Source organism: Peromyscus eremicus, chromosome 18 (assembly GCF_949786415.1).
Source record: "Peromyscus eremicus chromosome 18, PerEre_H2_v1, whole genome shotgun sequence".
Classification (NCBI taxonomy): domain Eukaryota; kingdom Metazoa; phylum Chordata; class Mammalia; order Rodentia; family Cricetidae; genus Peromyscus; species Peromyscus eremicus.
In genome coordinates, this window is record NC_081434.1 from 14066009 (window position 1) to 14210187 (window position 144179).

At 42.5% G+C, this 144179-nt stretch overlaps 1 protein-coding gene and 1 long non-coding RNA gene across 3 annotated transcripts; one reads left to right on the plus strand and one right to left on the minus strand.

Moving 5' to 3' along the window:
• The first annotated feature begins 10590 nt into the window (after window positions 1-10590).
• On the plus strand, window positions 10591-111133 carry Tph2 (tryptophan hydroxylase 2). 2 transcript variants are annotated; one of them, XM_059245302.1, is made up of 11 exons: window positions 10591-10702; window positions 13240-13400; window positions 18035-18218; window positions 18340-18440; window positions 24187-24254; window positions 46087-46283; window positions 50504-50639; window positions 74980-75106; window positions 101079-101174; window positions 110020-110153; window positions 110278-111133. In XM_059245302.1, the coding sequence occupies exons 1-11, from the start codon at window positions 10591-10593 to the stop codon at window positions 110450-110452; spliced, it is 1491 nt and encodes a 496-aa protein (XP_059101285.1). In that variant the 3' UTR covers window positions 110453-111133. The 2 variants fall into 2 exon arrangements, with proteins under 2 accessions (XP_059101285.1, XP_059101286.1); XM_059245303.1 differs by having other exon boundaries at window positions 10591-10695; window positions 13251-13400.
• On the minus strand, window positions 99148-104940 carry LOC131894935 (uncharacterized). Its single transcript, XR_009375056.1, has 2 exons — window positions 104375-104940; window positions 99148-99350 (listed from the first exon to the last, which is right to left on the minus strand). It is a non-coding gene; the product is annotated as an uncharacterized LOC131894935 (long non-coding RNA).
• Window positions 111134-144179: the final 33046 nt, after the last annotated feature.

Genomic DNA, 144179 nt, shown 5'->3' on the forward strand with positions numbered 1-144179 from the left:
AACATTAAATAAATGAGATTACTGAACTCACCCATTTGCATTTTTAACATTATAGTATCGATTACATCTTAATGAATGCAAGCATTCATCTCCTTTGGTGATTGGGTTTTCTATCACAAAGACGGACTTTTGCCAAATATTTCTACTTTTTAATTCATAGTCAATAGTTCCTCACATTCAGGGTTAGAGAGTACATTGGTGACGTTCTGGATTTATTCTTTTGAGTTGCAAGATGGGAAAACCATACTCCCTGGAAGTCAGAGTGAGCCTGTTTCCACCACAGCACAGCAGTGAGTGTATTCAAGACAGCTCCAACATGCTGCAGATCAGTATTACAGGAAGATTGTTGTGGTCTGGCTAGCCCAACAATGGCGGTCTCCTGATGGAAAGTCCAAGAATCCAATAGAGTCCATAAGGCTGGATGTCTCAGCTGGTCATCTTGCATGTTGAAATCCTGGAGAAGTAGGCTGTAATATCAATGAAGAAATGCCTTAGCAGCAGGGTATATGAACTTGTCAGCAAGAGTGGAGGTTAAGCAGGCAAAGGCAAAGCTGCTCTCTTCCATGTCCAGAAGGTGTGGCCCAGATTTAGAGTGGGTATTCCATCTTCGAACGAGCCAATCCGGAAAAGTCCCTCACAGGTGTGCCCAGGTGCTTAGGTTTTAATTCCAGATGTAGTCAAGTTGACAACCAAAAACAGCCATCACATCCACTGTACTTAAGTTTCCAAATCCAGGTTCAGCGGTTTGCCCCATAATAGGCTCGCTAAGTTGAGAGGTAAGGACTGTGATTATCTGAAGAGAATGAACGAGAAGCCTGTTTTTGTTCCTAGGGTCAGCAAGGGCTTTTCAAAGGAGAGAATTAAGGAAGTAGAAGGAAAAGGCAGAATGTGTATTAAAAATGCAGGTGTCATGAGTATTGGCTGTACCCAGTTGCATTTCAAGCATTTTCATGTTGATATAGGGAGATAACCATTTAAAGCTATACATGCACAGAGCATCTGTTCTTACTGCTTATGTGCAAGAATGCAGGTCCTCAATTGCTGTGTGTGTGTCCACTGTTCTGTGACATTACTGGTGAGCTACTATGTTCTAACGAACCTCAGATAGATACATACTTCATTAACTATACACATGTTAGCTGGGAAATGTCTGGCAAACAAAATGATGCTGTATAGAAACTTGTGTGGGTTTTTTTTTTTTAAAGGAAATCATTGCAGGTTTACTTAATTTCCTATTGTTAATAAGCTCTTACAATACTAAATCATGCGAAATAGTCTAGAAAGTTGCTCTATTAAAGTAAGTGGTTAGAGAAGTTAGGAGTGGGTGGTAAGAATATTGAGCTGTTCCTGCTGAGGAGCCTGAAGTACGTGCCTCATGGGATCCAGGAGTCAGATGTCAGTGGAAACCATCCGGACACACTGATTATTGAGTTGGTGTGTGTAGCTAGTTTTCCTGCCTGGCCCACACTCAGGACAAATCTCTCTCACCTGCCAGTCCCACAGCCGCTCAGACCCGACCAATTAAACACAGAGACTTATATTGGTTACAAACTGTATGGCCGTGGCAGGCTTCTTGCTAACTGTTCTTACAGCTTAAATTAATCCATTTCTATAAATCTATACCTTGCCACATGGCTTGTGGCTTACCGGCATCTTCATATGCTGTTTCTCATCATGGTGGCTGGCAGTGTCTCTGACTCAGCCTTCCACTTCCCAGCTTTATTCTCCTCCTTGTCCCACCTACACTTCCTGCCTAGCCAATGGCCAATCAGTGTTTTATTTATTGACTAATTAGCAACACATTTGCCATACAGAACATCCCACAGCACTCCCCCCCCCCCTTTTTTTTTTTCCAAAAAGGAAGGTTTTAACCTTAACAAAGTAAAATTACATATAATTTGGGAATTTGGGCGTAGCTTCTCACTACTTCCTGCTGGAGGGGGGCGCTGTATCTTATGGGGACACAAAGAAAATTTTAGGATTATGGAGTAGTCCGTGAGGGTGTATTGCCTGAGCCAGTCGCCTTGAAACGGTTCTGGATGTTGGATCATCTGGGCCATGGTGTCATCGGAGACCTTTCAGGGGGTCTTGGCTGGTCAAACCTGATGTATCTTAATCTGGAACAAATCCATTGCCTCTGGCTTTCTGTGGGAACAAAAGCAGAGTCTCCTTTCCAAAGCAACATATCCTTATATCCAAATTTTGAAGTCAAAGTATCTTTAAAATATACATATTGGTTTAACTCAGCTTCCTTTACAATCAAATATCTCTCTGCAGTTAAGAATCCCAAAGACAACACAATCCAGATTCTCTGTGTAATATTCATCTTTACGTGGCTTATTTTTTATATTAATTTTACTGTCTCTTTAAAGACTTTATTTTTTAAAACTATATATTTGTTTATATAACTGTATATATCACCTTTTTTGTCTCAAGCGTACGTATATTTTACACACATTGTAAACTATTACATCTGAATCTGTCTTATTGTGAATCTATTGCCTTAAACTGCAGCAGCTGTGGCTGCTGGCTCCACCCACCTCAGCTTCCCATCATGGCTACATTTACCGCCAGCTCTGGGAGCTATCGTGGGTCTCTATGCTTTTATCCAAGCAGCGTGTAGCCCAGAAACCTCTTTTTTTTTTTTTTTTTTTGTACTAGCAAAGTCTAAATCCACCACACAGCTTAATGTGCCACTTGCAGAGGCCTCATTCCCGCCATACTGCAGGTCGAGCATGCACGTCAGGAACCCACCAGTAGCTCAAACCAGCAGCTGCCGGTTATTTGAGAGAGACAATTAGGAACTGTTTTTAGCTCCATTTTAGAATCTTTTTTCTCAGTTTTTAGGTGGAAACTCTTGCCACCACATTGGACGCCATTTGTAGCTAGAGTTTTCCTGCCTGACCCACAGTCAGGACAAATCTCTCTCACCTGCCAGTCCCACAGCCGCTCAGATCCGACCAATTAAACACAGAGACTTATATTGGTTACAAACTGTATGGCCATGGCAGGCTTCTTGCTAACTGTTCTTACAGCTTAAATTAATCCATTTCTATAAATCTATACCTTGCCACATGGCTTGTGGCTTACTGGCATCTTCATATGCTGTTTCTCATCATGGTGGCTAGCAGTGTCTCTCTGACTCAGCCTTCCACTTCCCAGCTTTATTCTCCTCCTTGTCCCACCTACACTTCCTGCCTAGCCAATGGCCAATCAGTGTTTTATTTATTGACTAATTAGCAACACATTTGCCATACAGAACATCCCACAGCAGGTGTGTATTAGAAAATTCAACCCTTTCTATCGCCTTGTTCAATGATAGAGACACAAATGTGAAATACTGGAATGATGTTTTAAAATCAAGATGACAAGTTATTCAAGAAAAAAATGATCAGATGTTTTGTGGCATCCCAGCCTCTGAACAGTCACTACTGCTTCCCTTTCAAATATATCCACGCTCAGACTGCATCCCACTCACACATTTCATGCCTGCTCTCTATTCTTACTGGGGAATTGCAAGGCAAATTTCTAATTAAGTCATTATCCTAGTGGCTCAGCTCAGGTCATTATGCATGCTAGGCCCCTTACCTTCTAGTGGCTTACACACCCAGCCTATCTTTCTCTTGGTGGCCCAATGTTTCCAGTCAGTTTCTTATTTAGCCAGGATAGTCAAGGTGAGTGGCATGCAAAGGAGGAATATGAAGTTCTTAGTCCTCATATTTTATCTACAAAACAGAAATTGGTAAGATGGGAAAACTCGTGTTGTGTACCATGGGCACTTCCACATCTCCTCGGTTCTCTCAGTTTATAAACGTTACCTTTAGTATTTACAACTACATTTTCCATGTCTTTATTCCCATAGCCTGCTGCTGCCAAGATCCATTTCTATTTTACAATGACTTAAGGACTGGTTGATAGTGTTTCTCCTGCTTTCATTGTTATCCTTAATGACAAAAGATACCTATGGTGAAAGGCACTCGATACTTAACCTCAAAGTTGTAGACCCTGCCATGTCTCAGCCAATCACTACCATGGTCATGGTCACATGGTTCTGTTCCACCTATCGGATCTTATATTGGAGATAATATCTAACAATGTTTCACTTTATGTTTCCCCCACTCATTTCTACTTCCTGGCCTCTTTAGTTATTTGTTCCAAACCCATCCTGACATCTCCCCTCATGACTAAAGGCTTCCTGCTCATTGACTATGAGGACAATCACCAATAAAATCGAATAACTTCTTTTTTTTTTTTTTTTTTTTTTTTTAAGTTCTAAACCTTTCCAGCCAGTGCTTAGAGTATCATTCTGGCTCCTGGTTCAATGAGGTAGACACAGGGATTTAACTAGCATTTTGAGCATCCAGTATCTGCCATGTTAAACAGTTCATACATACTCAATTTGATCAGCCTCCCAGTTCCACAAAGTTGTAATAAATAAAGCAGAGCTAAGACAAGTATCAGAGCTAAAGTTTGGACTCAGGTTTATTAAAGCCAACGTGTTATTTATGCAATACAATTTGGGCATCTATATTCTTGTCATAGAGGCCAACATACATGTGGCTTTCATGGAACCTGTATCTTCCTTTGCCCATCCTCTAGTTCCTCTCTCAGATGTCGAGTTTCCAACTGCCTGCTGATAATTTGATATTCACTTCCACATCTCTGTGTGCATTGCTACTTTGATTTTCAGTTTTTTCATTAACTATTGATGTCTCATCTTAAAAGATGAGTCTGTGCCTCTTTTTGTCCTCTGCAAAGTTCCCGCTATTCACACACACACACACACACACACACACACACACACACACACACACACACGTTTTCTTGTCTTTCTATGTTACCATACAATTGAGATGCTATTGGTCATTGGTGTGTGTATTATCATGACTTTGTAAATGCAATTTTCAATTGAGTTGTTCCTCTTTGGCTTTTTCTTACTAAGGTTTTCTGTGTTGTCAGGAATCCAACCTCACGCTCTTTATCCAGGATTCCAATGGGCTTCTCAGCAGCGAGAGTCACTGTGCGATTGCCTCACTGTGTTTAGAGCCCCCAGTCTTAGTATTTGTAGTCAGTGTTTCTCACGCCATTCTTAGCATAGTCAGATTCTCTGAAGGGGACTTGGCCCCTTATCTGGCTTGAAGTCAAATACGTGGCTTCCCACCTTCCGTGTCCAGGAGCCTCACAGTCTCACAGTCCCATGTGTGTACTTGATTAATTATTCTCTCCTATGTTTTCAACTGTGCCTGGTGTTAAATATCTGGTGTTTTACCATTTTTTTTCTCCGCAGAATATAAGTATCTACAAAGAAGATGAGGAATCTGCTTGGCTATCTACAATAGGGGAGGGAAATATGAGATTCTAACTGATGTTTTAATATAAAACTTTATTGAGATATAATTCCTCTACCATAAAATCACTTAAAAATTTCCCCACTGTTTTATTACAAAAGTCAACATTTATAATAACCACTTTTAAAGAATTCAAGTTAGTGGCTTTTAGCATGCTCACAGAGTTACGCAGCTGTGAAGGTTAGTGTTGTCAACCTGACAGAATCCAGAATTACCTGCCCTTGTATCCTCTGGCAATCATGAATCTGCCTTGCCTTTCTCTTTTTTTTTTATTGTTTTCACATCTAAGCATTCCATATCAACAAAATCAAGCAGACTCGTGATTCTTTTGTGTCTCGCTTTTTTTTTTTTAAGCATAGCACAATGTTTTCAAGATTCACCCATACTGTGGTCTTTCATGAATTTAGGGGATTGCATATTTCATTCCTTTGTACCACCAAGTGATTGTCAACTTATAATACATAATTTTTTGCATGTCTCCTCATCAGTTGGTGATATTTGAATTACTTTCTCTTTTATGAATAATGTTGCTGTGAACAATCTTGTACAGCCTTTTTGTGGTTATGTTTTCACTTTTGGGGGATGTAAACCCAAGAGTTGAGTTGTTGAGTTCTAGTTAACCCTAGTCTTGAGAAACTGCCAGATTGTCTTTTCAAAACAACTCTATTATTTTCCACATACCTGGGGTAAAAACTTCTAGGTCATATAATAACTCTATATATCATATATTGAGGGACCACCCACCAAACTATTACTTGGAGTGACTACATCACTTTACAGTACCACAAGTAATGTAGGAAAAGCCCAGGCTTTCTGTCTCTTCATTAATGTTAGGTATCATCTGTTATTTTGATTCTAACTACCCTGCTGAGTCTGTAGTATCTCATTTTTATTTGATTTGCATTTCTCCAATTATTAATGATGCATTGTATTTTTCCATATGCTTATTAACCATATCTTTGGAGATATTTCTATTCAATCTTAACTCTTTTAATGTTGCTGAATTGTAAGAGTTCCTTATTCAGGATGAGATACAGCAGATATTTTCTCCTATAGTATAGGTCGTTTTCTTTAAATTTTTATTTTTTTGATAGTTTCAGAGATGAGTACTATGTTTACATCATCTCTCCCCCCCCCCCCAGCTCCTCTCATGCCTCCTCCGCTCCCTGTCAAATACATGGCTGCTGCTTCTTTAATTACTGTTTTACAGACACACACACACACACACACACACACACACACACACAGACACACACACAGGCACACAAAACCTACTGAGTCCATTTATTGTTGCTTGTCTGTATATGTGATTAGAGCTGACCCATTGGAATTGAATAACATATTGGAGGGCTAATCCCAGCAGCCATTGGTTGCCTGTAGTTCTTCATCTTGGAGTGGGACCTTATGAATTTCCCCCTTATCCACACTGGCATGTTTTATTATGCAGATTTGTGTAGGCAGCCAATACTGCTGAAGTTTCATGGGGGCAGCTTCCCTTTCAAGGCTAGAAGATACTATTTAGCGGCAGGTGTCCTGGTCCTCTGGTTCTAACATTTTTCTGTTCTCTTCCAGGAATTTCCCTGAGCCTTAGATTTAGGGGTTGCATTGTAGACTTATCAACTGGGATTGGGCTCCCTATGATTAGTTGTTTAGATTCTTATTTCCCCATTGTATTGTCTTGGAGCCTTTCTTTGAAAATTATTGATCACAAATATAGTGGATTACTTACAGGCTATCAGTTTTAGGCCATTTATCTACATGCCTGTTCTTATGAAGTTCTGCACTCTATTGATGACTAAATTTCTTGTAGAGTTTGGAATTGTCTGACTACTGCTTGCAGATTTCAGACAACTTTTTTATAGACCTCTCTATTTACCCACAGCTAGGGGGATACAGAGCATTTAGGGGACCCTCAAGTGTAAACAAGTTGCTTCTCAAGTCTTTATTTGATAATGCAGTTTTCTCATGTTGCAGTCTTTGATCGCTCTTTTATATTCTATTAAGCTTTTAGTTTTGCTGTTGCTTGTGAACTTGTATTATTCTGTACTCGGTAAAAAGAAAAGGAAACCCTTTATGTTGCTTCCATATATTTTTTAAATGAACAAAAGTGGTTACAATTTTTAAAAGCCTCAATAGATACTTTAAATGAATTTCAATTCAATATTCTTTTTTTTTTTTTTTTTTTTTTTTTTTTTTTTTTTGAGACAGGGTTTCTCTGTAGCTTTGGAGCCTGTTCTGGAACTCATAGAGATCCACCTGTCTCTGCCTCCCAAGTGGGATTAAAGGCGTGTGCCACCACTGCCTGACATGAATTTCAATATTCTTTTTTTGGGCATTTTTATATATTCTTTTCCATATAATTTACTTTGTTTGTATTTTTCTTCCTCCCAGCTTATCCCAAATCCTCTCCATTTCTTTATCCACCCTACTTCATGTTCTCTCTCTCCCTCCCTCTCTTTCTCAAAACAAACCCCACCCCCATCCCCACAAAATCCCCAAGAAACAAAAACAAAGAACCAAACAAACAAGCACAAAAAAATAAAGTAAAAAAAATACCAAAACAAAAAGCATGAGCACACATGTACATACACACACACACACACACACACACACACACACACACACACACGGCCAACTGTGTCTGGGCATGAGGCCTGTCCTGGAGTATGATTGATGTACCCAATGACACTTGATTGGAGAAGACAGATTTTCCCTTTCCTAGCAATTATCAGTTGCAAATGGCTTCTTGGCTAGGGGTGGAACTTTGTGACCACTTCCCTTCACTGGGCTGGGACTTTTGTCTGGCTTGGATTTGTGCAGGTCTTGTGCATACTGTCATAATCTCTGTGGGTTCACATGGGCATCGGTCCTCTAGTGTCTGGATGACACTGTTTCCTTGGAGACACCCATCACCTCTGACTCTACACGCTTTCTGCTGCTTCTTCTGCATTGATACCCTGAAGGGAAGTGTTTGATAAAGACATTCCATTTAGGCTTGAGCATGCCTAGTTCCTCATTCTCTGCACATTGTCCAGTTTTGACTCTGGCTTAATTACCATCTACTGCAAGACAAAGCTTCTCTGGGGAGGACTGAGTGAGTCACTGATCTGTGGTTCCCAGTATTTTATTTTATTTTTTTTACTGGCTCCCATACCTATACAGGGACAGTATCCTCTGGACTTTTACATTTCTGGTTCTTTTCAAAACATTGTTTATCTACCAACTTAATCTAGGCTGTTGTTTTTCTGGCTGGATTATTTTAAGTTCCATTTTCTATCTTCAATCATGAAGTCCTCTTCCAAAGTACTACTGTTCTAAAATGCCACTGTTTCTATTACTACACTGCAGAAAGCCCTTCCAATTGACTTTTGCTTACAGGAAAAGCTAATAAACTGCCAAGCTACACGGTGTCACGGAAATCTCCTCATAATTTAGACCTTGCTCTTCTTTCTAGTTTTGTCTTATGGGATATCCTTGCCCTACACCCAGATCACATCATTCTGGAACAGTAACAGTAGTAACAATTCCCTACACATTTTGTTATGTTGTTTCTTCCACTTCAAACTGTCTCCTTGCGGTTTCCTATGATACGGCCAAATTGACTTTTAAAGATTCAGTTTAGACAACTCCCCCTAGAGTCTCCGGATTCCATATGTATAACTGACCACCCTGTGCTTTGTGCTTTTGATGTCTTCTGAAGGGAAGTCAATATCCCTCATTCCCCTTAGTTATCGTACACTTGATTCTCTCAGCTGGACTGTGATCTCCTTGTGGGTCAGTGTTGTGTCTTATGCTCCTTTGCACCCACAGGGTTCAGTTTCATTACTCAATACAAACCCAGAGCTCAACAAATTTGTGTTGAGTTATATGTCTGTTCTATGTATGGCTCTATAATCCGTGGTCTGTTGAGCTTGCTTTTGTTTACGTGCTTCTTTTTTGGAGTACTCAAGACTATACAATGTCATGGTGGAGAACAAGGATCCTGGAACCAAATCACCTGAATTTAGATCACACACACACACATACACACACACAGATGTCAGTAACTCTCTGCAAGTGTTATGATAACTGATCGTGTTTTGACCTATAAAAGTGCATAGAAAGTGTTCAGAATAGAAACTGACACTTAGCAATGTCAATTGTGATTTTTATGATTACTTCAGTTAATTTAGTAGTGCTTTGTTTCCCTATTAGCCTTTCAGCATTGGTCTTCAGTGGAAATACAAGCTGAATGATTATTTCCAGAGTTGGATCAAATAATAATTATAAACCCCCACGTCTCCAGAAACAATCAAAACCCAATCAATGTTAACACACACAGTTTTGTTTCAAAGAATCCTCATTTTGTTTTCTACATAAACAAGCTGTACAAGCCCATATTTTGTTTACTTCTTCAGTTAAACAAACATACTCGGTGAAGAATTTTCCATTCTCCAAAGGATTGGCAAGCTTTCCAAAGTTGGAAAAATTAGAATATAATTTTATCTATGCCTGTCAAATCACTGGATCTGATCAAGTCACAGATAGAGAGGAACATTCACGGAAAGTATCAAAGGAATGACAGGTCTATGGACATTTTGTGTCCATATATTCCTTCCTTAGTGCAGAGCATTCTAGAGGGTTAGTGTCTAAGCGAAGTCCAAGCCTCTCATTTCTTCAGTACAATAGCCTGAATATCCTTCTACATAAAGACACGATAGGTTTTGGAAAGAGACCTCTTATGAAAGCCATTGCACACCATAACATGTCAGGTTTCAGAAAAACCTTTTAGAAATTATCTTTATTACCATTTGAAAGCAAAAGTCCTTCAAGTCATAGTTACTTAAAGGCCGAGGGTAACTTTCCATGCTTGAGAGTTAACATTAGCGGACTGGTGTTTTGTTGCAAGAAAAAAAAAAATAACCCTGATGTATTGTTCTCCATCATCTCCTCCCAAAGAGCTACTCGACCCATGAAACAAACAAATCTCATCATGAGTGAAGATAACCCCAGGCTTCAGATCTGTAATCTGACAGTGGCCATCAGCAACCAGAAATGAGTTTTTTCTAATCAGCTTTCCATCAGTCCCCAGTCACTCATATAAAGGAACACAGGGAGGGAGGAAGCGCACTGCTCTTCAGCACCAGAGTTTCTGGACAGCGCCCCGAGCAGGCTGCTGTCTCTGGCCTCTTCCTTCTTCATCTCTGCCAAGGCTGCCCCGCTGGTCCCCCTGCTGCTGAGAAAGAAAATTACGTCGGGATCCATGCAGCCCGCAATGATGATGTTTTCCAGTAAATACTGGGCCAGGAGAGGGTTGTCCCTGGATTCAGCGGTGCCGGAAGAGCATCAGCTAATCGGCAGCTCAACAGTGAGTATCTGGCACTCTCCAGTGTTCTCTAGGGCAGCAATCGTTTTAACCTCACCATATGGACACCTGCTGTACAGTAAGCATGCAGTTCGACTCCCTTCTTCTCTGTAGTCTTGTCTCACGATCTCCCTTCTGTCTACCTTAGCTCTTCCCAAAGTAAAGCAAGTGGGCGAATTGCTAGGAGATAAACTTTCCTCAAATAGAAAGTGAAGTTCCCTATCGGGAAGAATGAAAGATTATGTGAGCCTATGTCCCAAATTCACTCCTAAAGTATCGAACATTGAAAGGCCAATGGGAAGATTTGGGAGAAAGAATTAAATGTATTTCTATGGTTTCTACAAGACAATACTGTCTCCTATATCCCCCCGCCCCCCGCAAGACTTGTCCATAAACATAGAATGTGTATTCTTGAGTTTAAGTGCAGGTTTTGGAATAAAAGAGAAACCATTGCCCTTCAGAGGTTTTCCTGCATGCCACATTACTGCCCCTTTATTGTTTAATTGATGAAATAATGAAAGGCTTGTTTCAATATTTACAAGATATTTTTTGTGTTTAAAATATTGACATTAGAGAACGGTATCTGTAAATATACAGTTTTTGCAAAGGTTTAGATCCTAACATGAGCAATAGTCATGAGATTTAATAAAAACAGTACTTTTGTTTTACTAACATACAATAAAAATATATCCAGGCTTCTGTCATTAAAATTTTTAGGGGATGGTTTACTGTTGTCTTTCTTGTTTGTTGACAGATTCCAAATTCAGCTTGTCAGAGAAAAAAAAATCAAGTTTAATACCACAGTTCCAAATATGTGCCTTCTACTTATTACCTCACAAATGTTGAAAAATAGTCATAGCAACTTTCTTAGCACTATTTAAATCAATTTGTGGAAATGAGGCCAAAATGTAAAATAGATTTTCTAACACTCAGGCATCATGAATATTTGGATGAGATGTTACATTGAGGAATTCTGCAGTCATAACAGACTGCTAAAAGGGAAATGCACACACACAAAACCCTCAGTTATGGGTAATGTATGACCCTTTCACATAAAAGTGCTCCTTAGACATATGAGATCTGGGGATTGTGCAGAGAGACTGAAGCAGATGTTGAGAATATGAAGACATTTGAGCTTTTAATGACAAAACATACTGTCAAATGCCAATGTCGGCATACACTCCGTCGCTCCCTCAAGTCATAAATAATAAAATGTCCATTCCTATTATATATAAATTCAGTGAGGGAGGCAATCTTAATGTGTGAAAATAAAGCCGGTAGAGAAATTGAAGGAAGACAAAGGCAAATCCCTTTTCATGGCGTTCCATATAAATGGGGGGGGGGGTGTCTCAGTTCCACGAGGACGTAGCAGATTGGTGTGATTATGTTATCCTGCCATTAGCCAGGGAGACAGTTCTCTGTTTGCCCAACTCTGCATTCATATGTAATGAGTACAAAACAGACCATCATAATTTTACATCGTCTGTCAAACGAAAAGTTTCTGGCTTTGTTTTTCAAACTCTGTGATGTGCTCTGAATTGCTAGAAGCTGTTCTTTTTATCTTTAGCCAGAAGAACTTAGTTATTACCCAGATTCTCTTGTTTGTTCCTAATGATTAGCTAGCTGGTTCTTTTTCTCTCTTCTGCCTTTCCAACGGCCTGTTTTATTTGTGACTGAAATGGACTAGTTTACTTGCAGAATCAATTTTCCACAGAGGGATTGGTTGGGCACACTGTTCCTGACATGGGCTTCCTTAGTGGGCAGGCAGGTTCAGATTGATGGTTTGTGATGGTAATGTGGATCTCAATGGAGAAATTATCCTTTTCTATACATGTACTGATGTGTTTCAGAATGCAATAAATACGTTTGTGTTAGAGACTTCATTGAAGCTACATTTGCTCTTGCCAAAACTATGTTTGGTGTTACGTTTGGTATATTTGCTAATCAATATGGTTTACATATGAGCCAACTAAGAAAAATAATCAGATTTTATGCTGCAAAACTAGACTGAAAAGAGAGGCAAGAATTATCCATATATTACTTTAGACCATCTCAGTGGTTCTCAACCTGTGGGTCATGACCCCCCTCTGGGGGTTGGGGTCCAATAATTCTTTCACAGGAGTTGCCTAAGACCCTCAGAACTATCAGATATTTGCATCACAATTCATAACAGTAGCGAAATTACAGTTATGAAGTAGCAATGGAAATCATTTTATGGTTGGGGGGTCACCACAACATGAAGAACTGTATTAAAGGGTCACAGCACTAGGAAGTTGGCGATCCACTGACCTTACTGATAATCAGGTTTTTGTCACCATCAAACTAAAGGAAACCTGCCCTTCCCTTAAGTTAATTCTCTACACACACGACCTTGAAACAGTGCAAAGAGGATCTCACCATAGTCAGACTAGTATTTAAGACAGTTGAGCGCCATAAGGACTCCACTTTGAGCTTCTATGATGGGTGGGGCTTCTGGCATTCAAGTGGAATCTCTAGAAGAATAGTATTATAGAAACCTCTGGAATCTAAATGACTTTTGTGCTTCTGCTTTCTTGAAGCTAAGTAAAGCTCTGGCCAGCAGAAACGAGGACAGGAAAGGGAGCAAAGAGAACAGCAGGAGTGACGGTACAGAGAGCGGCAAGACAGCAGTGGTGTTCTCCTTGAAGAACGAGGTCGGTGGGCTGGTGAAGGCTCTGAGGCTCTTCCAGGTAAACGCAGGACGCCCTTATGTGACTTTCAGGTGGCTGGGTGCCTGGTGACAGACCTGTCACCTGCTCTGAAGGCATTCCCGAATCCAGTTCTGGATAATACCAGAAAAAAAAAAAAAAAATCAGAGGAACAAATTGTCACCAGGCTTTACAAGGGGAAGTTTGCTCTGCCCAACCGTGAAACAAGCAGGTCCATGTGAACTGTGATTTATTAATTCCGAGTTAGCCTACTAGGAACCCTGTTCACTGTTGCCAGGTGAGAAAGCCTGTAATTCAAAAATGTGAGCTTTGCAGTTGAAAATGCAAACACAGACAGACAGACAGACATACACATGCCAAAGGTGCTTCAAAATATCAAGAGTCTTTACCCTGCTTTGGTTTACCAAATTTGAACTGCACTCATGTAATGAGAGCATATTTATTGCATAAAGTGGGATACGTGAACACAGGTACTTCCTTAATAATGTGTGTTATGTAAAGCAGAATTACTGTCCATCTATATATTGAAGGAGTGTCTTAGAGAAAGGTATGGCATAGTCTCCGGCGTAAGGCGTAAGTCCTTGTTTTAAGTCCTAAATAAAGAACTTGGGTGAAGAGGAATACCTTATTTCCTCCATCTTTATGGGGGACCTGCCCCCACTCCCCCCCCCCAGGGTACTCTTGAGCAGGGAGAAGTGAGAAACAATTAGATAGACCTATAGAGGAAAGAGACAGATAGGAACACAGGATAGCCTCTGAAGGGTCTGGGTCAAAACCCACCAGCCCCTTCTGTCGCTTCTAAAGGGCTATGTATAGGAATGCCAAGGGGTGGAGCAAAAGACCTCCCCCAGCACAGCTAAGTGCAGACCCTTCCAAACACCTGGTAACCACGCACGTGGTCAGTCCATTCTCTTATGCAGCCCTGCTGTGTAAAGCAAGCTCAGATCTCACCAGGAAACCTCTGTGGACCCCACCACACCTTAAGTAAAAACTCTTACAAATGTGTTGAGTGCGATGGCTGGTAGCCAGAGTTGTAAGATGAAGAGTTTGGCTCTTCCTGGTGCCTTGGGCAGTTGTATAGTAGACACACAGTTAGGGAATTTGGACCTGTGCTAGGCTTGGTGGTCGGACCGTTACCTCCTCCTCAGTTCAATTTCCTCGTTTGTAAAATGGCAATAATGATAATTCCTACCTAACTGGGTTGTTGGGGGTAAAATAATATGAGAGTGTTTGTTAAATGCAGACAGGAGGCATTATTTGTGACGCCTCTAGATGATCACAGATGGGGAATTAACCTGATTCGGAAAATGTTTTCTCATTCCCTTCTGGCCTTAAAGAAAGGATCAGGTACCATTAGCAGTGTTAATGGAAATCGGGAGTAGTATTTTACACATAATTATGCCATGTGGGGGCTCTGTCCACACAATGCCCAAAGGCAAGCCAATTCAATTAGACAGCTGGGTGCAGTGGAGAAATCCCCGGAGAAAGGGTTTGCTCTTTGAATTTGCATTCTGCCATAGCTACTCACCAGGCCTTAGATAAACTCTTAACCCATTGGGACCTCAGTGTCCAAACATTAAAAGCCCCAAATGGCACAATGAATGTGGAGTCTCTTGGGCCTTGAACTTAATATTAACCCCGCTTTTATTACATTAGCCAATTTATAAAATACGGCATTATTGCAAAGCTTAATAAAAAAAAAAAGAGAGCTAGAACATCTAGGCTTGTATCTGAAACTGTGCTGAGATCCAGAGGGTGGCCTCTGGAGTGATGGGGCAAGGCATGGAGAGGACCTTAGTTTACAGTCATCATGGGAGAAAGGCGTACCAATGGGAAACTTAGACCACTTAAAAAAATTACTTATTTAAAAAAATTTTTTTCTTTTTACTTTTTATCCCAATCTCAGTTCCCCCTCCCTCACCTTCTCCCACTCTCTCCACCCCCACCTCCCCCAAACCCCCTCTCATCCACTCCTCAGAGAGGGTAAGGCCCCCCTTGGGGAGTCAACAAAGTCTGGCATACTCATTTGAGGCAGGACCAATCATCTCCCCCCTGGGTCAAGGCAGAGCAAGGTATCCCACTCTAGGGAATGTGTTCCAAAAAGCCATTTCATGCACCTGGTATAAGTCCTGGTCCCACTGCCAAGGGCTCCCCAAACAGATTTAGCCACATAACTGTCACCCACATTCACAGGGCCTAGTTCAGCCCCATGCATGTTCCCCAGCTGACAGGCCAGAGTCCATGAGTTCTCAGCTTGGGTCAGCTGTCTCTGTGGTTTTCCCCATCATGATCTTGACCTCACTTGCTCCTGTGATCCCTCCTCCCTCTCTTCAACTGAAGTCTAGGAGCTCAGCTCAGTGCTTGGTTGTGGGTCACTGCATCTGCTTCCATCAGTTACTGGGTGTAGGTTCTATGATGACAATTAGGGTAGTCACTAATCTAATAATAGGGGAAAGTTAGTTCAGGCATCCTCTCCACTATTGCTGAGTCTTAGCTGGTATCATCCTTGTGGGATTCCTGGGGATTTCCCTAGCACCAGGTTTCTCCCTAACCCCCTAATGGTTCCTTCTACCAAGATATCTCTTTCATTGCTCTCCCTCTCCGTCCCTCCTTCCACTCGGCCATCTCAGTCCTTCTTGTTCCCATCCCCCATCCCTTCCCTTCTACCCCATCCCAGTTTACCCAGGAGAGCTTAACTATTTTCCCTTCCTGGGGTCCTCCATGTGTATCCCTCTTAGGGTCATCTTTTTTACCTAGCTTCTCTGGGGTTGTGGATTGTAGCCTGTTAAACTACATTTTTTTTTTCTTAAATCATATATATATATATATTTATTAAGACATTTTAAAATTCATTTTACATACCAATCACAGATCTCTCTCTTCCCTCCTCCTGCCCCTCCAGCCTCCCCCCTCAAACCCACCTCCCAACCCGTCCTACAAGAAGGTAAGGCCTCCCATGGGGAGTCAGCAGAGCCTGGTACATTCGATAGAGGCAGATCCAAGGCCCTTCCTCTGCCTCAAGGCTGTGCAACGTGTCCTACCATAGGTAGTGGGCTCCAAAAAGCCAGCTCATGCACCAGAGATGGATCCTGATCCTACTGCCAGGGGGTCCCTTAAGCAGATCAAGCTACACACCTGTGTGGCTTACACAGCGGGCCTAGGCCAGTCCCATGGAAGCTCCACAGGTGTTGGTCTAAAGTTGATGAGTTCCCACTAGTTTGGTTTGGTTATCACTGTAGGTTTCCCCATCATGATCTTGATCCCCCTTGCTCATAGAATCCCTCTTCCCTCTCTTTGACTGGACTCCTGGAGCTTGTTTGGTTGTGGATCTCTGCATCTGCTTCCATCACTTACTGGAGAAAGGCTCTATGATGACAGTTAGGGTATTCACTGATCTGACTACTGTGGTAAACCAGCTCAGGCACCCTCTCCACTATTGCTAGTAGTCTAAGCTAGAGTCATCCTTGTAGATTCCTGGGAACTTTCCTAGCACCCGGTTTCTCCCTGTCCCCATGATGTCTCCCTCTATCATGGTATCTCTTTAATTGCTCTCCCACTCTGTTCCTGTTCCAGCTCGACCATCTCGTTCCCTTATGTTCTCATCTACCCTCCATTGCCCGCCCTCCACCCCCAGTTTACTCTTGGAAATCTCATCTATTTCCCCTTCCCAGGGCGATCCATATGTCCCTCTTAGGATCCTCCTTGTTAGCTAGCTTCTCTGGAGCTGTGGGTCGTAGCCTGTAAACCACATCTTTAAGCATTAAAGTTACTGTTCTTCCCGGAATAGCTTGTTATAAGGAGACTCACAAAAGGACAGGTATGGAATATGTCTCCAGGTGAAGCTAGCCTGGCGGATGCCAAAGGGGGTTACAATGTGGTCCTATTTAGAGGCTATTATTACGGTGCCCTGCCCCTTCATTGACTGCTTCCCTGTTTCCCTAAAATTTGGGTTATGCTTTGCTCAATGTTTTCCAAGCCTTAGGCATTTTTGCACACCCTCCTGTTTTCTGCCTGTCATTTCTATTATTCACTTTTTTAAAAAAAGGGTTGCTTTATTTTTTGTTTTTAAATGATCGTTATATGTAAAAGGGTCTCACTATGTGGCCTAGAGAAATTTGCAATCCTCTCGCCTCTGCCATCCGAGTGTTGGGATTTTGGGTCTGAGTCATTATGTCTGCCTCTAGATGAGGCTTTATTCCTAAACTTTCAAAGTAAGCCTTTCATGACTGTAAGATGGCGATGTGGAGTTTTGTGTTGTTCAAGGGTAAGAAAATACAAATTTTAGGATATGACATTATGGTAATGTAATAGGCAGTCTAATGTCCTTGTCAATCATCACTCAGTAGCAGTGGGATGTGGACCCCTCTGAGAAATGAGGCTGACAATCAGGATGTATTTTATAGTGTCTTTTATAGGTTTTCAGTACCCTCCTCTCCTTATTATGGGACAGGACAATCCACTTGGAGACATGGCAACTAGTCTTCCTTATTAATAAAAATAGTAGCTGGCAACCTTCTCAACTGTTAATCAACCAAAGCATAGTCAATCCTCTTCTGTAGGTACTAGACACTTCACTCTTTCATAACTGCACAAGACTAGCATTTCATTCACTGTGACTTGAGGGCAATTCAGAGCTATTACTCATGTGTCCACAGGAAAAACATGTCAACATGGTTCATATTGAATCCAGGAAATCCCGGCGAAGAAGTTCTGAAGTTGAAATCTTCGTGGACTGCGAATGTGGCAAAACCGAGTTCAATGAGCTCATTCAGTTGCTGAAATTTCAGACCACCATTGTGACATTGAATCCGCCTGAGAACATTTGGACAGAGGAAGAAGGCAAGGGTGATTTTTTTTTTTTTTTTGGCTTGTTGTGTGATTTTGCAATCTGACAAATGTTGCCAAGGGGGAAAGCAGAGCCTGTGATCTGATATGACTGAATCTGCACTGTTTTCAACAGAACTGGAAGATGTGCTGTGGTTCCCTCGCAAGATCTCCGAGTTAGACAGGTGCTCTCGCAGAGTTCTCATGTATGGGTCCGAGCTTGATGCGGACCACCCAGTAAGTATCTACCCGAATCCCTTTCACCTGTTCTCTCCCAGCTCTGCCAAGTTCCAGATGCCGTGCCGTGCGTGGTCTGTGCTGCAACACTTTATTATAGAGCAGCTTTGTATTTATCCCCCCATGACTGAGAGCAGACCTTCAGATGATTAAGCTTCCCTGTACATGTGTTGGTTGGAAGGAGGCTAGAAAGATGGCATTTTCACATAGAGTTTGTTTATAAAATGGTTGGGTGGAAGAGGAGACTGTATGCCTTGGAGGATATTTCTGTGGGGAATTAGACAGCCTAAAATATACTTGCAGATGGTGACCCTTGGAAGAACGATGAACTGAAATTGATCACACCTTTGGGAAACTAGAGAAGACTAGATGTGATGGGGCTCAGTGAGAGAATAAAATTCTTGCCATCTTTCCTTGACTGGAGGTAGTTAAGAGCAGAGTTATGTGCTTGACTTCAGTCTCAATGGGAAGGCAGAAGGGCTTTAAAATAAGGCTCTGATGAACGAGGCATCCTTTCCCACATCTATTCTGAATCTATCTACCACCATTTCCTCCTCTACTCCAATAAAAGTGACCATCTTCAGAGAAATATGACACGTGGGTAAGCATTTCCCATTTTTCTCCCCCGCCCCATTTTATATCAGTTTTTATTTAACACAAGAGACCTGGAACTTCTTTATGGCCAGAGTGAAGTACAGTGAAGTAAGCAATATACACATTCATTATGAGCATTTTTCCCTCCCGCAGCGTCTAGAAGTGGGTGGACAGAACACCGAAATCTTAGCAGATCTGTCATGCTTAGTGGAAGCATGTTATGTTATGTGTTATGAGAGTAAACGGCTTACAGAAACTCACACGAGTTAAGGAGAGAAAATCTAAAGAGACTGCGATTGTATCACTGTACCCTGAGTAGTGGTACCTAAGTCTGAGCATAGGATCGGCAGCATCAACAGCACCTGGGACCTGCTTTAACCAATCCACACTTCTTCAATTCGGGATCCACGACAAGTTCGACGCGAACAAAATTTCTGAACGAAATGTCATTCAGAGTAGTTATTTGGCACAACATACCAATTCAAACCAATTCAAATATACCGTTCAAATAAGTGGTTCAGCACACCTAATAGTATTGCACTATTCGTAAAAAGCTGAAATAATGTAGACACAGTGTGTTATATTTGCAGCATAGCATAAAAATTCACAGTAATCATACGGCAACCACAGAAAACCTGTTAAGTAGCGACTTTAGTGATCTTTACTAAAGACTTAGCTATTTCTCCTCTCCCAATCTCAGCAGAGCTGAGATTAGTGCAAGCTGATTTAAATGATTCGGAGGATCTAGACTGCATGGACGCCAGCTGCTAACTTGCAGCATGACCTTGGTGAGGTCCATGGACCTCTGCACCTTAGGGTTCTTTAATGTAAAAAGTGGAAATGAAAATTCTTATTGCTCTCAAAGGTGTGCTTGAAAAGCCTAGTTAATAAAGCTACCGAAAGGCAATTTGGCAACAGGAAGTGCTTAAATTCAGTAAGGGGATGCTGTATTAAACCATGCAGATCAATACATAGACAGTGGAGGGGCTTTTGAGAACCTCCCATTTCTAAAAGCTCCCTTAGTGAAGTTTTCAAAACTACTTAACCTGGAGGAAGGAGTACAGCCACTTGAACGAAACCACTGCCGGAGCCACTGACCTTGCTGGGAACAAAATGTGTTCCCCGTCAAGAGGAAATTTTTTCTGTGCTTCATTTTATTCCATCACTCCCAATTACACCTGCTTTATGATACCACCACTTATTTTCTGTGCAGCCACTCGAAATAATTGCAAGTACTTAGCAATCCCCTACGTCTCTTGTCATTTATGTACCACATATATGTGCTTTTATAAGCACACCAAATGTTCATTATGCAAAATCGGATATTGGCAATTTGGTGCTTTTGTGAGTTTGTATTTGATGTAGATGGGCGGAGTTGTCTAAGCACTTTTTTACATCTAAGGATGATTACAGTTTTAAGATAGACACAGGGACTCTTGCCATGGGACAGTTCAGGGAGGGCTTGGATATAAATCATGCTGTGTTGTGGAATATTATTTTAACTAGGTAAAGATGTGTTACATTGGTTTAGGCTATAGACTATTACTTTACCTGTGTAAAGGTGTGTTCCTTTTGTTTACACTGCATTTGTTTAATGATGTAAGGATGTGTGTTTAATGATGTAAAGATGTGTTGCATCTGTTTCACCTTGCCTGCCTAAGGCACCTGATTGGTCTAATAGAGAGCTGAATGATCAGTAACTAGGCAGAGAAGGATAGGCGGGCCTGGCAGGCAGAGAGAATCAATAGGAGAAATCTAGAAGAAGAACAAGAGGAATGAGAGAGAAGAAGGAGAGAAGGAGGGACATGCCCAGGGCAAGAAGCCAGGCAGACACCAGCCAGCAGCCAGAGAAGTAGTGAAAGTAAGATATACAGAAGTCAGAAAGATAATAAGCCCCGAGGCAAGAAGCAGATAGAGAGAAACAGGTTAATCTGAGTTAAAAGAGCTAGCCAGAAATGTGCTTAAGCTAGGCTGAGCATTCGAAACTGATAATAAGACTCTGTGCTGTGATTTGGGAGCTGATTGGTGGCCCAAAAGAAAAAGCCTGGAACAATGCTGCTTTGAGAAAGTGATAAATATATGAGCCCATGGCTCTCAAATTTTAATAGACAGAGCAATTGCCTGGGAATTTTGAAATATAGACATGGCTTCCTAGGGCGTAAGAGTCTGTATTTCTTGAGAGTTCCCAGCTGAGGCTCACATTGGGGGATATGGGTCCACGTTTTTGACTTGCCAGGGCCTAGACAGGTAGGGTCTTCCAAGGTGTGGTTCAAGACATCTCCACTCTTGAGATAAGTGAAACCTCAAGTCACCCTGGCAGGAGCCTAGGGAAGGAGGCTTTCCACCAACGGATTGGAGCGTCTGTGTGGAAAATGGTCTGTAGAAGATTCCGATGTGATCAAAGGGTGAGAATTAATGTCCTAGCTCAGTGAGTCTCAGCCCTAGAGTCCCACTTCAATCACCTGTGGGAAATTAAAAAAAAAAAAGGGAGGACTATTATGTCCTCACTCTTCAGAGCTTAAATCAGAACCTCTGGGGAAAGGGCCAGGTTTGAAGTATTATTAAAATTCCCCAAATGGTTCTAATATCACACCGGGGTCGAGCTGTTGGAGATGCTTGAGTGGCAGCATAAATTAAAGTGGGTACATTAGGGTTTAGGCTGAGTCTTCAGTTCCCTTTGATTTAATTTGGGGGTGGGGTTGTATAGGAGGCTCTCTCTGGGTACCAGTGTCGCCAGATTTTTTTTTTAATATAAATAAATATATAAGGTTGCCCAGTAAAATTGGAAAAACTTGTCATTCATCTGAAATTGAAATTTAACTGGGCATCTTGTATTTTATCCGGTACCCTATCCCTGGCTTCAGTTCAGAATGGGTGGCCAAAAATGCTGTGTCTGGAAGGGCTGGTTCAGCTCGCTAGCATCTCTTTGCCAGTCCATGGATGAATCCAGGAGGCTCTGGATCCCTCACCACATTTCTGTAATCACTACCACTCTAGGCTAATGAGGCATGATGAGGAAATCTCTCTCGCGCGTCCCTGGAAAAGGTGCAGGTGTTTGCTGAGGAGAGCGTTGAGATTCTCCTGGAAGCCAGCAGATTATGATGCAGTTGCCATGGTGTCCAGCCTGGCAGGAACCAGGGGACAGATGCTATGCTTTTCATGGGACTTTTTCCTCTTTTCACGGCCTACTTTCATTTTGAATCATAAGTGTGCTCGGAATTCTTCAGTTTTCCCCACCCCAGGTAGCTTGTTTTACTAGTGAGTGAAGAACCCACTTTCCAGCAGGATTCTGTCTACCCTCTGCAGGAGGAGATCTTTTATTTAGGCCAAAGACCCATTTGTAAATGTGGTACTATAGGCACAAGTTTTGTCTATAGGCATTTTAGGGTTTTATAAGCCTGCCTGAGAGCCTTTGTTTAAACAGCCTGAATTCTAAGCCCAAGGAGGAGGATAATGCTGGTTACTGTGTGTGGGATACCTCTGTGTAGTTTTGGTGCCTGTTCTGGAACTCGCTCTGTAGACCAGGCTGGCCTCGAACTCACAGAGATCCACCTGGCTCTGGCTCCCGAATGCTGTGATGAAAGGCATGCGCCACCACCGCCCAGCGGGATACCTCATTTTTACAGGGTCTTAGAGTGATCTGAGGAGGCACTTCTCTCCCCCCCTCCACTACTAACTCTTACTGTTCCAAAAGTAAGGTAATTCTTCAGCCATGTCCAACACACAGCCCCAGGAAGATTCCTGGCCCTGAGGCCCATTCTCTTTCAGCTAGACAAGAGAACTGGGCTGTTTTAAATGAATTTGTGTTCCTTTTGAACATCCCACCTTGCAGAAGTGTCTACACTGCTACTTCGGCAGCCTAAGCCCTTGTGGGTACCTCTTTTACCGTTGAATCTTATGGTCCCTGCAGACTACACTCTTGCTTGTTGTCGGAGCCCACCGAGGTCTCCTAGTGGCTTTACCCAGCAGGGTTGCATAAGAGGTTGATTGGTCCACGGGCCTGAGTACCAGGTGTTTGGAAGAATCTACACTTGGCTGTATCTAGCAAGGGGGAGGTCTTTTGCCCCGCCCCTTGGCATTGTTATAAAAAGCCCTTTGGAATAAAGTTCTGGGCTGGTGGATTAAGGATCCAGGCTCACCCGAGGCTATCTTGTGTTTCTATCTGTTTCTCTCCTCTCTTTATTTCTATGTAAATCTCTTATCCCTCACTCCTCAAGAGTCCCTGGGGTAAATAAATGGGGCTGGTCTCCCACAGCTTGTCTTGGTGGTACAGGCTTAATACAAGTAAGAAATAGACACAGTTCCTCCAGGACTTTTTGACACTGTGAAGAAACAAGTCCAGAAAGAACTGGTTGTCTCCGTGTGAAGGAAAAAACGAGAAGTCCGCCCATGTGAGGGGAGATGGCTGAGCAGACCAGGAAGTGGAACAGGAAGTCTTCTTAAGAGTCCACTTGACTGAAAAATGACAGACTCAGTATTTAATTTCCCAAGTGAATGAGGTTAGATAAAAATATTTTTCAAGTTACTATTTTATAGTTTAGGTAAAAATCTTGCAATTAGCTAAGACACATTCATGACTGAGAGTCCCTCAGTGGAATGGATGGAGCTAACCTCCCTTGTGCATGAGGCTCTTCCTAGTGTTACATGGTGTGATCATAAAGTACAGCAAAACCTCTTTAATTTGTGCTAATTTGGGGATTTGATAAGTACTCAGAGTGACTCTAATAAATGTTACGTTTATTAGTTATTTACACACAGCAATTAAAATTTGGTTAAACCTGTTAAACCTATTTTAATGAGTAGGCTAAGATTAACTTGTTACTAAGATCAATTGATTGCAAATGATACTTGAAAACCTAAAGATACTGTATGTGCAAAATATTCATTTACTTAACTAAGCCATGCTCCTTGCCTAATGGAAAGGTAAACTCTGGCCTGAATTCCCACAGATCCCAAATTAGTAGATCCAAACGGAAAGAGGTTTTATTGTAAGCACAATTCTCGTTTGCCTGTGTCATCCAGCTGGTCATTTGAGGATAAGATTTACATTTGAATTGAACACTCAATAAACACCAAAGTGATTTTCTTTTAGGCCTTCTGTGGCTAATTTTTCAGCACTTTGTTAAATAACTTAATCTCTTTTCTGTTCAAGGGATTTAAGGACAATGTCTATCGACAGAGGAGAAAGTATTTTGTGGATGTGGCCATGGGTTATAAATAGTAAGTACCTGCATAACTCTTTCTTGTCAATGGCTAGTTAGGAACAACCCCTGCTGGGTTAAAATGGTGCTGTCTTCACTTGAACTCTTGCAGAAGACGGACACGACCCATCTTAAACCCTCTCCGACTTCCTCAGCTTTCAATACCAATGCCAATGTTTGACATCCAGGTATAATTGTTATAAGACACCTGTGGTCCACATGCCAAGCGCTACATTGACACTACTGTATTTGCAGTTTCGTCAAGGCAAGGAGCCACTGCCGTTCACTCCTCAAAGGCTCGAACAAAACGGTGCTCTAGGTTGACTTTGACTTTTCAATAACTCATTTTAGTGCCCAGCTTTCCCGATAAAAGGAGAGAATTAGGCAAAAATGGGCAAAAGACTCCCACAAACAGCCAGCATGGAACTAACACGTGTTTGCTTTCCGTGGAAAGGAAACTATCCTACAAATGGGACGGCTTATGGAAGAGTTTAATAATCCCACGACAGGGACAACGGGGTTGGGATGAAGTTGGAGTGAGGACTGTATTGCAAATGGTGGTCAGCAGTAGTGACGGGCTGAGTGTGTGATTGGCGTTGAGGTGCATGTTTACGGTTTGCTTTGCTTGGAACAAGAGAATGAGTGCTGGGCCCGTTTGTTCATGCCACCCTCACTAGTAGGACTCTGACACCACCACTTTCTTCTCTTTTTTTTTTTTTCCCTACGATCAGCATTATAAACTTTGCCTTTGGAACAAAATGTAAATTCATGCCTGGCAGGGGAAAGATTTTTTTTCTCTTACTTTAGTTGAGACTAGTTAAGGAGTTTAGCTGACTTCAGAGGGCAAATTTATCGTTGATGAGGATTTAGGATGTCATGCCTACTCTAGAGGACATCAGCATTGCCTGCTTTTTACCCCCCCCTTCCTATTTCTTCTCTTTACCCCCTCTTCTCTCCCTCCTTTCTCTCATTGGACAAACAGTTTATTCACTCCTAATTTCCCTTCATACGCTGAAACATGTTCCTCTCTACTCCTAAGGCCCAGGCAACCTTCATCATTTTCCCATCGTGCTTATTAAGAAATCATATTTATAAAAACTAGAACTGCACGGCCCATGTTGTTCTACAGTGTCTACTCTGCTCCAGGCAGTGTCTTCTCCCATGATGTGACCGACCTTCCACATCAACGCATGACTCGCCATGGCCAAAACCCAGTCTCATGACCCCTGTTACCCCGACATTGCTCTCTAATCCTGTGTCCCAGAGTATCCCAGTCAGATAGCCGGGGGAGAGGATCTGGTGGACTGAGGTCACTGTCCAGAGGAAGCCCCAAGGAGTGGTCGTCGGTCCTTAGATGGGTTTTCTCTGGCTTGTAGACTGTCTGTGGAATAGGATCACAGATCTTTTTTTTTTTTTTTTGAAATGTAAATGTTTTTAATGTACTTTGTTGGGTCCATTAGATGGAAATTTGTTATATTAATTCACAAATTTCTTCAAAATATTCCGGAGACTAAAAGTAAATTATTCTACAACAAATAAATTTATGAAGAAGATATATTTTCTTTTAGTGTGTGAATGAAATACATTTATGTATCATATGCACATATATGAGGTATATGCACACTTCTGTGTGAGTGTACATGCATACATGTATGTGAACATAGAGGCCTGAGGAGAACATTGGGAATCTTCCTCTAATGCTCTCTATCTTACATTTGAGTCAGGTCTCTCACTATACTTGGATTTCACCCTTTTGCACACTCTGACTGGCCACAGAGATTCATACTGCTGTGTCCATTTGCAAATGAAATGATTGTATATATTGAACATTTCTAAAAGTCCACAAAAAATGTTAGAAGTAATAAATTAATTATCTAGAGGATCACAGATCCTTGAGGAGGTCTAGGAGGGTACTCCTTTGGGGGCATGATCTGTCCGGGAGATGGTCACAGCTCAGTGCCAGGCAGTCTTTTCTCTTAGAGAAAATAGGTGACTAAAAACCATTCTGGCTTCCACAGGCATCACACACACATGATACACAGGCAAATTAACCATGCATATAAAACAAAACAAAAATTTTTTATAATAGATGCTATATGTAATATATTTGACATATTGCTATATGTGAGTTTGTGGGCATAATGACGAAAGGATTAGTTTAAATGTTACTACTTCTTTGAAGAGCCCTACATTGGGCAAAGATGAGCAGATTTGGTGGGGATATGTCCCAAGGAAGACTAATAACGGAGACATTGGCTTGAAGGAAGTGTATTTACATGGAGAAGAGAGGGTAAGGGTTGGTGGGGTGAGATGGTCAAAGTGAAACAACATTTAGCTTCTGTCACCTCCCACAGCTAAAGGGTGACACTGATCTGTGTCTCAAGCAGAACTGAGTCTGGAGCAGGTGGAAGTTTCATGCTGAATGGAGAAGGACTGGTAGAAGCTGGGTACCTCAGAACCTAGCATGAGGAGTCTGGGGTGCTGAGTGATGAGTCCAGGCCCAAAGGACTGAACTCTTACATTAACTGAGCGGGCAGGAGCCTGAGCTAGGCAGGAAGCTGCCAATGCGCCACTTTACAGAGACCAGACTCCCAGAACCCTCTCTGCCATCCCGGAGAATGAGAAGGGCTCTTCTCTCCCACAGCAGGGGAGAGCATGCTATAGCTGAGCACTGCTTGGTAAGGCAGAGAGCCAATCAAAGAGTGTTTACCCCAGAGAGTTCATAATCCAGGAAGATCAAAACCTGCTCCTCGGAGAGTGCTGAGGCTAGCCTGTGTAAGCAGAGTAACAGTATTTTGAAACTGGAGCCGGCCGGTCTGGGATGGAGAGCTGGCTCTGCTGTATCCTCAAGCTCTTTCATCTGCACAGGGTGTCTATCAGCAGGCCCCATCTGACAGGGTGTAGTAGGGATGTAAAAAAGAGGATGTATGTGCTGTGCTTGGCACCATGCCTGGACCCTGATCAGGGCTCAGTGTGTCAGTTGTTATTACTGTCTTGCTGCTCCGCTTTGCTTGCTCATTAAGATACTGTTGGGTAAACTGATTATTTTTGTGCTGACAACGGTCCTTTTCGTGGAGAGATTTCATAAAAAGAGATTATACTCCCATTTTTCATGTGTGAAAGAAGCTGTCAAGAGACTGGTAACAAATTGGCAGTTGTGGGGGCTGCTTGTGAATGGATAGAGTGAAGAAGTTACTTATGAGTTGTTAAGCCAGGAGAACACGACCCCGGGACTTGTGCAGAGTAGAGAGCAAAAGATTTCACTTTAATACTGCATTTCCCCATACTAGTATAGCCAAGGTTTGCCTGAGTCTGAGGATGGGTAAAGGATAGCCCGCTCATGTACATATGCGTGTGTGTGTGTGTGTGTGTGTGTGTGTGTGTGTGTACACGTGTGTGCACACACGCATGCTTTTGGGCTCCCACACCTACTATAGCCAGGTGGAGGAGAGGCACAGATACTAAGAAATTCCAAATGGGCCTAAGATTCCTTTTTTGTTTACAGAACATGAAGGTGCGATTTCTCATTGAGCTAGGTGGTTTTTGGTGCTGATGATTTTGTGAGTGTACATTGTTGAAATGCACTGGTACTCCAGTTACTTAAAATAATCTCCTTTTAGTGTGCTTTGATCAGATTTTGCAAGCCCAAACTGGGAGTCCTGGTCTGAGGACCAGATTATTTGAAATTAGGGTAGTATTGAAAACTCAGCACAGGAGGTACCTGCCAAAGTTTGATGACACAATCAGGACCTTTGGGGATGGAGTGGAGCGGGGGCAAATACTGGTCAATGGGGAGGATGTAGTTTCTGATTGAAGGAATAAAGGAAAAGTACCCAAACATGATTTAGAGCATTACCTTATACCTCATAAACACACACAATTATAATTTGTCAATGTTCAATTAAAAATAAAAATAGATACTGTCTGACATGGAGAGACCAATTTGCTGTTGGTGACCAGGTGGGGCATCCTGGACCCTGCAGAGCAGTGGTAGGTACTTGGTCAGAAACATAGAAAGAGATGGAGTACAGGTGTTTTGAGGTTGTTGAAGGGATTGCTGGTTGTAGTCTGAGGGGGTCGGAAGAGAAATGAGATACGGAATAATATATATTGAAACCACAGCCAAGAAGCCCTCTAGGGGATTTGTGTTGAATACTATATTTTTTTTTATGATAGTCTTGAAAGGATAAAACAGGGGGGGAGAATCAACACAAGCAGAGAAAAATGAAAAAATTCCACTCTATGATAGAAAAGCAGCAGGCTCAAAGTCCATATTACCATGAACTCCAAAGAGGTGAGGGAGCGGAAAAGCGGCCGCATGCTGAGAACCGTCAATAGATGCCACTCAGGCACAGTTCTGATTGACAGTGCAGCTGAGAAACTGGATTGATTACCCAGAGGCCCGCTGCCGCCTGCAGACAGGCCCCTCCGCTCAGTGTCTGCAAGGCTTAATTGCCTCACCAATAATAGCATAGGAAACAGTCATTAGTGTAAGCGTTTGTCCTCATGGCAGACCTGAGAATGAACACCCAGACCAGGAGGGCACCGTACTAACTAACCTCTGGCATGCAGATCACACCCTGTTCTCTCCAGCTCAAATAAAAACTCAACTAAGGGAGGGGGGGGGGGGGCGTGTCCCTCAATGATGTGATGGGAATGTAGACTTGTAGTTCCACAAAAATGGAAGTGGTGTGTGTGTGTGTGTGTGTGTGTGTGTGTGTGTGTGTGTAGGGCAGATTGCATGTAGAGGGAGAAAGGGTAGCTTTCTTTAGGAGTGTAGCTCCTAGGCGAGTCAGAACCTCTAGGTTTTCTGTCATCAGTACCTTCATATTTTAACCCGGCTGAATTTCTACACTGAATTGTTGGGGAGCGAGATTGGGGGAGAAATCAGTAATACAGTTTTTATTTATTTATTTTTAAATTAACCAGCAAATACATTTTCCCCCTTGGAGGCTGGTTTAATGATTACTCTTCAACAATGTGCATGCATATTTAATTAAATCATATTTTTGGTGGGGCTAATGGTAGCTATTTCAGTTTTATTCTCTTGGAAGGAGGCCTCAAGCTCTGACTTTAATTATATACCACTGTTGTTTGCTTAACTTTATCTCCAACAGTAGTATGATTCTGCCTTGATATAAATGTGATTTCTCCTGGTTGAAGTTAAGGTGACACACTGGCTCAGGCTGTCTCCTTTTTAACACTTCCCCCATGCACACCCCAGGAATCTGAGAAGTAAATTGGTCCCCAGGTGAGGTTAGCGGGGAGGGGGGTTCAGCATGTCATAGTTCCAGACCCAATTTAGGATTGGAACCCCCACCCCATTTCCCAATAAGACTCTTGGTAAAAAATTCAGGGACCCATGTGTGGCTTCTTTCTTTTCTCCCTCCCTCCCTCCCTCCCTCCCTCCCTCCCTCCCTCCCTCCCCCCCCCTTTTTGTTTTTTTTTAAGACAGGGTTTCTCTGTGTAGTCCTGACTGTCCTGGATCTTGCTCTGTAGACCAGGCTGAGGAAAGGCGTGTGTGTGTGTGTGTGTGTGTGTGTGTGTGTGTGTGTGTGTGTGTGTGTGTGTGAGATCTTCACTGCTCCTCTTCTGGGAGTATTTTGATGATTAAATGAAACAAACAGGGCATTGCTGTATAATGAGCCTCCATCCCAAGCCCGGGTGGGGCTGGAGGCTCTGCCTCCGGGGTGTTTGCCAGAGGGCAGTTGGAATGAGGCCTCAGTTTCTCGCAATGTGACCTGCCCACGGAGCTGCCTAGACATCTTCATGGTATCTCAGTCGACAGCCCCCAAATCAAGTTCTGCAAGCAGGAGAGCAAGCCAGAATGTGCAACGTCTTTTAAAAAATTACTATTGTTTTTCTTTAGACCAGCAGGGTCTCATGAAGCCCAGGTTAGCCTCGAGTTCACTATGTAGCTGAGGGTGACCTTTTTAATTAAAAAATTTTATATTTATTTTGTGTGTATCTGTGCTATCCATGTGTGATAATTATGTATGGCATAGGTGTGCTATAGCGTGTATGGAGAGGTCAAAGGACAACTTGTAGAAATCAGTTTTCTCCTTCTATCATGTGGGTCACATGGATCAAATTCAGGGTGTCTGGCTTGATAGCAAATGCCTTAACCTGGCCTTCAAATTTAGAACCTCCTGCTACTGCTTCCCTGGGATTATGGGTATATGCCAACGTGCTTTCTGGGGATAGAATTTAGGAGCGTGGGCTACTAGGTAAGCCTGCACCAGCTGAACCACATCCCGGTTCCAGGATGCCTTTTATAATCTAGTCTTGAGAATGACATAGTGTCATTCTGGCAAGATTCTTTTGGCCTCACAAATCAACCTTCAATGTGGGATGGCAAGGTGTCAGTCAGGTTCTTGTGGACCATTTTGGGGGTTGGTACCACATGCATTTAGCTTATAACCCATTTCTTCGGGACCCTCTGCAGTTCTCTGCCATGGTGAATGATACAGGATTATTAGAATGTTCTATGGGCAGAAAGAATCCCAGAGACAGCGGAGGTAGAGCAATGTCACTGAGAGTGCGTCAGATTGTGTAGACTTCAGAGTTCCTTGGAACTGGGTTTGAATTCCCACCCAACACAAGTACTGTGGACATGAGCAATGATCTCTCAGTTCCAGTGCTCTTACCTTAAAAATTGGGCGTGGTTGCTGTCTTGTATAGTTGAGAGAGCTATCAATTGTTAGCAGGCTTTCAAGGAATATTAATCTGTGATAGATATTGTTATTATCAACACATGTTAAATTGCTAATGGTTCCTTGGTTCTACATAATCAATTTTAAGGCTCATCTAAATGAAGAAACGACCTCTGAAGTGGTTGAGTTAAGAAATCTAGCCGGGTGGTGGTGGTACACACCTTTAATCCCAGCACTTGGGAGGCAGAGCCAGGTGGATCTCTGTGAGTTCGAGGCCAGCCTGGTCCACAGAGGGAGATCCAGGACAGGCACCAAAACGACACAGAGAAACCCTGTCTTGAAAAAACAAAAAACAAAAAACAAAAAAAAAAAAAAAAAAAAGAAAGAGAAGAAAGAAAGAAATCTATGCTCTAGCTTCCCTAGATTTTTGGAGGTTGTGAAAAAAATAATTGCATGCAGGAACAGTTTTTTAGCTTCTTTTAAATAAACACACAATTCTTCAGTCTGAAGAAGACCCTCTTCACTATCAGGCTGCGAGTCAAAGCTAGGCTAAGGCTGGAGGGTTTGGCTTGGGACCAGACCATATTGTACTCATTACTGATTGGCTAATGACGGGCAGATGTTTATTATAGGTTGGTTTCTCAGCTCACATAGTCAGGAATCTTCAGCGTCCTTTTGTTCAGTTCCCACCAAGAGCTGGGCGTTGTGCCAAGTAAGTCCACTGGCATTCTGTCATTTAACTTTTCAAGCCGGCTTTGAGGTAGACGTCATCATAATACTTCCTGAAGATGAGGGGGGACTCATGTTCTGAGACACCAAGAAACAAAAGACCTATCACCTGCTCAAGTACCAGTCGGTGATGTTTGAATTCCTCAGAAATAGAGCGCTAAATCGAACAGCAGAACTTAGAGCAAGTGTTAGCACCAGTGGGACGATTTCCTGGCTGTTTGGAACGACTTCAAAAAAGGGTCAACCCTCTTGGAGACTATTCTGTAGAATTTAAATGTCTATCTTTGCCCAGAAAGCCACATCTTTTATTTTTCTTTCATTTTGTTTTGAAGTGTCTGTGGTCACTTCCACTTGACTTAGCACGTGTTGAAAATAGCACCAACAGAACCAAGGGGTCTGGCATTTAAAAAAAAATTACTCTGTTCTCTACAAAAGTCTCAGCGTAGTTGAAATGCACAGTTCTTGTTAGAATTTAATTCACTTGGAGCTTTCTGTAGTCAGTGTTCCAATCAGCTCCGCGTGACTTCAAGGCTACCTACCTGGTCTTTCGTAGGTAGCTGGAGGACATCTATCTGGCTTTAGCCTACAAGTCAATCCTGTGTAGTGGCTTTCCTCAGCTGTTTTAGATTGTGAGATTGTCTCCTCCCACCCCAATGTCCAACCCCCCTGAATAGAGAATGAGTAGAAATAAACACAGCCGAAGCAATTGACAGGGATTGTCACATGTTTTCTTCACTAGTTTCTATCCTATTTATGATTTTTTTGATTTATAAAACAGCACCCTTTGTGATTGGCTCTGCGTCTAATTACCCAGTAAAACAGACCCTAAAACAAAAACAGCCCCAAATGGAGCTAGCATATTTGAAAAGTGTAGTTGCCAATCCAACAGGCACATTCAGTTTGGGCGAGCCTGTGCACATGGTATGCGGCTCACCCAGGGAGAATGAGAAAAGGGCTTCTTTTTTTAACATGAGGTGTGTTGATTTTAATTTTCTTTCTTTCTTTCTTTCTTTCTTTCTTTCTTTCTTTCTTTCTTTCTTTCTCTCTCTCTCTTTCTTTCTCTCTCTCTTTTCCTTCCTTCCTTCCTTCCTTCCTTCCTTCCTTCCTTCCTTCCTTTCTTTCTTTCTTTCTTTCTTTCTTTCTTTCTTTCTTTCTTTCTTTCTTTCTTTCTTTCTTTCTTTCTTTCTTTCTTTCTTTTGGCTTTTCAAGACAGGGTTTCTCTGTGTAGCTTTGCACCTTTCCTGGAACTCACTCTGTAGCCCAGGCTGGCCTCGAACTCACAGAGATCCTCCTGCCTCTGCCTCCCGAGTGCTGGGATTAGCAAAGCAGAGGGGAAATATTCACTACTCCCTCTTAAAGCAAGAAATCCACGGAGTCTACTTCAAGGGCAAAAGAATTTATTAGGGGAGAAAAACTCACTGTACAGAACAGAACTGTTGCACGTTCTGGAACGCTGTTTCCGCCGCCTGAGTCAGTCCTGCATCCAAGCCCATGAGGGAGAGAAGGGAGAGCCTAACTGCATCTCAGGTCTTAAGGGTAGCCCGAAGCCACGACCCAGGGGCAGGTACTTCAAGGTCATAGGTAGGTAGGGCAGTTACCTGCTACATCTCTGGGGGTGGTGCTTCAAGGTCATAGATAGAACAGCTATCCGCTACACCCTCTTCCTGACCCACGTCACCTGATACTAAGGGATGTCGAAAGGAAACTCTGTAATATACAGGCAGTGGTGAGTGTTTGAATGGGTACGTAAATCCCGAGGGGTGTGCTCCGGAATGAACATCCTGAACTTCCAAGCTAGCTTTTCCTTTCCTTTATCAGGTCTCTGAAATCTTCTCATTCACTGCACAATTCAGCAGGGGGCAGCCCGCAGTTTCTAAAGGAAAGATGAGCAGAGGCAGAGGAAGGCCGTCTATGGGCCAGGAGCAGCAGAGAGTCACCTCGGGGACTGAGGACTGTACATACTGGGGTTTCTCCTCCCCGGTAGCTCTGACAGTGGAGCTTTGTGTTTGCCCTGGAGAATTCCAAATGCCTTTCCTAAGAGGCACCTGTAATTACTGCAACTTGCAGAAACATAACTGGGGTGGCTTTCCCCCTCCACCTTTCCCAGAAATTTTAGTTGACCCTAGCATTTCTCAGTTCATGCGAGAAGAGACATGATTTATGGATCCTGCTTGGTTTCAGAACGTAGCTTAAAGAAACACATTATGAACTGGAGTCACGAGTGCCACTTTACCTATTTTTAGGTAGGCGAATCTTAATTGGAAACATAACAAATAGACGGTGGGAAGGATGGGAGGGAGCGTTAAGCTTTCTCAACAGGGACCGACTTGATTTGGGGGTTGCAAGTTTTTGTTTAAATAAATAATGATGTTTTCTTCGTCAGTTTTCCTGGCAGATGGTCACCTTGATGAACCGTGGGGCTGTCCTTCAATGTGAAAGTTTTAATGTTTGTTTGTTTTTTTCTTTTCTTTCTTTCTTTCTTTTTTTTTTTTTTTTTTTTTTTTTTTTTTTTTTTTGAGAAGAGTCACCTTAGGAACAAATATATGCTTCTTCCCTGCCTGGGCTAATTTTATCCTTTTCCATTATCCTTCATTGATTTGCCTTCCCAGGTTTTGAATGAAACTGAGATATATGTGACTGTTTGGCTCCTTTTGCCTCCTGCATAAACACTAGTTGTTGATGCTTTAATTTCTCTGAAATGGAGCGGTAAATTGAAAAGTAGAGCAAACCCAAATATTTGTAGTTCTGGGGTCATTTCCCTGATGACAAGGCTCGTTTTCTGAGGGAGGGTCACATTAGAGGCTCAAGAATTCCTCTCTCATAGAATCTCAGTGTCTTTGCCCACCAGGCCACCCCCCCTTTTTTCTCTTTTAAAACTGCATGGTGACTTCTATTTGACTTAGGTGGTACCTCACACAGGCTGAGAAGAGCAGTGCGAGGAAATGACCCAGGCTTTTAAACTCTCCAAGGCACAGAGCAAAACGTCTGCTCTTTACAGACGTCTCAGCCTATTTCAAACGCACAGTTCCTGCAAGTATTTAAATGATGATAGGCTTTATGGGAGAATTATTTTCATGCCAAATGTTTCCCACTACCCGAAGTTTAGCTAAATGACTAAAAGGAAGGGAGACTGAGAATTGCAAGAAAAGACAAAAGAGGAGATTGATTTGGGGAAAAAAAAGGTTTTGCTTTTCCATTTTTGGGGCTTCGTGGGTTTTTAGGTGTGTGTGAATACCGCGGTGGGATGTTGTCTGATTAGAGAATGGCTCCCTCAGCTGTGGAAAACATTAACTCAGTGTGGCCCTGTGTCACTCACTGACAGGGACAGGGGTGCACCAGATTCTAATGGGTTTCACGGAGAAAGAGGCAGGGATATTTTTACTTTAAAATAATTTCTGTGAACACGAAGGATTCAAATTGCTTCTACAAGTCCTGTCCGAGCGTTGAAAGGATTTATATGGAATGGAGCTGTTTTGTCATCTCCAGGCCTATTCCCAACCCTGCAGGGAAGTGATGAAATTTTATTCATTTTATATACCCGGAGGCAGCGAGTCAGCTAACACTGAGTATCTATTAGGTACTAGGCAGTGGTCCTGTGCTTTTCAAACAGCATCCTGTTCAGGCTTCGGCTTTGCAGCTGTGGACACAGAAAGCCAAACCCCAGTTTTGGATACGTACTGGATAGTCACCTTGCACTGAGTTGCGTTGATTAAGGGGGGGGGGTGTCTTCAGCTTTAGTGCCTAGCAGCAATACTGGGCAGCTCACAACCGCCTGCAACTCCAGTTCCAGGGGGATCTGATGCCCTCTTCTGTCCAGGTATCTGTACATATGTGGTGCATATACATATACTCAGGGACACACACATACATGAAATAATAAATCGTTAAAAGATTGAGTCCTGGGGCTGGTAATGTAGCTCAGTTTGTAGGGTGCTTGCCTACCATGTACGAAGCCCCGGGTTTGAGTCTCAGCACCACATACATTGCGCATAGTAGTAGTAGGAAGGAGGATCAGAAGTTGAAGTTTATCCTCAGCTGTAGAGGGGTCTGATATTGGCCTGGACTTCATGAGACCCAAGAGGAGGAGGGAGAGGTAGAGGCAGATGGGGGGGGACTGGGAGGAGAGATAATGAGGTCTATAGAGCTGGGTTTGCCAGTTCTGAGTCCTTGCTGTGCCAACTAAGAGCTGTTTGGCCTCAGTTTTCTCAACCATATAATGGGGATATCAATAGTTTCCTATAAAACGAGCATAGTTTATGTAATGAGTCGCCATATTATCGTTAGTGTTTCAGTTAAATGGGCAGATAAGGGATGATTGCTATGATAAACTTGGTTAAGGCTGTGAACTGTCAAATTAACCTTTCTCCTATCATATACCAAAAAAAAGGGCCAGGGCCACAAGTTGGCAACATCTCTCTCTCTCTCTCTCTCTCTCTCTCTCTCTCTCTCTCTCTCTCTCTCTCTCTCTCTCTCTCTCCTAGCTAAGTTACAAGACAAACCAGATTAAATTTAGAGCTCTGAGGAAATCTAGCTCTGTATACCTTCATTTTAGTGGTCTCGGTGGTTGCCTGTCATTGGTGACTTGGGACTTTTAGTTCTTTTCTGTATTGGAACTTTCGAGCTTAACCTCTGTGTGCATGTTGAACGTGAGCATATTGATGGATGCTAAGTCCATAGTTGTTGCTTGTTGATATTTAATCCCGTGGTAGTTTTTGTAGATGAAAATCTCTCCTCTGTACTGGGAAGAGGCCCTTCTGCAGGGTGAGAAAATGGCAGGAAGCCCTGACCTATGGTACACAGGACAAAACAAAATACACCCCACCCCCACGCTCCCCCACCCCTACCCCATTTCCAGGAGTTAAATCTTCCCTCTCCCCAGGCTCCTGAGGCACAGTGGTTTATTTTCATTACGTTCCTTTAAAGGAAGCTCCAATATTAACAATGTGAACAAAACAAAACCAACAATTTTGTTTGCAATCGTATAAAAGTTCCTTAGGGTCCACAGACTCATTTACGAAAATTCATGTGCGCAAAACCCATTTGCAAAAGCAAATAAAATATATGATCACAAATGCTCTTTACCTGACAGGCCTAAGGGGGGTCGTTGAAAATGTCTGTGCCTTTGTATTCATTCTCTGGGGTGGCTTAGCCATCATGCTCTCTCCCTCCCACGTTACCTTATGCCAGACCACTTGGACCTATAGGGATCCTGGCATAACTCAGCTGGAGTTTGAGTTGCTACAAACATTTACCAGTTTCCTTCCATGGGAGATGTCACCACATCACTGTGTCCGGTGTCTTTGAAAATATTTCGGCATATCAGGTTATCTAGCCAGAGAAGCATCTCTGATATTTAGTTGTGTTTAGACTTCTGAGTCTTTTGGAGTTTTTACATCTTTCCTTCTTTGGTGAAAATTATGCCTACCTGGGTGTACCTGGGTGGCAGGTTGCATTTTCCATCGCTCAGAATACACGAGGCAAGCATGAGGTAAGACAAATACTTCTCTCTCTGACTTCCTGGAGCACAACCGTAATTTTTTTTCAACACTTAAAATTACAGCTTGCTTTATGCTGACTGGTTGATTTATTCATTTGGCAAATATTGTTGATTGAACACCAGTATATTGCAGCTTTCCCTCTAGATGTCAGAGGTATAAAAATGAACAAATCGCCAGTCCAAGTGGTCAGCCTTACACACACACACACACACACACACACACACACACACACACACGAGAAACACTAAATGGAATCATCATGTTGTGTGTGTGTGTGTGTATGAGTGTCAGTGTGTACATTTAAAAATATATATTGTTGGAGGAGGGAGAGGAAGAGATAGAAATAATGTGCATACAGTGTTCATTTATGAAATTATAAAAAAAACAAAAAAATAAATTAAAAATTAACATAGCAAATAAAAATTCTTACATTGAAGAAGCATAAATTCTCATGAAGGAAAGATTTAGAATACTAGTATATATATATATATCTGTGATTATTTTAAAATTATTATGTATTGTGCCCATTAGTTGCGTTCAGTGTGATTTTTCCAAACATGTACATTGTGTGTCGTGATAAAATCCATTATCTCTTTATCCAGTCTTCTCTACTTCCAGGTTGACTTTTTTTTTTTTAAACTTCCACATATGGGCCGGGCGGTGGTGGCGCACGCCTTTAATCCCAGCACTTGGGAGGCAGAGGCAGGCGGATCTCTGTGAGTTCGAGGCCAGCCTGGGCTACCAAGTGAGTTCCAGGAAAGGCGCAAAGCTACACAGAGAAACCCTGTCTCGAAAAACCAAAAAAAAAAAAAAAAAACTTCCACATATGATAGGGAACTTGTGGTTTTCACTTAATATCATGTCTTCCAGTTTTTCCGTACATTCAAGTAATTTATTTTATGTGTGTGAACACCTTGTTTGCGTATGTGGATATGCATGCAGTGTCCATGGAGGTCAGAAGAGGGTGCTGGATCTCCTTGGACTGGAACTGTGGATAGTTGTGAGCCACCATGTGGGTGCTAGGATTTGAACCTGGGTCCTCAGCAAGAGCACAAGTTCTTTTCATGGCTGAGCCATCTTTCCAACCTCATGAATTCTTGAAGTGTAATTTTACCAAACAAAAGAACCCTGGACATTTCTTATATATCCTTGGAAATCGGTATGGAGAATAACATTTTCTATTTTGCCAAACCTTAATGGATTTCATCCGACCCACTCGGGGTATTTTTTTTTTTCTGCCAACATTATTTTTTTTCTAGTCTTACTTGCATAAACTTTTATTGCACATCCATACTTTTCTACATTGCCTGGAGGCAGGTGATTTGATTTCACAAAACATTATGATCGATCACTGGCTGTCAGGGAGGGTCTTCATGTGCCGCTGAAATTTCTGTATACTGGCATCACCTCGATTCTGAGAAGTATAATAAATGCTTAATAACAATTAAAAGTGAACATAATTAATGCCAAATTACAAATTATATTTGGTCGGAAGCAGGCTATTAAGATTGGGAAATGATAGTCTTAGTGTTGCATATTGTCGTGTGCTTTCTGGGATAGGAAGGGAGGGGTTACATTAGAGATGGCTCCCGGGGGAGCAGGTAGCAATCAGGCTGTGGAGCAAATGCCTCTCAAGAGTCAAGAAGAACAAAGATGGAGACCGCTAGCCTTGGAGTTCCTGTAAACTTTCTCCACAGGCCCCTCCAAACCCTTAGAGGACGACTAATTGCTAATGAGCTGCAGAGTTGATGCATTTTCCATTTCATCTCTTCCATTTCCCTTCTACAACCCCAGGTAGAAGTGTCAATCAACAGAGACAGGCTAAGATGGGGAAAGAGAAAAGATGAGGAAAAGTTGAGAGGCAGAGTCTATTCCAGGTAGATAAACAGGTCTTGAATTAGGTGAGATACTTCCTGCCCTAAGGAATGTGGAACGGAATGAAATTAGAAAAACGAATAAATGAATTCTTTGCTTTTTTTTTTTTTTTTTTTTTAAAATCAGATTCACTCATCTCCTTAACTAATTCTCCATTTCCCTTCTCCTCTGTTTGGTCCTGAGAAAGCCCAACTGTTTTCAAAGAATGCGATTTGTGCTGTGTTTCGTCCCGTCTTGCCATCTCAGTATAAATACCATCAATTGCAGCCTGCATGCCGCCTTCCACCATTGACTGACTGAATCGCGCTTCTCCACACCGGCGCTCCTATAAGAGAGCGCAGGCAGAGAAATGACATCTTATATCGGAAATTCTAGCAGAAGGGCCTCTAGGAGGTGGCCTGGAAGTGTTACTACACACAAACAGATATTTTCCAGTGCTCCAAATTAAAACTGTGAAAGAAAAATACATTGCTTTTTGTAAGGCTGGAGATCAAACAAAGAGTTAAGTGAAATGAAAACCTTATTGTTTATTGATCTAGTTGTAGAAAGTCCCTTCAGTCATAGTCTCTGTGGGGTGTGTGTCCCTAGACATCTGTGTCAAAATGTATTTGGTGAACAACTTTGCTCTAACAAGCTCAGAACTTGCGTAGAGTTATTGTCTGTGCCTGCCACACCTAGGTTTGTCTGTGTCCCTTTCAATCACCTTTCTGTAGAGACAGGTAGGACTTCCAGGATCATCCCCCGGTTTCCGGGAAGAATGGAATTTCTTTTTTCTTCCTTTCTCCCCTTCCTCCATACTTTCTTCCCAGTCTTTTCTACGATAGGGAGGGACTGAGTCCGGAGCTTCATGCATGCTAGGCAAGTACTCATTCCCAGACACCCATTTTTTTTTCATGTGTATATGTGTGCGTGTGTGTACGTGTTTGTGTGGGTGGGCGTTTTGTGTATGCATGTGTGTTTGAGTGGGGGTGTGCATGTGCACATGAGTGTGTGTGCGGGTATTTCCTGTATGCATGCATGTATGTGTTTGTGTGCGTATGTGTGAATGTGTGTGTGTGTGTGTGTGTTTGTGTGCATGTGTGAACATGCTTGTTTGTGTGGGTGTTTCGAGTGTGTGTGTGTGTGAGCGTGCGCTCGTGAGGGTGTGTTTCATGGGTGGACTTGTGTGTGTTCGTGTGAATGTGCGCATATGTGTGAATGCATTGCATGCGGCGGTCAGAGCTTGGCATTGGATGTCACCATCACTTTTCACTTTAGTTTGAGACATATTCTCTCACTGACCCTCTCATTGTCTAGACTGGCTGGTCAGTGAGCTCCAGGGACATGCCTGTCTCTGTCTTCCCCTCCCTCGGGGCTGAGGTAGATATGTCCACTGTGCTTGGTTTTTTATCTGGGTCCTAGAGGTTTAGACTCAGATCTCCATGCTTGCACGACAGTCATTTTACTGACTAAACATCTCCTCAGCGCACCTAGGGGTTTAAACACACAAGAAAGGTCCCTCTCGCAGCTTTTGGTATCTTCAGAGGGAGTTTGTCATCTATCGGGGCTTATCTTCTTCCCCCTGTCAAACCTAAGTCTCTGCACTGGCCATCGGCTCTTTTCCTATCCTATCCCCTCAATGTTGAAAACGTCGTGGCTTGTCATTGTGTGACAAGAGTGTAAAATCTACAGTAACTAGAAACCATCAAAAGTCACATCAGCTTTTCTGCAGAGCACTAGGAAGCCGTGAATAATAATTGTAGTGGTTGTTGAAAATTCCACAATCCCAGCTAATTCTATGAAAATGGAGGCGACTCCCTAGATATCCAATTAAATATTTATGTGGAATTAGCCTGTTGAGTATCATATTGTTGGGATTTATAGCAACACAAAATCCTTTTGTTTTCCTACCCATCCCTTTCAACTGTATCGTGTTGAGTCCCATTTACCTGCAGGGAAGCAAGTTCCTTAGCAACATCTAATTTCCTGTCATCTTCAATTATTAGGAAAGTCTCATTTGGGTATTTAAGACCTGGTTCTGTGCATTTAAAAAAGATTAATCTCAAACTTGATTCAAAGAGCACCCTCTCTCCCCCACAGTTACTTGGATTAAATATGTGCGTGTTTTTTTTTTTTTTTTTTTTTTTTTTTTTACTGGTTTGGAGGCGTCTTTGAGCCAGGGTTCTGAAATATCTCTTTTTTTTTGACTCTAGATCCTATGGAGGTATTATTGTCTGTCAGGTAGGAGGCAGGAAGCGAACATATTTTTTTTCATAAGATTGTTAGAATGCCCAGGGTGGGTCTTAGGCTGTATTCACCGTGGTTCACACAGCTCCTCTCTGGGTGAAGTGCTGGTCTCTGCACCGTGTTAACATTGTTTTCTGAAGGTACTGCCACTCTGTCCATTGCTTTGCATGCAGAAACAGGATTTGCTCCCTTGGCCTTTTCAGCCTTCACATCCCTGATCCTTCCTCTGGATCGGGCACACCGTTGCTTGGGACCCTGTGGTGCCTTTTCACAAGAGGTGAAAGCATCCAGGAGGGTCTTCTGGCTGCAGAGAACTGAAGAGGACTGAATGGGAACTGGATAACTCTCCTAGCTTCCTCCCATGAGCAACACACTGGATCTCTCAGAAATCTCTGCGCTTTGCTGGGCATTAGGTTATAAATTCATATTAACCTTACATTCCAGAGGACACATATCAAGAGGGTACCATATCCCCAGGCTTCCAAATGATGCCCCGGGGACAGTTCTCTTTTGGGTGGCAGTACCATGGTGGGTGTGGGCTTACTGCTCTGAAAAGGTTCACCTGAGAAAGTTAGAAAAACGCGACAGGAGTCTACAGTCTTTAGAAATGGTCACATGAAATGGCCCAACTTTCCGACAGAGGGAAGAGGAAAGAGCCTGTCCCTTTCCATCAAAAATCAGGCATCGACTACAATTCTAACCATCTCTGATTCCCCATAGCATGGGCAGGTGAGGTCTGTAGTCTGGCGAAAAGGATGATGGGGAGTTGGTTGGTGGAGAGGACCTGTAAGTCATGCCTGTCTTCAAATGCTGGCTGTTCTCTCTACAACGTAGAATGTTTAAGTCACTTTTTTGCTAGTCCGCAACACCTTTTCAGGATGCTGAGATCTGAGTCTGTTATGCCCTCATTCTAACATGTATCCACCAAGAGATGTACAAGAATATATAGATATGTATTATATCCCAGACCTCCAAAAGTCACAGCATCCCTCTGACACTTTTCTCAGGTGGAATTATTAAACAAACCCAAACCAAGAGCTGTCCGCTAACCCACAGCAAATGCAAAGAAATGCAACAGTTTGAATTTTTCTCATTCCCGTCTTTATTTTTCTGATTCTCCAGTTTTTGAGGCATTAAAAGACACGTGGAGCACAGAATAGACCAGAGAGTAAGAGCACTGTCTGTTCTTCTGGAGAACTTAGGTTCGAGTCCCAGTACCCACTTGACAGCTCACAACTGCCTGTAAATGCAGCTCCAGGGTATCTGCCGCCCTCTCCTGGCCTCCTTAGCGCATGAGGTGCACAGACATACATTCAGGCAGAGCACCCGAATGCCATTTAAATAATGATGTAATAAAAAAAAATTGAAAAACCCATATGGGTGGCTTTATATTCCCGGTGCCCATACTGCATGTTAATTCTGTTGAGGAACCCAATCCTACCTCTAGTCTCATTAGGAAACTTAAATTTGTGAAAATGCCTTTTGTGATCTACAAGAACACAAATGCTAATATTGTAGGCATAAATATAGATAATATATTCATACACACACACACACACATGCACCTAAACACCTTAGTTTGGTACGTGACATGAGTTAATGTCTAGAGTGCATTTTTAATCTCACTGGTATAAGCAAATCAAGGAAGACCACCATTTTATACCATATAATAAGCCTGGCTCTGAGATTTTAGACAATCTCTGGGAGTCTCACTTTCCTTGTGTATGAAATATGGATAATAATAGTATCTATCTATGGAGCTGCGAGAATCAAATGGATTAGTTCATGTGCAAATAGTTAACCTTAAAAGAGTGTGTGGTGTGTAGTCATCTCACAAACAGTTGATATTAATATGTACTTGTTGGTACTACATAGAAAATGGGAGCTTCTTATGTTTCCTATGTTTTGGATATTTTTCAATAGATAGGAAATGGATTAAACTAGCCTTTTCTTTTTGATGAAGTTTTAAACCATTTATAGAGTTGTCCAGAGCAGAGGTCCAAGTGGTGTGAGAAGTCACCCCTCAAGACAAGTGGTGCCTCACCTGGGCTCGGGGTACCAGCTGTACTTTAAGTAGTCATCATTTCAGAGAGCAGGTGAATGAGCTCCCCCGGCGGGGCAGGCATGCAGAAACAGATGAGAATATCCGCAGCCATCCATATTCCCAAGATTGTGCTGTGGGGAAATTCATCAAGTAAGAGACCTGTGCAATTCTCTCGTCCTGCCCTAATTCATACTTATTCTTCTTTTGTACCCTGTTGGCTACATTCGGCTTGCCTTTGAAGTGCTGTGTGTCTGCAGATTGATACAGAAAGGAAAAGTTTGACCTAACGATTCTCCTCAAATGGCTTTTCAATATTTCATTTATTGTTTCGGCCTCATTGCTTTTCTCCCTTCTGATCATGCACAGCTCTTATTAGGTTTACTGGCCTTCCCTACTCAGATTGATTTAGATGAATTTCTGGATCCAGAGGCAGCCCACTTATACATTTATTTTTTGCATCTTTTCTAATTTTTCCATATCAAGCTTTCATTCTAAATGCACCATGGGTATTAAGACTTAGCACTCTTGATCTCCCCAGCAAATATTTGCCAGGTTGTAATTTTTTTTATTTGTTATCAACAGCCAAATTTAAACAAGGCCAATCTTATTCTAATTTGGTCTGCATAAACCCTACTCTTGGTACTTAGAGAAAGTAAATGTTAATTTCCAGTCCTTTCTTTGATATGTGTTATTCCCCCATTTTCTCATGCATTTTTAATTAAAAAATAAACAATTTGGGGTCAGTAGTTCCTACATTTGGACTTGAATGTTAAACAGAATGTATTTTGATAGGAACATAAAAATATATGGAGAGGGCTGGGTTTGGGAGCCAGTGAGGAGATCTGTTTGGAAGCCTGTTCTTCTTATCCTATTCTTTGTTACAACCTCAGGGATTCTCCAGAATGTTCCAGCTCCTTGACAGTGCCCTGCTGCTGCAGTGACCTGAGTCGTGGGGGCTGTCTTGTCTGAGGGTTGGCACCTGTGGTGACCACCTGCAGTAGCAGATTGCATTTGAACTGCTAGGGGTGTGTGTGTGTGTGTGTGTGTGTGTGTGTGTGTGTGTGTGTGTGCGCTAACTGTAGGAACAGGATTGCCGTTTAAGGGACAAGGTAGGTATTGGGGGGTATGCTGTTCAGCACATCACAATAGATTTTCTCAAACTTAATTCAAAACACATATGCAACCCAGGCTAGCCTGAAAGTTGCTATGCACCTAGGCTATCCTTGAACTTTTCCCTGCCTCAGCGTTCCAAGTACTGGGATTATGGACAGACCTGGATTCAGAAGAGATACCATAGTCAGATGCTACATTCACATTTAAGTCTCTTACTCAATAGCTTGCAACAGTACACAGCAATGGCCCCATTCTCTTACAGGTCTCGGTTGACATTGGGATCCATGTTCTTAGCATGTGGCTGCTATTGACTGTTATATCAGCACTTCTTGTTACCATTTTACCAGGGGACTCTGGGTACTACATGGTCTTCATGTGTCAGCTCAATCTGTGCCTCCTCCAGGGAGCTTTCCATGACTGCTCTGATACAAGATGCTCCGTCACTCAAACCCAGTCACCAGCACCCTGCTGCTTCCGGGCCCATAAAGAGGCGCTTATTAGGACACAGCCAGATCTTCTTTATCCATTTTGTCTATGGCTGTTTTTGAGGTACTGTAGCAGAAGTGTGACAGAAATCACATGACCTAAAAGCTGACATTATTTACTTTCTGGCCCTTTCTTAGGGGGAAGTTCGTTAACACCCGTCTTGAGCTAAGAGGGCCTCACTGTCCGCCTTTCAGTATGGCCTGAGATAAATGTTTCTTATTTTGTAGTTTATGAAAACTCTTTTAAATTCAGCATAGACTTTTAGTATTTGCCAGACATTTTGGGCACTGAACAAATAATCACAAAATTACACTTGGAAATTGGGGTGAGTCTGGGCAAAGAACAAAGAAAGCTCAGGAAGCAATTTTATTTTCAACAGCGCACATCCATTTATTATTGTTGTCTTGTGGTTGCAGAAAAGCCCCCCCCCCAGGAGTTTTGCACCCAAACCGCCCCCTTCCAAGAGGGAAGTATTACTTGTGAACCCATCTCAGCTTAAGAACATACATCTTGGAACTGGGGAGATGGCTCAGTGGGACAGAGCACTTGCTGGGCAAACGTGAGGATGTGGGTTTGGATCTCCAGCACCTGTGTGAAAAGCTGGGTGTGACTGCTTGCTTGTAACCTCAGTACTTGGCATGATGCAGGGAGAGAGGAAGATTCCTGGGAATGGGCTAGCTGAAATACTGAGTTCCAGGTACAGTGAGAGATCCTGCCTCAAGGGAAGAAGGTGAAGCATGCTAGAGTAGGATACTGAAGGTCCTCTTCTATACTCTGCATGTGTGTGCATACCACTTCACACATGAATATGCATACATCCACATAGCACCACAAAGACAGACACACATACACAAAGACCACATGTCTCATGAAGTTTCTAGGAGGAGACGTGAAGCTGTAACAATTCAAAACTCATACAAGGATCCAAATATGCGCATGGAAGTGGAGTCTGGCATTTATTTCAGTACTTAGAGGAATCCTTTTGAACACTTAGTTGTTCCAGTGTGCACGTGTGTGTGTGCGCGCGTGCATGCGTGTGTGAGAGAGAGCGAGAGAGAGCGAGAGAGAGAGAGAGAGAGAGCGAGAGAGAGAGAGAGAGAGAGAGAGAGAGAGAGAGAGAGAGAGAGAGAGAGAGAGAGAGAAAGAAACATGGCTTGCATTAACGTCAGACTCTTTGACCTAGTGGTGTAAAGCTAGGTTCACTGGTCTCTCTTCCTGCTTGCCTAGCGGCCAGCCCATTCCCAGGGTGGAGTACACAGAAGAAGAAACTAAAACTTGGGGCACTGTGTTCCGGGAGCTCTCCAAACTCTACCCCACCCACGCTTGCCGAGAGTACCTGAAGAACTTCCCCCTGCTGACCAAGTACTGCGGCTATAGAGAAGACAACGTCCCTCAACTGGAAGATGTCTCCATGTTTCTGAAGGGTAAGACTGTGCAGGCTGCCCTTCCCTATCCCCCATTCCCGTTCGTTTTTTCAGGGACACAACGGCACACCAATAGCCCCTTTTCTAAGAGGGAAAAGTAGAGACTTAAAAACCGGAGCACTGATTCCACAGTGGACTCTTGGCTGGAGAAATGGGTTTGGCTATCTATGCAGCTATGGGCTTCCTACGGTCTTTCTTTGAGGCTTGTTATAAATGGTAAGCCCCAAAGGGTACCTGCAAAAAATACCAGCTTTGAGCATCTTCTGAGTACAAACTATTACTTATTACTGGAGGTCCTACATTTATGATCAAGGAGTTGAAGGGGTGATATTCCTTTTGGGGGCTTCTGTTCCCTTGCCCTTTCCAGTTGTTGGAGTCCACCTGAACTGCTTGGCCCATGGGTGCTGCTTTATACCACTCCAGCCTTTTACCTCCGTTGTTACCATGCCATTTCTTTTCTTTCTTTTTTTTTTTTTTTTTGCTTTTCGAGACAAGGTTTTCTTTGTAGCTTTGCGCCTTTCCTGGATCTTACTCTGTAGTCCAGGCTGGCCTTGAACTCACAGAGATCCGCCTGGCTCTGCCTCCCGAGTGCTGGGATTAAAGGCGTGCGCCACCACTGCCCTGCTCTATGTTGTTTTTTGAGGCAGGGTTTCTCTGTGTAATAGCTCTGGCTGTTGTAGAACTCGCTCTGTAGTCCAAGCTGGCCTCGAACTCACAGAGATCCACCAGCCTCTGCCTCCTGAGTGCAGGGATTAAAGGTGTGCGCACTACTACTGCCTGGCTTCTGCTTCCCTCTTACACAGACCTTTATGATTTTTAAATCCCCACCTGGATGGTAACATCCTCATCTCAAGAAGCAGTATTAGATCCCATCTCTAAAGTTTATTTTTCCAAGTTAGACAACATTTGCAGACTCGGGTGATTAGGGTGTGGCATCTTTGGCAGGCTATTATGTAGCTTTTTGTTGTTGTTTCTACCGGGAATCTGCCAGACTGCCACTTCTGGCGTGGTGACACTCCAAATGCCTGGGCTTGTCTTTCATTCCACTTCTATTACCCACATTAAAGTCCCCACCGTTTTGCCACCTCTATTCCTAAGCTTTTTTTCTATTCACCACTCTGCCCATTACTTCCACCCAAGCATCCCTCTCTGAAACATGACCTGAAATATTACTTTTCCTCTCACATATTGGTTTAGAAGCAATCAGAGGCTCCCTCTACTTAAAAAAAAAATAGAAACAACTGGGATTAATAAAGTTGTTAAGGGTAGGGCTAGATTGATAAATATTTTCGGTTTTGTGGTCTAAGATGAAAAAAAAAACAAGGGAATTATGTGAGCACTTACGTAGTCATTTTAATGTGTACATTAAAGAGTACAAAAAGTATTCTAACATCATCAGGATCTCAATCTAGACTCCCCCTTTGCTTGGGTAAATGTGATATCCATCAAAAGAATTCACATAATGAGACACATAGCGAATTGTGTAGCAAACAGAATTTATTATACAGTAAAGCGAAGTACACCCTCAAGGGGTGAGAGTAGATAATGGCCAAAGAAGCCATTGTTCCAACCTATGTTGTAGGTAGGTTTCAGATTATTTCCAAGTTCTTTAGAACAAATAGCTTTTCCTGTGGGACTTTGTCCTGTCTAGGTGATTGACAGGCTTGTTTGGATAGACTCTTACAGGAGGGGACAATGGTGTGTGTCTTTGTTCTGTAAAAGAATGCCTCCTGCTAGAGAGAGATCTGACAAGGTTGTGGCCTCCTGGAGCCAGGTTGGACAGTTATTTATTAATGACCGTCTGGGGTATTTTAGGGTCTTTATATCTCCTCCCAGAAACAGAGAGATGACTCAAATCACATTCCTTTGATAAGAAATTAGACTTCTGCGCTTCCAGTTCTTGCTTTATAGTCTGTTGACTGAGAGGGAGGTGTCTGAGCCCCGTGTCCTCCAAGCTTGCTAATATCTCCCTACCTACTGAACACCAGGACACACAGGCATAGACCGGGAGCTGAATTTGGAGGAGTCTGAACTGCTCAGGCTCGATAGCCCTATAGCTGGGCCTCTGAGAGCCACAGCTAGCCCTGATCATGGAGGAGGAGCCCGAATATGTGAACACTGTCCACTACACTGCATTTGTTCCTGAGGAGAGACAGAAAGCCACTGATCAGCCTCCCTTAATTAGCACCTCGTTACATTGTGAGTTCTGCTACAGCTTAGCTAGACTCTGTTCTCCTGGCAACCCTGCAGATCACATTTCTGCTTCCCACAGAGATGTATGCATGCAATCTGTATGTTTATAATGGGATCCATTTCTCACACATAGGATTCACATTTTGCTATCTTGTTTCTCAGCCTTAGTCATTAGAATACTATCCCACAGCTTTTGCCGTATCTTTCTCCCAAGTTGCTATTTTCATGCAAGTCAGCGTAGAGTTCCATTTGAATCACTCACTGGCATATAGCAGAAACAAGGCAAGTTCAAGTGCATGGGTTCGAGTTTCTTTTAATTGACTCATTAAAAAAACCCTCCTTTATATAAAGCAGAAACTTCTAAGCCAGTAATATATACAAAGTTCTCAATGGCAAAATTTTGTATTTTTCTAATTTACATGGAATAAAGTACAAAATGTTCCTTGGTATATCAACTCATGCCCCACATGTGGGATATGCTGCCGTACTGATGTAATATAGGAAAAGAAGAAAATACACTTATCCTTTTGATACTCAGGGGAACAATCCAAGTTGGAAATTCTTGACATTAACATAATGCTGCTAGAATTATGGCTCTAGGGAGGCTTGGAAACAGTGTTATTTCTATGTTGATACCAGAATCCCAGGATGGACTTGTTTTATAAACTTAGTTAGTTGACTTTGCCTTTTATTGCTGTTTCCAACCATCCTGAGCTACACTCTCTAATAAGTTGAAGTTCTCAGAATGGGGGCCTGTACAATGCTCGCATCTGGGGAAAGCCCTCCTGGATACATCGCTAAGAGAGAGAAGCCAAAGCCAGAAAGACAAAGAGCAGATGGTCCTGTTGAGTATGGAATCTAAATCCATGGGATATACAGAACCAGGCAATAGATCAGTGGTTACCGAGATGGGGGAGTGAGAGAAACCAGAGATGTTAGTCAAAGGATACAAAGTTGCCATTATGTACAATGAGTAAATCTAGAGACCTAACTAACATAAAGACTATGGCTGGGCATGCTGCTATATAATGGCAATTTGTTGAGAGTAGATTTTTATGGTGTCCTTACCATACACATGGACCTATGCAGAGAGAAGTATATTAAGCTGACTGTTGCAATCATTTGACTATGTGTATGTTTATAAAAACATGTTTGACATTTTAAATATATGTGTTTTAACTCAAAAACAACCGTACTCCCAAGAAGAGGACAGTCAATATAAAATAACCACTTTAAAACTCCGTATTTCGATAAAACACCTTCTTGAAAATAAAACTGGGGCCACTGGTGAGCTGTAGGTTTATTTAGCTAGTGGTAGCTTCAGATTTTATTGTATTCTTATTTTCGTTCTCTACCATAAGGCAATATAGTATGTGGTGCTCCGGTACCACTTCAAATCACAGTGACTCTTTGTGGAATAGCACAGAGAGCAACAATACAGCATGATGGTAGGAGGGACTTACGCAAAAAGCCACAAAGGAAATGATTCCAAGACGCTGGTGGAGGGAGAACCTGGGCTGTGTGTTACCCAACACTGGCATGCAGAGTGGATGCCCAAGGGAAGAAACTGAGAGTGTGTAGTAAGTGCCACACTAAACTTTAATCTCCTCCTACATATTTGAGTTTTCTTATCCTAATTTGGCTTCTGAATTTAAGTCCCTAAAAATGCCTTTACCCTTCCTTTTTAATGAGCATCTTGTTCCCCTGGAAACCATCATTCGTGGGCATAAGTGTAGTATTTTAGTCACTAGAGTCCACAAACATGATGTCCGTTAATAGGAGATGTCATTCATTCGTCAGGAGTTTTAAAACCTGTATGACTTTGTTTCTGAAACATCCTTACAACCCCAAAGGGTGAAAACACGCACAGCAAGAGGCAGAAATGGTAAAGGAGCTTCTAGTTCTTAAAAGATCATTAAGAAAATACAAAAAACAAAAAACCCAAACACCTTTGTGCTAACAACCCATGGGTAGGCACTCAGGTCCCGAGGTTTGAATTTAGTTGGTTCTTCCTCTTGTCTCTTTAGAGCGGTCTGGCTTCACAGTGAGACCAGTGGCTGGCTACCTGAGCCCAAGAGACTTCCTGGCTGGCCTGGCCTATAGAGTATTCCACTGTACTCAGTACGTGCGGCATGGCTCTGACCCCCTCTACACTCCAGAACCGTGAGTACTGTATTCAGAACTAAGCTACGCGAAGGTCACAGCAGGGTAAGAGGGTCAATGCTCACTTGACTTGATTTCTTTTTTCTTTTTTTTCTTCAAGACAGGGTTTCTCTGTGTAGCTTTGCGCCTTTTCCTGGAACTCACTTGGTAGCCCAGGCTGGCCTCGAACTCACAGAGATCCGCCTGGCTCTGCCTCCCGAGTGCTGGGATTAAAGGCGTGCGCCACCACCGCCCGGCCTTGATTTCTTATTTAGCGGTGAGAACCCCAGCACTTCTCTGGAGAAGGGAGAGCAGGCTGGAGAGGCTCTTCAGCTGGTACCTCGGGCCTCTGATATTCTAGCTTAGGTTATCTCTCTCACTTTACTGCAATACTTAATGTTCTGCTTGGGCCAGTCTCTCCCTCCTTCCCTCTCTTCCTTCCTTTCTTTTTTTCTTTCCCTTCCTTCCTTCCTTCCTTCCTTCCTTCCTTCCTTCCTTCCTTCCTTCCTATATTACATCCTGATTGCAGTCCCCCCACCTTCCCTCTGCCCTGCTCTCCACTCTTCCCTTCAGAAACAGGCAAGCCTCCCAGGGGTATCAACCAAACATGGCATATCAAGTTGCAGTAAGACTAGATACCTTTCCTCATATTAAGGCTGAACAAGGGAACCCAGTACTAGGCAAAGGGTCCTGAAAGCAGACAAAAGAGTCAGAGACAGCCCCCACTCCCACTGTTAGGGGGTCCCACAAAAACACGAAGCTGTACACCCATAACATATATGCAGAGGACCTAGCTCAGACCCATACAGGCTCTCTGATTGTTGGTTCAGTCTCTGTGAGTTCCTGTAAGCCCTGGCTAATTGATTCTGTGGGACATTTTCTCGTGATGTCTTTGATCCCTATGGCACGTACAATTCTTCCTCCCCCTCTTCTGAGGGTTCCCTGAGTTCTGCCTAATTGTTTGGCTGTGGGTCTGTCTCTGCATCTGCTCCCATCAGTTGCTGGACGAAGCCTCTCTGATGATGATTGAACCTATCTGGGCTATTGAACCTCTGGTGCCTGGCTCTCCAGACAGTGCCAGGCATGGGTTCCCTCTTGTGTCATGAGTCTCAAATTGGACCAGTCATTGGTTGACCACTCTTAACTAGTTCTGAGATACCTTTACCCTAGCACATTTTACAGACAGGACAACTAGGTTGAAAGTTTTGTGGTTGTGTTGGTGTCCCAATCCCTCCACTGGAAGCCTTGCCTGGTTAGAGAAGATGGCTGGATCAGCTTCTGTATCCTCCATTGCTAGGAATCTTCATTCCTGATGAGAAAAGGAAGGGAAACATTGGCATGTAGCCAGGACACATGAGCCTCTCGTTGGGAGGCTCCCCATGGGTTCAGGAGGTTGAGGTTCATATGCATGCATCATAGTGCCTTATTATTAAGCTCTTTTCTCATCATTTTCATCAAACTCAGAAACCTATGTTATGCTCCTTCTGCAGGTTTTAGCTTCCTCCTCCTCCTCCTCCTCCTCCTCCTCCTCCTCCTCCTCCTCCTCCTCTTCTTTTTCTTTGGTTTTTTCAAGACAGGGTTTCTCTGTATAGCCCTGGCTATCCTGGAACTCACTCTGTAGACCAGGCTGGCCTCGAACTCACAGAGATCCACCTGCCTCTGCCTCCCAAGGGCTGGGATTAAAGGCGTGCGCCACCATCGCCTAACATTCTTAGCTTCTTGAATATTCTTCCATTCTGTTCATCACTCCCAGGTAGCGTGATGAAACGTTTGCTTCTTTTCTGTCTGCTGGCTTTCCTCAAAAGACTCATCTTGTGGCCCTTATATCCATTCTCTCCTTGCCCATGGGAGGGCTGAAAGTAGACAGAGAAGCCACAAGATTTTGTCATATAGCGATGTTGTGGGTGACCAGCGGCGGTGGGGATGGTGAACTGTGAACCCTTAACTGTTAAACAGTTAGCCCTCTCATAAATGGGATTGTACACTCTACAAGCGCCAGATGCCCTGTATTCTATTTACCATACTTAAAAGTGTCATACTTGTTGGGAAACACCTATATGCTTGGGTAGTTTGGGGAAGAGACAACATCTTGCTGCCCTGGGCTGACAGGATGGAGAGCAATGGTTAGTATGGAAATAGACAGGTAATAATATGACTTTAGGTGTCAGTCACACGAACAAGTGATGGGGGGGGGGTACTGTTAAGGCAGTTGGAACAGGAGGAGGATATGGAGAATCACTTGTTTTACCTTTTGCTGTGGGTCCCCAGGGTGCTCCTTGGCAGGTGACATTAGAACAGAGATCAGAACGCAAATATTTCAGGGTAGAGAATTGCAAGTCAGAAGAGCAGAGTAAAGAAAGACCCTGAGGCTGAGAGCTGCCAGGGGTGTCTGCCTCCCTGGGCTCCATTCGAATGAATGCCTCACCCCAATCTTAGGCTAATTTCTTGCCCACTGTTCTTCAAGGCACTCAAGTTATCACTTTGCTTATGATGCCGTTTGCCTTGTATAAGCACATGATTAATGGGCTGCCAAGGTCTTCACTGGGGAGCAGAGAGCCCTCAAGGTGTAAGCAGTTAAGTGGCTGATAGCCACTGAGGTGGGGAGGGATTAGAGCTGAACTTCTGGCATCCCCATCCCCCTCCTAGGCTGGCACGAGCTGCTGGCCAGGTGGGTCCCTGTAGGGTCACTACATTGGTTTTTTTTAGCTCTGTTCAGCTGCTCTGAAAGTGTTTCAGGGTAAACAAAGGTTACTTATAGGACTCCAGACATTTGGAAAAGAAATGCTTCTTAGAGTGAAGTGCTCAGAGGAGCGTTGTCAGAGTTAGAAAGGCAATCTCTAAATCTAGCCCAGAGGGTTTACAAATGGCCCTGTTTACAAATAGCAGGCACTTTGTTAGCTCTCTTTGAGGAACTGGCCCTCCTGAGACCCACGATAGCGTGCCAATAGGTATGCAGAAAGAGAGGGCCAAGAAATGAGATTTTAGCCACAGAAGTCTATAAAATTTTGGGATAATGTGTTACATTTTTACGAAAGTACTTTCAGCCAATTCATTCAGCAATATTTATGTGCAGTGTTAGCAGGGAAGAACAGCTGATTTAGAGATGAATAAAATATAGTTTGCTTTTTTATTTTTATTTTTTTAGAGCAGTTGACATCTGCCAGGGGAGATAGAATCACAAATAATCAGAAAAGAGTTTGTTTAGGGCTATTGCCTGGGTATATGCAAAGCATTAGAGGATCCCAGAGGACAGAATCATTCAGAGAGAACAGAACCAGAATAGAAGTTGGGAATGGTGAGCAGAGAGCTCATTTTTGGACAAGGTCTGGTGGAAAGAGAAAAGAAGGCTTTCCAAGTCAAGGGAAGAGAAAACACGAAGTTGTGGAGGCATGTAGCAGGTATCAGTAGCAGGTCTCATAGACCAGAGTGGCTACGGGACAGCTTACATCAGAGGTGGAAGTCATCACGGCACGCTATAGCTTACATCAGAGGTGGAAGTCATCACGGCAGGCTATAGTCATTTGTCAACACAGGACAAATGGGTTTTGTTTTTTGGGTAGGCGCTAGGGAACTGTCCAAGGTTCTGAAGCATGATCACGATCAGCTCAGGTATATTTGTGTTTGAGAAGGATGACAGGGGGAGGGACACGGGGGGGCACTGCAAAAGTGTGGAGAATAATCAAGATGGAAAGTTAGTTATGCTGCTCACATGCTCCGTATCAGGTGTTAAATTAGGGAGAAGCAGCGCAGTAGTGGGGGTGTCTATTTAATATTCTCTTAACCCTATAGGAAAAGATTTATTAGTATTTTATGACTGTAGTTAAAGACAAGGAGAGGGAGGAGAGCCCCTAAGGAAATGGTAAAGTTTTTATTGAGAAAATAAATGGCTGGTTATTTATAGTAATTACTAAGAATACTAGAAGAAGGCAGAGCTTGGAGGGATGAGGAAATGGAGGATTTGGGTTGGAATATGCTGTCTTTTAGATACTCGGGGTTGGGATTTCCCGATAAAGAAGACCTTAGTTCTGGAGTTCAGAAGTAAACATGAAGATTGTACTGTAAAGAATTGAGAACGTGAATGCTTTATAATTTGAGGATTTAGTATAATGTATTTTGATTATATTCACCCCCATCCCTCCCCATAATTCCTCTCATCCCTTTACCTCTCTTTGGTTGTTTGTATTTATAACCTCCTGAGTCCAATTTGTGCTGCCTAGTTATTTCTAGGTCTGGGGGCTATCCACCAGAGTATGATTGATATACCAGAGGCCACACCTATAAAGAAAACTGACTTTCCCTTCTCCGGAAGTCATCAGCTATCCAAAGATCCTCAGTTAATGAGTGAATCCCTACCCATAACTGAAGATGATTCATGACTCCTTCTCCCTCCATGTGAGAATGTTGATTGACTTGGTATTTTGTGCGTGTAACCCCAGGTGCCATGAGCTCATGAGTACTGCAGTTCTGTCAATGTCCAGAAGATAGTGTTTCACCTCTGTCTTTCCTGACTTCTAGAGAACTTTCCTTTCAAATTCTGGGAGTCCCGTGGGACAGGCAGACAAGAGGAGACTGAGTCACAGCAGAGGACCTGGGAATTTACTAATTTGGTGTTGTTTTTTTATCAACTCATATTTTTGATTGTGTAGTCTATGTATGTGTGTTTGTATGTATGTGTAGATGTACACGTGCAAAGGATGTCCTTGAGTACCATTCCTCCTCAGGTATCATCTACCTTGTGGTTCTAAGGCTTGTGTAGCAAGACTTTGGGGGATTAGTCTCTTCAGCCTTAATTTTATTAATATTTATTTAAAATTAGTTTGTAACAATTGATGCACATATAGGGCCCAGAATTCAAAGGGTATACTGTAAACAGTTCTTTTTTTCCCTCTTGACCTCTTGATTCACCCTCTCCATGGGGCACTCCTGACATTGGTTGCTATTATATCCTTCCAGAAATAGACTTTGCAGAATAAATTCTCCGTAGAGATCCTTTTAATCCTTGTAGATCACAAAATCCAGTCTTTTCTGAGCCCCACGGTTTGAACCCATAAAACACTGTACTTACAAGTGCCCTTTCTTGCCCAGCAGCTTGCACAGGTATTGTCTTTATGATGAAATCCCATTTTCTCAATTGAAAACTGTCGAGAGGGCAGGTTCTCCAATTTGTGAGGTTCAGCTTGGCTCCTGGGGTTGGTGCCTAGTCTTTGCCTCTAAATCACAGCCCCCAGTTGTTGAACTGTGGTGGTGGAGGCGGCGCTAATGAGACAAAGGTGAACTATGACGACCTGGGCAGAAATGAAAGCAACGAAAGGACATTATCTGCAAAAGGGACAATTTTCTCTCCCAGTCTAGCTGGAGCACGTTTTGCTATCACAAATTTCAACATCTATTGATTTTTTTGAACATGTTTTTGGTCCGTTTATATATTTTTCCTCTTTAAAATACTTTTATGAATTTTTGAAATATTATTTTATTTTATGGGTATAGATGTTTTGCCTGCACATACTTCTACATGCCACTTGTGTTCCTGGTGTCTGCAGAGGCCAGCAGAGGGCATCAGTTCCTTTGGAACTGGAGTTACAGATGCTTGTGAGTCACCACGTTGGGTGCAGAGAATCCTCTGCAAGAGGAACAAGTGCTCTTAACCACTGAGCCACACTAGCCCTCCTCTGCCTTTTTTTTCTCAGCTTCTATTTTTTATTTTATTGAAAAATGGTTTTCATACAATATATCCTGATTGCACTTTCCCCCATCCTCAACTTCTCCTAGATCCTCCCTACCCACCCAATTCCATGCCCTTCTTTTTCTCTCAAAAAACAAATAATAAAAGATGAACAAATATAAAAAACAAGAAATACCCACAACACAAAATCGGAAACCAAAATTTACAATCAAAAGACCAGTAAGACAAGAAAAAAAAAAAAGCCCAAGCATTTTATAAAAATACCACTGAGTTGATTTTATGTTGGCCATCTACACCTGGGCATGGAGCCTGCCCTGGAGTGTGGTTAATACAGCCAGTGAGACCCCATGGGAGAAGACTGCGTTTTCCTTCACAAATGGGTACCAATTACAGATCACTTCTTGGTGAGGGCTGGGAGCCCATACCAGCTTCTCTTTCTCAACACTGGGAATCAGTCTGGCTTGAACTTGTGCAGGCCTTGTGAGTTTATGTCAATCGGTCCTATTATGTCTGGAGGACACTTTCTTTGGAATCATCCATGTCCCCCGCCTCTTAGAATCTTTCTACCTCCTCTTCCTCGTTGCTCCCTTAGCCCCGAGCGGAGAGTTTGATGAAGACATCTCATTTAAGACTGATGACTCCACTATCTCTCACTCTCTTCATATTGTTCACTTCAGTTGTGTATTGCTTCCGATCTGGTGCAAGAAGAAGCTTTTCTGATGATGGTTGAGCAAGGCACTGCTTTAAGGGTATAGCTGCATGTCATTATGAGTCCTTTTGTTGCTAATTTTCTTTAGCAGAATAATAATAGCAGATGTTCCCCCTAGGACCATGGCCTGTCTAGTTTCTGGGTCCTAGTTAGTGCTAGTCAGTAGTGGGGTGAATCTTCTAGTTAGGATTGACTTGTCTGTATTCAATGAGATATATAAGTAGTGTCTTCAGTAATAAGGACTTAACATCAGTTTGTGGAGAACGACTAATAGCCTTGGCAATAGCCTGAGATGTTTGGGGTTTTCCATGGGGCCTTTTTGGCCAAAAACTCAACTATATATGACCCATTCTTGGCACTGGGGGTTTTGCTTGGTGGCATAAGATGTCCAGTTTGGTCATTATCTTCCCATTATTTCTTGACTCTATTCAGCTTTCTATCAGACATGTATACATGGTAGGAAGCTTATTCAGTAACAGGTTTCCATATGGGCTCTCCAATGGCTCTTATTGTTACTTGTCCCTTTCCATATGCCCTTGCTTATACCTCTCTTCCATCTTTGCCCCATTGAATCCTCTTACTCTAGTCTCCCCATGCCTCTGTCTCTCCATAACAATATATTCTATTTCCCCTTCCTCGGAAGATCCTCTCCTTCCCTCTCATCCCTTACTGGGTACCTAACCTTTGTGGTTATATGCATTGTAGCATACACATTGAGCCCCTGCCCTCCCCCCTTTTTTTTGAGACTGGTTTTCATGTAGCCTAGGCTGGTTTTGAACTTCTCATGTAGCCAAAGATGGCCTTGAACTCCCAGTCCTTCTGCTTCCCCGCCAAAGGCTGAGTAATTGTTTATTTGAGACTCATGTAACCTAAGCTGCTGGCCTTAAACTCACTATATAGCTCAGAGTGACCTTGAACATCTAATACTTCTGTCTTCACCTGTCAAGTGTTGGAATTACAGACATGCATTACTTTGCCTGATTTATGTGATGCTAGGGATCAAACTCAGTGCCTCATGTATGCTAGTCCACCAACTGAGCGATATACTCAGCCCTAGAGTTTGCATTTTAAGGACTCTGGCTTCTTTGAACTTCAAGTAAGACTTGAATTTAAAAAGCGATGGCACATTGGATTGCTTCCTTGGGAGAAATCTTTGTAGCCTGTAGCACCGTGGAGAAGTCTAGTGAGTTGGTGATTCCTGGCTTTTCTGGTTGCAGGAGATACTTTTCCACGTGTTTATGCCTGGATTGAAGGTCTCTGATATACAAGAAGTGGAGGCTGCTTGCTGTTTATTCCTGGAGTGGTGCCCGAGGCTATGATTCTGCACCTCAGTGTAGGCTAGTTGAATGCTTTGATTAGCCGTGATCCCAAATAATGCCGTGATTAGTCAAGTATCAATTCCAACAAATGATTTCCTCTACAAAATATCAACTGATCAGTTCCAAATTATTTTAATAAGATCATTCATCTCACACAGTGGAATGAGTAAGAAGAGTTCAAATTGCCAGGTTACAGGGACATCTGAGCATAATCTGGTGTGTATGCTGATAACATTTGTGACATATTTAAAGCTTCCCGGTTTGATTTCTCTGTGGGCTTTGCCATGTTGTACCCCTGGCCACCCTATCTTCTTTTAGGACAGACTTTCTTGGCACTTCATGGCTGCTGCTGTTGTTGTGTGTATGGAAATGTCCTGTGCATTATAAGGCATCTAGGAGCATTGGTAGCCACTACCCATTAGCTGTCAAGAGCATCTTTATTGGACACCCATCCCATTTGCAGAAACCTAAGCTGTTCCCCAGAGGACAACATTAACTTGAGTTAAGAGACACTGCAAGGGAGTAAGAAATCTGACTTCTGCCAATGACAGAGCCTTCTCTTCAGAAGCCACCTGTAGATCCTCGTCTTCTTCCTGACATAAAACCACTAACATTTCTTCATTTAATGTCGGTTAGTCCCCTCTTACATATAGATAAGAAAGTCTGATCTTATGAAACCATTAACCAGCCCCTACAAGATTCTCCATATCAGCAAAGAGAGGGGGGAGGGGGAGGAAGGGGGAAAGGATGGGAGAGAGGGAAACAGACAGGGAGACAGATCGAGAGACAGAGACAGAGGTACAGTGACAGATATAAGAAACGTACAGAGAGAGACAGAGAAAGAGTCTCAACCTTCCTTGAAGTAAATGCAGGTGGTCCATTCTGCCTGGAGCAATTCTGTTGAAATCCTTTAATGATTTAGCTCAGTTCCAGCCTTCTTTGAAGCCTTTTCCAGTCAGAATTAGATGTGTCTACAGCACCCCGCCTTACTTCTATGCTAGCCTTTACAGCACTGCCTGATAATTATTTGTTCGTGTGCTATTTGTTCTGTGAGACTGGCATGACCTTAAGACCAGTTGGCAAAGATCCTTCAGAGATGGGGAGAGTCAGACTTAATGTGGAGTGGGTCTCTAAACATGGTATAGAAAGGGAAAACTGAATGGAGAGTGCTTGGAGCCATGGGTGGCAATGCCTCCAGGAGATGCCAGATTTGAGATATACCTAGCGTCTCAGACCTGCTCTGAGCTCTGTAGAGAAGTCAAGGCTGCAGGTCCAGATGAGTCTCGGGTACTCTGGTAGCAGGCCCTCTTTCTGATATGACTGCAGTCCATACTGATGTGTCCTCCATGCACCTCCACAGCTTTACTGACTACAGAGGCCGATACTGGCCATTCTGCCATGAATCAGAAAAACCTATGGAGCTTTAATGGTGGAGTTTTCAATACCAATAGAGGCGACGGAGGTAGGTCATTTGGATCAGAATAGCCTTCTCTTTAAATCCCACCTACTAAGGAACAATCCATTATGTCCATTGGCTTTACTTTTAGGATGATAGTCTTAGAACAAAGGTAGCTATTGTGGAGCCGAAGAAGAGGAGCTAAAGAAGATGTGAGGTTGCTTCTATTTCCCCTTAGAGAGAAAGAGAGGGAGGCAGGGTAAGCAGAGAGAGACCTAACCATATATGGCAGGGTGTTAAAGTATTTTATTGTTGTACCTAGAATGTAGAAAAGAACTTTGCCCACCTTACAAATAATTTACCTCGTACCCATAATTCACCTCATGCTATGTTCAAAATTATATCTGAGCTATGTTAAATATTACAATAAAAATTTAGAACAAAGTCTATGATAATGGCAATTTCTGCCAAGCATTTTGGTGCAGGTCTCTAAGGGGCTGTGATGTCAGTATGTGTGTGGGTGTCTTAGTTACTGTTATATTGCTATGAAGAGACACCACGACCAAGGCAACTTACAAGAGGAAGCATTTACTTGGGAGCTGGTTTATAGTTTCAGAGGTTTAGTTCATGACCATCATGGTGGGGAGCACAGCAGCAGGCTGGTGTGGTGCTGGAGCAGTAGCTGAGAACTTACATCTTATCCAAAAGTTGGAGACAGTCAGACAGACAGACAGACAGGAGGAGTCAGACAGATAGACACACAGAGTATGGAGGAAGAGAAAGACAAAGAGGAGAGAGATTGGGCCTGGCATGGGCTTTTGAAATGTCAAAGCCCACCCTTACTGGCTCACCTCCTCCAACAAGGCCATACCTACTCAACAAAACCACACCTCCTAATTCTTCTCAAACAGTTGCGCTAACTGGGTTAGGGACCAAGCATTCAAACAAATGAGCCTATGGAGGCTATTCTCATTCAAACCACCACAGTGGAAGACACTGGAGTAGATGGGGGCTTTTTCCCCAGGGTGACTGATCTAGGGAGGTAGGGACAATTCTGGATTTGTCTCTAAAGGCTTATGGGGGCAGGAGGTGGAGTTGGGAGTTGATTCATTTGAGGAAATTCTCACATGTTCAAACAATAGAAGTTGGAGGGAGGAGTCCTCTCCCTTGCCCTTGCCCAAGCAGCTTAGTTGGGTCTGGTCTCTGAATCAAGTTTCTGGTTCTTAGAGACATTTAACTTTTCAGTTGCTCTCTTGATTCTTCTCCCTAGTGTCTATTTCAGTTCATTTGGCTTCCTTGCCAGGGTAATTCTTTCTGATGCAATTGTGGTATTGATACTTTGGAGTTCCTGTAGTTTTCTTTAATGTGTCCTAAGCTAAGTCACTGTTGAATGCTGGTAATTTCATTGGTATGTGTACATTTACATGTATCTGTGGTTTGTAATTCTACTAGTGGTCACTGTAGCCAATGACACTGTAGGAAATGTAGACTTCTTTAGGAAGAAAGACAGTTCAAGGAAACATCTTCTCCTGGACTCATAACCTATGCTTGCATTAGTTACTTTTCTGTTCTTGTGGCAACATAGAAGAAAGTTTGTTTTGGCTTAAGGTTCCAGTGGGAGAATTCTGTCATGGTAGGGAGTTGGGGCCAGCAAGCAGTAGGCATAGTGGCTAGAACAGAATGCTAAGGGCGCACATCTTTTGCCATAAGCATGAAGAAGAGAGCAAACTAGAAATGGCGTGAATCTTTAGACTCTGAAAGTCTACCTCAAGTGACATACTATCTCTGACACGGCTATACCACCTAAACCTCTCCAAACAGTGCCACCAACTGGGGACCAAGTGTTCAAATGTCCAAGACTATGGGTGACAATTATTGTTCAAATCACTACAACAACTTTCTTGAGATGCTGCATGAATTGACTGAGGAGGTCAGGGAAAGAAGGTCTTATTTTCCAAATTATTGCTACAGATCTAGGTAATAATGCAGTCTTGTTCTTTTCAATACAGGCTAAGCCTGCCCTGGCCTTGGTTTCTGGATGGAACTAGAGGTGTTCAAGTGTCTCAGGGTTCAATGCCTTGTGCCCTCTAGAATATAGACATTCCTCACACTAGAGGGGAAATCACACCCATAGACTGACCTCCTTAAGTAGTTTCCATTTTTCAGAGAGGGGCGACCAGAATTTAAAATATATACACTTTCAACATCATTCTTTGAGTTCAAGCCTGTACAGTGTACCTTTCCATAAGAGGTGTCTTCATTTGCTTTCTATTGCTATGATAAAATACCCACTGAACACAACCTGGAGAGAAAAGGGTTATTATTATTATCATTATTATTATTAATTTTTATTTTTGCCTTGAGGATCTCAGTTTATTATTGCGGGAAGTCAGGGCAGGACCTCAAAGCAGGAACCTGGAGACAGGAACTGAAGCAGAGGCCATGGAGGAGTGAAACTGGCTTGATCTTCATGGCTTTGTTCACTTTGATTTCTTATACCATCCAGGAATACCAGCCCAGGGATGACATTGTCCCTCAGTGAACTTGGCCTTTCCACATCAATCATTCATCAAGAACATGCCTTACAAACTTGCCTCCAGGCAATCTAATGGAGATTTTTTTTTCAAACAAGGTTCTTCTTAGACAACTCTAGCTCATGTCAAGTTGACAAAATTCTAACCAGGACAAAGAGGCATTGTGGAGTAGAAAAAAGATAAGCATAGTTGCACCAGAAATTTCCTTTAAAAAATCCTAATGAAAGCATTAGAAAGTATACATTTTATTTTACATTTTAGACGCTGTGTTTAGCATATTGGTAGTACAGATATACTCAATACAGCACAGCATATGCTCATTAAATCAAGGAGCTAGGTTTACTGCTGTGTTGGGGTGATTGCTCCTTCGGTACATACTCATGGGGCATAGCTTCTGCCCTGGTGCCATCGCTTGTCAAATCAAAAGCAGCCTTTGACTGTTAGGAGTAAGTCGATACCATAGATGGACCCTGCAGCGTTTACTGCTATAGTACATTTAAATGCATGTGCATTAAGTACGATCTTTCTTGCTCACGGTTGAGCAGTTTAGGTGCAATTAATGCTAGTTTTAAATATAACTGTTTTAGAGTTTAAAAAAGGCTTTGCAGTTAGGTCCATTTTTTCCCCCTTGTAATCACTGCTGTGTTTCTACTTTACAGGAAAAATAAAAGTGAATTACCTCAGATCATATTTTTCACTGTGTCTCAGGGAAGCGAGTGCATTTTAAGCTCAACCCTTGCTTATTACAACAGAATGCTCCCAGAGCTGGTGGAAGATGTGGTCTGTTTCCTTTCCTTGGGGCTCAGACATGAATCCTTGTTTGTTAAGTGAGAAGAGCAGCAGGTGAGGACACAGGCTTTCACATTTACAAAGGTTGGCTGGTCCCTGTTGGTTGAATAGATGCCTCTTGCTAGGTCTGTGACAAGACCACAGATACGATCTTACCTTTCCCATCTTTCTCTGTTGGGAACTCTGGGTCTTCACACTGGTCCAGCAGGAACCCCGGCCACCGTGTTTTCAGGACAGGCTCTTCCTGAAGTCAAGTCTGGGCCTGATCTCAACGGAAGAGGGGCATAGATGGTCTTGTTCTGCAGCTCCCTCTTTCCCAGAGGACACATGAGCTCGGCACCGAGCCTGCCCAGCCAGCTGGCTCCCATCTTTGTGCTATTTGCCACCCTAGCCGTTCAAGGATGCAGCAGTGATTCTGAGATGATGGTGTGTTTTCAGAAAGCCCGATTCATCTTTTCTCCTCTTACTCCTTTTTAACCCAGAGCTCACATGCCCGTCTGTTTCCATCTTCTCCCTCAGGAGAAATTTGGTTTGGGATATACCCACGACCCAGTGAAGATGGTAGAGCCTTGAAAATGTTGTCATCCCTTCTATCCTTGGCTAAATCTGAGTGATTTAAATAGCCATCACCACTACCATCAGCAATGTCACTTTTTTCAGAGGTAGCAAATAGATACAGTTTATGTGTCTATTAGTTATAGTCTCTTATTAGAGTACCAGGAACTCTGAGTATTGAATGTAAAGGAACCCATTGAAAACTCAAAACTACCCGAGCTGTTTTGAATTTATGAATGGGGAAATGAGGCAGGGAAGTGTTAAATAATTTTCCTGTGGTAGCACAGCTGGTAAATAGGAAAGCCAGGATCTGAACTGGTGATGATGTGGATTTAAACACTACTTTTTGATAAATAGATACAAAACCTCAAAATTCCACATATGTTAAATTGAACAGTTTTCTCAAATTTTAATTATAAAGTTTGCACAGGACTCAGAAATGACTTTTTTTTTGGTTCTAAATACACTCTATGCCTGTTGGAAAGACTAGTTCTGTTTTTCTGTCCCATCCTTGACCCAATTACCAGGCTTGCTAGAAGGTGGCTCTCCCCTTTGATCTTCATGGGGTTGAAGCTGCTCAATGCTCTCATTTATCACGAGGAGGCAAATCTCCCATGTCACTGGGAAAGAGAAGGGCACAGGACCTCGGGACAGCATACTTAAGCCATAGGAGCCTGCTGAGCTCTGTCCTCAGGCAGCAGCACACAGGACTCCATGCCCTGACATCCAAGCCCTACCATCAGCTCTCAGTGTGATGCTGGCAAGCCACTTAACCTCCCTGTGTGCAAGATGATGAAATAATGCTTTGATCTTTGGAGAGGAGAAAGCTTGACATAAATATCAAGTAGGTCCACTTATCCTCTGTACCTCTTAAGCTCATGTGAAGACTGATGCTTCTCATCAAATTCCAGAACATTTTTTAGTGACAGGTCAGCATCCCTAGACAGGAACTCCCATGTTTTCAATCACAGTGTTATGCCTTGTTTTGTGAAGTGCCTATAAGAAAACATCCCCCCCCAAAGGCTTTTTACAAAGCCTGTTGTCTCAGGAACATTGAGCACACATCACAGTACTACGTTCTATTTAAAAAGTCCTCTACATTATTTAAAGCGCTTGTGCATTGTGGAACCAAACTTGTGCCTAAAATTTGTGCTCACAGGAACCTGGTTCTGCTTTTTGAAGCTATCTACAGTGACTTGGGATTAAACCCTCTAGTCACAATCCCTCCCTTTATCCTGCCTTTAAAGCTGATTCTAAGCAGCAATCTTCCCGTGTCCCCTGCCCCAACACCCAAGATTGACTTAAGTCTGTGGTGCCCACGATCCAAAGTGAGGGCACTCGCAGACACCCACACCTGGATGAAAATTCGTATTCCCTCAGCAAGCTGGAGAAGTTCATTATGCATCTTCAGGTGTGGAGGATAGTGATGACCAGGGAGCAATTTTTTTCCCCCCAGAAATATTTGCATTTTAAAATTGAAAGTTCAGAAGAAGAAGTTCAAAATGATTGAATTCTAGGAAAAGAGAGGTAATTACCACCCAGCCTCTTCATTGCTGTGTGAAGAATGACATCCCTGGGTATGTCCGGTCACAGACACCACCATTAGAGAGAAATAAACAGAAGCTGACGCCTCCTGCCCCTCCCCCACTCATTCCGTCTGGCATCAGTCAGCTCGTTTTGGAGAGGTCTGCAAGACCTTCACCATTTTACAGATGGCAATTCTAAGGTTCACAGAAGTCAGGTAATTTCCCCAAGGTCGTTCAGCTAGAAAAGAGCAGAACCGCGATTTGGTTCGGAGCCCTAATGTGACTGGAAATTAGTAACGGCGAGAGTTCCACTTGGATTCAGCCTGGTGTGGAGCGGTGGGGTCTCTTCAGCAGCTGCTGTATTCAGTCGAGTTGGGCATTTCTCATATGCCGGACTTTTCCAAGCACTAGCAACTCAAAAGGAATGTGACACGACCTCTCTCCTGGATATGCTTGCAGTTCCTTAGTGATGATTTACCGAGAGAGCAAAACCCATTCAAGTCTGAAAACTGAGACATAATCTCAATTTAATGCAATATGAGCAATAATATTTAACTTAGGGAAACTTGCACTTTCAACACGTTATATTTCTACATTTTAAAAAGCTGTGTGGTGAAAATGACTCATAACCTCCATTTTTCTAGATGAGAAAATATTAGCTTTCTGTTGACCAGTATGGTAATATGTGCTTACTGATACTTAAGTGAAATTAATTAAGGCTGTGAGTCAAATATTCAGTTGCATTAGCCACATTTCAAATGTTCTGTAGCTGTAGTGCCAAGCGGCCATTTCATTGGACAGCGTAGAGGACCCGCCTGTCACTACCAGAGTGTCCTATTGGATAGGGCTGTCTAAATCATTTGCCTTCGTGGGAATATGGGGACTCGACTTATAATATGTCTGCAGAGCACATGCTTTTTAAAATTTATTTATTTTAAATATCCACTACCAACAATGTGGTGGTTTGAATGAGAATAGTGCTATAGTCTCATGTTAGAATACTTGGTCTCCAGTTGGTGGAACTGTTTGGGGAGGATTAGGAGGTGTGGTCTAGTTGAAGGAGGCGTGTCACTGGGGGTAGCCTTGGAGGTTTCAAAAACCTATCTCATTCCTAGTTAATGCTCTCTCTCTCTCTGCCTTGTACCTGTGGATCAGATGCAAACTCTCGGCTACTGCTCCAGCACCATGCCAGCCCGCTGCCATGTTCCTTGCTTGCTATGATGATCATGGAATCATGAGCTCCCCAGTTGTATGCTTTTTGTTAGGAGTTGTCTTTGTCATGGTACTTTGTTATGGCAATGCAAAAGTAACCAAGAAGACATTTGTTTTTGTGGTAGATCAAACTCATGGTCTTCGTCATGCTGCAAGTGCTCTCCCACTTTCGACTTCCGGAGTACATGCTTTTACACAATGTATTTTATTACTGCCTTAGTTTTAGTGAAATGGGGATTTTAAATCTCTCTTGCTTTTACGAGGAACATGAAATTTGTTCTAGAAAGAGACGGGGATTAGTGGCATAGATGAATTTTCATTACAGTCCTCTAGTCTTTGTAAGATCTGGAATCTATTTCTTTTATTAGAAGAGAGTTAGTACTTTCTGGTCACTGCCCTTATTGGATAGTTACCATAAGATAACCTCCTCAAGGTCTTTTGCCAAAATATTATGCCTTACTTACTTATAAATTTTGGTTCCTAAAATAGTACCTAGTATATACGAAGCATGCAACAAGTGTTTCTGGAATAGAAATATTTTTAAGTTTTAAGGAAGAGCTGGAGGGTGATGGCTCAGCAGGGTAAGAGTACTTGGGCTACAAGTTTGAGGACCTGAGTTCAAATCTCCAATACCTGTTTGAAAGTGAGGCATGGCTGTGTATAAACCCAGCACTGTGAGGGGCAGAGAGGAGGGTCCCTGAGGCTTGCTGATAGCCAGCAAAGTTTAGTGAAAGACCCTGCCTTGAGGAACTAGGTGGTGGAGAGTGTTAGAGCATGGCAACACATGTCCCCTCGGGCCTCTGTGCATGTACATTGACATAATTGTACTACCCATACACATAACACAGACAAATACACAGATACACATATACACAGGCACACATACTGACACACTTGCACAGACGTGCACACACATACAGACCTGCACACACATATAGACAAATATACACACAGATACCTACATACAGACAGCTACACACACAGAGATACTTACACATGCACCCCCCTCACACACAGAGTCACATATGCATGCACACACATGCATACAGGGACACACACAGACACCTACACACATGTGCACACAGACACCATACACACATACTCACACAGAGACACCTGCACACAGACACCTCCCCAGACCTGCACACACACAGAGACACCTAAACATACAGACATCTACATACAGATGTGCATGCACAGAGACCTACACACATACACACACACCTACACACAGAGACACCCATACACACATGAGATACACCCATACACAGAGATCCATATGTACACACAGAGAGACACCCTTACACACATACACAGATACACACAGAGACACCTATGCACACAGAGACCTACACATACACAGATCTGCACACACACACACACACACACCTGTACACACACAGAGACACCTACACACACACAGATACCCACACACATACCCACACAGACACCTACACACACACACACACACACACACACACACACACACACACACAAATCTCTAATATTCTCCACTCTTAAAAGAATATGGCGAAGAATAGGATTTTTCAACTCCTGTATGTGGTGATATTTAAATTGTGCTGAAGTGTGTTTTTATTTGTATGTTAATAAATAAAGTTTGCCTAGAGATCAGAGGTCATAGCCAGCCATAAGCAGAAGTCAGGCGGTGGTAGCACACGCCCTTAATCCGATCACATAGCAGGCAGAGTCTCTGTGTGGTCAAGGACACAGCCAAGCGTGGTGACATGAGCCTTTAATCCCAGTATGAACCATAGAGACCTGGAGGTCTGTATAGACAGGCAGTGACAAGGAAGTGATGTGGCTGGGCTTAGAGCCAATGAGAAGGCAGAACAGGAAGGCAATAAAAACACAGGTTAGACAGGAAGAAGTTCTCTCTGGGGAAGCGACGGCGGCGTGGTGGTAAGATGAGGCTAGTCGTGGCTCTTCACTAGTTCTCTGATCTCTTTGGCTATTACCTCTGTATTTGGCTCTGTGTTTCTTATTTAATAAAACTATTAGAAATTCGTCTATACCTGTATGATTCCTCGGCGAAGAAAGTAAAGATTTCCTCGCAGGCAACGTGTGTGTTTGTGTGTGCGCGTGCATGCGACTTTGCAGAAGGAGGACCACATTTTGGTGGTATATGCTGCGATGGAGGTATACAGGAAGTGGTCATAAGAGCCACCAAAAAGCTTACGTGGGCTTTATTTTATTTGTTGGCTTCTCGAGACAGTTGAGTGCAGCCCAAAGCTAATCTTGAACTTACCTTCCAGCAGAGGCTGCTCTTGAACTCCTGATCTTCCTCCTTCGACTTCCCAAGTGCTGGGCTCCAGGTGTGTGCCACCGAGTCTGGCTTACAGTATGCTGTTTTAAATCTAAACTTAAGAAACTCTATGGCTCCCAAGCAAGCATTGAGGACAAATTGCCTCAGTACCAAATTAATTCCTGTTATCATCCTAGCGCCGTGAAACAAAGCAACTCCCCTGCAGGCTGCTTGTTCGGCACCCGATATGTTCTCCCACATCACTCGCTTTCCCCCCACCAAATGTTGTGTGAAAGCTGAAGGAATACTCGATTCTGGCTCCCGGCTCCCCCTCCTGCTTCTTTTCATCAAGGCCGACTCCCACTCCTCCTTATCTCCTTTCTCTTCTTTTTTATGATTTAGTGAGTATGTTGGCTTCTGTCACGAAGAGCAAACGGAACCTGTGGAGAAGCATTTAAAAAGACCAGACCCGCTGATGTGGGTTGGAGAGCGAATGCCACACGCTCACTCACCACCTCTTAAAGGCTTTAATTTACGGCAAAAATAAAAAGCAGTTGTTCAACACTGAACAAGGGGAGTCAGCTTTGAAAACTGATAAGGGGAGAAAAATGCCAGACTCATTTTGAATTTGAACTTAACAACCAAGACCCTTATTTCCCTGCGGCAAAATGATCACAACTTTCTTAGAATGATTTAAGAATTCCCTGGAGACACTTCGCCCGGGCCCCTTTGTGGGCCTATCTCAGGGGCTTTAGAATCCTCCTAACTGGGCTTATCAGAGAAGATTCCAATTTAGAGCAGCAAAAGTCTAGAGTCTGATATCAGTGCAAGCGTGGTTTTTTTTTTTATTTTTTTATTTTTTTTTAAAGAGACATGATGTTTTACAGTGCTAACAGTTTTGAAAAGGTCCCACGTTTGTGGGGAACAGAGCGCTTTTGTGTGAAGGGCTCTGAAAAGCATTATTCAGGAGAAAATGCATCAAAGGGAATAGAGAGAAAAAAAAAAAAAGGAAAGTTTGCTGATGTAGAGATTGGAGGCAGCCTGTGCTGGCAGGCGCAATTATGACCAAATAATTGAATCTTTTAGGAGAGATAAGATGAAATGAAGCAGCAGTTGTCTCCCAATGGGAGCCTGTTCATTAGATACCAAGGAGTCCAGCTGCGGAGAATTCAGCTACCACAGGTGCCTTGTTCTGGTGTACGTCAGGGCACAGCAGCAGCAAACCAGGGTGAAGTTGTGCATCTTCAGTCCCACGGTCTTTGATAGGCAAGAAGGCTGGAAAGGACACTCTCATGTGTGACACCTTGGAACGTCTCAGACTCCTAAAACAATGATCAAGTTCAGCCCTGTGTCCTTTAGAGAGAAACGAAAGGAAATAGAACTTTTCATAATTAGTGGATTCTTTAAAAATGGTTTCAGGTTTGTTTATTTGCATGTGTTTGAGTGTTTTATCTGCATGCTAAATGCACAATGTGCATGTCTAAATGCACAACACGCGTGTCTGGTGTTCACAGAGGCCAGAAGAGGGTACCAGATACCCTCAAACTGGAGTTACAGATGGCTGTGAGTCGTCATGTGGGTGCTGGGTATTGAACCGAGACCATCTGGAAAAACAACAAATGCTCTTAGCTGTGGAGCCACGTCTCCAGTCCCTAATGGATTGCTTTTTTTTTTTTTTTTATCAGAAATGTTGAAAATCTTTCTTTGCTCATTGGTTTCAGTGTTTCTGGGCACTTCCTTCTTCGTCTGCACATGCCTTTGTCAAAGGCAATGGAGACAGAACTGTATAGTATTTATTTCAATATTCCACCAGCCCTAAAGCAGAATGACCTTATTCCTGGCCTTGAAATATGGGACCTGGTAGCATTGGCTCATGAGAAGTAAGGCTCTTATGTATTCTGCATCCAGATGTTCTTTAGGAATCTTTCTCAGGGCTCCTGCATGGAGGAGCTAGGAAGAGAGCACAATCTTGTGAAATATGGCACCATCGTTTCTACCCATAACAGAGCAAAGGGCATCCCTAACATTCTGTTAAGGATTCTGTTAGACATCTTGCTTCAGGCTTTCATCTTTAATGGAACAATATAACTCACTCTGTTACATTGCATGCCTTGCTTTTTCCAAATTCATGATTTCTTTTAACCTAGGTACAGTTTGCTTCTCATTATGAGGACTGTGGAGATTTTTAAGTTGGATAGTGTATTACTGACTTCTGACAATCCAAGTCACAGCCCCTTTCCACTGAGAACTGATTCCTTTGTGTTCTTGGCCATCTTGTGCTTTTTTTTTTTCCTTTGTAGCTGCCGACTTTTTCTCTAAAACAACTTTTTGACCTCCGTTCTGACAGTCTAACAGAGAAGACTGTCCTATGTCAGGCTTTTAAATTTACAATACATAAATTTACAGTAAAGCCAGCTTTCAGGTTTATTTGAAGTTACCCCAATAACCAACCCTTACGGTAGCTATGATTTAATTGTTAACATTGTAAAGCACCCAATACCATGCCTGGCTCAGCACAGCATTCACTGCAATTGTTAATCTCCTTTCTGTTCCCATGGTTTACTGATACTAGGCTAATACTATTCTCAATATTTTTTTTCCAGGTGCTAGATATCTGGTCTGATGTGGAGTTATTGTTGCTATGGTTTTTTCCCCAAGATTAGAAGGGGTGCTTTAGTATTTATATCAAAAGCTAATGGGAGTACCTAGAGTATTCCAGGGCAGGCCACTTCACCTTAATTCCAGTACTGATGTAGACCATAGGAACGAGATCAGCGTCCTCACAGCATGGAAATGTTAGGCACACACCTGAATTGAATGCAGGTTGAAGCATAATTAGCTACCTGTTATTTAGCCATGGCTTTTCATTATTCTCCAGGATCATGATGCAGCTTTAGAGGAAATCAAGGTAGTATCCTCAAATCATATAAGCACCCTAAACTTTAGTTTTAAGCACTATTTATTTGTGGGAGAGAGTCCAGTGCCATTAACCATGAGAATGGGTCTCAGCTCTGCTTATGTCTCATTTTCACCTGGGGAGCCTGAAAAAATGATTTCCTGGTCAATCTCAGGAAGCCTGATTGAACTGGTCATAAGTGGAGTCTAGACACATGGTATTTAAAAAAAAGCCCCTCAAGTGATTTGGAAGCATAGGGGGCTAGTAGTGGCTGAAAAGGAGAGTCAGTTCATGCTAACTGTGACTCTCCTTATGCTAATATGTTGGTTATGCTCTCTGTGTATGCTCTGAGACATGGCCTCCTCCTCCTTTATGCTCTATCTGTAAATTAAGACAGCACAGAGTAGAAAGAATACAGCTTGGAACCAGAAGAATTTCAAGTCTTGTCTTTTACTAGAAGGATGGAGAAGTTTAAGTTCACTCAATTTTAGTTCCCCCATTGATCAAAAGGATATCACGATAAAGCTTCATTGCAAGGGAAGGTTAAATCATTTACATGACATGAAAACCCCAAGCACTGTATCCAGTTCACGGTGTAGTACACTTTTGTGTGTGCATGCGTGCGTGCGTGCATGTGTTTGCACATGTCCGTGCGTGTGTGTGAATGTGTTGAAGGCAGAAGTTGATAGAGTATGTTTTCCTCTGTCACTATCCACCTGAGTTTTGGGGACAGGGTATCTTACTGAACATGGAGCTTACTGTTCTGGATAGCTTGCCTCCATCCCTCAGCTCTGGGATTACAGACGCCAGGCTTTTTACCTGGGTGCTGGGGATCCAAATCCAAGTCCTTATGCTTGTTTAGCCAAGTGCCTTATCCACTGACCCACATCCCCACCCTCCTCAGTGTACTCTTTCTTGCCTCATCCTTGCACAGCTCCGGGGATTTGGCACCAAGAGAATGGAGAAAAACAAAACACACACAAAAAAACAGAAAAACAGACCCATGGACACACAAAAGCTGGAGAGGCTACAGCACCTCTGAAGCTCAGTGTGTTTATTTAGTTGGACAGGGAAGTGGCATTATTGCATCCTGTGGAACAAAGGGGTGGGGTTATCACCTACATATAAACACTCAATCTGATCTGTCTATGACATGTTTGGTCATGTGATTTGGGTTGTGAGAGTAAGATTATTTGCTTGAGTGACATCATCTGTTTCACGTGGGTGTCAAGCTCATACCATTTACCATGATTCAGTATATTCACCCAACTTTGTTTTTGTAATAATGGCAGTAGCGCCAAGCTTTTGTTTTATAGCACCTATGAAGAGATACATTTCAGAGGAGCACAGGTGAATTCAGAAATATCATTCAGTTACTATGCACCCTATTATTTTTTTGATCATGAGCATAAATCTTTCTGCATCTCGATTCACGCTCAGAGAGTCATGAGAAAATTAATTTCAATGTAGGCTGCTCTCAAAAAACAGTTTATTATTCATGTCAATGACCTAGGAGGGCAACTGCCTCTTACCCCGCTCCAAATGGAAGCTCAAGCCAATGAGAACATTGCAGGTTTTTGCTATGTCCAGGCTCATGTCCAGATCTGAGAACCGGGAGGATCTTCTAAGGGCCTTTCTCAGAGGAAGTGAGCATGTGCCCACGGATCAGCTCTCTGTGGACAGCGACTTTGATAACATATGATCCTTTGGTGTTTTCCATTACCCTGTGAAGCCTAACAAGGGCACAAAAGGATTTAAGGATGAGCACAAGATTTTCAGCATCATGACAAGTTGAACCCAAATTTTGGCTTTGTTACTATTGTCAAAAGACAACAGATTTAGCTTAAAAACTCTCATTAGGTCAATCACAAGCAACACACATACACACACACACACACTCTTGCATACTTAATTGGCTTTTATTTGTGATTTCTGAATTGGGACTTACAACCGCAGTGAGTCAAGTCTGCACGGTGGTCAGAGAACAATTATGGGCACAAAATGGAAGTGGCCCACAGGGACAGCTTAATTGATGATACCTGGGTGATTGCCTTATTTGAATCAGCTAGCCACCTGTGATTGAAGCTGAGCTGCTGGAATTGGCTAAGACTCAGCTATTTGTTATAAGACTTTACTCCCAAATTAGGCCTTCAGTCACTCTCTACCAAGTTAGGCCGTAGTTGTTACACAAAGACTCAATTTCAAAGGCATCCTCTGGCCTAAATTTAATTTAGTTTATTACTACCTATGCGGAAAATCAGCAAGCTTTCTCTATTAAAGGGCCAGCTAGCAGTTATTTTAGAATTTGCAGAAATGCGATCTCAGTTACAGCTATTCAACTCTGCTGTTGTAGACAAAGACGACTGTAGAGAATACATACATAAATGGGGATGACTGTGTTTCAGTCAAACCTGGGAGTGATTTAGTAGCTTGCCCATCCTGAGCTGCAGGATCTCACACCAAGATGTTCCATTTCCTAAGGCTGTCTGGAGAATTGACAAGATGTCATGAGCAAAACAGACGCCATGTTCTTGGCATGTAGTGATACTCAGAAACAGAAATGGCTTCCCGAGGTGGTAGCTTGTTCCTGTTGGGTAAGCTTCCCACTTGAGGAAGCAGATCTGGGAAATGTGGAAATTCCAGGCTTCCCCTGGCTATATGGCAGGGCCGTGTCTCTTTAAAAGTAATGGCTTTTATTGTGCATTATTAAAAGTGTTATACCCCAGCCTGAGGAAATAGCTCAGTTGGTAAAGTGCTTGGCTCTCAAGCATGAGGATGTAAATTTGAGCTCAGAACCCATGTAAGAAGAAAGTCAGGTTACAGTGCTGAGGAGGTGGAGACAGCTGGGTCCCGGAGCTCACTGTCTAGGCCGCTGAGTTTACTAGGTGAGTTCCAGGCCAAAGGAAGACCCTGTCTCAAAAGAGAAAAAAAAAGGCACATGATACCTGAGAAATGACACCCAAGGTTGTCCCTGGCCTCCATAGGCACATGCACACATGCTCTCATGGACATATGTACTCTCTCTCTCTCTCTCTCTCTCTCTCTCTCTCTCTCTCTCTCTCTCTCTCTCTCTCACACACACACACACACACACAAACACACTTTTATACCCTCCCTACAAATAAATGTATGACATATCATCCAACTTAAGTCATCATTAATCGTACGATGCATCTGTATTTCAGGTATAATTAATGGTAATCATTTATAGAAGAAGATTACATTTAGGGTTTTAAGTCTTGTAAGGCTGGTAAGCAAGCCAGAGGAAGCAAGTCAGTAAGCAGCATCCCTCCATGATGTCACTTCAAGTCCTGCCTGAAGCTTCCTTCCCTGAGCTCTTGCTGTGGCATCCCTTGGTGATACACTGTAACCTGTAAACCAATTAAACCTTTCCTCCCCTGCCCCAAAAAAGTCTTGTTCTACAGGTGGTAGTTTAAAACTCCTTGTGTAACATGCCTTCATGATTGTTTTCCTTACAGAGACACATGCCATGAACTTTTGGGACACGTTCCACTGCTGGCAGATCCTAAGTTTGCCCAATTTTCACAAGAAATAGGCTTAGCATCTCTGGGAGCATCAGATGAAGATGTTCAGAAACTAGCCACGGTGAGTTAATTTTCAGCTTAAAAATCTGTTCAGTGCCTAATTGTATGGTGAAATAAAGCTCATGGCCAGGAACTGTGAATCCTAGGCAAATGTTCTGGGGGGAGCACGATTTCACCCTTGCTACGTTCTCATTTTGCAAAAGATAATGAACTCTCGGTTCATTAACTACCAAAATATGTATTTTAGTCTTCCCGTTTTAGAGGTTGGCTGGGTGGATATAAAGGGTTGGTCAGTATTTTAGGATTGAGAGCTGTGTAATCATCGTCAAAATTAGTTCAGCTGCTGTGGAACAAAAGTAGCCATAGATAATACATGAATGAATGCTTATGGGTGTATTCCAATAAAACTTTATTCACAAAAGCCAGAGCTGGGCTAGATTTGCACTATAGCTGTAGTTTACTGAATCCTGTAGAAATATTTGTCATAGTAAAAGGTGTACATTTGTGGCATAGTAGGAATTGCAGCTAGTATTATTTCTTTGACAAGTTGATATGGTTATAATCAGGTATGATTTGAGACAGCATTAAGAAACTCAGGCTCAACAGTTATTTTACGTACAAACCCAGAAAAGATTGACTAGATGTTATGATATCAGGAAGGGTCTTCTCCAGATAAGCGATGTAAGAGGAAAGGCAGGATTGGATGTTGTGTTTAAGATGTTAAAGAATCAAATCTAGGAAGCTTACACATCTTACTGCTTCATTATTTCAGAGTCTAGGAACAGAAAGATGTTTAGAAGCTCACCGACCTGCAGGGACAGAAAGCTTAAATGAGTGTAGCCACCCAGGAAGGAAAGGCAGTCTTCAATTGAGTGTGTTTGCCACAGTTATATATCGAAAGAATACTCTTTACTCCCAACAAGAAATATTTTTTCAGGGCTGGGACATGGCTCAGTGGGTAAAGTGCTTGCTATCCGAGCATGAGGACCTCAGTTCAAATCCTCAGCACACAGCTATCAGCTAGGTGCAATGGCATGTACCCATAATCCCAGCTTTGTGATGGTGGTGGTGGTGGGAGACAGACAGACATCCCTGAATCTTGCTGGCCAGAAAATCTAGCCAGTCAGTGAGGTGTGAGTTCAGTGAGGGACCTTGTCCCCAAAACTCAAGTGGAAAGCACTGGAGGAAGGTGCCTAACATTGACCTCTGACCTCCAAGCAGGCACACTTACCTACACATGTGCATACAATATGCATACACATATATACAGATGAAGAGTGGAAATTCATTTTCTTATGTATGTGTGTGTGTGTGTGTGTGTGTGTGTGTGTGTGTGTGTGTGTGTATGTGTGAGTAGAGATCCAGAGGACAGCCTCAAGTGTTGTTCCTCAGGCATTGTCTGTCCTTTAGGGAACAGGAGCTCTCACTGGTCTGAAACTCAAAAAGTAGTTAGCTGGGGTTTGCCCATTTTTACCTCCCCGGCACCGGAATTACAAGCAAGTACTGCTGTGCCCAGACCTTTGATTATTTATTTAAAAATTTATTTTCATTTTTATTTATTAATTACTTTAATATCTTATTTTAAATTTATTTTTATTTCTTATTTACTATTTATCTATTTTTCTTTAAACACAGATTCTGAGAATGAACTCAGATTTTTGTGCTTCTAAGACAAGCACTCTACTGACTGAGATGTCTCCCCAGCTAGCTCCTAATTTTCTTTAAAACAAAATAAAAAATCCCCACCAAGCTCTTTCAATCTAGCTTGTCTTTCTTTTTGTTAGTGATGTGGGAACCATGAGATAGATTTCTCTCCTAAAAGAAAAGCCAGAGTAGAAGGAGCTCCACTTTTTGCTTTGTGATAATCTTCCCATCTCAAGACCTGGACACATAGGCTTTTAATCCCAGCACTCAGGAGGCAGAGGCAGTCGGCTCTCTATGAGTTTGAGACCAGTCTGGTCTACAGAATGAGTTGTAGGCCAGCCAGAACTACCCTGTTAAAAAAAAAAAAAAAGAGACCCATTTATCTAATAATGTCTACAAGAGCTACATGTTCACACGTTCTGAGGATTAGGGCATGGATAGCTTTGGGAGCATGAGTCTTTGTTTCTACTTTTGTATTTTCTAGGGAAAAAATAATACCTATAATTTGAAACCTTTGTTACAAGGGCAGGCAGACTTTTTTTTGTTAAGAAAATTTCTTATTCTGTTCCTAATATCCTTGGCTGTCTTAGCTCCATACATTAAAACGCTTGTAATTGGTAGAGTTCATTAGGCCGCTTTTTATATTCCTTTGCTTTTTTCTCTCTCCCTCCCCCCTCCCCATTGTCTTTTCTCTGAACTGCGACTAGTTTGTATATGGGTTTCTTTGATAAAACATGCTAAGCAAAAGCAACTCGGGGCAGAAAGGCTTTATTTGGCTTACACTTCCTATCACAGTCCACTACTGAGGGAAGCCAGGGCAGGAACTGTAGAGAAACCCTGCTTACTGGCTGCCTTTCCATTGGCTTGTTCAGTTGGCTTATACAACCAGGACCACCTGCTCAGGAACTGCACCTTTCACAATGGGCGGGGTCCTCCCATATCGATCATTAATCAAGAAAATAGCCCACGAACATGTCCAGGTGCCAGCGTCGTGGAGGCAGGTCCTTGACTGTGGTTTCTCTTCCTCGGGTGACTCTAGTTCATGTTAACTTGATAAAAACTAACCAGGACAGTGTTGGAGACTAGGGTTCATAATCGAGGGCAGCGTCTAGAAAAGACAGTCTTTTCTAACTGTGAAGTGACTGGCGGTAGGGGAGAGAGGGTCAAGAGCCCACGGAGGAGTGCAGCCTGCTTGCAATCCTGCACTAGTTTTGAACTGTAAAAAGCAGAATGTAAGCTTAGAGAGGACTTTAGTGCAAAACATTTTGAATCTCTGCCAATATAGTAGAGACGTGTGTGTGTGTGTGTGTGTGTGTGTGTGTGTGTGTGTGACAGAGAGAGAGAGAGAGAGAGAGAGAGAGTGTGTGTGTGTGTGTGTGTGTGTGTGTGTGTGTGTGTGTGTCCACTTTTTCCTTTGTGGTAATCTTCCCATCTCAAGACCTGGACATAGGCTTTTAATCTCAGTGCTTAGGAGGCAGAGGCAGGCAGATCTCTGTGAGTTTGAGACCAGCCTGGTCTACAGAATGAGTTGTAGGCCAGCCAGGACTACTGTTTAAAAAAAGAAAAAGGCCCATACATCTAGTGAGATCTAGATTATTATATTAACCTATGGCCCCCCTCCCGTTTTGCTTGGTTTTCTCACTTCTCTTTTATTACTATTGCCTGACCCTCCCATCACAAATCCCTCGGACTTTCAGTTTCTCACAAGCCTTGTAGTTCCAATTCTTGCCAATTTTGTAAATTGGTTGCTTACTTTGAAGTGTGGCAAACCACAGAAGGATCTGGAAAGAATTTTCTGTGTGATGTGGTGAATGCGGAGAAGGATGCTCACACTGATAAAGCTGGTGACTTTTATGAAATGGGTAATACAATGGCTCTTGACACCTAGAGCTATTGGCTGTCTCTCAGTGAAAAACGGAGTGAATGGGAAAAGACTGGAAAGTGGTCTTTGGGAGACAACACAGCTTCTGACCAGATCATTTCAGAGTACAATGGATAAGCAAGCAGTCTGCTGGATAACACACATATTAATGATTCTCAAGCCACACACTGAAGCTAGAAGGCAAATTGACTCATTTGTAAAGACCAAGAGCTTAAGAGTTCAAGTCTCACCGGCAGGGGCAGGAAGTCCTATGGCTGGAGAAGAGTTGTGGCTGGTTACACTTGATGAGAAAGAGAGCGATGATTAATCCATTCCACAAACTGGTTTGCATCAAGTCCCCTGAAGAAATAGTAGGGGAAAATGAGAGATAAGATGTACCAAAGGAGAAAAATCCACAGAGAGGACAGATGGGGAACTATAGGCATTGCTATTTATGGAGACCGTGAGACAGGCTGTATTCTCCCTATACTCTAGGTAAGATTTATATTATTAATGCTGCTGTTTATATAGTGCCTGCCTTTCCTTATTTATAGTGAATTTAAGCACATATAAAAGAAGAATTATGACTCATGAAAGGAGACACTTAATAACTTTCTGGGACGCACTGTCAACAAATCAGTCTAAAGGGGAAAACAGCATCCACTCAGGCTAATTGGCACTGCCAAACTTGGTTTAGGCTAAGGCTGCTTTTGGACGTGTGAATCTGGTTTAGAGACGGTTCAGGCTGCATTACCTGTAGACACCACATTCCCTTGCTATATTTCTGCCTGGTATTTATTTTGACATGTTAATAATGCTCAGTTTCGAGAATGAAGCTATCTCTGCTGTTTTCTGTGGGCAATGGTTTTTATGTCCCTGAGAACCATTTAAATGAACCTCTTTTGTATCTAAAGAAATTGATGATGATGCTTGGCAAATGTGTTTCAAATGCATTGTTATACATGTAAATAATTTGCCCTCTGGTGGATAATGAATAAGGCCATTAGTTTTGGCTGCTAGAGTCTTTTCCTACTCCTCATAGCTGTCCCAGGTCTGTGCATGACAGATACGCAAAAATATTTCCAATTAGAGCTACATGGCACGTGTTATAATTTTGAGATAAAGTACTTCTCATTGCTGGTTAAGGTGGATTTAATACATTAGTGTGTACATTGGGTTTGTAAACTTAAATGCCTTCAGTGGCCAGATAAGCAGCAAACATCTATGAAACAGCCTGATATGAACTAATAAGTAGCCTTAGAGCCTGTGGAGAACCAGAGAAAATATGCCCAACTGCCTTTAGATGCAAAATTAAAACAAAACTAAATGTTCATTGGCAATGAATCACATCTATAAGCAGAAACAGAACTGTAAAATCAAGGTGGCCAGCCTTTGTTTAGGAAGTGAAATTTTACGCTAGACTGTACCACATTTAAAGAACAAGATCATGTAAGATTTATCTTTGCATTATACTATTTATCTCCAATTAAACAATTCTATTTGTTAGACAACAGAATATTTTTTTCTGAGAAGAAATAGCTACTACAATAAAATATCTTATTGTGTTGAAAGGCAAGTTGATTTGAATTATAGCTTAAAAGTTGTTTATATCTGTTTATATACCTGTGTGTGTGTGTGCGTGTGTATGCATGTGTCTGTGTGTGTGTGCCCTAGTACAAATGTGCAAGTCAGAGGGAAATTCATTGGATTTGGTTCTTTCTACCGTGTGGGTTCTGGGGATGAAATTCAGCTGGAAAGTGTATCTACCCGCTGAGCCATCTCACAGGCTCTGAATTCTAACTCCAAATGGTTGTAAACATTATTTTCATACATATGTTCTGAGCATGTTCCAAATGTATTCAGTTCATTAATATGGGAAAAGTAGGAGAGCAGGATGGTAATTGAACCAAGTGCAACTTTTGAGGTACTGAGACCTGATAGGCACCAAAAGGTAGAACTGCACAGTTAGGTATAAAATGCTTTGTTTCTGTAGGCAATAAAGTCATAATTTCTTTGTTTGTTCAAGACAAAGTCTCATGTAGCTCAGGCTGGACTTAAATTTACTATGTAGTAAATTTTCTACTATATACAGTTCAGGATCTTCTGCCCAGGGACTGGTCCTGTCATAATTATGGCTGGTCATGAACTCCTGATCTTTCTGTCTTTACCTCTGGAACTGCTGAGATTATAGGAATACACTACAATGCCCTGCTCAAAGCTACAATCTCAACATTCAGGTTGTTTTTCTCTGCCAGGCAGAGATCATTTGCATGCATGTGGACAAATAGCATGACAAAACAAAAAACAAAAACAAAAAACCCCCCCCAAAACAAAAAAAACCAAAAAAAAAAAAAAACCCAAAACAATGGAAGGGAGAAGGTGTTTATTTTAGCTCACAGGTCAAGGGTACAGTCCATCATGGCGGGAAGTCAAAGCAACAGGAAGTTGAGACAGCTGTCCCATAGCATCCACCGTGCAGAAGCAGAGTAGGCATGTATGTATGCTAGTGGCCAGCTGTCTTCTCTAGCTCAGGATCTTCTGCCCAGGCACCAGTCCTGCTCACAATTTAAACAGGCTTTCCCACATCAATTAATATAATCAAGATATTCCCGTATAGACTTCTCAGAGGCTAACCTTAATCTAGATAATCTTTCCCAAGTATGCTCAGAGGTCCATTTTCCAGTTGATTTTTAGATCTGTCAAGTTGAAACCAGTCACCTTCAACATTTGGTTGTAGAAGAAACCAGTGACATTGAAGAGAGGTAGGCTAGTTAGACAGTGCTCCAGGATGACTTTCCAAAGCCACACAGTAATCTTTCAGCCTCATTTGTATATCCAGGATCCTTATTATGTACTATAGGATAGTACTATAGGATAGCCTCTTTGTTGTAAAACTTCCTGCTATGTGTGCATCGTGAAAATGGACCCTCACAATGACAAGGGCCATGCACTGGTGTTCTGTTTTGTACCACACTATTCTGTCTGTGAGACCAATTACTCAGCTGCACAGTCATGTGCAAACAGTCATGTACTGATCAGGGGAACTTAAGAACCAGCCTTTGAAAATCCACCTTCCACCCAAAGTTAGAATATGTAGGTAGGAATCCGTCAGCAAACCATGCACCCCACCCTACGATGCAGAAGGCTTCCTTTGTCAGCTCGTTCCTCACATTATAACGGCATTTGCAACAGACCAAGCGGTGCATCATCTGTAGGAGAAGCAATCAATCTGAACACAGATGTTTCCTAAGCAGCATAAATTGGCCTCCGGCCCATTTGGAATTTCCCATCTATATAGGGTTTTAGGTTATCCATTCCGTTCTGCTGACCCTGAAACGTGTTTACCTTCACTTTCTGATTGAAGGGATTTTATTACTGGGTCTCGATAATGCTGATGAGAGGAGACTGGCAGCCAAGGGCAATGAGGGAATAAGCAGTCTTTTCCCAGGATGTGTTCCCAGAATGTGAGCCTCGTGCAAAACAAACATCCGTGGGCACAGTGTGGGAAACACCAAGCAAAGAAAAAGCTTGGCTTTAAATGACAGGACTTTTTAGAACCTTTTTTATCATAAGATAACATGCAAAGCGAGTCCCCACAAATGATAAGAAGTTAATTTTTATAAGTTTGCCACATTTCCTTCATTCTGAGATGCCACTGGCTGTAGCACATACCGCCAATTTAATAGCAGGTTTCATTTTGTTAGTTCAGGGGGAGATTTCAACTGGCAAACTTTTTGTTTGACATTGAAAGATGAAGGTCCACTTTGAAGGAGTTAAAGTGTGGGAAAACTGAACTTGAGAATGGAGAAAAGGCATTAAAGAGTAGCCCCCTTTGCATGGTGGTATCCCACTCTACTAATATTCTAAGAAGCACAGTCTTAGGAGATAAAAGTCTAGACTGTCTTCTGAAATGGTAGAATTCATTCTAAGCAGAGGCCTGACCATCAACTAAGTTATTTTCTAGTAAAAACCAACCTGATATTAACCACACTGAGTTCTCTTTGTACTTTCCTTATCACACAAATACTTTATTTCTAAAATAGTTTTGCACTGGTTGGGGCTTTGATGACTATTATCAAATTTTGTTTGAATTTCTAAGTCTAACCTGTACTTTTTTTTCTGTTGAGAGCAGCATTGAAATGTATAATTAGTCTTAAGTTGAGAACCAAATATAGTTCACACTATAAGTTTCATTACAAGGCTAGTTTTAGTTTATGAAGTTCTTACTGATATTTCCAATTTGCTGAGCACACCAACTTGCTGCTGCTTCTGTTTCTCCTCCTCCTCCTCCTTCTCCTCCTCCTCCTCCTCCTCCTCCTCCTCCTCCTCCTCCTCCTTCTTCTTCTTCTTCATTTTTTCAAGACAGGGTTTCTCTGTGTGGCTTTGCGCCTTTCCTGGAACTTACTCTGTAGCCCAGGTGGGCCTCGAACTCACAGAGATCCACCTGCCTCTGCCTCCCGAGTGCTGGGATTAAGGGTGTGCACCACCATCGCCCCGCCCACTTGTTTCTTGAACTGTCTTTTCTTCACACACCTGCCTGTGGGTGGAGAAACTTGGGATGCTACAAGACGTATGTCGAGCTGGAGTTCTTCCTGAACACGGATGACATTAAAAATGACCACTTTAGTCTCTTTATAGAAAGCTCGACTAAGCCTCAGGCTTATTTATTCTGTGTAGAGTTTTGCACTGGTTCAGCTGTTTGAGTCATTTGATAACAAAGCTGACAAAGAGCTGGAAGGCATGTGCTTTTCTGCATCCTTAATTGAGATGTTTGGGTGGACCATCAGTTTGCATGTTATTACTAAGGAACTTAATTAAAAGTTAATAATATCTATTCCAACTCATTACGCTCACTTTTATATCTGTTGTGCATATAGAAAAGCAGAATCATCTTGTAAGCAATGCTTTAATTCTTTAACTAACTTGTCTTCATGGTGTTTATGGCTGTCTTTCTGCATCACTCTTTCTGTCCAGATGCCCCGAGGCCACGCTTTCTTTGGGTTAATTCTCTTCTGGGAACATTTAAAACTATGGCCAAGGCTGTTGTGTTCTCTCCCTTTGTGTTTTACTTATGATGTGTGTTGTTGCTATGATGAGGGGTTCGTCATTGATTCATATTATGAGAGCCCGGCATTGCCCACCTTTTTCAGGAACAAATCTATTTGTAGTGTGAAATAGTTGTACACTTTAGCAACTCAAATCTTTCTCGGTCATTTATAACTATATCCCAGAGGCCTCCAAGAGCCGTCATATAACAGATGAGAAAAGAAAACAAACATAGACTGCCTAGTTTAGAAATGTGGAAACTTATAGAAACAGAGTTGCCATGGTAACATCATTCTCTGAGCATTGAGAGAACATGAATCTACCCATTCCATATTAACATCAACTTGTCTTCACACCACCCCACACTCAATGGCTGGACTTCTCAGTGCTCCATAGACTTTGATGAAGAGGATATTTGGGATGTCTGGTGGGAAGCCTGGGGAAATCTATCCCCATCTGACTTTTTTTCCCCTGCTCCTGGGAATTGAACCTAGGACCTTGCCCTTGCCATGCAAGAACTCTACTCCCATGAGCTAAATCCCTAACTAAGGATGGAATTTCCTACCCTCCCTGCCCAACTTTCCCTTTGAAGGCTCAGTATTGGAGTCTGCTCAGTCATGATAGAGATTAGCAAGACAAAATCATACAGATGTATTAATATGCACAGGTAGTGGGGTCACACCTAGAAATTCAAAGTATCAATATGAAATATTGATTTCTGAGCCCTGAGTGCAATAAAAGGCACAGCACCGTAGAGCGCAGAGGATCCAAACTTAATGTTTTCAGAGTTGGGCTTGAGTGGCAGCTTGATCACTTCTTAACTTGTCCTCAGGTTAGGCACAAATTCTCTGACCTCCTTATGCCTCCGAAGGAATATTGTTCCGTCACTTGGTGCGGGGTGAAGAACAAATAAGATAACCTACCCTTGTCTGGGGTGGGGGGACGACCATGACATCACTGGTACCCTACTTGGGCACAGCCACACTGGCTCTCATTGCCTGACAAATCCCAACTGAGGAGCACCGTGTTGGTTAAAGAATTCTAAAGCCACTTCAAGCCCCCTCGTTCCCCAGATCGTACTGTGGTTTAAAAATCTTGACACTGAGGACTTCTTTCTTTTTCTTCTCAAAGTGTGAATGCATTAATCAAGTCCAGGAGATTTCTGTAGTCACTTTAATTTCCGTGAAGATATAGTGGAGAAAGAGATTTCTGGTTTAACTACAATGGTGTAGGCTCTCAGGATCTTAACTTGCATTAACAGAAATATCTGCAGTGTAATTCCATTTCCAGCAAAAGGAGAAAGAAGATGGTTGGGATTTTTTTTCTTTATCAGCTAGAATAGTGGAGGTAATGTTATATTAAACTATAGGAATTTAATTACCCCATTCCACAAATGTAGTTTTCAAATAAAGGAGTCAAAAGGATTTTCAAAGCCATTCTTCTGAACTGTGATATAAAAACTCGGAGTACATTTAGGAGATGTAAAATGTATTACTGTACATTATGAGGCACCGCAGTGAATGGTAGCACAATAAGACACACTATGCGAGACTGAACCCGCAGTGATTAAAAATCTCGTTGCTTGCTTCTTAGGAATGTCACAATTCGCCTGCAGTTTGACATGCTTGTCTCTGTAAGGACTGCCATCTGTAGAATAATTCTGGTGGGTGGATGGCAACTTCAGGACAGGTCTTACTGAAGGAGGAAACACTGTCATTTGAAAGCTGAAATCCAGACTAGGTGTAAGGGAGAAATGCACTTAGGATGGGAAGGAATAAATCACCAAGTGGCGCACCATTATTCTTCCCAGGGTTTGCAAGTCTGTCCTTTACAATGTCCATAAAAACACCCTTCTCTCAGGGGTGAAGTGGGGGCCGGTGCTGGCTGTCTTAATGATTCCTCTACTGCAAAGTCTTTACGAAAGCCATAGTTTCTCCTTCTTATTATAGGAGTGACACATGCTCATTATAGAAAATTTTAAAAAATGGACTGGGAAAGGAAAGAAAATATGGGCCATTTGTAATATCTCAGCGGCAATGACCACACTTAGCATTTTGGCATATAGCCTTCACGTTTTTCCTGAGAAGTCATTTTGCCACATCGAATGAGAACTTAATGTAAGTGACTTCTGGCTCTGGAGGAAGGAGTAACGAGGTGTTCATCCATTTATCAAATACTTGTGCTGCCCGGAGAGAGCCTGTCTTCTCTACCTACAGAAGAAAGAATTGGAAAAACCCTGGGAAGCCAGGCCTTGTAACTTTTTATCCAGCTAAGTTGCAATGTGTTTCTGTGACCATCGCATGGGTCACCTGATGAGTTTTGCTTGTTTTCGCTTTTTTTTTAGTCTTCAAACAAAAATGAGCAGATACATATTTATTTAAAAACCTGGTTTCTGTACATATTTTGCCAATTTTTCATCAGTCATGTTCCCATTAGTAAGTGATAATTTGTCCAATTCAATCAATCTTTACCTCTTCTTATTCTCTTTTTGAGTACAATCATAAACATAAGTAGACGAGAGTTCTCAAGCTTCTCCATAGCACTGGCCCCCAAGATGCTCACACTAGTAGACGTTAAGGGAGGACCTGGGATCTATAGAGTCAAATGAACTCTACTTTGTCTTTCCTAAGTCTGAGCATCTTAGGGACCAGCAAGTGAGGCAGTAGAGTGAAGTGGATCATTCAGAGTGCAGGCATTATGGTCCAAATGTAGGCTTTGTCAATTGCAGGCTGGGTATCATCAAAGCAAATATTATTTATGATCCTTGCCAGAGAATGGGAAGGCAAACCTGACTCATTGGTATCCTTGTCAGTACAGGCTCACTGTGATGGGCTCCGCAGTAGGAGATGGACTCAACTTCTAAGACAATGAAGAGAAGTGGGAATTTATAGCAAGGAGCAGAAAGGTGGTGGTCACTGCATAGAAAATTCCCAAGAGAATCCTGAGGGATAAGGAGGGATTCTGGCTTTTCTGATTTTATAGGACTGTTGCTGAGGTTGCCTGGGAGATGGTGGGAGAGAGGAGCCTGTTTGATTCTGGAAATGGGGGCATCTGGCTACACGGAGCTAACAAGTTTCTTGCTAAAACTGGATAATGTAAAGATGAACATGGAAGCCTACAAGTCGAGGTCTGGCTGAAAAAGACTAGCGTCTAGCCAAGGAAAGAATCTTAATACCATCTCCTGTGTTTCAATTTCATCATCTCTAAAATGCGACTAATACTACTATCTAATGTCATAGAGATGCTGGAAAATCGATGGGCTAATGCGCTGGGAAGCTGCTTGGCACTGTTGTGTTAAAATGGTGCCAGCTAGTCCATTTCACATCACTGTGCTCTTAGGCATCCAGGTGGCCCTATCAGCACTCACACACAGGGAAGGCTTCTGGAGAGCTTCCACTTTTACTTGTGACCTTGGGGTAATCTAACTTTCAGTACCCCAGCTTTGTCTTTCGGAAATGCAGACTGTTCAGTTTATTTCATAAAAGGGTTGGTGGGGGTGGTGGTGGTGGGGTTGGCTGCTCTGCTATTTTACAATGTAAAGTGTTTTTATCTATAAATAATAGAAGGAAGGCCTCGCCGGAACGATGTCAAGCTTCTCCCTGGAGATGGAGGGGCTGACTAGGACTTAATAGCACACCTCTCCTGAGAAAACAGAGAAAGGCAAGCCACAGGACACAGCTTGGGCAAATAAATGAGAAAATATTGTTTGTGCCAGAGAGAGTGCGTGAAATATGAATTCCTGACGGAACTTCTCAGGCAGATCAGGAGTGATGCTGTTGCTCGACGAAACCCTCCCTTAATAACCAAACAAAGCAATAAATTTGGAGTCTCAGGTCTTGGCTGTTCCTCTACACGAGCTTGTGTTTCTGATAACCCCATCCAGGTGTTTGCTGTTTGGCTGGAAGATGACTGAATTTAATATCAAACTATATGAAGAAGCTATTGGATGAGAGCCAAAAGAGGTTGTTGTCTGGTGCTGGACGCGCTTTGGGTTCATTTCCACACCTGCACACAGGGGTCCTATGTTGATGCCCAACCAGAAAGATTTAAAAAATTCTTTGTAACGAACCAAGAGGAAGTACCTTTAAATGATTTACTTTAGAAACACTTAATGCTGAGCTGTTTATTACAGAGACATTTTTTTGATTGCTTACTTTTTCTTTTTCTCAAACCTAAAAAGTCATATTTTTTTTTCCAAGAAAAAGTCAAGGCTATCACTGGTAAAAGGGCATTGGATTCTGATTCTTTTTTTTTTTTTTTTTTTGGTTTTTCGAGACAGGGTTTCTCTGTGTAGCTTTGCGCCTTTCCTGAGACTCACTTGGTAGTCCAGGCTGGCCTCGAACTCACAGAGATCCGCCTGGCTCTGCCTCCCAAGTGCTGGGATTAAAGGCGTGCGCCACCACCACCCGGCTCGGATTCTGATTCTTTACAAAGGTTTTCTAGTACAGCAAAGTAGCTGATTTGTAATTTCTCTCTGCGTGTGTATGCGTGTGTGTGTGTGTGTGTGTGTGTGTGTGTAACTATATTCTTGCACATACATATACACCTACATCTTGTTTAAATTAAAAATTGTATTTATCCACCAGAAGGTATCACACAAATGCCTTGATTCCCAGATTTCCCAATAAGAGCAGCCCTGTAGCAATCTGATCACCTTTGTGCAGTGGGACAATTGGCCAGAGCTGAGATGCTCTTGTTCCATTAGACAGGGCTAAGTGTAACTTCATGCTCATCCACCTGTTTTCCTTTCTGCATCTATTAAGCAAGAGGGAAGGCCAGTGGAGGGATAGTCATTCCAGGAAGCCATAAAACATCAGCTCTCCTAGTAGCCAGAGTGAGAGAGTTTGGCAAAATCATTTGTCAGGAGAACAGAAATATCTCAAGTCATCGTATTTTTTATTGTCTCATGAATTCTCAATGATCTAGAATTAATCTTGTGACTGTAAAATAATGCATCTAAATCAAATGCAAATATGTATTGCTGTAGTTTAACGCTATGTTTTACTTTATTTTATGCTTTGCAATATGACTTTTAAACTATAAAAATGGTGCATTATACTTCTGACCTAACCTCATTTGTCACAGTCTTGGCTCTCTTGAGCTATGCTCCTTGCAGCTCTGTATCTCCTCAGTGAGGCCCAGGTGACTCAGTTTCTTTCATGCCTGGATTACAGTGTGTGCTTCTCACTGACTTCCAACAGGTCTGTATTGTGATACCCAGCTGATCTAGGGGTTCCAAAGATGGCAAGGGCACCCATCCAGAGCAGTCTATAGAAGAATGGCTGTGGGCAGGCTAGAAGACCTTAATTGTTCTGGTGCTGTGAACCCCACTGTTGAGAACCTCAATTCTAGTGTCCCACAATTCTAGTTCAGTCACTTTGGGAATGGAAAGAAGACATTGTTGCATAATGCAAGCTGTACAGAGTTAGGGGCCACGATCACCTGATTATAATCCATCTTTATTGTCCCTTAAATTCGCAAAGCTGCTCTACCCGAAGCTTCTCAACCCGAGTCTCAGTAACTCTATCTGTAAAATGGGGGGTTTAGCATTGAAATATAGTAAGAGTTCAATAGTTTTTTTATGTAATTCTCTCTCTCTCTCTCTCTCTCTCTCTCTCTCTCTCTCTCTCTCTCTCTCTCTCTCCCTCTCCAATGACCCTAAGATACAGAATGGTAAAATAACTTTCCCAGAATTAATATGGAGGCTGCCCTTGAACTATGGTTCTCATTTATAGTCAGTGTGCTCAGACATCCAAATGACATTACGTCCGTAGTGCCTTCCACTCAGGGCTGCTGCGAGCATGATGTAAAGGCTCAATCCTGTGTCTGGTGAAGTGTAGGCTCCCATAACCGGTGGCGATTATTATTAGAGATGGAAGCTCAGCTGAGCTTGAATGCTGTCTAGAGTTTCAATTACTGTCGACCCTCATGGGACCGGGACTCAGATTCATGGGGTGCATCTTTTCAGCCCCCTTTACACATACAGATGGTTGGTGTCAATTGTGAATGTGAGAGAGGATGATAGGAGTAGTATTGGTTAGTGACTAGAAAAGGAACAGGCCCTCATATTAAAAGCATAAAGTAAAAGGCTTAGTGCAATGGAGTGCTAAGAACTGATTTTTCCTGTTAAAAATACATCCCCCCAAGTTTCCATATGTGTATATATATATTTTACACACACACACACACACACACACACACACACACACACACACACACACTGTTTTAGAATTCATGATCTTGCCTGGAAAGAAATCAGTAAGTGTAAGGTTGTTAGCCCTAATGTCTGAAAAGGTGTTGCTTTTGGTAATGTAGGGATAAAAATAAAATGACCCTCTTAAGGTAGTGGCTACCCACAGCTCATTTGTAAGTCAGTAAAAACCTCATTTTTTACCTGAGCATTGGAGAGCTGACCTTTAAAATCACATCTGGGGAGAATGTGTGATTTGATGCAGAACATTTTTGGGGCATGCCTAAGGATGGATGGCCGAGGATATGCTCATCAGTTTTCTTCTCCTTCAAGGAGTGCAAAATTGCTTAGGTTACGAGTCAGTTCTTAGGTAGCTCCAAACCTGTAGCATATGCTTAAGTAGGTCTTCTGTGCAAGGAAGATTAAGCACATATATAGATTGGATGCTGATCTATGCATCTGGTAGGAAAATGATGGAGACACATATTGTGAGATTGTGTGTGTGTGTGTGTGTGTGTGTGTGTGTGTGTATGTGTATGTATGTGTGTATATATGTATGTGTATGTATGTCTTCACTGGAAAGTTTAGTTGTTATGAAGTGAGTTCAGTGAAGTCTTTTGGAAAAAGATGTTGGGATTGCTTTAAAATCATATCCATATTCTGTGAATTTCTGTGTTATAGAGATGTTACCATGGGGCTCATGCAGTGCATTTAGGGTCTGAGAAGCAATGCTACGAATATAAAACTAGTGTTTGATTTGTGAAACTCAAAATAACCTGCAAGTCCATGGAGCATGAAGAGGAGCCTATCTGTATTCATAATATGTTTTTGAAAAAGCCATGGATGTTGTGGGACACAGAATTGGATGGATGGACATCTTAGAGATTCATCTCCAGGAGAAAATAGTATCTGTCTGATCTTGTGTGCTATCATCCGCTGAGTGAAGGTCTGGGTGGTGATACTGATGGAAATTCCTTGTAGTTGTTAATTTTGAATAGTCTGAGTTAGGAGGCACTTTAGTGCCTGAATCTGTCACATCATAAACTCCTCCACACTCTGACCAGAGACTGTTAGCATTTTCCCTGGCTAGGCTTCAGTTGATTACAGCCTCAGAAACAGCACTGAAAAACTTTTATTCTAACATTTTCAGATAAGGATCTAGATGTCAGAATCAACGAGTTTTTCAGAGTCACAGCTTGGAAGGAGGGAGCCGGAAGCCACTTAGACTCTAGGCTACCATGCTTCCCAGCTTCCGCAGGCGATGCCTGCCAATTAGCCTCCAGTCATGCTGCTTAGGGCCTGCAATGTGCGAGGCTTGACTGTGGCAAGGAAGCCAGCTCCTCCCTTCCTCACTGACATGGGGGCTACTGTGAAGAAAAAATGTTGAATGAGGTCACCAGTGGGTAGATCTATTTCTGAACCTGTAAGTGAAAATCTATTTGAGGGATACTGTAGAGAAGTTCTCATTTTTTCAAGCCTGCACTATTAGAAAAATTGGCTGAGATTAGCAACTCCTGATCCAGGTTGACTGGCATTGGCTTTCTAGGCACAGCCAACAGGAAAAATCTTTTCGCTTATCCTCACTCCCTTCTTAGCTTTCATATTTGCTGAATACCTACTATGTGTCAGCTAAGGGGATAGGGCAGACAGTCAACAGAAACAGCACATGGGAAGAGAAATCTTGTTCCCCGACGTCATGCAGCTTAGTGTGGGGGAGGGGACAGGCCTAAAGACCTGTGGTTGCAGTAGGATTCAGGACTAAAAAAGCTATGTTGGAGATGTAAGGAGAGCGACCTAACCTGGACACCAAGGGCATTTTGAGGCAGAGAAAACACAAGTGTAAAGATAAAGACAGAAGCAAAGTAATGGGCAGGAGAAGGCAGGGGCAGGAACATGGAGTCTCTGTTGCCACCTGAGTAAGTTTTGACTTTGACTCTAGGGCAGGGGTACAGTGAAGAGGTGTGATTGGGCCACCACACAGCCCTTTGTCAAATTCTTGCTAGTCTCCAGGTTTGGTGGCTCTCTTTATAGCTCCAACATAATATTCCTAGTATGGATTTCTATGGAAACCACTGATCTTTGACACTGAGTTCTAGATGCGTGGAAGTGTCTTCAAAGAGGTCTTATCTGAGTCCCATTGCTTAGGTAGTTCTGATGTTAAATAAGTACATGGCATTCCCATTAGTACTTGAATGGGAGGAAGAAGCCAGGGATCAATTATCTATCTTCCTTCCTTCCTTCCTTCCTTTCTTTCTTTCTTTCTTTCTTTCTTTCTTTCTTTCTTTCTTTCTTTCTCTCTCTTCTCTTTCTCCCTTCCTTCCTTCCTTCCTTCCTTCCTTCCTTCCTTCCTTCCTTCCTTCCTTCCTTCCTTCCTCTCTCCCCTTCTCCCTCCCTGTCTCCTTCCCCCTTCCTTTCCTTTTTTTCCTCCTCTTCCTTCTTTTTTTTTCATTAAAAAAATACCATTAAATTCTTATATAGGAAGAAGTAGACGCTAAATGAAAATAAGTCAGGGTGCCTTCTTTGAAATGGACAATTCTCTCAGATAAGCTGAAGATGAGGTAGTAAAACTGAATGACCAGAGGGCTCTTAAAAAAAAAAATCGTGCATTTATTCCAAAAGCAGCAAAAAAGCTCTGAGGAGCCGCAGTTACTTAAACACAGGAAAATTCCCACTAACACAGGGTGCTGAAAAACCCCTGTGTCGTTGCATTCTTCAATAAAAGTTGTTTTTTTTTTCTTTTTGCTGACGCTTTTTCTGTCTTTAAGTGTGCCTCTTATATTTGATGATCAATTTTCCACAAGGTTTGCCATAATGCTTCCTCGGAGCTTAGGAGTTCACATTTTAATTCATTCAGTGAGTGCTTGCAACTAAGACAATATTTGCTTGTTTTTACAACTTCAGGTCACCCGTAGCTGACAGTATGGCACTCAAATCCCAGGCCTTCTCTTTCTTTCCATGGGGTTTTGGCTGGAAGAGGGCTACTGGCAAAAGAAAAAAAAAAAAAAAACAACGTTTTTTTCCTTTTACTCTTCTTCCTCCTCTTCCTTCCCCACCCTCCAATCTCTTTGAGACAGAGTCTTATGTAGCCAAGGCTGGCCTTGAACTTACTCTATGTAGCTGAGGTTGGTCTTGAACTTACTATGTAGCCAGGGCTGGCCTTGATCTTTCTACCTCTACTTCTTCAGTGTTGACATTAGGGGTGTGCATTTTCGTACTTGGTTAATGTGGAGTCAGGGATCAAATCCAGGGCTTTGTGCATGCTGGGTGAACGCCATGCCAGAAAGTTAACTCTTCCCTCTCCTAACTGCAGCTTTTGTGGTTGCAGTTGGGCCTGGGACCTGGCGTATTTTATGATACACTTTCCTGTGATGGACCTTCGGGTTCTTGGTAAGCCCTTCTCCTGATACCTCAAATCTCACGGTTCTACAGAAAGAACTGGGTCGCTTTTTTCCAGTGACTTCTTCCCTTAAAGCTCATCTAAGAACCCATTCATCCATTAAAGTCCAACATAGGCTTTAAATTCTCCCACACCCAAGACTGAAAAGTGCCCGTGATTTCAAGATAGAGCGAGAAGTTTGTGGGAGGATCAAATCCAGGAAGGTTTAAGATTGTGGCTGGTCGTCTTTCCTCATCTGTAGTGTGTTACGCTGTCCGGGAGAACAGAGGACATCTCTTGCCCGGATTTTAACTGAAGAGCAGTACAGTAAAATTTAACACACATGCTTGTATGTGTGAGCACACATACACACTCCACACACCCCTCACATACCACACCCCCTCACCTGTTCCCCACATGCCCCCTACATAAGCCACACACACACACACACACACACACACACACACACACACGCACACACGCACACGCACACGCACATGCACACCCGCGCGCACGCACGCACACACGCACGCACACATACATTTTTTGGTTTTGGTGCTAGAATGGAAACCATGGCCTTGTGCATATTGGGCACATGGTCTACCTCTGAGCCACATCCCCAGACCTCTTTTCCAAGTTTTAAGTCTGGTCTAAATTGTGACCTGCTAGTGCAGTGGCAGTTTTTATCTACAGATCTGCTCTAGTGCCGGGACCCAGAACACTGGGCCAAGTCTGATACTGTTCCTCTTACTGGCCACCATAGCTTTGCATATGGAAGCTCAGTCACTAATGAGGAACGGTGTTGCTGGGTCTAAAGTATGAATCAAACTTGAGTTTGATTCATAACCAATAGTTGCAGAATCTTTGGTCCCGATTTTCTCATTTAAACCATGTAGCCAATAACATCTCTGTCTGCTTCACTAGTATGCAGGAAGACAACTTGTATGAGAATGCTCCCGGAAGCCAGGCTAGGTTCCCAGTCAATGCTTTGAAGTCATTGGTAAGTTCCACTGTCTAGTGATAACTCCAAGTTTGGAAGTACTTATCCAATCACCCAATCCTATGCTTCTGTGCCTTTGGGGTTTCTGGTTTCTCTCCCTGTGCTTTGTTCTTGTTCTCTTATATTAAGTGGGTTTAGGAACGCGGGAACTAAGCTTGGTTAGACTTTTACAGAAGGCCACCGAGGACTGGACTAAGGGTGTGAAGGAGGAGTCTTGTATAAGAAAGGCATGTAGAACTTGCTCACTGCACAGCTTCTGCGTTGACAACAGCATCAGTCAGGTTCTTTTCAGAATCTTTGCAAACTTCTTATATCTCGCCTGGATAAGTGGATAGTAGAATTCTACCTGTGAGACGATGTGTGTGATTATTAAATAAAAATAGACGCGACTACTATGCAAGAATGAACTCTTTGGACAGGTGACAGGAAATGTACCACTCATGTTCTCATCCACTCAGGAATTTAAGTGACACAATTACGTTTGTTTCCTAGAGGGAGAGAAACGAGTAGTGTTCTTAGCCTAGAAGTTCCTAGGCACTATTTAAACCCAGTTTATCAGAACAAAGTACCTCCCAGGAGAGGGAAACATAATTATTTCTGAGTGGACAAGGGATTTTAGAGGTGGAAGGCAGGGAGACTCTTCAGCAAGGAAGTAAGGAGAGAGAATGTCTATTTCATCCAGTATTCCTTGATGAAGCTGGACTTCCCTTTAACCAGAATGCATGACTACAGAAAGACCTTCAGGATGTTATCACCAAACATAAGGACAGTTTTGTAGAGAGTCATTTCTCAGTTATCCCATGAGACCATTCTGTATTTTGCTGGCGTGATTTCACATCCTTGGATTTGGTTTCTTTTAAACTTTGATCACCCATCTGGGCAGATGTGTTTTGAGAACGGTATATTACCAGCAGTGATCTGAAGATGGCAGCATTGTGCGACCTATCTGTTTCCTGAGCACTCTCAGGTATGCTCTGCGTCTCTTTGGATTTCAATTGTCACTCAGCCTTTCTTTTTCTGCTTAATGACTGTGTATGTAAATGACTCTGCTTTTCTTCTGTGGAAGAGGTCCCATCTATCATTCCTGTTTTGGTTTTAAGCTAATGATTATATGTAATTATATTCAAATAAAATATTTACAAATAATTATATATCACTAGAGCGTATAAAATTTAGAATTCATGAGCATCAGTGTTGATGAAAGGTACCCTTCAATTTGGGAGGTGTGAGTCTTACTATTATTATTTGTTTCTGTTTAAAAGACATTAGCGGCCAAGAATCAGCAATTCTCTTTTGCAGGTGTTTTTACAAGGCTCAGCGTGTTTTTTTTCCTTCACCTTATGCATATTTATTTTCTGATAATAGGTAGGGTATTTGTTTGGAAAAATCTCAAGGGACCATGTTACAGATCCACATCTGGAGAATTGTATGAGGAAAATAAATATTTTTCTTAAAATTTCCGGAAGCAATTAGTTATTCTTGAACTCTAAGACATTTCCGGGGGTCATCCAGTTAAATTGTAAGCTGGCTTTGCATACAAAGCCAGGCAGTAGAATTGCATGATCAGTCCCTCCTTCAATCAGTGATCTGACAAGAGGTATTCACCACTTATGGAAACAGAGAAGCATCCCAAGCAAGTCCCTAATTCAAATTTTGCCAACACTTGGGGTTTGGATGTAATTCACCATTACTTATTATCTGTCAGCCACACACAGAGCCGAAAATGGAAAAACAGTCTCAAGAGCAAAAGGTCTGGTTCGCCAAGGAAAGCAGGCTGCAGAAGCTGCATCCAGGGGCTTTCTTTGCTGATGGACGCAGGGGAGCAAAAGGGAAGGTAGGCAGAGAAGGAACAGATGGAGCTGTGTAAGGGCAGAGCTTTTGGAGAGACTCCCAGATGAGGTAAGGGGCCAGGGAGCATCAGAGCCGTGGGAAGGGAGATGCACAGGGCTCTTCCCTTGGAGGCCATTCTGCGTCTAGAAGCATATTAGCTAAAGATACACTGGATAATCCATCACTCAACTTTTGGATCTTTCGTCAAACCAAAGCAGGCCTTTACGTTCTTGCTGTAAAATCAGACATCAGACAGAAGGGCAAGTCTGGGGGGAGAAGCTGTGGTTGGTCCAGTAGATTTTTCTCATAGGCTCTCTGGCCTGTTTTGATTTGGATGATAACTGTGGCCATGTATTATGTATGCAAGTGATGTAATGCGAGGGAAATTAAAAAATGCACTTCATAGCTGACCTAAATGCTCCCATAGTTGGCTCCATATGTGTGTTTTGGATGCCTTTGAATATGACAACACATTTCCTCACAAAGTATTCTACGTTCAGCATTAGGGTTCCAAGGATGTTATGTGGTGAGCTAAAAATGCAAGACGAATCAGGGAGGCAAACCAAAGGCACTCTAAGAAGACACCAGGAGCTTCCAGTTTCCTTGTTTTGGACTCTCATTTCCCCATCATTTGGCTGTAAAGGAAAATCCCACACCTACTAATTTTTTATTTAGAAGCCCTAAACGATGGCAGATGCTGATGTCGAGCTCTGTAAAACACTGAGCTCTAGATCTTGTGAATGTCACTGTTGAGACGAGGCCTGGATATAAATCACTCATCTGCTTACGTTTTCCGTTTTGAGAAATGGAAGGGCTGGATTACCACACATCTTCTGGGCTTTTCCGTGGATATATGAGCACTTGGCTTCCCTGTGCCCAGGATTGTGCACAGTTGTTTGATTGACAGACTTGAGGGCTTTATTTTTAACCACATTACAATCCTTTTAACACGTTGACAACTCTTAGGTTTGTTGTTCTCTGGAGACCTCAGTGAGAGTGACTCTCTTTTTTTTTTTTTGTTTTTTTTTTTGTTTTTGTTTTTCAAGACAGGGTTTCTCTGTGTAGTTTTGCGCCTTTCCTGGAACTCACTTGGTAGTCCAGGCTGGCCTCGAACTCACAGAGATCCACCTGGCTCTGCCTCCCGAGTGCTGGGATTAAAGGCGTGCGCCACCACCGCCTGGCCAAGAGTGACTCTCTTCTAATGTCCTGACATCTTGCCCTGTGTCGTCCCCTCCCCCCCATGCTGAGGACAGAGCTCAGTTTTAACAAACAAAATGTTCCTAGGGATGCAATACCATCCCTGATTGATTCATAATAATTCCTGAAACACTGGAAGAGCTTGCTGAGTATTGGTGGGTATAGAGCAAATGGATCACCAAATGAATGACAAGTTTGATGTGTGTGTCTTCTATGAAGTAAAAGAAAACAAACCCACCAAGGAACTTGAGTTGCAGTCTGGAATCCACTCCTTCTTAGCTATGTGACTGCATCCCTCCTGACAGTGACTTCCATCCGTGGACTCAGTCACCTGCTCGACAGATATTTCTAGCAATTATGTTACGCTAGACTCTGGTTTAAACGCTAAGAGTTTGAAGCCAGAAGTGAGTCCCTGATCTGATCACAGCTCATGCTACCGAGTGACATGGGCAGCAAGGGCAACCGAAATCAATGGATAGGGTGATGTCAGGGGCAAGACATTCATCATGTAACATGTCAGTCGGAGACTAGGTAGAAAGCATGGCTACTTTTGTGGTCTGGGAAGTACTCAATGACTAGACTTTTAAGTTGCAATCCTTTTAACAAACCAGCTTTCAACTGAGAAATGAAAATGACCACTATATAAATACCTAGGGAGTAGAGCATCCTGCCAGAGAGAATAGCAATCACAAAGGCCCTGAAGACAGTTTCATTCATATTCCCAGGGGCATTTGGGATGTCATTGTGCAGTTTTTTGACTGGAAAATACGTGTTCTCACGTAGCTTTTAAAATTTCATGGTGAACAGGGCATAAAAACATAGTCAACAGCAGAGGCTGGAGAGATGGCTCAGCAATTAAGAGCTCTTGAGTGCTCTTCTAGAGGTCCCGAGTTCAATTCCCAGCAACCACATAGTGGCTCACAACTATCTGTAATGGGATCGGAATCCTTCTTATGATGAACATGAAGACAGAGCACTCATATACATAAAATACATGAGTAAATAAATCTTTTAAAGAATATAGCCAGTAGTGAAAGGCAAAAATCCAGTGTGACGCTCCACAGCTGTTGTAACCGTATAGAAGTTCATTGAGATGGCAGATTTTGGGTCTGGTTAATTTCCGTGTGTGATTTTTTTTATGGTTTTATTTCTCTGTGTAATTTTGGTGCCTGTCCTGGATCTCGCTCTGTAGACCAGGCTGGCCTCGAACTCACAGAGATCCACTTGGCTTTGCCTCCCGAGTGCTGGGTGGGATTAAAGGCATGCGCCACCACTGCCTGGTGCATGTGATATTTTTTTATTTGCAAATTCTTTATAAAGAAGTTTTAATAAAAAGCCACTGTCTTAGAGGTTCTATTGCTGTCTTAACCAAAAAGCAACTTGGGGAGAAAGGGGTTTATTTAATCTTACAGCTTGTAGTTATTTTCTAAGGAAGTCAGGGTAGGAACTCGAGGCAGGAGCTGATGTAGAAGCCATGGAGGAATTCTGCTTACTGGCTTGCTCCATCTGGCTTGCTCAGTCTGCTTTTTTACAGCACTCAGGGCCACCTGCCTAGGAGTGACACTACCCACAATCAACCATCAATCAAGAAATGCCCCTATAGACTTGCCACCAGGCAACTTTATGGAGGCATTTTTCTCAATTAAAAGTCCATTTTCCGAGACAGATTTAAGGTTGGTGTCAAGTTGACAAAACCAAGCGGTATGGAGCTACTAAAAATCCTGAGGGTGGGGGATTTTATCAGTACCTAGAATGGTGCTAAGCATCCTATAACACAGAGGACAGCCTCCCCGAACAAAGAATGATGTAGTCTAAAGTGTCAAAGGAGCTGGAGTTTCCACTGCTTTTAAGGAATGGAAAGTAATACTTGCTGCATAGAGCTTATATTTCAGTGTGGAGATGATGCGTAAAAGTACGCCAGAGTTGTCAAAAAGCAGAAGATCAGAAAACAAAAAAAATGTGGGACAGTATAAGGAGGTGTAATGGTAGACATCGCAGATGAGTTGTTGGTGGCATGGACTATAATTTTGACCTCTTCAGCAGTTTAATCTGGAGGGAGGCTTTGCTTCTGGAGGTGACGCGCCGTGGCTTGGAAGTGGCCAGTCCTTTGGGTGCAGCTCAGTTATGCAGAGCATGGGACCACTCAACCCGGAGGTTATCCCTGCATTAAAAAGCAAACAAAACCCTTCAGAATCAGAGGACATCTCAACCCTTGGATAAAAATAGAGCAAGCTGCCATGGGCTAGAAATTATAATTATTTTCTACCCCGTGTCAGGAGGGTTTAAGCTCTCTTTCTCAACACCTTCCCTGCCCTAGCACCACGGACGCAGGACAGTGCTAATTTGATTCAATTCTTATTACATGTTGCTAGCTTCTCACTTTTCTATTAGAGAAATAAAACAGTGTGATTTCAGCCCCTTGCAACAGCATTGTGAGTTTTGTTGTGTACCAGACATTTTTCTGTCCAGGTTGATTTCTTGAACCCAACAGCAGTAACTGCAGATTCTACTATTTTTCCTCCTTTTTTACTACTTCTTTGAGAATTTTGTACAATGCATTTCAATTACATTCACCCCTTCCCCAGCTCTTCCCAGATTCTCCTTCTAAACCCACTCAACTGTGTCCTCTTTTTTAAAAAAAAAATATGCACACACATGCATATACATATGCATATGTTAGTATGCATTTAAGATTTTACTAAAAACATACATTGTAGTTTTGATAGATTGGTAAGTACATATTTGTATTCTTGGTCTCTCTTTTATTTCTCTCCCAAGCACTGGCACCTAGTAGGTTTTCAACAAATGCCATTAAAAAAGGTTTATTTGTGTATTTGTTTTTTGGTGTGTTTTGTATGTAATTATGTACATGGGTGTTCTTGCTCATGTGTGAGGACCAGAATTTGATGTTGGACATTTTTCTGTATTATTGTCCCACCTTTGTTTTCGAGATAGGGGCTCAATGAATCTGAAGTTCATCTTTTCCCTGGACTGGCTGGCCAGTGAGATCCTGGGATCTGACTGTCTCCCCTAGTGCTGAGGTTACAGAAGTGTGCTGCCATGCCTAGCTGTTATGTGAGTGCTGGGGATCCAAAGTCAGGTTCTTGTGTGTGTTCAGGAGGCTCTCTACTCTCCGAGTCATTGCCCCAGCTGAATACATGTCTTCGGGATGAATAAACAGATTAGTCATCTCAAATATATGTATTTTTTAGATTCCAACTCATCTTTCCGTATCTTCTTATTTATGCCACCAAAACACAATTTGGTAGGTGAAAGGACCATATTCTTGTGGAGTATTACTAAGATGTACTCATTTACAACTTTTTTTTTTTTTTTTTTTTCCGAGACAGGGTTTCTCTGTGTAGCTTTGCGCCTCTCCTGGAACTCACTTGGTAGCCCAGGCTGGCCTAGAACTCACAGAAATCCGCCTGGCTCTGCCTCCCGAGTGCTGGGATTAAAGGCGTGCGCCACCACCGCCCGGCCTCATTTACAACTTTATAACTTTATAATTTATAACTTTAAAATTATTAGAGGAGATATGTTTTGATCCATAAAGTTTCTGAATACAGTAATCACAAGACTCCTAGTGGTTTATAATTTTCCTTCTATTCTTTCAACTGAGGGCAGGATTATTATTTAAAATATTAATCATAAAAATCTTGCAAAAATTATGTGCTGAAATTAAACAGAAGTTTGTTGAGGTATGTAAACGAGGACAGGGTTATTCAGCAAGATAATGGATTACAATAAATACTCCTGATTTAAATTTATTTAAAAATTTAAGGCGATTATATACAGTGCAACATTTTATTTTGGGTGCCATTTTATTCTGTGAAGGAACTTGTTGACCAGTTCACCAAATGTGTGTCCATCTTTTTTTTTTCCCCAGTGTTATTTCTTCACAATCGAGTTTGGCCTTTGTAAGCAAGAAGGTCATCTGCGAGCATATGGAGCAGGGCTACTTTCCTCCATTGGAGAATTGAAGGTACGAAGCTGTGAATGAAAATATCCTCCCCAAGCAAACTGGTTCAAGGTCATGGAAGATATTGATTTGTTGGTCTGAACATTTCTACTCACAGCTCTCCATACATATTTAATACCGAGGATCTGGCACCTCAGATGTGGGTGCTGACCTAACTTTTTGCACCTCTGAAAATGGGTCAAGCCATTCTGGGTTGGTGGTGTGACTCAAATGGATGAGCAGCCATGTGCCCAAATCAACAGGAATGACAAATGTATGCTCCAAATGCTGGGAAACAAACGGCTGACCTAAATTTAGTGCTGAAAAGTGGGCAGTGAGTTAACAGGGATGCTCCTGATTGACACTTGCATGGGATGCTCCTGGTTGACACTTGCATGGGATGCTCCTGATTGACACATGCATGGGATGCTCCTGATTGACACTTGCATGACATGCTCCTGATTGACACTTGCATGTGATGCAAGTCTGGCTTTCCTACTTTTGTTTCCATGTCCTTCATGGCTCCATGGACTCCTACCTCTCAAAGAGGAGTTTGAGGATATTCCATCTTCTCCAAAATTAATGCAATTAAAATACTTGTGCTTATCAGCAGTTTAAGAGAAAACAGCTGAATAAGCACAGTGTCAAGGAGGCATGTAACATGTATTTGTGATGCTTAGAATTTTTTTTTTTAAATAGTAAAATGATCATTTATTTGGAATGGTGGGCTCTGGAGCATTCTGATAATTTTAACATTCTAATAAGTTTTGATGCATTTAGAAGGCAATATGATGTACAATCTGGAGAATTATACTCACAATAACTTAATCTTTCCTTGATTATTCAGTCTAAGATGAGGATTAGAGACTAGCTTAGGGTGTTCTCTTCAGCATTGATCGTTGTTGTAGAATACGATTGGGAAATGAGTTGCTACTGGAATGCTTTGCTTATTTGTATTCTCAAAAGATGCAATCTCACTGCAGTTTTATCGAGTCTGTAGTTTTATAACTTCATTAATTAGATAATTTATTCACTCCTAAAAACCTCTACTGGATGCTTACAGGTGGCATGCCCCATGCCAGATACTGGGAATCAAGAGACAGAGAATGATGAAGAACATGAATTCAAAGAAAATGATGCCAGAAATTATCAAATTCTTAAACAGAGTTTAGGAATTTGGAACATATCAACTCAGTCCCTATAAGAACCCGATGTCATTATTGTTAGAGATGAGACAGCTGAGGAAAGCCATTACAGCCCTTGCCTAAACTACACACGAATGTAGAGCCAGACCCAAGTGCAGACTGTAGTATCAGAGCTCTAGGTTCAACAGCCTGAGGCTCTTATCATCCAGGACTTGACCCCTAGTGCCAGATAAACAACCAAGCAAATAATAGAAAAAGTGTGACAACTGTGTCTGGCACATCATCAGCCATGCTTGAGAAAGGCTTTCTGAGGAGAATCTTGTTGCTCACAGTGAGTCCTGAGGAATCAGCAGGATGGATCAGGAAAGGATAGGATGCACACATGATCAATGGACCCAGGGAGTGTGTAACACATGGGCTTCAGTCAAAACCCTGTGCGTGTGCGTGTGTGTGTGTGTGTGTGTGTGTGTGTGTGTGTGTGTGTATGTATGTGTGTGCATTCCACAGTACATGTGTGGTCAGAAAGTAACTTTGAGGAGTTGATTCTCTCCTTCTACCATGTGGTTCTGAGGATGATACTCAGGTTGGATGGAACACTGAGCAAGCCCTTTTACTTGCTGAGTCATTTTGCTGGCTCTTTTAAAAAAATAACATCAATAATAATAAATTTAATGTTACTACAGTGGCCAAAGCCTACAGCAATAATAGGACATCATACCCTGTAAGTCCATGCCCTCTAAGACTTCTTGGTTCTCCTGAGAAAGTCAGAAAACAAAACTCCCTGAGCTACATCTATTTACATTCTCTTCAGATGGTTTATAAATTATTCTAGAAACAAACAAATCTCTCTCATGCCCCCCAACTTTTGACAGGGTCTCCTGGTCTGGTTAATGAGGCATGTGTAGGCAGCATTGGGGTGAATCTGTTGGTTTTGTTTTGACTGGTGTGGACAGAATCATCTAGAAATGGAAATCAGCTAGAAATATGTACAGCAAAGGGCATTGTCTGCATGCAACATCCTGTTCAGGTCCATCACCTCTGGTCATTAGCATTCTTCCAGTCTCAGATTTCAACACTCCAGCATCCCCATGATTGCTGTTTTGGACCATTTTTACAATTCAGATGTTCTTTTTACAAGAAATACCTTCTAACTGTTCACAGAGAATACAGAACACCGGAATTTTCCTTAGCAGCCCCTCTCTTTCCTGTCTGTCTCGTTCCTGTAAGTGCTCAGAACATTTCACAGCTCATTTAAATACTCAAACAATTATGTTTGGTCTGTGTGTGTGTGTGTGTGTGTGTGTGTGTGTGTGTGTGCATGTGCACATGAGTCCAGGTGTTCATGGAAGTCAGAGAGGGTAACAGACCCCCAGGGGGTTATGAGCTTTCTTCCCATCCTCTGAAAGAGCAGCAAGCACTCTGAGTCACCTCCAGTCCCCTGAATATCATATTATTTTTTGTTTGAAGAAAGATACTATGGTTCTAGACTGAATGTAAGGATGGCTTTATTAATACCATTATCATAATTCTTGTATAAATATCCTTACAATTTTGAATGAAGTTATCTATTGCAGTAAAGTATTTTCTACTACTCTAACTGATGCCCTATGGTCCCTAAGTTTCTGGAGGCTTTGGTATAGTCTTCATAACTTTTATCTAAGTACACACAATTCACCTTTTCTCTTGGAACATAAAACTTGTAAGATTTGTGCTGTAATTTTCCTGTGGGCATAGATGCTGCTCTTCAGAACTGGCCAAGTGTTTCCAAGACAGGTATCTGTAGTTTGGAGGAGGACCTTGATTTTTTTTTTCTTCATTAAAAAAAGCACTTGATTTCTCTTTCAGAGACAGACCTAAATCAAATATGGAAAATCTTATGAAAGCTAGCATAAATCTGATTAAAAACTACCCACACCATGATGGTTGACATACTGGTTGGAACTCCAAAAGCCCGGGAAGTGGGGGGGATTTTCTGCATTTCCATCATTTTAGAGAACAGTTAACCATGAGCTGGGTCATCTGGAAAATGAACTTTGAAAAGCAGGTTCAAAACAGGATAACTGGTTGCCTTTTACTCACCGTCTAGCATGTGTCTTTCGCGTCACACTTTTTCTCCCCATCCTACAGTTGACCCAAAAGTAGAGTCTCTTATTTTTTTCATTAATTACTTCCTTGCGTATTCATTCATTTTCTTCCATAAGCCCCAAACGGATGGGCCAAGCTGTGACACACAGAGTCTTGTAGGAAAGTCCTGAGGAAGGGGTTATCATGTTGGGGAACCAACAGTGAAGTTTGTTCACTCTGGGACGGGGATTAGTTACTTTTGTCACCTCGCTAAAGCAACTTGAGGAAGGAGAGGGTTCATTTGGCTCAGGTGTAAGGGGAAGCTGTACGTCTTCTGGGGAAGGCGTGGTGGTAGGAATGGCCGATGACTATGGCGGACGGAGATGGTGATGATCCTTGCTCCTATCTCCCTGCTGGGCTACAGCCTTCAACACTACTACCCAGTGATTCACTTCCTCCCAACTAGGCTCCACTTCCTGAAAGTTCCATGCCTCCCCAAACAGTGCCACCACTAGACACTAGGTGTGGAAACACACGCGCCTGTGGAGGCACGTTGCACGTTCAAACGGCAGCGATAGGTGGCGAGGAAATGACTTCCGACACTGAAGGGTGAGCCTTGCCTTTAAGCAATTCATCCACTTCAGCCGGGCGGTGGTGGCACACGCCTTTAATCCCAGCACTCGGCAGGCAGGCAGAGCCAGGTGGAACTCATCTCTGTGAGTTCGAGGCCAGCCTGGTCTACAGAGTGAGTTCCAGGACAAGCACCAAAGCTACACAGAAGAAACAACAACAACAAAACAAAAAGAAAAATTAATCTGTTTCAAAAGTGAAAGGCAGTTTCTGCTCTTCTTTTTTCAGGGATAAGGGTGAATTCCAGTTCTTTATTCCTTTCAGGGCAAAGATTAGGCGGCCTCGGCATCCACTCTACAGTGATTGCTGGAATATTGCATAGAAATACATCTCTTTTGTGTTTCAGGTTTAAGCAAATTTGATTACCAGTGTGTTTTTTTGTTTTTTGTTTTTGTTTTGCTTTAGTGTTAGGATGTCCTTGCATGGTGAATTACTGGTTTTACCTTTATATAGCTATTAATCAGCATTCTCCAAACAGCTTTCTATTTATTATGATCATTTGTATTTACTGCCTCTTTCAGCTGTTGCTGGGAGGTGGTCAGAATTACTGCCAGGCTATGGAGGAGAGCCTCCAGGGCTTTGCAGGTTTTCTGAGGTTACCTGGAAAGTCAGCCAACTCAGCTGCTGAGCTCTCCGCCCTTACTGGGTTGGGCAGCTCAAGCCTCCCTTCCTGTTCCCTTCCTTTCTTGAAGGCGGGGAGTGGGGGGCACTGTTAGGAATGACAGAGAAAATGCTGGAGGATTGAGGGATGGAAACTCCTCAGCTGTGTCTGCCGAAGGAGGCTGCTCCCTTGCCCATGCAGCTTATTCAAACCAAGAACGCCCTAGCATCACTGAGGAAAATGAAGTGTGATGAACATTGCTGAACTTGGCAATAGGGATATCGATCCCATGTAAGGATGGCTTTAATTAATGGCATTATCATAATCCCTATGTGAACATCCTGTAGTTTCAAAGGAAGTTATCTATTGCACTGAAATATTTTATACTGTTGCAACCATTGACCTGATGTTGGTCCCTCAGTTGCTGGAGGCTTTAGTGAGTATGTAAATGAGACTCAAAGAATATTACCTATGTGCATGCATAGTGCACATATACATAATGAAATCCACCTATTTGTTGTTGTTCTGATGTGGGAAAAGGTGACTGTGCTGTGAACATAGGAATCTTTGCAAAACCTTATTTGGAATCTAGGACCCAAATTACCCATAAATCTGGCTTCACACTTGGGATTTTTTTTTCCTTCAAAATTTAACCAGTCCTGATATAGAGAGTGAGGATCACAGGGTTTACATCTAGAGTAGTTGAGATAATACCTCTGTGTCACTGCATAAAGGGGTGTCTGAGAGGAAAGAAGATGCCAGGCTGATGAGCCAGAACAGGCACAATTGCAGTGTGGGTCTTATATGTCTCATATGTGGGGCCATTCTTTCCCTACAGGTTCTAGATCCCTGGGGGAGAGGGAAGAAATGCTTATTGGGCAGCACATGTGGATACTAGTAATCCTGTCTGGACTGAGTTAGGAATGATAACTAAGTGTGTTGAGTACTTCCCATGTTAGCCATTTGCATACATTCCCCATTTAATTCTGACCACAACCTTGGGTTCTAGAGTCCATTAGTTTCCTCAAATTGCATAGGAAGGAAAGGAACCAAATTTAAACTCCAAGGTCAAGATATATGCTCTGAATTATCTTGCATTATTATCTGTCAGTGTCTTAGGGTTTCTATTGCTGTGAAGAGACACCATGACCACGACAACTCTTATAAGGGAAAACATTTAATTGGGGTGGCTCACTTACAGTTCAGAGATTCAGTCCATTATCATCATGGTGAGACATTGTGGCATGCAGGCAGACGTGGTGCTGAAGGAGTAGTTGAGAGTCCTACATCTTGCAGGTAAGAGAAAGTGATCTGTCTCACTGGGTGGTATCTTGAACATATATGAGACCTCAAAGCCCACCCCCTACAGTGACACACCTCCTCCAACAAGGCCACACCTACTTCAACAAGACCACACCTACTTCAACAAGGCCACACCCACTCCAACAAGGCCACACTCACTCAAACAAGGCCACACCCACTCCAACAAGGCCACACCTACTCCAACAAGCCACACCTCCATTAGTGCCACTCCCTTGGGGGGGCATTTTCTTACAAACCACCACACCCTATTCCCTGGCCATATCATAATGCAAAAAAAATGCATTCAGTCCAAATTCAAAAGTCCCCATAGTCTATAACAGTCTCATTCACTGGCTGCTCTTTCAACTCAGGCTAATCCATGGCTATTAATAGTGTCCTCACATTTGTTAATAGACAAGAGGCAGCTAGCCCTGGCTTCATGCTTTATGGTTGGAGAGGCCCTTGTGAACCAGAATATCACACACACACACACACACACACACACACACACACACACACACAGTATCATATACAGTTCCTGAGAATAAATCACAATTTTGAGCATTTAAAACAGTTAACTTCCTCTGCTGGGTCTGTGTGGTGCTTTCCTGTAATCCCCACACTTGGGAAGCTGAGGCAGGAGGACAGTGCTGGTCAGCCTAGGCTACATAATGAAACTTGTCTTTAAAAAAAAAAAAGCAACTAACCAACCAAACAACAACAAAATCTAGTCAACTCCCAATTTTCACTTAAGTATTATATTGGCTAAGTGCCGTATATAGTACCTAATAGTCTTTGCCTTAAACTGTAAGCTGTGTACTCACTGGGGTTTTTTTTTTCCCTTGAAGACTAAGGCAGGGCACCCTGTCCTCTGAGAATTCTCTTGATATACTGTAATCCTCTTTCCCTACTAAAATGAATGAATGCAGACATCTGGAGAGTCAGTGCAAGAGCCCCATGATGAATGTTTCAGAACCTGCACTGTTTTCAGAAACTGATGTTGAATACACACACTGCGCAGGTGCCCTGCACACACACTGACTGGTGGCTAAAGACTTCTAGAGACTTCAGAGACTGATAGTTGCACTGATGAGTTTCATTTCCTTTTGTGCCTGTCCTCAACTCTGTGAAAAGTGTTTGGCTCAGTAGAGATGTCCCGAGGACCCATGGCTTAGTTGTTCCTATAGCCTGTGTTGCTAACAGTCGGCTTCTGCCTCCCAGTGCGGGGGAGAGGGTAGATAGACTGAGGACACTGGGTCAGTCGGTGTCCTTCCTTCAGTGTGTACCCATGGATGAATGGACAATTTGAGTAACACATCAGTTAAATGTAATCATAGTGGATGGCTGCAAAGAGAGCAACTTCCAGTTCTGAAAAACCATAGCAAGCCAACAGAAAGCCGGTTCTCGGCAAAGGGGCAACAGGTCTCATCAAAAGACATTTTGTTTGGTAAAACTGTGAAGTTGTTTGGAAAATGTGGACAGGATTTATTGGTCACGTGGAACCAGACATGCCCGATGTTCACTGTGCTGGGCTCTGCAAAAGTGCATTTGTAGGTGTAATGACCTTCTGCCTCAGAATGATGTTGTTCTGTGCTCCAGAAAAAGAATGAGTTCACGCTGAAGGTCCTCTACATTCCATGACTCATATATGCATTGATCTGGACAACAGAATTTTGTGGAAAAACAAATCACAAGCCCTTTGCCCCATTCTGTTCATGTCAGTGTGGCTTCTCAATTATATTTTCAGACATGGAAAAAAACCACAGCCTTCCTCACCAAGGGCTGTAAATAAGTGTGTGCACTTTGAAATTGTTGGAGGGAATGCACCAGGAATGTTGATGGGAATGGCATTGGTTTGTAAGTTTTCAAGAAATTCTCACTATTTGGTTGAGAAGGCAAAAAGGCAGAGAAACACTTTGGGTAGGATCAAGGAGATGCATTCAATAGCATCTTTAGAACCATCCAATCTAAATGTCTCCCTCGAGGGAGTGGAGACTCTGATAGGTCAAGTGATCTACCATGGTTACAAGTAGGTACATCAGCACGTGGCCTACAGCCTCTGTTTTCTAATTCTCAGTTCAAGGCAATTTTTGCCATCTCTCTTTCTACCAAAAAACACGCCTCTTAGTAACAAAATCTATAAGAGGAGTATAGTTCACAAACACTTATGTCAGAGTCACCGTGGATGCCTTTAAAATGCTCATTTCTGGATTTCATTTAGATTTACTGGATAGAATGAAGGCCTGGGTGTCTATGGTTTCATACACTCTTCAATGATTCTTCTGCACATTACATTTCAGAACCATCCATTAACAGTCTAGAAGTAGGCAGGTGGTGTGGGTAAGGACTGACCACTAACTTTTAGCGTCACTGGATTTATCTTGAAGACACAGTCATTCAGGATTCCTCAGTGTTCTTAGTGCCAGGCATGTGGTGAGCTGAATGGAGCCAATGATGGCTCAGAGAGTAATTATACTGACTTTCCTTTTTTTTTAATGCCTGCTTTGGGCTTAAGTATAACTATTAATATTGGTTCTTTGCCCCCCAACTGGCAATATTTATTTGCTGTATATCACTCTGCTGTACTTTGTGGAAGGTAAATGATTACTTTGCAAGCACCCTCCAATGTATAAGCCCACTCCAATCTCTGTTGATACACAGTACCTGGCCTCGAAATGTCTCCCAACGAGTCCACAAATAGTTCAGTGAGAGTCTCAATTACCTCTCTGCGCAGGTAATTATTACTTCTGCCATTTAAGGGAAATTTCAGTACATTGCTTATAGCAACAAATTTAGCATATTTCTGCTGTACCTGCTTCTACTCATGGTGTAGGATTTAAAAATCCATTTGTGCCAGGGGATAGCTCTGAACTGTCCTTCAGCATGAATTTGCCTGATTTTATACAAAATAATAACATGAGCATGTTTTCTCCCTCAACTTCCAAGAGACGGAAAAAAAGTAAAACAAAACAACCCTTCCCTTATACCCAATTTACCCTGCACTGGGAGGGTTCTATGCTCTATGGTAGACTACTAACTGAGCAGTTCTGTGGATTACTGGGCTAGTAAGTGTGATGCCGTAGCATTTTGGAATGGAGTTGATTGGATTCTGTGGTATGTTTTGCAGCATGCTCTTTCTGACAAGGCGTGCATAAAAGCCTTTGACCCAAAGACAACCTGCTTGCAGGAATGCCTAATCACCACCTTCCAGGATGTCTATTTTGTTTCAGAAAGTTTTGAAGAAGCCAAAGAAAAGATGAGGTAAACTTGCTTTTCTTTCTTCTATAGAAAGTAACTTTTAAATTTCTCTGGCTGTTTCTTCCTATCTGTTTCTTGTACCAGTGGTGGCTGACGGTGTATCCTTCTATTTTCATTTATTCTACAGGGACTTTGCAAAGTCAATTACCCGTCCCTTCTCAGTATACTTCAACCCCTACACACAGAGCATTGAAATCCTGAAAGACACCAGAAGTATTGAGAATGTGGTGCAGGACCTACGCAGTGATTTGAACACAGTGTGCGATGCCCTGAATAAAATGAACCAGTATCTGGGGATTTGATGCCTAGAAACCAGTATTGTTATCAGCATGAGCTCTTGGGGGGCTTAGCAACAATTCAATCAGTGTTTTCCAACATCAATAGCTTTCTGTGTCATGGTTAGCTAGTAAGCATGCAATTCTGTATGTCCTCCATGTAACTTATGGCATTAATATACAAAAATACTCTAAGCAACCCATGCAGATAACCATTCATCATTTGGAGGATGGTGATATACTTAAATGTCTCAAATAGATTGGACATCTCTGATTTGTGGACAAACAACAACTTAAACTGTGTCTTTAAAATTTGTAGCAGACAGGCCTCTCACAATTCTAGTGGTTGACCTTTTCTTCCTTGGACCCGAGACTTTTCCTCTGTGTTCGTCAGATAAAATGAAAGTAGTTGGGACGTAGTTTCTGTTTTCAATAGGATCAGTGTTATTTCAGACAAACTATAGAGTCTCTCCAAGCTTCTCATCACAGCAACAAAAGGTTTAGTTATTCTACTTCAGAAATTGTTCAGAAACACAGTGGTTGAAGTGATTTTGGACTGAGTATTCATACCATGCAAGAAAAGAAAACTTCTTATGAACAGGATGCATAGGTTGCACTGACCTTGTTGAAACTGATTTGTGGTAAGCTTCCTGAAGTGTTTTGGAAGGAAACACTTTGAGACTATTTAGAAAGCTTAAACAAAAGGAAAAAAAATCTTGGGACTGTGAATGTGTTGTTGGAATAAAATGAACTATCATCTCAGGCATTTGACTCATTTCTTTAGACTAAGACTCCCGAATGTCACAGGGATGTAAGTACCATCTCTGGTTCCAAAGATTTGGAAACTGAGTCATGGAGAAGCAAAGGAATTTGCTGCAGCTTGGCACAGTGAGGTGTGTAGCAGTCATAATCCATGGCATTCTCATGGATTTTGAACTGCTGACAAATCCACTGAGCATACATTTGTGTTTGCACTGGCACAGAATGAATACTAATGTTTAAAAAACAAAAGCTTATCAATTAACAGAAACGTGCCCCCCAACAGGACATCTATTTCTCTAATAGCTCTAAAACAGGCCCTATCTGTGGGGAGTGGTTTATTTTCTCAAAGTCTGGATAATTCTGGGTAAACACTAGTGGTTTGCCACAAATTTCTGGTGATCCTTGCTATAAAAGATAAACAAAACAAGTGTCTAAGTGAGCAAATAAAGAACCACTGAATTAATTTAATCTTCGGATGGGTTCCCTCACTGAACAACCTCCCTGATTCTGCTTCGTTTGGGAGGGAGTACAGAGATGAGATGGAGTGGGAGAGGATGGGAATGGGAAGAAGTATAGAAGAAAGAGATGGAAAAATGACTTTTTGGTTAGTGTCTTAGTTACTTTTCTGTTACTGCGATAAAGCACCATGCCTGAGGCAACTTGTGAAAGAAAAGTGTTAAACTGGGGTTAACTTTCCAGATGGTTGGATGAGGGTGAAACAAAGGAACTGTGTCAGGAGTTGTAAGCTCACATCTCAAACCACAGGCCGGAGGCAGAGAATAGTGTGAGTCTTATGAAAACGCAAAGCAAAGCCTGCTCCCCAGTGACACACCCCCTCCCACAGAAAAAGACTACTTAATCCTTCCCAAACAGTTCCATCAACTGGAGACCGAGTACTCAAACAGATGAGCCTATGAGGCCAGCCTCATCTAAACTATCCCATTCTACTCTCTGGCCCCCAGATGCTCATGGCCATATTATAATTCATTTAATCCAACTTCAGAAGTCCTCATAGTCTTTTAGTTTCAATGCTATTCAAAAGCCCCCAAAATCTGAAGTCTCTTCTAAGACTCAAGGCAATCTCTTAATTGCCACCCCCTGTAAAATCATAAGGCAGATCACAAACTTCCAACATACAATGGTACAGAATATACATTACCATTCCAAAAGGGATGATATGGGCGGGGTTGGGGGAGACAGTGAAACAATACTGATCCAGCAAGATCAAACCCAGCAGGGCACACTCCCTATCCTGTAGCTCCGTTTCCTGTGTCTGAGGGCTTAGGCGTCCAGCTTTATTGCCTGCAGCATGCTTCTCTCTCTCTCAGGATGGTTCCACTCCTCATCTGCAGCTCTCCCTGGCAGATGTCTCACAGTTCTGGCAGCTCCAAAATCTTGGGATCTCCAACTCCATCCAGATTTGACTTTCACACCTTCATGCAATGGCCTTTTCAGGCCTCCGTGAAGGGAGATCCCTGCCACACACATTCCCTGGATCAGTGACTCTCTGTGACCTGAAAGATTTCATAATCACTTTTACTTATTTAATCTGTCATGACTTTAAATCCAGCACCACAGGGATGAGACTGACAAGTCTGGCTACCTCCTGGGATGGAGCCTGGCCCCCTTGAACCACATTTGTGGGGGCTTTTGTTTGCTGTTCCTTTTCAGGAGCAGAGAATTCCTTAAACCATTATGTATGTATATATATATATATTACAATTTGGAAGCTTAGCTGGGTTGGGTGTTGCACTGAGGGCACCTTTCCCTTTATTCCAATGCAGATTTGGCTCTCACTAATGGAGTTAATCTCTTCACTGTTAACAAGCTTTAGCTGTGGCAGTAAACTTGCCAGTGTCCTGTTCATCTCCAAACTGTCCATCTGGTATTTCAGCTTCACTTGCTCTTTTCCATTGTCTACCCACATCAAAGAGATTACTAATAACTACATAACAGAATCAATACTAGGCTTGCAATCTCCACTAGAGAAATTAGTCCAGGACTTCTAAATTTAGCCGCAGGCGAGTACTTAGGACAGGCTGGACGGCAGCCACATTATTTGCCAGAATATGCACAGGAATGGTCTCTAGACCAGTTGCTAATATTGTTGCTGTCTGAATCCTCTTGAGCTGGGCCTGCACAGTCCATACAGCTATCAGCACTACCGTCTTCCAAGCTCTTAACTGGGTGGCCTGTGAAGGGGCCCCAAAATAGCTTGACCACACAGCAGCCATGACAGGCTTAGAGGCCTAGACACAGCATCCGTGACAGGCATATTGGCAGGCAGCACCCAGATCCAGGAAAAGCCTTAAGCTGATACCACCCAGGGATCCACCCAGGGGTGAGGAAGTACCTGACCTCCCAAACATTCCAACCATTAAATAAGGTGGCCAGATGTCCTTGAGTCTAGCACATACCTATTTTTTGTTTTACAGATACCCCTAGACAATTGTCAGCCAATTGTCTAGGTCCTGGACCCTGGAAATCCCCTCACCTCAACCTCTGCCATGATAAAAACTCTGCCCCACCTGAGCTCAGGGCTCTCTGCTCTCACCTCTGTGTCAAACAGACAGAGGGACCAAGCTCTGGAGCTTAAAATAAAGGCTCTTTGCTTTTACATGTGGGATTCAGTCTCTGTGGTGGTCTTTTGGGGGTCCCCGTGATCTGGGCATAACAGGCTCATTAAGCTCCACTTGCAGCAGTCAATCACTTTTCCAATCCCAAATTCCAAAGCCTTCTACATTCCTAAAAAAAAAAAAAAAAAAAGGGCGTGGTCAGACCTGTCACAGCAACACCCCACTCCTGGTATCAGTTACTTTTTCTGTATCAGTTACTTTTTCATGCGGTGAAAAAATACCAAGTCAAGACAGCTTATACAGTAAGATGTTTAATTGAGTTGAACAGCTGAGAGAGCTCATATCTTAAATGGCAAGCAGGAGGCATAGGGTGCATTAGGAATGGCAGGGGGCTTTTGAGGCTTCAGAGCTTGTGCCCAAGGCACGTCTCCTCCGACACGGTCACCCATTCCCTCCCAAACAGTTACACCAACCGGGGACCAAGATTCAAACATATGAACCTATGGGGACCATTATCATCCAAACCAACACAGTTAGAAACCTACTTGGAATGGAGCCTCGAGCAATTTACGAGGATGTCCTTTTTAAAAACAGCACATAACATACAATTTAAAATCAATTCAGGTTCTTATATGGGACCCCTTATTGGTCAGATAACTTAGGTATCAATATATAGAAGAGAAACAAAAAATGGTTCAAATACATACCAGTGCATTAGCTCGAAAGATCAAACTAAGACGAAAATTCTGGGCCCGAGCGTGTATCTTTTAGCTCATTGGCAGAGTGTTTGCTTGGGAAGTGTGAGGGCTTAGGCTCGATCTACAGCACCACAAAATAAAAACCCAAACGAAATAAACACGCCAAAGGCCCACAGCAAACAGTTAAAGCACAAAGGAAAGGAAAAGTTCCGAAGCTGGAACACTGGTTTCGTAACCACAGGAACCCCGTCCTTTCGGAAGCATCCTTGGAACAGCTGAGTTCTTGTGAAGACATTTGGTCCACAGAATGTGAAGATCCCGCAGCCTGTTTGCTACTCTGGGTGGGGGTGACAGTGCCGTGGAAAGTTATTGGTGGCAGAGAAACGGGAAACGAAGTCAAAAAGTTCTAGACGGATCACACAGCTGTGTATTTTAATAGTTTTATAGAACCATTGATACAGCTTCTCAGACCTTATTTTACTAGATCCCAATGACCCTGAATATCTCCTGACAAATAGTAACCCAGAATAATAATCTGGAACAGTAAAATCTAAAATGTTTAGGGTAAGTTGCTGAGTTTTCTTGGAGAAGAAAATTGGCTGAGAAATCCTAAATGTCTGCCATCCCTGCTGTTTCCGTGATGGAGGAGAGCTTCAGGCACAAATCCTGGAGAGTGTTGTCCCATTCTTTTTCATTAAAAAAACAAACAGACAAACAAACACATAGCCATAAGTGGCCAGTGAACTGTTTGCTTGAAGCTCTGTGAAAGGACAACTTCTCAGGCAAATGTACTTGAGGGAGAATTATATCTAATTGTAAACAAGTCCCCTAGACAAAAATAACATTTGAGGTGTCTTCTGCTTGGCTGATTGTGAAATCTTCAGTTTTCTTGCATGTGCAAGAATCTATCTTGTTTCAAAAATAGAAGAGCTGCAAAGTAAACAGGCTTTCCCCACAGAGCTCACGTAGGTACCATGCAAGAAGAAGGAATTAGATGATGCTTTTTAGATGTGTTCTCCATCTAGAATAGCAGTAATCATGGCTTTCACCCTGTGAAACAATGGAATCATGGGTTTCATTTGTTGCAAGCATTTAACATGTAAATGCCATTACAGCTAATGGTGGGAAAAATCCTATAAAATTTAATAGCCATTATAGGAAAAGTGTTGGCTGAAAAAGTCCTCGGGTGGAAATAGTGCAACAAAAAAAAATGATCACAGGCAGCCTCTCGTCATGTCTGGTACCTGCTCTGTGCAGCCATTTGTCTCAATTATGCCTCATGACTTTAAGCTAAATTAAGTAGATCCAAGGGCAATTATAAATTTCAAGACACTTGCTCACTGTCATCCCCTGGTGAGTCATCTCTTCATTTTGGCATTTCTTCTGACTTCTATAATCAGCTAATCAGAAATCAACGTATATTTCCAAGCAAAATCAAGTTTCTTATGTGTTACTATTTGCAAAAGATAGGCAAAAAAATCTGATTATAGGCTTATTTTTGAACATTTTTGTATGTTATGAGACAGGTAGGGTATCTACCTGGATATTCTGGTATTCCTGGATAAGCTGTTCACTTGAACCAGTAAAAATGCAGTGGACTATTTGTAAACTTACCTCTTAAAAGTAGGACACTTTGACCAGTGTTTTATTGTTTTGCTTTGTTTTTTAACACATTAGTGGAAGGGTTGTGAGGTTTCTAACTTAGTCTCATTTGTTTACTGTGTAATTTAGAAATGATGCTTTAGAGGGACTCTCTATCTGTGCTTGTCTGACTTGCACAATAGTAAATGGGCCTGATCCTAATAAATGTAAAATATTGAAACATTTACCAACAACGAAGAGTCTAAAATGAAAAAAAAGTCTGCTTTAATGTAGAAGCAAATAGAAATACGAAGTTTCATTTTCAAATGGAGTCATGGCTCACATCATCTCATTTTCTTCATTCGAAGAGGAAAACATTAACACGAGACGCAGTTGTCCTCCAATTCATTTGGTCTAATTTTCAACTCCTGAAGTGCCGAGCACTGATGCTTACTCTCATGAACCTTGTCTGACTTATAATGAAAAAGAAAGCAGCCTAGAGTTTTCTGGTGTGCTTCAGCTTGTCCCCCACCCCATTTCTTCCCCCTTTTCCCTTTTTCTTCTTCAATTTCCAAAGACAGTGTCTTAGTTTGAAAAACGATTCTTATGTAGATTGTCGTATTAGGAGGAGACAAGAGATTTAACAGTAGAACACTGGTATTCAACATTAGGTTTGTGTATTTCGAAAATAACTGATGAAACATGAACTGGTGGTATGTTTTATACTATTTAGTACCTCAAACATTTTTCCCCCATTGGCTTAGAACATACCAGGATATATTTTTGGAATGTGAGGATGGAGCAGGGAGTAAGACAGAGGAGGTTTATACCCACTTCAAATTTTCCTTCCAGTGGGAAAGACACAGGTATGAAAACAACCCATGTGATTTAAAATGATGGCGTATTTTATGAAGAAAATAATCACTGTGATCTGAGAAAAAGTAATGGGGTTTCTATAATGTTCTCTGTCTTGCGAAGAGAAGTCTCCTTGATGAGGGGTGAGAACAATACTGATATGTGGGTATAAGGGCAAATTATTTAGAGTGCAGTCAGGTATAGGTTTAGTGAAGTGATGTTTGTCTCTTCTCCAAGATATATTATTTCAGTAGCCCTAGGCCATATTTCCAGTAGTAGGCATGCTTTCCCTCTTGGTGAACTGGTATTAAGTCGCAGAAAACTGATGGCCACTGCCAAGGTATGCATGCCACTCCTGTACGCTTAGGGTTATTATGCTATGCTGGTTGTTGTTGTGGTTCATGGGTGTCATAGCTGGGTCCGACTGTTGGTTGCTTCCCTCCTTTGGAAGCTTATACAGCTGTTACAGAAAACTACAACCAATCAAAATGCAGAGTTGTGGATCCCAATCCCAGTGGCTACATCTACTCCTGCATAAAGCTTATGGAACGTTATGGAGGAGTCGGGAGAAGATTGTAAGACCCAGAGGATCAGGGAGTTTGCTGCAAGGCTCTTCTGCCTAGTAATGTCAGAAGCTACACCTGTGAAGTCTCACCAATATGACTGACAAAGTATGACCTAAACAAGGATGACACCAACAGACACACCAAAGTGGACAGGGGAAGCCCATGGGGCCTCATTACTACATAAAGGAACTACAGGCAACTAAGGGATATTAGAATAGGAAAAATAGTCTTCCAGTGGGAATAGCATGCTTATTGGTTATCCAATACCAAATGGTCAGCCCTGAAAACATACAAGTAACATTATACAGACTGAGCAGTTTATATTTAGGAATATATATGCATATACATATATGCATGTAACAACAATCAATAAGAAAGGAGGCCATGAATTTGAAAGAGAGCAAGGAGGGGTATATGGGAGGGTTCAAAGGGAGGAAAGGGAAGGGAGAAATGATGTAATTATATTACAATCTCAAAAACAAAGGGAAGAAAAGTAATGGGGAAGGGGTACTAAGTAAGATGGATTTACTTGTAGATGATGTTGACCAAGAACCGTGATACCAGAAGCCAAGAAGGAAGAAGCTGGGAAAAGAGCATCCCATGAGGAACAAGGCTGTCAGGGGATTGGAGTGGAATGACGGGTCAGGTGGGAACCAAGATGAGCTAAGGCAGAATTCCATGGCAGTCAGGAACCCTCTTAGGGCAGTGTCATCACTGGAGGGCTGGAAGGAAGACGTTGACAAGGAGCGCTTCATACTTCTTACTAACATTGCTGTGTGGAAATGAACTGGTGTGAGAAGAAGAATCCAAACAGGAAAACCAATTAGGAGGTCATTGTAGTGTTGGGTTCTGCAAAGTCAGAATCTTGCTGGCCGCTAAGCTCTAAACTTAGGTAGCAGGCAAGAAATCCCAGAGGAAATTGGAACAACTGGTACCTGGGTTGGTTCTCATTTGGCTAGAAAATCACTCCTCTAATGAGATCCTTTGCCTTTCTAAAATACCTAAAATGTTGACAAAACAACACGGTATTGAAATTTCCCTGGATAGCACCTAAGAAAGACAAACTAGACTGGAGAAAAAAAAAGATATGTTCCCTGTGTAATTCAAAGACACTGATGGCAGAATATGAATTAGAAAATGAGCATTGTTGAGAAACATGCATGGTACCGATACATAGGGTAATTCAGGACAAAAATATTCGTTATCTCCGGGCAAAGTACATACTCCACACTGTCAATCCACCCTGGCTGTTTCTACAGGAGTGTACATGATTTTGGTAAATCTATTTCCACTCTTCCTGCTGCCTCCTGTCTCCCCATCTGCATATTTTACGCACTCTACAAAGGACTCACTTGCTGTGCTCCCCCTCTCTCCACGAGGGATGAGTCTGGTGTAACAGCTGGAAGTATATTTCCTTCTTTGGGAAGATTGCAGGGAGCCTGATGTTCAACCCAAGGGCGTCTGTGGTTGTGGCAAACAGCAGACTCATGATCCAGCCTGGATACAGTTTTTTATAATTGAACCATGAAGGCATCTGACAGATGTGGGCAGGGTAATTTGAAAGCTAGATGGCACAAAGAAATCAAGTTCATTTTCTGTCAAAACCAAATCTGAAAAAAAAAAATAAAGATGCAAAGCTAACCCTCGTATTTAGTTTGAGAAGGAAAATTTTAATTTACGGGAAGGTGATGGGTTATGGGAATATCCCGATCCCCTTTCACTCCTGTGTCCCTTCAGTCTCCTCACTTCTTCCTTTCTTCCCTTCCATGGAACTAGCAAGATGCTGATTCAGGGGTCTATTATTCCCAAAGGTTTGCAAACCACTGAATACATCTAATGTACAGCTTGCCCAAGTGTAGTGAACAGCTAACTTCACAGACGTTAATGAGGCCAATTATTGGCAACAGAATTTGAAGTGAAGAACACATTAGGTTTGCTACTATAGCAGTTATTTGTTTATCGGGATTGATTGAGGCCAACTTCCTTTTGATCATTACATCTGATTGATCACTGCACATGGCATTATCAAAGAATGAGGTTCCCAAATCAGATAGCTACTGGGAAGAAAAATCTCTACCTTGCAAGGGCAGAACACATTTCCCTATCCATTTCAGTGTGAAAGCCTAGCCATTAAAATGGAATAGATCCTAATTAGTCTCCTTACAAATCTCTAAAACTTTTTGGTCTTTCCTGTAGAGCAGACTGTAAAAAGAAACCTAAATTCCTCCCTTGCCCATGTAGAGTCGATATCAAAGAAAATAAGTTGCATGGTAATACTTACTGCCAAAAATGAATGCAGACAGAGCAATCCTGATTTGAAGTGGCATTGGAAAGTATAATTTGATTCACCCAGCCAAATGATTACTGCAAGTGCAGATCATCAGCCCAGCCCACTCCAGGACATTTGAATTGGTGATCAGCTGACAGCTAATTGCCAGCCTGAGTTTGCCTCTTGAGCTACTGCCTAGAAACAGAGAAAGAGAGAAAAAAAAATCCCTATTACTCCTGCAGATTTCTAGCCTAGATGGAGGCCTTTTCCATGTTGGAAATATGTGTTTTTGAGTGCTTGTCTCTCTGCTTATACCACCCAATTGTAGTTTATCTACCTTCTTGCCTTTGTCCAGTAACTACATCCTCGTTTTTTTTTTAGAACTCGTGGCAATACCCTTGTCCTAGTTTGCTTATGGTTGCTGTGGTGAACACCATGACCAAAGGCTACTCAGGGAGGAAAGGGTCTATTTGGCTTACACTTCCTCATCACGATCTATTAATCAGGGAAGTCAGGGCAGGAGCTCAAGGCAGGAACTGAAACAGAGGCCGTGAAGAAATGCTGTCTACTGGCTTGTTCCCACGGCTTGCTTGCTCAGCTTGCTTTGTTATGCGACTAGGGACATTTTGTCCATGGTGGCACTGCACGGGAGTGGCATGTCCCACAGTGAGCTTCGATTTCCCACATAATTGGTAATCAAGAAAATACCCCACAGACAAATCTCATGGAGTCAGTTTCTCCAACTGAAGTTCCTTCTTCCCAAGTTACTTTAGCTTGTGTCAAGTTGACAAAATCTAACCAGTATACCTCCTGCCTCAGCTTCCTGACTGCAGGCTTATGCCGCCATGTCTGACTCTGTGTTTCTGAGAATCCCTTTTGTGATTTTCACCCCTGACTCAGTTACTACCCTGGGTGGGGCTGATTTCACTGCTTAAATCTAGCTTTTCACTAGAGTTTGGTTAACGAGCTTTGTTTGCTTACAGTGACTGGTTCAGGGCTAGCCATCCTCTGAGTTGAGCCAATGAGAGCCCTTGAGAAAAAAAAAATGTGCTTTAAGGATGGCAGAGTAAGACTGTATCTTATACAGACACCTATATAGAGAAAGTAGGACTAATAGCAAAGAGCCAAAATGTCTTTTTTTCTTTGATTTTTTTTTTGGGGGATTATAATCACATTTCTTTCTCCCTTTCCTTCCTCAAAATGCCCCCTCCCATTCACCTGTTCTTTCTCTCTTACAAATTCACAGCCTTTGAAAAATTGTTATTACATGCATATACGGTGTATGTATATACATATTTGTTGCTAAGTATAACTTACCTGGTTTGTATAGTGTTATTTGTATGTATGTTTTCAGGGATGACCATTAGCTAATGTTCTAATGACACTGTCAAGTTCACAGACACACTTGGGTTGTGTTTTTGGGACTGCAAAGTCTGTGAGTCCTTTGTCCTCTGCTCTCATTCTCCTGCTCACTCTTGTTCCTGGCAACAAGAATGTGCTAGCACACAGGATAAAAGCATGGGAGGCAAAATAGATGATTTTAGATCTCCTTCTTCACTTTTTCCTCCCTGGTTCTGGGAATTGGAGCTTCTCTGAAAAGCTCTATTGTTCTTTTTGGCTTGATCTGTACCGTCAAAGGGTGGACAGTCCCGTTTGCTTCTTCTCCTCTAATTCTGAGAAAGATGAGACTTCTTCCAGTAAGACATGGCCAGCAAGGCTGCTCAACAGAAGGGTTTAACTGGGCTGTTGGTGACATTTGAGATTCAGGGTACAGGTCATTGATCTGTCCGATGGGAAGAGAATATCAAAGTAACTCAACTTTTAAACTGAGAGGTACCTTAATAACCGAGTAAATCTTTTATTGTTGCAGTTTTCATTACAATTTTTCCTTATGATTGATCATCTTAAAAAAAAAAAGGCCTCTCTCCCAGTGCTGGGGAGATGGCCCAGTTGCTAAAGGGTTTTCTACCTAAGCATGAGGATCCAAATTCTATTCCCCAGCACTTACATAAGAGCTGAGTACTACAGAGACAGGAGGGTACTTGGAACCCACTCTTCCAGTCAGCCTCGTTTAAGTGCTGAGTTCCTGCTTCAGTGAGACCTGTCTCACTAAATATAACGTAGAGAGTGATTGAGGAAGATACCCAACATTGATGCCTGGCTTCGACATGCATGAGTACACATGTGCATTCTCACCCTCCATATACATTCATGCACACACACCTTCCCCAATGCCAAACTCACTCCCAGAGTATGATAAATAGAACATGGGAACATGAAACATCAGGTAAACAGAAGTTTATATTCTTCTTTGGTCTGGTTACTAACTCAGTGACCACAATAGATTTATTGACGCTTTCTAAACTTCCATTTACTTTCCTGTAAAGTGGGAATGAACATATCTCATGCTTGCAGAATTATGAAAACTAAATGTATATTCAGTCATTGGGCACTAAATGGTGGGGGTTCCTTTTGAGAAATGCTTTGTTGGGCAATTTTGTCATCGTGTGAATATCACAGTGTATTCACATGAACATAAATGGTCTAGGTCCATAGGTTGATGTGGTTTCTTGGTGCAATGAAGAAATGTGGTAAACACAAGATGGGTAAGTACTGTCAGCACACTGTGATAATGCACTGTTCACAGAAAACATTTTTTTTAAATGGGAATGGCCTTCCCTAGTTAGCTTTTGCTGCCAACTTGATATAGCCCAGAGTGGTCTGAAAGAGTCCCAGCTGGAGGATTGTCTCAATCAGATTGTCCATGGGCATGTCTATGGGGACATTTTCTTTTTTTTTCTTTTTTTTTTTTTTTTTTTTGGTTTTTCGAGACAGGGTTTCTCTGTGTAGCTTTGCGCCTTTCCTGGAACTCACTTGGTAGCCCAGGCTGGCCTCGAACTCACAGAGATCCGCCTGGCTCTGCCTCCCCAGTGCTGGGATTAAAGGCGTGCGCCACCACCGCCCGGCTGACATTTTCTTAATGGTGAATTAATGTAGGAAAGCTGGTTATGTGGTAGGTTTGCTTGTACCAGGGCTACCATGGAGGTGTGAGTCATGCACGGGGCTGAGGCATCCTGATGGCTACAACATCATTAGGTGTGAGGAAGTTTTCAGCTCCATGGTAGTCTTAATTGTCCATTGTTGTATCTTCAGTCTGTTACTGACTTCAGTGCCATCATGTAGGGCATAAGTGTGTATTAAATATGCACACATAAATTTTATCAAATTGTGGCAACTTGGAGCAGAGCCATCTTACCACTGTTTAAAACTGAAAATCGACGTCCAAGTGGTGGTTGGACATTGTGTTCCAGTCCCCAGACCATCTACTAAATAGAAGGCCCCAACTTGTCCGATCTGTGTCAGAGGTACTGTGTCCCCAAGGCTCCATTTCAGACAGCGATTACTCAGTGTTGTCTCTGACAAAAATAAAGTCCTAGTCAGAAGGAGCAAATGAAGTCCAGAATACAAATGTCTTTTATTCTAGGAAGGGGAAGTGCTAAGTGAAATTGGAAATTGGAATATTATGTGTTGGGAGAGCAGTTCCTTTCATCCTTGGAGCTAATGGACTGAGCAGAAAGTGAACAATTGGTTTCGTGTGATGATTCTCTAACAGTAACTGACAAGGTTCCCACTCCCGAGTTCCGCTCCACGTTCAGCGCCTGTTTGTAGTGTGATAATGCAATTATCTGCCCATCTTTTGCATTGCATAAACAGAATGGCTGAAATGTACCTGTTTTTTTTTTTTGATTTATTTATTTATTATGTATATAGTGTTCTGTCTGCATGTGTGCTTGGACACCAGATCTCATTACAGATGGTTGTGAGCCACCATGTGGTTGCTGGGAATTGAACTCAGGACCTCTGGAAGAAAAGCCAGTGCTCTTAACCTCTGAGCCATCTCTCTAGCCCCAAGGATGGCTGAACTGTACGGGAGGGAATAACGAAGACTGCTTACCACCTTCCTGTTGGCAGTATGGAGTAGCTCCTACTTGTCTGAAAACAACCCGTGTTTCCTCCTCTGGAGAATTCACTTTTAGAAAACCACCTTGAGAGGGGAAGAAAATGCTAGTTTTAATTTGAGGTTTATTCTTGACTTCCTTTTGTTTTTGTTGTAAATAAAACTTTGGAAAGAGCTCTTATCCTAACACCTAGTCTCATCAAGAGCATTTACCCTGTGGCTTGCCTTGACCCAAAGAACTAGGCTGGCCATGGAGAAATGTGATGATACTGGCTGGTTTTGTGTGTCAACTTGACACAAGCTTGAGTCATCAGAGGAAGGAGCCTCAGCTGAGGAAATGCCTCCATGAGATCTAGCTGTAGGTATTTTCTCAATTAGCAATCAATGGGGGAGGGCCCAGCTCATGGTGGGTGGTGCCATCCCTGTCCCGGTGGTCCTGGGTTCTATAAGAAAGCAGACTGAGTAAGCCATGGGAAGCAAGCCAGTAAGCAGCAGCCCTTCATGGCCTCTTTATCAGCTCCTGCTTTCCAGGTTCCTGCCCTGTTTGGGGTCCTATCCTGACTTTCTTTGATGATGAACAGCAATATAGAAGTGTAAGCTGAATAAACCCTTTCCTCCCAACTTGCTTTTTTTTTTTTTTTTTTTTTTTTTGGTCATGGTGTTTCTTTACAGCATTAGAAACCTGAACTAAGACAAGTTGATACCCAGTGTAGCAGGGTATTACTGTGACAGACCCTGTTTTGGGGAGGATTGGGGAAGGACTTTGGAACTTTGGGCTAGAAAGCCATTAAGTGTTGAGACCTCAGTAGGATGTAGGGGCTTGGAAGATAAGACTGTTAAGAGCAGTGCAGAAGATGGAGGCCTGGATTGTGAAGTTTCAGAGGGAACATTAAAGACTCTATCAGGGCTGTTGGTTATTTTGATTTAAGATTCTGTGGTTCTGGGTAGGTGGTTCTGAAGAATCAGCTGTGATTAACAAGATACCAGAACTACTAAAGTGAAACCTTTGTGTTACTGGGGCAACTGATGCTGGTCAGATGGAGCTAATAAATTAGTGGTGATTAAGAAGAGACCAGCAGCATCGTTGAGGTGAAATCTTCTGGGAAGCGTTTCCTGAGAGCACAGAGAAGCTGTGTTCCAGAGGCAGCCAAGGTTGTACCTTGTGCTGGTGACAGGACTTGGTAGTATGTCAGAGTCACCCAGGTGGTACTGGTTTGAAAGCATGAAGGGGTCATGGAGAGCTGCTGAGGCTTGGCACTATGAGGAACCAGGAGAGGTCATTGGTGAAGGTGCAGCCTCAGTAGCAGTTGAAGGCCCAGGACTGAAGGGGTCATGCAGAGAAGTTGAGGAAAACCTATGAGAGGCTATTCGTGAAAGTGCAGCCCAGCAGCAGCAGAAGGCTCCGGTATTTTGGAGGTGCCAGGACCCTGGGAAGACCATCAAAAGTAGCACTGGAGTGGAGCCAGCCAGAGCCTAGAAGACAAGCTGTGTGTGCTGCAGAGGGCGGAGCTGGAGAAGTGACCCAAGCCCTTTGGAGGAGGCCAGAAGATAGTAAATCCCAGATAAGTGGACATTGAGTTATTTATACTGTTGGAGTTTGGTTTTTCTTGGTTCAGATTGTGGATGGTGCCCTGGTTCCTCCCTCTTGAAGAAGGTATTTAATTTTGATTTTTAAATGAGTCCCCAGATGAAAGACTTGAACTTTTAACATATCCAATCTCTTTTAAGGAGACTGAAATGTTAATGTGTTTGAATTTGTAAAGAGTGGGTGACTTTTAAAATTATGAATTTAATATGAGATCTTGGGGATGAGTAAGAAAGGAAGGGTTGTGGCTTAATAGTGATGCGTTTGAGTGTCAAGTTGACAAAGGGTCAGTTGTACTGGCTGGTTTTTTTATGTCAACTTGACACAAGCTAGAGTCATCAGAGAGGAAGGAGCCTCAGTTGAGGAAACGCCTCCATGAGATCAGCTGCAGGCATTTTCTCAATTAGTGATCAATGGGTTAGGACCGAGCTCATGGTGGGTGCTGCCATCCCTGGGCTGGTGGTCCTGGGTTCCAGAAGAAAGCACGTTGAGCAGGCACCCCTCCATGGCCTCTGCATCAGCTCCTGCCTCCAGGATCCTGCCCTATTTGAGTTCCTGTCCTGACTTCCTTCAGTGATGAACAGCAATACAGAAGTATCAACTGAATAAACCTTTTCCTCCCCAACTTGCTTTATGGTCATGGAGTTTCTTTACAGCAACAGAAACCCTAAAACAGTGGCATGTATCTGATTACTCCATTTTGGCAGAGTTATAATTAAGATTGGTTCAATCTTAGCTTTGTTTTTTGCATTCTCAAACCTTCATTTTGTTCATTTTATTACCTTTTTAAAAGTACCGGAAACTGAACCCAGTACTTATGCATCCCAGGAGAACAGTCCACCAGCTGAACTATATCCCCAGCCCTTTGTGGGCATTTAAGTTCTGTATTATGTATAATTTAGTTCATTTGGCAAACAAACAGGGCGTTATAAGAGAAACCAAGATCAGGGTTATGATGACCTTCAAAGGAACTATGTCTTAGTGTTCTGTTGCTGCGAAGAGACACCATGACCATGGCAACTCTTACTAAGGAAAGCACTCAGCTGGGGCTCACTTAAATTTCAGAGGTTTAGTCCATTATTGTCATGGTGGGGAGCATGGAGGCATGCAGACAGACAGGACTCTGGAGAAGGAGGTGTGAGTTCTACATCTGGATCCACAGGTAGCAGGAAGAGAGAGCCACCGGGCCGGACTTGGGCTTTTGAAACCTCCAAGGTCACCGCCAGTGACACACTTCCTCCAACAACGTCACACCTCATAATTCTTTCAAATAGTGCTACTCTCTAAGCACTTGAATATATGAATCGATGCGGGGCGGGGGGGGGGCATTTTTATTCAGTCTACCACATACTACAAAAGCAATTGAAAGGATTTCGGGCTTTTCTTTCCTCTGTCACAACGGGCCTGTTTTACTTCTTCCCTATAGCTGTGGGGTTTCCCCTCTTCCTCTTTGTGTGTGTGTGTGTGTGTGTGTGTGTGTGTGTGTGTGTGTGTGTGTGTATGAGACAGAGATAGAGGTTGAATACTAGGCCTTGTGTATGCTAGCCATGTGCTCTACCATAGAGCTACATTCCTAAGCCTCCTTGACTATCTTTTTGTTCTTTTTTTCTCATTAGCCATTTACATGGTAGGATATGATGACTGTTTTATTCCTGAGTTTATATGTTATAGTTTAGACAAAGGCAGATGCATTGAACATTAGTTCAAATCTCAAATTCTTGGGAAAGAAAGTTGGATACAGCGTGGGCCAGCTCTCTGTTTTTAGTTGGTGCTAGTGTGGAAGGATGAATTGGTTTGAATATGGCAGCAGAGACTTTGCCTTATGGGAAGGCAGTTCCCATTGAAAAAGAGATGGATAAAACCCAAGTAGGCTTTTGTAGTTTAGGCTATAACTATTGTGTCTTTTTGTTTGTTTGTTTTGTTTTTGTTTTTTTGAGACAGGGTTTCTCTGTGTAGCTTTGTGCCTTTCCTGGAACTCACTCGGTAGCCCAGACTGGCCTCAAACTCACAGAGATCCGCCTGGCTCTGCTTCATGAGTGCTGAGATTAAAGGCGTGCGCCACCACCGCCCAGCTTATTGTCTCATTTTGAAAGCCACTCTTCCTCATGAATCTTGTCCTTGGATCTTAACTGACCAAACTTAAGGTTCGTTCCGTGCCTCATTTTTATCATCCTCTGGTGCTTTGTTTCTTCAAAGGTTTTTGATTTTTGAGTGGGTGAAATGAACCCACTACTGAACTGGTGTTACCTTTCTCTCTCCATGCTCCTTAACTACGTTACACCTGTCATTGTGTCAGATGCAGGCTAGACAGAAGAGTCCCTGGGTAGAGACAGAGGAGGCAGTGGAAAGAGGGATGGAGTGTTCTGGAAGCTGGAGAAGAAACCTTTTAAGTGAAGCATCCTGAGTGGTATACACTGAGCTCAGCCCAGACCCTTGTAGAGGTGTCTGTGGGCACCTGAGCACACTGACGAGCAAAACAGAGTAAGTTCCGTGTGTGTGCGCGCGTGCGCGCATGTGTGGAGGCCAGAGTTTGACTTCAGATGTCTTTCTCTGCTGTTCCCCACCTTAGTTCTTGAGCAAGGGTCCCTCATTGAGACTAGAGATCACCATCTTGGTCAGTCCTGGGGATCCACTTGTCTCTGCCCTCAGGTGCTAGGGTTACAGGCCAGTGCGCCACACATGATTTTTATGTGGATGCAGAGGATCCTAACACAGGTCCTTATGTTTGAGCAGCAAGTACTCTCTATGCTGAGACAAATTGCTACCTCTGTGATAAGCATAAGTGTGGATAGGAAAACAAGACTTCTGTGCAGAGTGAGTTCCTTTACTTCTGTCATAGAGGAGGTAGGAGTATCATTGGGGTCACATAACCCAACTGAGCAGCTAGCTCAGCTACTAGGTATCAAGATTTGGTTTAACTACTTTATCTGTGAAATGGGACCTTGCGACCATACTGATGCGATAGAAACCCGGAGTTGTAGTTAAAGTGCTTAAAATATCACATACTATCTCACAGAGTTTTCTTGAATAGACAAATACGGGGCAAGCACTTGGTTGAATGTCTGCCCCTGATTTTGTAGACAATAAATGTAAGTGACTATTACTGTTCCGATCGTTCTTTCCTAGTGTTCCTTTTAAGGACAAATAGTTATCTCTCCATAATCTTTTTGTCATACAATTAATAATCAACACACCTTTGAAAAATTGTCAAAGCTCAAAGAGATAAAGAATGGAGAAAAGCCGGGCGGTGGTGGTGCACGCCTTTAATCCCAGCACTCGGGAGGCAGAGCCAGGCGGATCTCTGTGAGTTCGAGGCCAGCCTGGACTACCAAGTGAGTCCCAGGAAAGGCGCAAAGCTACACAGAGAAACCCTGTCTCGAAAAAACAAAACAAAAAAAAAAAAATAAAAAAATAAAAAAATAAAAAAAAAGAATGGAGAAAAAAGTATAAACATGTGCTTTTGTCTTTCACCCCTATCAAACTTAGTCCCCTCTTAGCCTCTCTCTCTTTGTATTAATCGTTCTGTGTAGTAATTGCTAGAGCTGGAGTCTGAAATGTCCCACAGGCCATGTGTTTGAACACTTGGTTACTATGTGCTGTTTTGGGGGGTTTAGAGCATTTAGAAGATCGGCTCTAACTGTGAGGAGTAGGTCACTGGGACTCAGTTTGGATAGACGTGTTATCCCCGTCTCTTCCCCGTCATACCCAGTACTTCTTGATCTGCAAAGATAGGAAAAAAATCATCTGCATATTCCCAACACCACAAATGGAATCACTCCTACCACCATCCTTCTGCGCCATGATGGACTGTTGTCCTTAGAAACTGTGACCATAACAGGTCGGCCTGAAATTGCTGCTGTTCAGTTATTTTATCACAGTGATAGGAAGCATAACCAATACGGTCACACTTTCTGTTTTTTCAATTGTGTAGATTTCTAAGGAGACACACTTTGGAGTCAGGTGTCATGCTAAAAGTTTCTCATCTCTGTGCCCGCTTGCTGCACATTGTACTCAAAGGGACTGGACTGTAGTATACATATTGTGCCTTTGAAAGCATTTTTCATATCAAAGTGAATAAGTCTACTTTATATATATCTTACACAACTGAATCATATTTATAGTACAAATAGACCATCCATCATTAACCATTTGTATCTCACAGATATCTTTATGTACAAGTTTTCATTATCCCACCTATTGTCAGAAATAGCCTTTATGAAATATACATTATCTATTTACTTTTGAGCACATGGGTTATTTCATGGGGTAAATTTATTTCTGGAAGTAGCATTTCAACATCAGTGAGTGTGCACATTTGTGACTTTGATGGCAATAGCTGAAATGCTGCTTTCCAAAACCTACGTAAATATGTCGCCGATGGAAAGAGCTAGTGACTTTTTAAGAGTCCCCATTTCTTACACCCTCGCCAACTTGGAAGTTACTGGTCCTAAATAATTTTGCCAATTAGAGAAGCCAAGAATAAAACATGAATTTATTGTTCCATTCTTAGTTACTAGTGATGGTGAGTCACTTTTAGCAGTCTGGGAGTTTCCCACTATTATCATATGCTTGTGTTCGCTCTGTTTGCTTTCTACTTCTCCAGGACTTAAGCACAGGGTTGTTAAACTGTCTGCTACAGTTCCATGGGTCCCTGCATTTTTTCTCACCTCCTGAGTCTGTTTCCTCTCTCTTCTTTGTCCTGGTTACTATCTGTCGCTTTCATTCAGGGTCGTTGCTTCCTTACCTGTCTCACTTGCTCTATTGAGCCAGTCGGCTGTCTTTCTTTCACTTTTTTATTTTTCACTTCTGAAAATCTCGTGGCTTCTCTTTATGTCTTCCATACCTCCACGGAGAATTTCTAGTCTCCGTTTGTCTTAAGTGTCTTACAATTGCTTCTTGAAGCCTTTTTGTGCTTGAATCTTTAAGATCTTTGTCAGATAATTCGGACCTCTTTGGCATTGGGGTAGGGACTCACAGATTGCCTTTTCTCGTGCAAGATGAGCTCCGTGGGGCTCTTGATGTGATGAGTGGGTTGATGGAAACTTGTGTTGTGCCCAGATTGTGACCCCCAGAGAGACCACCAAAGACAAGCATGCCGGAATGCAAAAGCAACGTTTAATTCTGGATATCCAAAAGCAATACAAGCCTAGGCAGGGACTTCGTCCAATACATCCAACGCAGTGGAGGCTGGAGGAAGTGTCCACATATCTGCAAGCTCAGTTTTTAAAGGGAAAAATCACAAGGTTACATCATTTAGGGGTGCTAGTACGGGTACAATTCTGATTGGTTCACTTCTAGGGGCTTTCTAGAAATCATGCCTTAATCTTCTAAGGGAGTGGTTGCCCGCCACCATTGCTCATTGGCTGCCCTCAGGTGGGGACATTTCTGTGGCCAGTTACCCTGGAAACCAGGGAGAGGACATTCCATAGTCCGGCAGTCATTACCTCATGACTACCTTGTGACTCTGTACTTTAACACTTCCTGGTTTCTGGAATCTGGACTGACTTGCTTCAGTAACTATTGGCCTATTCCTAGAAGGAGATATCTTAGGCCTTAGTTTTTGGGTGAAAGCATTTTGGTTTTATTTCTAAGATGGTTCATTTTGGTTTCATACTTGCTCATTTTGAATACTACATTATGAGAGTCTGGAATTGTTTACTTTTTGTTTTATTAGTGTCCTCTGACTTTAGTCCGGCAGTAAAGAGGTGGAACCCATCCTGGCACTTCCAGGTGAGGGTAGAAGGTTCAATTCCTCACATAGCTCCTATTGACACAGGCGTGAGAAAGGTCGGCTCTTACTTCTGAGGGTCGAGTGCCTGCTCCCTGCTTTCCCTGTCCACATGTGGACACCACTGACAGTCAGTGCTTATGGCAATGTAACCCCAGATCCTCACCCATCATTCTCTGATGTCACCTTACTAGAGAGGTTGAGGTACCTCACTCTGAAGATGGAAGTCTTGACTGCCCCTTGGCTTCTGCTATGGGGCATGGCCACAGTTTGTGTGTGTGTGTGTGTGTGTGTGTGTGTGTGTGTGCAGGTATCCAGAGGCCAAAATGGGGAGGGTCCCTTGGAACTAGAGTTAAAGGCATATGTGAGCCTTCTGATGTGGGTGCTTTTAACCACTGAGACATCTCTCCATATCATGTTTATTTGATTATTTATCATTTGAGGTGTCTCAGTTCTGACATTACTAAAATCTAGTCAGGGATGTATAAGACAGAAGGAAAATCCAGGAAACAAAACTCTGTATAGTTCATTTAGGTCTCTGTATAGATCTTTAGGTTTTGAACAGGCCCAATTCCTCTCCATTTTTCAAAACCCTTTCTGTGTTTTTAGCACATGGTCAGGAGAGGAAGACATCATTAAAAAAAAAAAAAGAAACTGAAGGAGAGATAGGGAGGGGATGTTGGGTTTGGCAGTGAGGAAGGACCATACTTAGTAGGGGAGTGGTAACATGATGCTTCCAGGTGAATTAATTTGACCAAAAATGGTCAAGATTCTAGGGATCAAAGCCAGTTTCTCAAGTATGCTAGGTATTGTTCTTTCACACTGAGCCAAGTCCCAGTCCTTGTTTTACCTTTTGGATGAACTGCAGAACGTACTCCATGATTCTCTCAGTGTTTACTGGCAGTGTGGACTTCCAGGCACTATTTCAAGTCCTGATGTTCCGAAGCCACATTTCAAGTCTCCCTGGGAAGGTAAAATGACAGAATGAGTCAGTTGAAAATGTATCTCTACTTCGTGGCTGTCGCGTCATTCTGGGCAAGAACCAGCCATACTGGCATGTTTTTCTTGATGATTCATGGATAAAGTTTGATGATTTCATTTAATACTAGTATTTACTAGACACTGATTATACATTCATTATATATAGGTCACAGATAAAACTGTCTTGTGTATGTGGGTATGTATATCATATATATATGTATATACACACACACACTCATATATATATATATATACACACGCACACACACACACAGACACACACATATATTATATTGTATGCATTTGTCATTGCTCTGTGGTACAAGCTTAGTGGTGAATGAAGGAGGGCTGACAATTCTCCTTTCTCCAGATCATCGCCAACACTCACTTTTTGTGTTTTGGATGCTATTATCCCAACCAGAATGAAATGGTGTCTTGAAATGTTGATTTGCATTTTAATAACTACTGATATTAAGGGTATTTCCATATACTTGCTGGTGATTTGTTTTCTTTTGACCTTTGCTTGCTTGCCCATTTAATATTATTATTTGAAATTGAATGTTTCAAGCTCTTTCTATATCCTGGCTATCTAGAAAATAGTAAGGAGGTTCCTCAGAAAAGAAAAGAAATGCAATAGAATTAATTGTATGATCCAGCAGCCTCCTTTACTGGGCCTATATCCAAAGGAAGGAAAATTAGTATATTGAGGAGTTACCTACACACCTGTGCTTATCACAGCACTATTTACAATAGCTAAATATACGGATAGAGTTAACGTAAGCATTCATTGTGGCACATACGTACACACGAATTGTTATTCAATTGCAGAAAAGAGTGAAATCCTGTCATTTGTGGCAACCTGGGTAAACACAGACGACGTAGGGTTTGGTGAGATAAATCAGGCACAGAGATACATATCCTATGTTCTCACTTATACATAGAAGCTAAAAATGTTTATACCACAGAGTAGAGAATAGAAAAGTGGTTATCAGACGCTGGAAACAGTGGATATAGTCAGAAGAAGTTGACAGGTACAGGGGGCCTATTACGTCATTCTGATCATTATGCGCTGTATGGATGTACTGAAACACCACAGTGTGCCCCCACCCCCGGCCACATGTACAACTCTTAGGTGTCGGTTCAAAATATGCACATGTTATGCTGACGTTTTATCTTACAGTCTGGAAAAGCAGACCTGTGTGATGCAATCACAAGAGTAATAGGAGATGTTAGTTTGTCAGTGATAATCACTGCGGTCAAGGTGAGGTTCAGGTTCTGGCAGTTCACAAACTGAGAAACCTTTGCTGAAGGTTCAGTAGAAGCTGGAAACCCAAGGACAGTGATGAGGTGACCTGGTGAAGGAAATAGATGGGTGGGGTGGGGGTGGAAAAGGACTTTCCCAGAAGAGGCGATGATATGTGACACATGGAAGGGTGGGTGGGCCAACAGTAGAGTGACTGTGGACAGCACTGCTCTTTCCAAGTGTACGTGTAGCACGAATCTTAAAAGTCCTTATTAATAAAATCAAACCTGAGGCCAGTTATTGGAGTGAATGCTGGAAGATCAGAGAAGCAGAACAAGCCACAGCCACAGCCACCTCACCTCGCCAATTCCTCAGCCGATCCTGTTTCCTCAGACTAGAAGCCTCTGAGTCCTCATCTGAATGGGTCTCAGCTGAACTGCTTCTCGAAAGCCTAAAAGCTAAACCAGCTCTAGTTCCTGGTTTTCACGCCTTATATACCTTTCTGCTTTCTGCTATCACTTCCTGGGATTAAAGGAATGTGTCACCATGCCTGGCTGTGGCCTTGAACTCACAGAGATCCGGATGGATCTTTGCCTCCCAAGTGATAGGATTAAAGGCGTGAGTGCCACCATTTTCTGTCCTCTGTATCTAGTGGCTGTTCTGTTCTCTGACTCCAGATAAGTTTATTAGGGTGCACAATATTTTGGGGAACACAATACCGCCACATGTATGCTGGCATCTTATTATGCAGTCTGAAAATATTAGCCCCAAATAAGCCAATTTTTTAAAATTAAAGGTTATTTACTTTTTTTGTGGTCTGAGGGTGGAACCCAGGACTATGCACACACTAGCCAGCGATCTGTAATTTAGCTGTTATACAACCCCCTCCCCCCAGCCCACAGAGGATTATGTTTAAGAATTATGCGGCTTAATTAGGAAAACACACTGTGAGCAAATAATTGAATCTGTCTATTGCCTGGGTTTATCAGACTAAAGGGGATGATTATCGAAAGTCAAATATGATAAAAATCTTTAACTTCACACAGTAATGTCAGTTATAGCTCATAAACGGTGGAGCCATAGTCATTCAACCACTGTTAATTGAGCCCCTCTGTAAGTGACAGGGAGATGTGCCAACATGTGGACACTTCCCTTAACTCACGATCAAGGTAGCTGGGAGACAGAGCTGCACATGAATGTATCATCTGCTGTCAGGATGAGATGTTAGCCAAAATATTAGAGGATGGATTCATGTGGTTTCCTGAGCTGTGATCTGTCCTGTGCTTAATGAGTAGTTTCTGAGGGGCCGGCAAGATGACTTAATTGATAAAGTGCTTGCCAGGGAAACATAAGAGCCTGAGGTTGGATCCCCAATACCCACCTGTGACCCCAGCACTGGGGAAGTAGAGACAGGAGGATTGTGGAAACGGGCTGGTTAGTCAGCCCAGCTGGATTGAGAAGATACAGATTCACTGAGAAACCTAAAAGTTAAGGTTGCGTGCCTGGAGGGATGGCTCAATGGTGAAGAGCGTGCACTGCTCTTACAGATGACCTCAACTCAGTACCCAGCAATCACGTCAGACAACTCAAAACCACCTGTAACCCCAGCTCCAGAGGGATCCGATGACAGACTTTCTCTGGCAGCTGGATTTACATGTTTGTACAGTGCCCTCCATAATTAAAAATAATGAAAATAAATCTTAAATGAGATTGATGAAAACATCAGATGTAGACCTCTGGTCTTCACATACAGTGTATTTATATGCATGTGCATTCATTCACACATAAAACATATGACCACAAACCCAAGCACTTACCCAGTTGCCCCAATACAACACCAAAACAGCAAAAATGCTACTACTATGATTAACCCTTGAGAGACTTGTATTAGTTCATCCTGAAAGCTACCAACGTTCAACCTGCACAAAGCAGTTAAGTATGAGACCTAATAGAATTCTCCAGTAAACATACTTTGTGCTTTTTCTGTGGTACTTACTTTAGTTACTTTCCATGGAAGGGACATTTTGTCTCTCCAAGTAGACTATGTATTCCTCAAGGATGGAGATTGTTATGGTCACGAGATCTACTATCATGCTTTGTGCAGGGGACATGCTCAGTAGTAGTTCTTTGCCAGATGGCCAGGATAAAGTATCTTCTGGGAATTCAAACCACATGAGCAGTACTTGAAAGAACAAGAGATTGGTATAAAGGACTACCTATGGGTAGCTAGGAGGAGTGACTTTGGTCCCATGAGAGAACATGTAGATCACTTCCCTTAATGCTGCCCTGTATACATGCACAAGTGTTTCCCATTGTTTCTCATTGCCATCGTCACAATTCAAATGATAGCCTTTTGAGCTTCAAGGAGTCATACTTCTTTTTGATGGTGTTTTCTTTAATTTAAAAATTTGCCTTTCTATATCATAGACTTTCTATGATACTCAGGAGAGGACTTAGGGGATGTTGAAGTTTAGGGGGCATTTAAAAAATATGTTGGAAGTCAGAGAAAAGATGAAAACCACTCCAAGCAATGCTGTGTTGTTTATTATTTATCAAGTACACACGCGAGGCTGAGCCTCTTGAATGTGCTATGTTGTTCGCCTTTATAACAACCTTATAAGACACAGCTCTTTATTATGCTCTTTTCTGTTTAAGTAAATCATATGAAATTCAAAGAAGTTAAATAAAACTTTCCTAAGGTCATACTGAGTGCTGGTATCATGTTTCGAAACCTGATGACTTACTCCAAACTTAGTGGCTGACCTTGGGCTGTTCTTCTTTGCATGGTGAATTGATGCCAGGCGTGGGATTGCATAGGCAAGACTTGATTCTTGTCTCATGTACTCCATTGTCTAAGGTAAGAGCCACTTGACAGCTATCCACATCCAGAACGAGGCTTCTATTAGTGACTTGTGAGACTTTTTTTTTGTACTTGAGACATTACTTACTCATTACTTAGTTTCTCATGTCAATGAGCATAATTAGGAATGGCTGAATCTTGTATCTTCTTGGGATATGTAGGGCCACCGGAGGACTATGGCATAGTGAAAAACCTCAGTTTTTGATTGCAGCCTTAAGAGTTCATCGTTTCTGTTCTGGTTTCGTTTCTGTCGATGTGATACCCCCTCAAAAGACAGGGAAGGGTTTATGTGGCTTACAGTTCGAGGTTCCAGTCCATCAGAAGAGAGACATCAGAGGGAAGGGATTGGAAACAGCTAATCGTATCACATTCACCCATGCTGTCTACTTGCTTGCTCAGCTGGCTTTCTCTACTCTTACACAGTGTAAGGTCTAGCCATAAAATGGTGTCGCCTGCACTGAGGAAGGGGCATCTCACCTCAGTTAACAGTCAAGACAATCCCCACAGGCACATCCACATGCTGAGTTGCTCTAGCTAATGCACCATTAAGACTCTCTTTGTAGGTGATGCTAGACTGTGTCCTGTTGACGGTTAAAGCTAACCAGCACATTTCCCCAGACCCACAAGTTCTCGTTGAAATAACTATTGAGGGACTTATTCAACCTCTCTCTATGTGAGTGTTTGATGCTTCCTGGAACAGCTGTGAGGATTGAATGGAGGGATGATGTAAGGCATTCAAACTGGTCCATGATAGTCTACATGGTGACATCACCAAGTACCTGGTAATGCTATCTGCTCTTGTCATTGTTGCTAAGTTTGGCTCAGACTGATGGCTATAATACCCACTGAAGGAACAAGACTAATTCCAAAGATGCTTAGGGTCTTCCTGCTATTCTTCAAGTGTGGTCAGATTAGTATGGCTCACTGGGGCCAACTAGATGAGGTTTTCATGATGCTTAGCTACTAGGACTCCAAAAAAATCTCCCCCACCCCCTCCAATGGCATGATGCATCTTAGATTTAGAGTATGTCTTTCCTAGCCAACAATAAAACTCCATTTTCGGGCTAGCTTATTTGCTTATTTTTTAAAAGATTTTGTTTTTATTTAATGTGTATGGGTGTTTTGTTTGCATGTATGTCTCTGTACTATGTGTGCAGTACCCGTGGGGGCCAGAAGAGGGCATTGGATCCTTTGGAAATGGAGTTACATGAGTTTTTTAGCCATATTGGGTGCTATGAACTGAGCCCAGGTCCTCTGCAAGAGCCACAAGTGCTCTTTGATGCTGAGCCCTTGAAGTTTACTTTTTGCTTTTTTACTATCCAGAGACAAGAATTTTGTTCCTACAGTTTACTTTTAGAGTTTATTAGGAAATGTATTAACTATGGAGTTGCAGCCAGACTGGACATATTCTTTCAATTTTTTTTCTTTTTCTTTTTCATTTATTCTCTCATATATTACATCCCAACTACAGTTTTTCCTCCCTCCTCTCCTTCCAATCCTCCCCCTTTCTTCTCCCCCAGATCCACTCTTCCTCTGTTTCCATTAAGAAAAGAGCAGGTCTCCAAGGGCTATCCACCAAACACGGCATATGAAGTTACAATAAGACAAGACACAAACTCTCATATTAAGGATGGATGAGGCAATCCATCAGGAGGAAAAGGGTCTCCAAAAGCAGACAAGAGTCAGAGACAGCCCCTGCTCCCACTGTTAGGGGTCACACGAGAACACCAAGCTGCACAACCGTACCATAGGAAGCAGAGCGTTTTAAAGCAGATTTGATTTGGAGGACTGTGTTCTTGTGTTGGCTGTGACATTAGCTAGGTTGGGCAAGCACCTTCATCTCACTGAGCCCCAGTTTCTTTCCCTGTGCTCAAAGAGCTGGTGTACTAATGCGCCTGAACACCCTTCAAGGTCACCGTTAACCATCACACTACCTTCTTCCTTTGGACCCCTAGCTATTGCTCCCTCTAGCGGGCTCCCCAGAGGACAGCTTGAGTCACTCAGGTTAGACAGATGTTCTTTTACTCCATCTTGTTTTCTGTTTTGTACTCGTAGTTCCCTGTGGTCGCAAGTAGTTTTCTTGCATTAACCTCATCAGGGCTTATTTTTCTACTGAGGTTCCAACAAACGACTACTCACCCAGTGGTTTAAAATAACAGAATTTTATTATCCGAAGGTTCTTGTGCTTAGAGGTCTGACACCCCAGTACCACTGGGTCAAAGTCAAGCTGGGGAGAACACGGCTTTCCTTGCTAGAAGCTTGAAGGGAGAATGTTTGCTTGCTTTTCCCACTCACTGGAGAACCTGGCAGGACTCGCCTCCCTTCCTCTGTCTTTAGTGTCGTAATGGGAATTAGGTCCTTACGCAGCATTGCTCTGATTGTACTTGCTTTGTAGATTCTCTGACTCTTCCGATTCTCCTTTTCATTCCTAGGAGTCCCGTGATTACACTGTGTCTACTGAACAGCTGCCCATTTCAAGGCCAGCTGAGCAGCCAAGCTCAGTCCCATCAGTAGCCTAATTCCACCAGTAACTGTGGCTCCCCTTTTCATATTACCTAAAATGTTTGGATTGCTGGAATTAGAATCTGCATCGAGTCACCTAAAACAATAGCTGGTCCATCTAGACCTAATACCCAGCTTCTTTGTCTTGCACTTCCACACAAGACTAAACAGTGAAGAGTTTTGAGGAAATCGACAGAGGCTCTGGCTAAGATTTCCTGAAAGTCCCCGGATGGCCATGTTAGTTTCTTCACAATCCCCGTTAGACACATAACTAACAGTTCCAGTAAGAAGGTAATTCCTTGCTTTCTGCTCACGATTCTTAGAACACAAGACTTATTAGGACACAGTTTCTCTTCCTTAATGACCTTAGAGATTGCAGAATTCTCATTAATTACTTCAAAAAACATTTATTTTCCTATCTTTGGGTTTATTCAGGCTGACGTTCAATTTTCTCCTTGCCACGGCTAGGTTGATAAATAATAAATCTGCATGCCCCTGAATTACAAACTACAGAATTAAACTTCTAGAGTGGAAAAATATCACATTATTTCTTCAAGTCATTTATTCTTCTTGGAAAGCTACCCTTATAGGCCTGGGGTTGTAGAGATAAGTGAGAGAACTTCCTGATTTTCAGGTTCTTTACTCTAGTGGGGGATTACAGCAAGTAAACACCTTTAGTCCTTGTCTTGTTCATTTTCCTGCTGTAACAAAGTGTCTGAGACCAGGTAATTATTAAAGAATAAAGCTATTTGGCTTATAGCTCTGGAGGATGGGAAGTTCAAAAGTGTGGTACCCGAGTCTGCTTCATCTCTAGAGAGGCCTGTTGGCCACATCCTAATGGGCAGAAGGTGTCACAGGCCTTCAAGCAGTAGTTAGGACTAGATGAGATCATGAGAATGGGGCTCCCACAATGCCATTAGTGGCTTTACAGGAAAGAGAGACATGAGCAAACCCTGACGCTCTCTGGGTCCTAACTCTGCAGGGCATTAGATCTCTGACCTTGGGAAAACCATTTAATCTGTTAGCACCTCGATTTCCTTATCTCTAAAACGGAGATAATATTTTCTCATATGTGTGGCTGAAGGACTAAGCAAAACAATACATTAGAAATTGTAGACTAATGCCTCTCACACTGTCGGTGTTGGAGAGAGTCCTATTATTCCCATCTGATGTCTGGCATACTTGGACAAAGTATGGCCAAGAGAGAATTCTGACTCAAGAATGAAAAACAAAACAAACAACCCCCCCCCCAAAAAAAACCAAAACGAAAACAACCTCATCCATTAGAAAGTTTGCACTATAATCTTTTTCATATTAGAGAAGCTTTTAAAATTAAGGATGTTTGTGAAAAATCAGTAGAGTGGCACACAGACCTGCCACATAGACATGGCCACTTCCGACTCTGAGATATTTCTTGTTGCTGCTGCTCTGTCACAGCCTGGACTAGAGGTTTCTTCAGCTATAAGTAACAGATATTCAAACTGGCTTAAGCAAAAATAGTCATTTATTGAAAGGGTGTCTGTGAAACTGGAGAGCACCGGGAAGGAATCTGGCCAGTACTGAAAAGTGAGCAGCATCAATGTACTGTCTTCATCTCTCTCAGACAGAATTTTATAATCTTTGCTGTCTTTAATAGTTCTCTTAAAGACTGGCATTTGCAGCTTTGGGCACACGTGGACTTTGTGTAAGCTTCAGGGAAGGTTGAGCTGCCCTGTCAATGACCCTAAAACACAGACCCTTAAGAATGGTCTGTTTCGTACAGTTATCCTGGGATCTGGGTCTCCTCCATCTCTTCATTTCTTTCCTTTTCCGGTCTCTAGGTCACTGTCCTCTGCCTAGTTGGAGCTGGTTTTTGGGTGTGTCTAGTTTCCAATTCATGAGAGAGGGTAGGAAGAGTTCACAGAGGAGAAAGGGCTTACCTGTAGGAAATAATCCAGCTGTAACATACCTTATGCTCACAGTCCTTAACCACATTTCCATAGTCAGCAAGAAGCTGGCGAATGTCAAACCTACATGGGATGCTATTGATATGAACAAAGAGGACAGGGTGATCATCCAGTGCCAGGACTTTCTAATTCAATAGCCCAATTACAGCTTTTTTTTTTTTTCAAACCCAAGTTCCAAATGCTCTTGAATGGGCTTTGATTGGTATTGCTCGGGTAAGTGCAACCCAATTAGTACTGTGGATTATGGCAACATCATAGGGCCTCTGAGAGAAGACTAAGAAGGTCACAGCATTCAAAGTATCCATGTAGAATTATGCATCTCCCACCCTCAAATCTGATACATAAGCATATCGATAAGTATTTTAGGATTCTTGCTTTCCCTAATTTTCTCATTCTCCTTCAAACCATATGTTTGAAATTTTGTCCCACCTACCCATCCATCCAGTCTGTTTAAATTTAAGTAAACTTGGCTTGAATTTAGGGAAAAACTTTTTCTTTCCTCATGACTATACATATAGACCATTTTTATTAGTCTTCTTTATAGTTAAGTATAGCCATATAATTGAGTGATGGCTGATAGAATGTGCAATATAGAAATATTTTCTATGATCTCTTTCCCAGAAGCAGCTGGATGTGCAGACTGACTTTGTAACCCATGCATTGCATCCTTCCTCTGCTATCCTAGGAGCTCAATTATTATGTGGAGCAAAGCTCGTAGCCTCTAGCTCCTTGTCAACTGAACTGGGAAGCAAAATAAAAATGAGTCTGTACCATTTAAATCCACCGATCTGGGGACAACAGGTAGAGTTAACTTAATAGACTCACTAATGTTTGCCTTATGGGGCGTCCCAAGCCTGAGCTATGATGTTTGTCTTTCCCTGGGGTGCCCATGCTTGTGGCATCCTTCTCTTATGTCTCAGCTCCTGGATCAGTTCTTTCTTACGTGCACCAAATTGGGTGGAATGACAGACAGCTTGTATCCATTGGTTTTCCCAGAATACTGTCATTCAAGGCATCTATGTGTCCTGTCTACTTTGCTGAATGTTAATGGAAGCCTTAATGAATTGAATGTTTATATATATAATTTTGGTTTTTCAAGACAGGGTTTCTCTGTGTAGCTTTGGAGCCTGTCCTGGAACTCACTCTGTAGCCCAGGCTGGCCTCGAACTCACAGAGATCCACCTGCCTCTGCCTCCCGAGTGCTGGGATTAAAGGCGTGTGCCACCACCGCCTGGCTGAATTGAATATTTAAAAGTCCATGTTTTTAGAAGCCCTTATTCTCTCTATTGATGTCTTATTTATCTACCCTTTGACTAGTTCTAGCCTATCTAGGATATCAAGAAGTTTCTACACACACACACACACACACACACACACACACACACACACACACACACCCTAACCTCCACAACTGTAGTAAGTGTGTCATAATTTAGCTTGACCCTTAGAACCGGATGCAGAAACAGATAAGGCGTTCTGTGTCCTTGGGTTGAAGTGATCCCCTTCCTTAGAGGACATTACACAAAAATGCATAACACCATCTAAGTGGTTAGCTGTTTCTGCAAAACCAAATCAGAAGAGATGCAGCCCAAGCTCAGACCCTGCTGGCTGCATTACGCATTACTTATGGAGACGGATAAGTGCTATGCATTCCTTGCTACCTCTGAGTCAGATCATTGCGATCTTTTGTAACTGACTGAAGAAAGCACCCAATTCTCAGAATAACAAATACTCTCCACTATATACACGCACATTGTCGGCTTTTCTGTTTCTCTTGTCCCATGGAAGACTTGAGAGCAACATAATAACCATTTCTCTCAAATTATTAATGCAGATTGCTCCTATAGTTTTATGTATACATGCTTGTTTACTTTCCATTTCAGTAGCTTAAAATTCTGATTAGCGTCACTGGCAAATAGGGGTGAAGAATTTATAGGACCTTCTTCATATTATTAAAGTGTTTTGAAAAGCATGACCTCAGCAGGGAGTGCCAGAATTCTGTGTGCAGTAGTTAACTGGCTCACAACTCAGACTTGAATCGTAGCCCCTACAATACCTGGAAGGGTTCTTTGACTTTGAACTTTAATTTTGATGGAATTCAAGGTATGAAATGAAAGCTGTATGTATATATGTTTAGTATCTAGTTAACCTAAGTATAATTACCTATACTAAAGCATAAATGGGGATAGAAAAATGAATGTTTCAGTTTCCTGACTAAGGAATGAGCTAAATATGGCTGAGATAACAATTTTGTTTTCACTTTTTTTCTCTGGTACCATCCAAATGTTGTCAATCCTTTTTGCACGTATTTTACTTATTCCACGATGGAAGGCTACTTCCTCCATACAGGAAATTTCCTACTATTTGCAGTAATGTTTGAAGCTTCCTTCTGCTTCTTAAACTGCAGAGTCCATCATAACACCCAAAGCCAACAGCTAACAACTGCCTGCCAGCTCCTCCCCACCCACCCCTTACAGTCCTGACAGTGTTCTCTCTACCTTTATAGGCTTATGCACAATCTGTGTTCTGTGTGTAGTTTTGTCTAGTGTTTTAAATCTGAGTCCAAATTCAGGGTCAAATTTCACAGAAAGGCAATCATGGTTGTACTGTTAAATCTCCCTGGACAAGGGCAGGTCAGTGTAACCACTTAACTGCTTCTGAACCACATTCACACAGCATACTCTAATTGATGGTGTCTGTAATGTTATAATGTGTTTTAGCAGCAAGCTCTTATCCCGATATAAGAATCAAAGGGAGACTTTGATGCAAAGATTTTTTTTAAATCTAATTAGGAATTCAGGAGCAGTCTTCCTTAAAGGCAAATGTGGTTGATGCTCGCGCCATCCTGCTTCTGATAAAATGGGACTTCCCACAAATAGCAATAAAAATCAAAGTTACTGACTGTCTGCTTCAAACAAGTGATGCTTTCCTATGTGTAAAGGCTTGCTTTGGGAAGAAACCCACCCTTCCTTCCTTCCTTCCCTCCCTCCCTCCCTCCCTTCCCTTCCCTTCCCTTCCCTTCCCTTCCCTTCCCTTCCCTCCCTCTCTCCCTCCCTCCCTTCCCTCCCTTCCCTCCCTTCCCTCCCTCCCTCCTCCCTTCCCTCCCTTCCCTCCCTCCCTCCCTCCTCCTTTCTTTCTTTCTTTCTTTCTTTCTTTCTTTCTTTCTTTCTTTCTTTCTTTCTTTCTTTCTCTCTCTCTCTCTCTCTCTCTCTCTCTCTCTCTCTATCTTTCTTTCTTTCTTTCTTTCTTTCTTTCCTTCCTGTTGTCTAAATTCTGATCTAAAGTAACAAGAGAAGCTCATTAATTTAGTCATGGCAATAGCTGGCCAGCTAAATTGATTAGTTGAAGAAGGTGATTAAAGTGGGGGATTATTTTAAAATGACACATTGAAGATTTTTGCATTTGAAACATAAACTCGTATTTGCTCACTTCTGCTTTAGTCCTGCTGTTTTCACTTTCCTAACTTGGGCCCCTGATTGAACTCTGCCTTCCATTGCTCGTGGTAGCCTCGCCTATAATTCATTGTCTATGGGTTCTGGCTCAGCCTCTGTAAGTGGAGCCATAAGCCGAACACACGGGTAAAGTAATCCAAGTTTCCACACTTCTACATTTTTATGATTCTTTAAAAATGCTTTATGGCAGTC

Excerpts from the sequence above, each read along its gene's own strand:
- Tph2 (XM_059245302.1), top strand. The coding sequence starts at position 10,591 with ATGCAGCCCGCAATGATGATGTTTTCCAGTAAATACTGGGCCAGGAGA. Across the intron at positions 13,401-18,034 it reads AGGCTCTGAGGCTCTTCCAG|GAAAAACATGTCAACATGGT; the intron begins GTAAACGCAGGA and ends ATGTGTCCACAG. Across the intron at positions 101,175-110,019 it reads CCTCCATTGGAGAATTGAAG|CATGCTCTTTCTGACAAGGC; the intron begins GTACGAAGCTGT and ends TATGTTTTGCAG.